Raw genomic sequence first — 144,179 nt, 5'->3', positions numbered from 1 at the left:
AAAATTGCAAATTACCCAGAAGAAATTGAAATTCTGTGTATGTTTAATTATTTTGATGAAATTATTAAGTCTGGAATAATTTATGAACAGTTAATTTATGTTAAAGTAAAAACTTGTATCTAAAGGAGTTCTGCCTCATTTTTGCAAATTAACACACTTGTGTGGAGCCCTTGTTCATTAAGTTTATGCCTGTTTAAAAAAAAATAATAAAATTCCTCAGGTACTCAGCTAGAGGACTGAGCTCCCAAATAGAGACATGATACAGAATCAGTTAATGACCAGATAAACAGATGCTGATGTTTCAACAGAAAGGATGCTACTGAATCCTTATTTGGGATTCCAGCTTCTTGGCCAGTATTTACAAAATTTTATGGTTCGAGTCTAGAAGGCTGAAGAAGTTCTCTTCTGTACTTTCCTTACTGCCATTTTCCTGGCTATTATAACATGGGAGGAGTTTTTCTAGGCGAAGTGTACATGCTTCTAATTCTTCTTAGTATAGTAATATCAAAGATGATGTTTTTTTTTGTCATTGCTGTATTGGAAGAAAGCTGAATGTAGACAGTTTTTACTGGATAAGAAATGCTGTTAGTATAAACTATAATTAAGATGGTTTGGTGGCTTAGTCATGCCAACAAACATATTCAACTGTATGCTTATCCTTTTAACTTGCTCTTGCAGAGCAAGTTGTGTGCGGGAAGCATGTTACATGCCTACTTCATCTTTGAATTAATGGTACCTGTGACTCTCTCTCTGTTCCTTAGAGCTCTCAGTTGCCATGGCAGACAAATTTGGCGGATGATAGTCTATAGGATCTTGAATTCCAGTTATTAAACTAGTCAGAGGATTGCTTTCATTTTCTTGGTGCTCTGTAAAAAGCAAACAAATAAAAAACCCTATGAATTCTCATATCTGCAGGAAGTCTGTTGAAAAACTATTTTGCATCTCTGTTGTATGTGTGTTCTTTTGAAATGTTTTAATATAAAAGCTCGGAAGTGTTCTTTATGCATAATTAAATTCTAAAGAAATTGAGAGCATCTTATTTTCTGTGGTGAACTTAAGACTGCCTTGGGAGTGAGAACCTACTGATATTTCTAATCTACTTCCCCTGTATTGTGGAATATTTCGTTAAGCACCAGAATAGCCCTGAGAGTTTTAATTTTCTGTTGATTGGCTTCATTTTATTTTGATTCAAAGGGCTAGAAAGGTTAAGAAAACTTAACATCAAAATATCTCATCTATTTTGTAACAACTTGTTAGTAACAACTTGTTACTTGAGTAACAACTCATCTATTTTGTAACAACTTGTATACGAGAAGTATATTTTTTTGACAGAAAGCTGTATTATTTATTTTCTTAAAAAAATGTATACATTCTGATTTAAATTACTTGCACAGCTTTAGCAGGGAAGGTTTTTTTGTTTTGAATGAATGAAATATGATTGTCAAATTACACCTTGATAAGGAATTGGGTCCGTTATAAATAACAAAATTTCACATTTGTTGCTTTCTGAGGGTGCTTTCACATATTTCTATTTATATCAGAAAAGCTAAATAATAATCTTTTTTTTCCACTAAAATATTAGAACAAAACAATGTTCACGATGATTTTGGTAACTAGGATAATTTCATGTCCTTGATTCTGATCATGTGCATTCAGTTCTAAAATAAATCTGTATATGGTAGGTAGTGGGGCACTGTACCAAAAATGTAAGTTTACCAGGAGTAAGCTGGCCTGTTTTCTCTTCAGTGATCTACTGTTAGGCACAGTGTGATTTAAAGAGTGGTTTCAACATCAAACTGTTAAATAATACAAAAAAAGTATTGTGTTCCAGTAATGCAAAAAAAATACATACTTTGTTCTGTTCATGTCAATAGGAAAAAAAAAAGTTTTGGAAATCCAACCTATTCTTGTTTGAAGGCTGTTTTTATGTTCTTATTAGTTGCAGCGGTAACAGTGGTTTCCAGTAAAACTGTTTTGATTCACTTCTGAATACTTGGTAAATAAGCTATTTAAGTACTGTACCAGTAGTGCAAGTTAGCACTAATGAAAATGTCAACAGCTGTAGAGTATGCTCTGTAAAACAGGTAACCAGTCTCCAAGTAGGTAACCAAACAGGTAACCAGTCTCCAAGTAGGAAACAGCTACATGACTAATAGTACTCTGGCTAGTACTTCTGTTACTGTCCAAACGAAGATCTTTTCTCAGCATTTATCCTTTGCCAGCCATCACCTTTTTATTGATCTAATTTGCAGTTGGAGTTATTGCAGTTACTTTTTCTGTTGTTATAAACTAGTCTGAAGTTAATATATTTCAAAGGCTTGGCGTTTTAGAGGTTTGAGTCAGGTTTGAACTCCCTTCTGCAAGCATTAAACCAAATAGTGAAGATACTGCGATACATTTTCAGATAAGCATAATTTACCACCCCTTCTTTGCAAATAATAATATAAAAAAATTCTAAGTCACATGGATGTTTTGCTTTTCAAAGTGTTTTAGTGAAATGTGTTCTGCATATGTAAATACATGTTACAAGTTAAACACTTCATTATGATATGATGCTACTGGAAGATGGGGAACTAAGGTAGGGAGGGCTTACATGACTTGAGATTCTGGGACCCTTATAGTAGCAAGGATAAATATTGCAGCAACTTAACGGTATGCTGGACTCCCAGTTGCTCACAGTCTAAGATTTTATTACATACATTTTTAAAATACATGCTTTAATATGGCTTCTAGGAATTCAGTATTTAAAGGACGCTAGACCACATTGCCACAGTATTTGCTTCTCTCTTCAGTCTGTGAGTCTTTTAAGCTCTAAGCAAAATAATTGAACTTTTAATTGGAAATTTATCTTGAACCCTTCTTCCATTTGATATCTTCCTGACTAAATGTTTGTTTTTTCTAATGCCCTTTCATTTTACTGCTGTTTTATAGGTAGCAGTTAATTGCTTGTTATTGCTTGTGATTGTAGCTTAATTAGGCTTTTGGCTACTATGTTTTTATTTGTCAATTTTTTTTCTTCCAGTCTCAGTAGGATACTTGTTCTGGATTTGAAGTAATATTCTCTTATTTCCCCCCAAATCCACTTATGGCATATATTTGTCCTCAGTAAATTTGCAGATGGCACAAAACTGGGGGGAGTGGCTGATGCACCAAAGGGTCATGCTGCCATGCAGAGGGACCTCAACAGGCTGGAGAGGTGGGCTAACAAGAACCTTATGAGGTTCAACAAGAAATGCAAAGTCCTGCACCGTGGGAGGAGCAACCCCAGGCATCAGTACCTGCTGGGGGCCGCCCAGCTGGAAAGTAGCTTTGCAGAAAACACACGGGAGGTCCTAGTGGATGCCAAGTTGAACATGAGGGAGCAAAGATGCTCTTACTATAAACAAAAAAGCAGGTTTGAGACCACCTGATTAAACTAAACAAGTACAAGTCTATGGGGCCTCATGACATGCATCCCAGGGTCCTGAGGCTGGTGTTGCCAAGACTCTCTCCATCATATTTGAAAAGTCCTGGCAGTCAGGCAAAGTCCCTGGTGACTGGAAAAAGGGAAATATCACTCCCATTTTTAAAAAAGGTGGAAAGGAGGACCCGGGGAACTAGAGAGCAGTGAGCCTCACCTCTGTGTCTGGGAAGATTATGGGACATATCCTCCTGGAGGCAATGTCAAGGCACATGCAAGACAAAGAGGTGAGCTGAGAAAGCCAGCATAGCTTCACCAAGGGCAAATTGTGCCTGACCAGTCTAGTGTCCTTCTGTGATGGAGTGACTGCATCAGTTGACGAGGGTAGACTGACTGACATGATCTACCTGGACTTCTGTAAGGCCTTTGACATGGTCCCACCTGTCATCCTGATCTCCAAATTGGAGAGAGATGTGGATTTGAAGGGTGGACCATTCAGTGGATAGGGAGTTGTCTTGAAGACTGTACCCAGAGACTGGTGGTCAATGGCTTTATGCCCAAATGGGGGCTGGTGATGAGTAGTGTACCTCAGGGGTCTGTCTTAGGACCAGTACTGTCTAATATCTTCATCAATGACATAGATGATGGGATTGAGTGCCCCCTCAGCAAGTTTGCAGATGACACCAAGCTGAGTGGTGCAGTTGATACAAGAGAAGGAAGGGATGCCATCCAAAGGGACCTGGACAAGTTTGAGAAGTGGGACCACGTGAACTGAATGAGGTTCAACAAGTCCAAGTGCAGGGTGCTGCACCTGGGCCAGGGCAATCCCAGGCATGAGTACAGACTGGGAGAAGAACTCATTGGGAGCAGCCCTGCTGAGAGGGATTTGGGGGTTCTGGTGGATGAAAAGCTTGACATGAGCCAGCAGTGCGTGGTTGCATCCCAGAAGGCGAACTGCATCCTGGGCTGCATCAAAAGAGGAGTGGCCAGCAGGTCAAGGAGGGTGACTGTGCCCCTCTCCTCTGCCCTTGTGAGGTCCCAGTTGGAGTACTGCGTCCAGGTCTGGAGCCCCCAGTACAGGAAGGATGTTGATCTGTTAGAACGGGTCCAGAGGAGAGCTACAAAGATGTTCAAGGGGCTGCAGCACCTCTCCTACGAAGAAAGGCTGAGAGAGCTGGGGCTGTTCAGCCTGAAGAGGAGAAGACTCTGGGGAGGCCTTATTGCACCTTTTCAGTACTTAAAGGGTGCTTATAAAAAAGATGGAGAGCAACATTTTGCTCAGTCAGATAATGACAGGACAAGGATTATTGTAGCTGATAGCAGCAGTAGCTGAGACAATAGGCTTCATTGCTGCCAGCTGTCCTAGCCAATTTATTGCACTGATTTTCTGCCTGGTTCTTAGGGAAGGGTTTGAGAAAAGACGTAAACCTTGAAAACTTTCTGTTTCAGTTTTGTGAGAGATTTAGTCTAAAGACTTTTTAATAGGCATCCTACTCACGTAAAGGAACACAGCTTATTCTAAGGTTGGAGCATGGTGAGCAAGTTTGTTTCAGAGATGCTTTCCATAGTTCATAGTAAACTGGTGATAATGTAATTTCACTGTGATTTCTCTGGCTGATGTAGAGGCTGGATTGAGAAGCAGCAGAGGGAGCTGTCTTATATTTAAAAACACCCCCAAAAAGCAGCTGACCCAATGCAGGACTGTCATGATCAAGGGACATGAATCCAGAAATGGACAGTACACGTTCCTTGGATTTCAAAGGCAAAGGTCCCTTTAGCACTCCAGGGGAATTAAAAGGCAAGCTCAGAAGAATCATGGTACAGTACTGCATTACTGTGTTACACAGTATACTTGAAAACCTTCAGCATCTCTGTGTGTTACATGTTATTTGAAACAAATCTATATAATTATTTTCCCTTGCTCCTTTTTCTGCTTCATAAACAAAATATGAACAGCAACAAATCTCTTGCACTTCCTCATTCTTTTTCAATGTAAGGTGTTGCTACATAAAAACAGGAATATTAAAGCACTCTAAGTAGATAAAACATCATACAAAAACTGTGCTTTTACTGACATGAAAGCACAAAATTACATATGCCACAGGAGGATAGTTCTCCACACCCTTATTCCCAGTTTCTTTGTGTGTTACTTAGAAGACTTCAACAGTGAACTTAGCACTGATAAATTAAACCTATTGATTTGAGAGTTGGCACTTGCAAAAAGTGTTTGTAATAATAATGTGGAAAAATCCATTAGAACTTTCTTAATAAGCAAGTTGGCCTGGAGTTTGATCATAATATACTAAATCAAATTTCGTAAGACAAAAGATAGTATGCAATAATAATTCCCTTTCCCTGTCCTTCAGTTTGCGACACATACACACACAAGAAATAAATGATATCATTTCCCCTCCCTCAACACAACAGTTTCACTAGATGTGAATGTACTACTTAATATGCTTATCGTGATTTAACCCTACAATTAACATTAATAATTGCATGGTTATCCCTCCTTGTTATAAACTGCTGTTTAAATTTCACAACCACCAAAGCAGACTTAGTGCAGTTTTGTAGGCCAGGCTATTGTATTCTTCAGCAAACATAAACAAATGCTTCAGGCCTATGCAGCCAAAATCAAACATGGGAGGGTTGGGTTTGGTGGTTGTTTTTGTGGGGTAGAATTTTTTGGGTTTTTTTTTGGCATCTTTATGTGAACTGATTGAATGTAAGGGCTATAGAAAAAGCTTAACACAATACAAAGGAGAAATCAGTTTCATGGTCACAGGACAGGTCAGAATGATTCAGAAACATTATGATGCCTTTTTATTCCATCTCTATGGTGCTATTCTAAAGGGTCATTTACAAAATCAGTTATAAAAAGCAGGGTATAAGCTATGATTTTTTAACGCTCTTTCTACAAGAAAAAGATATCTCTAGCTGCTAGTTACAGTGCTCTATACAGCTATTTTCTGTTAGATAGTCTGATTACTGCAATTTGAACCAAATCTTATAAGACTGTTGATATCCTGGGTCTTATGAAGTGATGAGGGCTGCTCTGATGTTTTGAATACTCCTAAGTCTTCTGAAACCCAGAAGTCAGGGATGCTCCCCGGTGGGTTGCAATGCACAAATGCAAGGCTGAGTGCTCCATAAGATGAGTATTGCTGTTGTTAGCTATTAATATATTTAGATAGAATTGTATTTGCAAAGACAATGAATGATTGCCATTTTCTCTGGTTTAGTGACCTAGGGATGCAAAATTCGCTGTTAGCTAGAGGACTTCTTCAGCACTGGCCTTTCTCATAGCTAGCATGGTGTTGCAAATACTGCAAGGGTCAAAAATTTCACCATACTACAGATCTGAGTATTTCAATGTGTGGAAGTTGGCCCTCTGCAGCAAAAATGTCTTAAAGCATATAGCTATCAAGTCTTACTTTGAGTCTTGCAAGGCTCAGGCTGATGTTTTGCCCTGGATCAAGATCTTAGCTTTAGCAAACTGTCAAACAAAATAAAAAAAAAAATAAGACATTTTTGCTGTATGGAATCACCACATAATGTTCTTCTTCAGCTTACAGTACTCCTTAAAAAAATACACGATACTGTGCCTGCTTCTTTCACTTGTTTGTTTTGTATCATTTTAGATCATGGCTGCGGTTCATTATAATTCTTTCCCACCTATGTTGTTATCATGGCTGTATGAGTGACTTCCACTTTGGGCTGGAAAAGATGTACATCTGTCTTTTCTCTGTGTCAAAACAGACAGATAATTCTGCAGACACACAGGAATAGTCTGCAGGGGGAGGAATGCTTCTGTCTTCCTGATTTTTTTATGTGAACCCTTTTTCATCCCCATCCTTTTATAGCAGGCTCTGTGTGAGCTTTTAGTTGGTTCTTCATGATTCACTGAAGACCCTACTGCTGAGTATATCTTCTGAGTTATAAGAATCACTGATGATCTTTAAAAAACGAAGAGTAAGAGCAAAATTCTCCCCAGTGAACTCTTTTTCTGCACATTCAGATCAGAGACCTTCTTCCAGCACAATAGAATATTTTTCCATGAAGTGCATAAGGCTTTCACAAGCCCAGAAAGACCCTTCTCAAGTGTGTGATTAATGCACCATCCCCACATAAGGAATTAGATATCCTGTTTCTGACACACAGACTCAAAACAATATTAATCCATACAAAAAGCCTCCCATTTGCTGAAGAAGCTGTATTGCTACAGCTGTATTTTTTTTTTTTTTAGTTTGGGGAGTTTACGTCACTGTTTACTCAAATTAGAAAAGGGCAGCCTTAGTCACAGTGGGCCAGATTTCTTTCAGCCTTCAACATATCCTGCAATATTTTCATCTTTTTCCTTCTCTTCGAGATTTACTTTAATTTGTAATCATATTTCTGTCCATCTACAGAGGAAAACAAAACAAACAACCCAGATTACGCTGTTCGGTTCAATTTGTCATATTTTTGCTTCTGTTTCACAGTGTAGTCTTTGATGATGTCTCTCAGCTTTTGGAAAGAGAGAAAATGACGGACAGATTGAAAAACGGTGTTTCCAAAACAGGGCAACTGGTTGAAAATCCAGGAAAAAAGGCAGTAATGAAACATTTTAAGTTGTCTGAGAAAAAGAACAGGGAGAAGTGCTGAGAGCAGGAGTACTGAACTGGGGAAGGATCCATATTTTCTGCCAATGATTTGTCAGTTTTCAGTCCTGCATTTTCACCATGTCAGTGATGCAGAGATGTCCAAGCAACACATCATACCCTAGGACAAATTATCAACTGGGAGAGGTTTTAGCAGCATTACTGTTCATTCCCGTACATCTGTTCAAGAGCATAGAGGTAGAAGCAAGGGCTGCCCTGCAGAGATTTTGGAGTCCCTATAACTGTATTAAAGAGTACAGCTATCAAGCAGGAAGGATTGTTTCTGAGCAAGGTACAAGAGGAGCTGCTTTAGCAAACAAATCTTTTCTTATTTTATTCTGTGCACCTCCAACTCTGGTTTACAAAGGAAATCCATTTGGCACACAAGGTACTGGGGGCATTGAGAAGCTCAGATGGTTTAAAAGTTGCCAGTACTTGCGGACTTGGGAGACAGTTTTCTGAACAAGCTCTTGGCTCCAGCCAAAAGTCCACACCTGTGACTGAAAGGACCATTTTTGCAGCCAAAATAAAGTAAGCAGAAGGACTGTCTTTTAATAATGACAGTGCCACAAAGAAGAATGAAAAAGAGACCTCACCTCAGAAACAACAACAACAAAAAAAAGTCTGGAATTAGAATTTTTATACTTTTCTATTTCTCACACCACAGCCTCTCATTTTTATCCTCGGTATCTAATATACGTGGTTTCAGAAGGTATTTGGGGAACATTAAGGATCTAAATCCCATGTCAGTGTGGCAGGGAGAGCCAGTAGATAGTGGTAGGTGATATGATGGAACAAATATCAGTCCACATCCCCCCATATTTGACAGCACTAGCCATGCATTTACCTCTTCTTTATTTCAGAAAGTGGTCTCAGAGGATCAGAAATACCTCTATTGACCATGCCTGGGCAATTTATTTGTATTTTGTGGCAAAGATTTTCCCACCAATCTATGCTCTGCTTTATGCATCTCACTTTCCTATGGCAAAGTTCCTCTGGTACTTATGTAGCTGCAAGATGCTTCATAGCTGCAAGATGCATAGGGCAGAATAATTCTACTTGATATTAATATCAAGTTCACTCTTTGTTGTTACATCTTTTTCAGATCCGTTATGCTGGTGCTGCTGACTGTTCAGTCCAGTTTATGTTCTATCAGCCTATCATTCACCGATGGAAGGAAACTGATTTTTTCCCTTGTTCAGCATCCTGTGGAGGAGGTAACAACTTACCATTGTCTTCCAGAAACAGTTATTTGCATGCAAGATCTTTTCCAGCTTTTGAGATGAGATTTAGACCCTTAAAATAGGTAAAAATCTGTGCATAAATGTAGTTATACCTAAAGAAGGGAGGGATGTAGTAACAATAGTAGTAGCCTTTGCATTATTTAGCATCATACTAGCTCTGTACGTTATACATATGGATATCCACATGATTGCATGTCATGGTACAGCTGTCAAACATAAAGGGCTCGTGGGATTTGGGCCCACTTTGGAATCACAGGATATGTCCTTTCTCCATTTCCACCTATCCCCACCAGCAGCTTTATTTCTCTGACCTGAAACTGAATGCAAGAATCTCAGCGCCCAAGAAATTTCAGCTTTTCATTTTTCTTTTTGCTTTAGGCTTCTGAGTTTATGTTTGACAATACTGGTTATCCTCAGTTTCCCACTACACATGGTAGTAGGGAAAGACATATTTGTTCAATGTCTGCTAGATTGCGCTTGCATTTTCAGGGTATCTGGAGAAGATACCATCTAATAGGATGCATGCAAGTTTTTGCATTACATGTTAACATATTCTATGACAAGTCAGTAGGAGTTCTGGAACTACGGAAGTCATCAGTATTAGTGACTACTCATCTTTTGATCCAGCCTTTGCCAATATAAATTCCAATAAGAGCAATAACATCAGCAACAAGGTGAAAGACAAGCTGCAGTTTTCAGTAGATGGTAATAATGCACGATGATATTGCTATGTGTAAGTTTGGCATGATGATTTTTCCTAGGAAGTTATGCAAATTTACTATTTTACTTTCTGGTTATATTTTTCTACTTCTTGTTCTGACAATACTAATTAAATTTGATACAAGGGGAATAAATTATTGCTGGTAAACCCACAAAAGAAGGGTAACACTCCGTTTCCTCTTGGAGAATTGGGATCATTCTGGAAATAAGAGATTGTTGGTACAGTCTTACTCTTGTGGTGTCCTATGAAGAAGACACAGAAAGAAGGGAAAGAAGGAAAAGATTCTCTCTGGATCAGAGAGAAAAGCAAGACAAACATTTGCAGGTTAGGTATTTGAAGTGTAAGAGATATAGACACCCACCACACAGAGAGGCAGAGCTTCTGGTATCTAATGATGTGTCCCATGTAGGACTGCAAATTCTCTGGGCACCTTGTTGTGTTCTGTTTGTTTGTGGTTTGGTTTTTTTTGTTTGTTTTTTCTTTGCTTGTTTTTTGTTTGTTTGTTTGTTTTTTCAGAAGTGACCTTAAAAAAGTTATTCCTCATGTGTATTTAATCATTTTTTTTCTTCCTGAATCATGTAATTTACCTGTAATTCCATCAGGTCAGGACCACTGCATTTTTGTGCAGTGTAACGAATGTTACTGCAATGTGGGTGTTAACTAGTATCTACAGCTACTTGAATTCTTAATTACATTGTCCTATGGACCTACAGTTTGCTAAAGATTCTGCTCTAGAATCCAAAGATTCTACTTTCGTCAATTGTCAGTGTATATACAGGCTTTAAGCAAGCTGATCACATTTAGTCATGTGTTCTAGAACTGGTGGTGAGTCCCTTTTGAAAGACTTAGAGTGCGTGAAGTTGTTCTGTAAATAAAGTTGTTGTTTTTAATCTGATCTGTAAAACTGTAGCTGTTTTGTCCAAAATCACTGATATTTTCAGTTAGGCTTATACATAACCAAAACTTACATGCATTTCAGACAGAGACAGGAAAAGCACTGCATCACATGTTATTTCTCCCACTTCATATTGCAGGTTATCAACTGACTTCTGCTGAATGCTTTGATTTGAGAAGCAACCGGATAGTAGCAGATCAATACTGTCACTATTACCCTGAAAATATCAAGCCAAAGCCAAAACTTCAGGAGTGTAATTTGAATCCTTGTCCTGCAAGGTCAGTCAGCTCTAATTTTAAGAGTTCAGCTTTAAAGACATCAAATACAGTAGGAAAATATTTTATTGCTACTGTTTACTGAGTAATTCAGCCTACAGCATACTTCAAACTTTTTCTTGTCCTGAGGTTGTGCTGTATAGAAAAATATCTTTGTTTAGCACTTGCACTTTGCTAGGAGTAGTTTGAAATTGGTTGTTTCTTCCCTACAGATTGCTTTTTCCTTCTTCAAGCATTATAAAGTGTCAGAAAACAAATTGACCATCATCAACATGACTCTTAAGTGTTAGTGAGATGGAGTTAAAATGTTGCTGGAAAATGTCTGTCATCACAATGAGAGGCTTTTGTTTGTTTGATTGATTATTTTTACATTTTCTGCTTGATAAAAAGTGTACTTGCAGTCATGACAGCTTGTAAAACAGTAACACAGGAATTTGCTATAATTTGGGCTTGCACACAAGACCCCTCTCTGCTCCCCTGCCAAACATTTTCGTCAGAAGATTAATAGTAAAAATATTAAGATCATGGAGTCAGATTTCCCGGTTATAAGAGGAGGAACAAAACCACAAAAAGGACCAGTCCTTTGTTGCACTGACTGATTCCCCTGAACTTCAGTGGAAGTCAGTCTGTAACCACAAGCATTTATTTGTGTAATCTAAACCTCTTGGTCCTCTTGTGTGGCTTTGCTAAAAGAGAGCTGAGGGCAGCCCAGGAAGCATGCACACAGGGATACCCTAAAGCCATTTACTTACCTGCTCCTTTGCCTCTGGAGTAGTTTTGTGCCAAGTCTGATAAAGAGATGTCCTGGTTCCAGTTAGGACAGAGTTAAGTAGCTCATAGTAGCTGGTAGGGTGCTATGTTTTGGATTAGGATGAGAAGAGCGCTGATAACATGCTGATGTTTTAATTGTTGCAGAGCAGTGTTTACACCAGGCCAAGGACTTTTCGGCTTCTTGCTCTGTCCTGCCAGCGAGCAGGCTGGGGGTGCAGCAGGAGCTGGGAGGGGACAGACCCAGGACAGCTGACCCAAACTGGCTAAAGGGGTATTCCATACCATCTGATGTCATGCTAAACAATATATAGGGGTGGCTGGCCGGGGTGGGGGGGGACGGCTGCTCGGGAATAGGCTGGGCATCGGTCAGTGGGTGGTGAGCAATTGCATTGTGCATCACTTGTTTTCTTACACATTATTATTGTTAATACTATTACCATTATCACTATTATTATTATTATTGTTATTATTATTTTCCTGTCTTAATAAACTGTCTTTATCTCAACTCACAGGCTTCACTTTCCTGTTTCTCTCCCCCATCCCAGAGAGGGAGGGGGGAGGGTGAGCGAACGGCTGTGTGGTGTTTAGCTGCCAGCCGGGTTAAACCACAACAGTCCTTTTGGCGCCCAACGTGGGGCCCGAAGGGTTGAGATATCGACAAATCTGACCAGAGTGTGTTAAACTAAAATTGGTATAAGTATTGGACCTGCTTAATAGTTGCTAGTCACGATGTTGATTGCCTTAATCTCCAGTCTGCTGTACCTGTATTCCAAATTGAGTTTTATGGTGCGTTACTTTCTGTATGTGCTCCCTGTTGCACTGTTTATCCTTTCCGGGCCCTGGTTTAAGATTGTTATGGTACTGTGCGGTGTAGCAATGGCTTATGAAATGATGAAATATCTGGTCACGACTTTAACCTGGTATTTGTACTCAGCACTGACGTCGACTCTATACTTTGGAACCCATATCTCGGAAACTATTAGCAATTACACCTATTGCCTGTTTTCGTTAGGGAGCCAATCTGTGAAGGGGACAGGGGAAGACATGTTTCCCTACCTGTTCACTCTCCCTTTCTCCTTCACCACCACCCTCTTATCCCCCGAGTTAGTTACGGTGGTTCTCCGAGATGTTGAATATCCTTGGGATACTCAGACCAGCCTGCTCTTGTTGTTATGTCTCCTGAATGCGTTTCAGATTTTGTGGAGGGTTAAACAACTACTTAGGAATCTCATCCGGAGATCTGTCTTGAGGCGGGATAGTTGCGAGTGGCAGGGAGTGTGGGAGGATATGGGCAGGTTTCTAGAGCAGTGGTCACCTCCAGTGTTTTGGACATTCACCCCTGAACAACTGCAAAATCCTAAAAAGCTGGCAGAATGCTTGAAAAAAAGGTGTCATGACTCTGGCAGTTCCAAAGTGACACAAATCACTGTAGCATGCTGGGGTCTGGCTTGTGCCTATCGAGCTGCAATTGATGCTACTAGCAACCTAGTTCCAGCTCCTGCAGCCGCTCCAGCTCCTGCAGCCGTTCCAGCTCCTGCAGCCGCTCCAGCTCCAGCCCCTGCAGCCACTCCAGCTCCAGCTCCTGCAGCCGCTCCAGCTCCTGCAGCTACTCCAGCTCCAGCTCCTGCAGCCGCTCCAGCTCCTGCAGCCGTTCCGGCTCCTGCAGCCGTTCCGGCTCCAGCTCCTGCAGCCGCTCCAGCTCCAGCTCCTGCAGCCGTTCCGGCTCCTGCAGCCGCTCCAGCTCCAGCTCCTGCAGCCGTTCCGGCTCCTGCAGCCGCTCCAGCTCCAGCTCCTGCAGCCGCTCCAGCTGCAGCTCCTGCAGCCGCTCCAGCTCCAGCCCCTGCAGCCGCTCCAGCTCCTGCAGCTGCCCCAGCTCGTGCAGCTGCTCCCACTCCTGTGGCTGGGTCAGAGAAACGAGCTGTAGCAGTGCAAGTTGACCCCGCAGAGGGTATTCCAACCCCTGTGGCAGACCCTGTGTCTGGGTCAGAGAAACGAGCTGTAGCAGTGCAAGTTGACCCCGCAGAGGGTATTCCAACCCCTGTGGCAGACCCTGTGTCTGGGTCAGAGAAACGAGCTGTAGCAGTGCAAGTTGCCCCTGTAGACAAGGTGAAAAAATGGTATAGAGGCTCAGGTCGTTTAAAACGCAGACAGTCTTCTGCTAAGTCTGGGCGTAGTGAAGACGAGGCTGGGCCATCAAAGGTGCAGGAGACTGAAGATGAGGATGAGGATGGCGAAAAATCAACAGTAACTACCCGGACTCTACACCGGCCATCAAAGGTGCAGAAGACTGAAGATGAGGATGAGGATGTCGAAAAATCAACAGTAATTACCCGGACTCTATACCAGCGTGAGCTACGAGATGTGCGAAAAGATTTTGGTCACTGTATAGGCGAGCAGCTTGTCACCTGGCTGCTCCGGTGCTGGGACACGGGAGCCAATTATGTGGAATTGGAGGGCAAGGAAGCCAGGCGGCTGGGATCCCTTGCTAGGGACGCATGCATTGACAAAGCAATTGGAGATGGAGCACAATCTCGCAGCCTCTGGAGGCGTCTCCTGTCAGCTGTGAAGGAAAGGTATCCCTTCAAGGAAGAACTTGTATGTTTAACAAGCAAATGGACCACCATGGAGAAGGGAATTCAGTACCTGAGGGAATTGGCCGTACGGGAAGTAATTTATAAGGACCTAGACGACGCACAAACATCCGCAGATCCAGATGCAGTCCGGTGTACACTACCCATGTGGCGGAAGTTTGTACAGAGTGCCCCATCATCATATGCCAGCTCATTGGCAATACTAACCTGGAAAACGGAGGAGAATCCCACAGTGAATGAAGTGACTAAAATACTCCGGCAGTACGAAGGAAATCTCTCCTCTTCCCTAAAGGCCTGTGTCTCAGCTGTGGAGAAACTCTCTGAAGAGGTCCACCAACTTAAAGAGAATTTATCTTCCCCTCCACCTGAACGAACCAGTGTCCACCAGCTAAAAGAGAATGCTTTGGAGAAACTTTCTGAAAAGATCCACCAACTTGAAGAAAGATTATCTTCCCCTTCACCTGAACGAACCAGTGTCCACCAGCTAAAAGAGAATACCTTGGAGAAACTTTCTGAAAAGATCCACCAACTTGAAGAGAGATTATTTTCCTCCCCACCTGTACAAACCAGTGTCTCAGCTATTAGGGGTAAACGTTCATCTATGCAAGGAAGACAATATGGTGGGCACACACACCGCGCCACCCTGTGGTTTTACCTACGTGACCATGGAGAGGACATGAGAAAATGGGATGGAAAATCTACTGCGACCCTAGAGGCACGGGTACGTGAATTGCAAAGGAAAACAATTGGGAAAAAGGAGTTCTCTGAAAGGTTTGCTGCTCCAACTTCCAGCAGGCAGTCCTTTAAACACAGAAATGAAGATTCTGACCAGGACTAGAGGGGCCCTGCCTCCAGCCAGGGGGAGGAAAGGGACAATCGAGTTTATTGGACTGTGTGGATTCGATGGCCTGGCACGTCAGACGCACAGAAGTATAAGGCTTTGGTAGACACCGGTGCACAATGTACTCTAATGCCATCAAGCTATAAAGGGCCAGAGCCCATCTGTATTTATGGTGTGATGGGGGGATCCCAGCAGTTAACTGTATTGGAGGCTGAAGTGAGTCTAACCGGTATTGAGTGGCAAAAGCACCGTATTGTGACTGGCCCAGATGCTCCGTGCATCCTTGGCATAGACTATCTTAGAAGAGGATATTTCAAGGACCCAAAAGGGTTCCGCTGGGCTTTTGGCATAGCTGCTTTGGAGACAGAGGACATTAAACAGTTGTCTACCTTGCCCGGTCTCTCAGAGGACCCTTCTGTTGTGGGGTTGCTGAGGGTTGAAGAACAGCAAGTGCCGATCGCTACCACAACTGTGCACCGGCGGCAATATCGCACCAACAGAGACTCCCTGAGTCCCATCCATAAGCTAATTCATCAACTGGAGAGCCAAGGAGTGATCAGCAAGACTCATTCACCTTTTAATAGTCCCATATGGCCAGTGCGAAAGTCTAATGGTGAGTGGAGACTAACAGTGGACTATCGTGGCCTGAACGAAGTCACGCCACCACTGAGTGCTGCAGTGCCGGACATGCTAGAACTCCAGTATGAACTGGAATCAAAGGCAGCCAAGTGGTATGCCACAATTGATATCGCTAATGCATTTTTCTCCATCCCTCTAGCAGCACAGTGCAGGCCACAGTTTGCTTTCACTTGGAGGGGAGTCCAATATACTTGGAATCGGCTGCCCCAGGGGTGGAAACACAGCCCTACCATTTGCCATGGACTGATCCAGTCTGCGCTGGAGCAGGGGGAAGCTCCTGAACACCTGCAGTACATCGATGACATCATTGTGTGGGGTGACACTGCAGAAGAAGTTTTCGAGAAAGGGAAGAAAATAGTCCAAATCCTTCTGAAGGCCGGTTTTGCCATAAAACAGAATAAAGTTAAAGGACCTGCACGAGAGATCCAGTTTTTAGGAATTAAATGGCAAGATGGACGTCGTCAAATCCCAATGGATGTGATCAACAAAATAACAGCTATGTCTCCACCAACTAGCAAAAAAGAAACACAAACTTTCCTAGGTGTCGTGGGGTTTTGGAGAATGCATATTCCAAATTACAGTCTGATTGTAAACCTGCTCTACCAAGTAACCCGTAAGAAGAATGCTTTTGAATGGGGCCCTGAGCAACGACAAGCCTTTGAACAAATTAAGCAGGAAATAGTTCATGCAGTAGCCCTCGGGCCAGTCCGGACAGGACCAGATGTAAAGAATGTGCTCTACACCGCAGCCGGAGAGAATGGTCCCACCTGGAGCCTCTGGCAGAAAGAACCTGGGGAAACTCGAGGTCGACCCCTGGGGTTTTGGAGTCGGGGATACAGAGGATCTGAAGCCCGCTATACTCCAACTGAAAAGGAGATATTGGCAGCATATGAAGGAGTTCGATCTGCTTCGGAAGTGGTCGGTACTGAAGCGCAGCTCCTCCTGGCACCCCGACTGCCGGTACTAGGCTGGATGTTCAAAGGAAGGGTCCCCTCTACACATCATGCAACTGATGCTACATGGAGCAAGTGGGTTGCACTGATTACTCAGCGGGCTCGAATAGGAAACCCCAGTCGCCCAGGAATCTTGGAGGTGATTATGGACTGGCCAGAAGGCAAATACTTTGGGATATCATCATAGGAGGAGGTGGTTCGTGCTGAAGAAGCCCCCCTGTACAACAAGCTACCGGAAAATGAGAAGAAATATGCCTTGTTCACTGACGGGTCCTGTCGTATTGTGGGAAAGCATCGGAGATGGAAAGCTGCTGTATGGAGTCCTACACGACGAGTTGCAGAAGCTGCTGAGGGAGAAGGTGAATCGAGTCAGTTTGCAGAAGTGAAAGCCATTCAGCTGGCTTTAGATATTGCTGAACGAGAAAAGTGGCCAGTTCTCTATCTCTATACTGATTCATGGATGGTAGCAAATGCCCTGTGGGGGTGGTTACAGCAATGGAAGCAGAACAACTGGCAGCGCAGGGGCAAGCCCATCTGGGCTGCGGCATTGTGGCAAGATATTGCTGCCCGGGTAGAGAACCTGGTTGTAAAGGTACGCCATGTAGATGCTCATGTGCCCAAGAATCGGGCTACTGAAGAACACCAAAACAACCAGCAGGTGGATCAGGCTGCTAAGATTGAAGTGGCTCAGGTGGACCTGGACTGGCAACATAAAGGTGAATTATTTATAGCCCGATGGGCCCATGACACCTCAGGCCATCAAGGTAGAGATGCAACCTACAGATGGGCTCGTGATCGAGGGGTGGACCTGACCATGGACACTATAGCACAGGTTATTCATGACTGTGAAACATGTGCAGGGAGAGAAAGAAAAGAAAGAAAGAAAAGAAAAAGAAAGAAAGAAAGAAAGAAAGAAAGAAAGAAAGAAAGAAAGAAAGAAAGAAAGAAAGAAAGAAAGAAAGAAAGAAAGAAAGAAAGAGAAAGAGAGAAAGAGAGAAAGAGAGAAAGAGAGAAAGAGAGAAAGAAAAAGAAAGAAAGAAAGAAAAACAAAGAAAGAAAGAAAAACAAAAAGAAAGGAAGGAAGGAAGGAAGGAAGGAAGGAAGGAAGGAAGGAAGGAAGGAAGGAAGGAAGGAAGGAAGGAAGGAAGGAAGGAAGGAAGGAAGGAAGGAAGGAAGGAAGGAAGGAAAAAAACTGTCCTAGCCAAAGAAGAGGGATGTTTTAAGGGATCTCTGGGACTCTACCCAGCTATGGAGAGTTTCTTCCCAGACCAGGTATAATGGCTTTAGACTACATAAGCATTAGCAGAGAACAAACCTGTCCAAGCTCAAAGTGGTTTTTAACTCTTCTGTAGATCATTAAAGTTCTTTGACTTTTCACAACTGGAGATAACATATCTTCATCACTGAAGATACATTTAACCAAAGTGTATGGACATTTATACTTATTCTCTCTGGTAAATGCATTTTTAATGGCAGCTCCGTTTGCAAGCAATCAAAGGCAGAAATGTTAACATACAGTTCACAATTTGAAGTGAAAATCTCCCAGAATTAAGAAGTGGAAATATCAAGTCTCAAAATCTGATATTATTTCAGCAGTATTGTGCATTCTTTAACTTACATATTTTATCACGCATTTCATTAGAGTGCCTTAAGGATACAATATTAAGAATGAGCTTTATTAAGGCTTTGTGGAAAGTATTTCCTGTTGAGCATGTACTCAGAAAAGATTTTTCAACATAGAGATTGCTTTCCCACAATGCAACCAGACCATTTTTTTCTTTATCAATGTTTTGTCAAGTTCAATATCTGGCTTCTTTTGTTCTAGTGCATTCCACAAAGAACATATATTTAATTGCTCAGGCAATTTAAATATATTAATAGTTTCAATTAGAAACTTTACTACAATGAAGAAACTTTACTATAATAAAGTTGTTTGGTTTTTTTCCTCAGTGGTTTTCTCAAAACAAAAAACGTCTTTGAATTTTTTGAAACTAATGTCAGTAAGGTCTGATCAGGTAAGAGACATAAATATGAATGTCTCAGAAAACATGATTGCTGAAAGATGCAAATTAATATGGAACCTGTCTTTTAGATCCTCCATGGTATCAATGAGAAAACAATTTTATGTATTTTTTTCTGTAAAGACTAAGCTGATTTTTTTCTTTTTTTTTTCTTTCTTTTTTAAATACAGTTTTGAGTCAAGTATGCAATTTGCCTCTGAAATTTATTCTAAGGATATTTTCCATACTTTTCCCAACAATTTTAAATGACATGCTTAAATGTTAGGACAGACAACTGCATAGTACATGGAGGGAAACAGAGAAAAAATAGCTGCTGGACAGATGTCAGGAAGTAATTTTTGTTTTATATAAGACATAGCAAGGCAAAGTTGTTGATATAAAAACCCTGAGGGGAAGGAGAGTCATTTAGAAGCACAGCTATGCCATCCCAGGGTACAGGCAGTAACAAAAGGAAATTGGCTTTTTGGAAACATCTTCACAGAGTGCCAAATTGAAAATGATTATTTTCAAAAGTGTCTTTAAAAAGAATTCAAGAATCAACAACACAGACAGAAAACCAGAGGAAATCTGTGGTAATTTCTGGAATCTCGGTGCTTTCTTACGGTCAGGAAGAGGGTAGGTGAAGCAGAACAACGGGGTTGGGACTATGAGTGAGGAGGCGTCTCAGCTCTGCAGTGCGTTTGCTGTGTGTCAGCCACTCTGCTCCTCCAGTATAAAATGAAGATGATAATTTTTTTTCCTGGCAAACCCAGTTTCAGTGAGGCATAGATGATTAGTGGTTGCTGACTGTTCTTATGATGTGTCAGTGAATGCCACAGAAAATAATTGTGGAAGACCACAGTGGCATTGAATAAAGCAACCAAGGGTTACTGTAGGAGGGGTTACATTACAATTTTCAGCAAAGGGCAGAGTGAAAGAAGAGATAAAATGAATACCAGGACTATCATGTAAACCAGCAATTAGTTGTCTCTTTAGGCTTACTGCTCAGAAACTTTTTACATTATTGTGCTCATTATGGCAATAACTAAATATTGCTGGCATTATAATTAGCAAAAAGAAAAATTGGGGCTGAATGATTGTGGAAATAAAAACTTTTTTTTTTTTTTTTGCAAACCCAGTTTTTCACATACTTAGAGGAGAAGCAGGTTACATCAACATTATCTAGTGTACCCCCTCTTCGATGTGGCAAAATCCAACATTTCAGGAGCTCAATGAATTGCAAGTCTGAACTATTCAACACTTCACAGGGTGGAGAGTTTGGGGGAGGGATTTTGGCTGTCATCAGCTGGTATCTTCTAATGAAAGGCGAAAGGATTATTTTTCTGCTTTGAGAAAAAGTCTGTTTAGACTTGACTTAACTGGATGTACTAAACACACAGAACAAATCTCACGTGCTGTAAACTGAACATACCATTCCTTTTATAATTCAAAAGCATTCCTCCAAAAAGAAATTTTCACAAAGATGTGAAAGGTTTTTATGCCACTCACCATTCCATGATACCCTCTGGAGCAACATCATTTCTGCCTCTAGATTTCATCTTCATCTCTGAGGTCACGTTTCCAGCAACATTGTTCTGTGTTTTTACCAATGGGATCTATTGTTTATGTACTGCCTGTCTCTGCAACACATTCATGTGGGATTCTCTGAGTCACATAATTCTAATGATGTTTTTACCAGGACATTTCAACATTTCAATACTGTGTAAAGACTTATAAAGGCATCTTCAGCAAAGATTCTAATTTCATGCAGCAGCTGTCTCAAAAACTTCATATTAGCAAGCTTGTAACATGTGGGATTCTTTTTATCACTTTGCAGTAAATGCCAGTCTGATCTACACAGGCATAAATCCTAGTATTTACCCAGAGCACTATCTGTAAGCCTACTACCAGAAATAATGTTAGTACCTCTGGAAAAAAATTAAAATTAAAATTAAAAAAAAAAAAGGAAAAATCTCTAGCTCAAGCAAAACTTTACACCCAATGATCTAAAAGAATTCTCAAACATGAATAGCTTGTGTAGTCCTGCAGCAAAACTGCAAACTCCTTTTCCTCCCATCAAAGTTTTTCTTTTGGCGTTCTCACTTAACTATCACAGAACATTCTTACCTAACACCACATCTAGCTGGTGCCAGAGGCAGGCCTGAGCAAAAAGAAACTTGAATTTAAATAAAATTTTACTTTTTTAATTGTTAATTTTTAGCTGATCTAACAAGAACAATGCAGTATAAGTCAAAGAACACAAAAGTCTAGGATATTAATCCAGAGGATTGAGAAATCCCTTCATAGCATAAGTCGTCAGTGATCCTAAGGTCCAATACACTTAGTGAAGTGAAAGTATATACAGTTTATTAGCCAAAAGTGTGCATGATAACTTTTATACACTTCATTCAAGAGAAAAAGAAGTAGCAATGAGTAAATATGTATGATTAAAAGGGCAACACTAAGTATCCTTTTAATCAGTAACAAAAGTCTCCTTACTTCATTACAAATTGGCAGCTGAAGCAGAAAATTGCCAATTGTATAATATTTAGCTTGTTATCAACTTCTCTAACGGTATTAAAGTAGACAGCAATTAAGACACAAGTATTGCATCAGTGCAGTGTTCCTATTTTCAATACATTATTTTTGGAAAATGAATGAAACCAGAGTGCTGGTATGTTTCTTAAAAGATGGGCAGCACTCTATGATTTACACAGTAGCAGCCATAGATCTGCAATGATGAGAGGGGTCTGAGATGTAATGACTCATTTATTGCTATTGCCTTCAAGTGAGACATATGAAAGATTTTAATTTTGTTTTGAATACTCTTTCACATAAAATGTCCCACATTTACTGCAGATACTGGGCTTTTTGACAACATCCCAGCTTTTTGCATGGATGTAGAACACTGGTCATGACAATGCCCTTTCCAGATCTTTGCCTCAGGCAAATGGTCATTTCTGTGGATTTGCATTCTTACTTAAATTCTTAATTTGTTACAGGGGGTTTAGAAAGACTTTCTGTCTTGCAGTTTTGTCTGAACTTTGTTTGCCTCTAATTGCTGGATCTGGTCTGAAATTTCACAGCCAATCACATACATATGAAAGTTCCTAAAAACAGAGAGGCTCATCAGCTAGAAACAGCAGTTCCATGGGGAGATGAGACATGAAGGTTTTAAAAACAGAAGGAGAGGGAAAAAGAAAAAAAAAGCAAAAAAAAAGCAAAAAAAAAAGCCTTTTGCACCAGCATGGCTGAATTTGCATGTGCTAGAAACTAATACCAATAGATACTGGTATTAGCAAAAAGTGTGCTGCCTGCAAATGAGAGAGCACAGTCAATGTCAGTCATTCCATTTGTAAATGTAAAGGGTGATACTTTGACAAGATAAAAAACTACAGAGGTACTACCTAAGCTCCCGGAGCCAAAGTCATACATTATGTACAGGAAATGGGGAAGAATTTTAGTATGCAAAAAACAGTTCAAAGCAGCAGGAAAGGAATCATTTGGTAAGTCTTTGGGAAGACTAAAGACTAAATTGGAACCAGTGATACATCAAGTAGAAATGGCAGCATATATGTCTCTAGATATAGATGTAGCTGAAGAATGAGCTGACAGCACTGGCAATGTTTTGATAGTTTTAACTAGGGTCAATTGAGTGCAAGAGTAGAGTAAAGATGAGTTGCAGGTACTCCTAATGCCTAAAGAAGTAATTTTATTCTCAAGACAAATAGGCAAAAGCTAGAATTACTGGGTAGGGCAAAAGGCATTTAAATTAAGCTAGAAAATAATTTTGTCAGAACAGGTAGGGAGGGTGGGCCAGGAAGCATCCATCAGAGCATTAAAACACATGAATAGTAGAGCAAATTCAGGGGATAATTTATATTAAAGAAAAACACAAAGGCAGAAACAAGCTGTTAGGATGCATCAGATAACAAACCACAAAGTGGGAAAATAGGTCTTGTACTGTAATAAATATCAGATACAGATATCTGTCTGTCCAACATGAAGTTATAGGAAAACAATCTATTTTTGTTAAGTCCTAGAAGAGACCTGAACTGCAGCAAGTAGTAAAATAGTCACTAAAAGACATTTACAGTGGATATCCCATTGTTAATAAAACTAATTTCTGTCCTTGTATCAATCATTCTTTATCCATACCACCATAAAATATTAAACAGAATATAAAAGGGAGAAAATTTTCAGAAACATTACAGTCGTGCTACAGGAAGGAAGCATTTTCGCTGCTTCCAATTGATAATACCTATTTCAAGTTCTGTAAAGAAATTAGTCTTTAGCAACCTATGCTAGTGATAAGTAAACTATGTTTTTTAGAATTTCAAGTCTATATACCATGAAGAAGTCATTTATCATAAAGATGAGATACTGTGCTGAACAGACATACTGTCTAAAGTGTGAGGTTTCTAGAGGTTGACATAGAAGTATAGCTTTCTCAGCAATCCTTCATAAATTTAAGTAGGTTATTTAAATATCCATTGAGTCCATTTAAAAATGTTTAGGTAGTGAACATTGGCTTTCACCAGTCTACAAAATGCTAAGAATACATAAAAACATTAAAGACAAAATACATGGTGGTTCTTCAAGTTCCACACTGATTGAGTGTAATATCATGAGCTAATTGTAAAATGATCTATACCTAAAGGATTAAGCACAGTGATCAAGAAAACAAAAATGGAATTCATACTGGCTGAGAATTACAGTACCCACTACCTGCAAAAGTAGGCATTCAAAAATAAATGTTGCCAGTAACTAAGGTTAGTAGATGTCATCAACCCTAGCTCTAAATAGAAATAGTGGTAATTTTACAGAGTAACACATGGAAAATCTTAACAGGTACCATACTGTTAAGTGTCTCAATATCTGTTTCTCAGGGCAGAAAGTGATCTTGTAGCAAAAGGTGATAACATCTCACTGTGGTATCTTCACTGAGCACTGTGCAAGGAGGGTGCAGTGTCACACACCTTAGTGCCAGGATTTGTAGTGTTAAATTGGAGACTTTTTCACAAGCCTGTCCAGTGATAATCACAATTCTCTGGGGGTTTCTGGCTTGGATGCTAAACCCATGCCTTATATGATGAACTTTTTCAGGTCTTCCAAGTGTTCCCTCCCTTTCACTTCATGAATTAGCTGTCCACAACCAGCTTACCTGCTTCAACTTTTTATTATTATCTACCAATTGCAGTTAATATCCTAAGCACACTTCAGGCTGTTTCTTAGATGGTATAGCCCCTGCCCTAATCATTGATTCTCAAGTCTAGTACATTTCAGCAAATGCCTAAACCTTCAGTGTATGAGTCCCCATGAGGAAGTAGGAGGAGGTGTTCCAGTCAATAGGGAGTGTGGGCAGCCCTGCTCAGACCCCCATGCCTGGCTCAGCTCAGCGGGCTCCTGACCCAAGAGCTGTGGGCATGAAGGAGAGGGAGGCAGAAAGGGCTGTCCAAGAGAGGATCATTGGGGAGCTACAGGAGAAAGGCGACTGAGCCTGCCATTTGTGCTAAGGGGGTAGCTGGAGGAGGAGATGGAGCTACAAAGGAAGACAACACTGAACATGACTTTCAAGGAAAGCTGCTGCAGGCACCCGTCCCAGGGGAAAGCCAAATGTTTGCGGAGATGGCAGACCTGGCTGCTGCACACCCACCTCTGGCATGTGGAGTTCCTGTTCCAGCTGGACATATGCCTTGGAACAGCAATTGTACTGAAGCTGCCAGCACTCAGGAGGAAAACAAACAAATCTGTAGAGTATGTGACACAGCTTGTAGGTCGGAGAGACATGAGAGATTTCAGGCATGAGAGACACAACAAGTCTTCAAAATTGCTTCATGCTCCTGCTCCTGCCAGAGCAAGTTTTTTCTGGGTGTTGTGTGAATTAGTCCTGTCTGCTACTCCCACATCAGCCAGAAATTTCAGTATAGTAGGAGAACTATTATTTGCTCTGCTCTTTTAGCACATTATACTCATCGCATTGTCTGAGTAATGAACAGTGATCAAATCCTGTATCCTAGATCTCTTCTGTATTTTTGTAGGATTATGATGGATTGATAGGTTCATGGAATTTAAGCCACGCTGTCCACTTAAAAAGTACATGATTCACCAAAGTCATATGTGAGGGTTTTGTTTTCTTTTTTATAAAGTCCACTTAGGTCTGCTTTTTTTGTGTGTGCAAACAAACAAAACCAATAAGACTAGCTAATAAAAATCCAGTTGCCATTAATGGTACAATACCCATCTGCTGTTCTGTTGTATCTTCAAGTTGATGTTCAAAGTCATAAATTTAAATTTTGTGTGTTAGTGTGAGGGTCTTTTTCTTTATTGTGACCATGGGGCTTACCTTGTTGGGAATCACCATCTTGCAGCAGTAATATGAGAGCCTTTGGCAGCCTCTCACATGCACAAGGACAGTGTCAATAATCCTTTGGAGCTTTATACCATTTACAGAAATGCAATTTATGTATGCAGAATTCTTTGAGGGTAAGCCTTTCCAATGACAATATTAATTTAGTGCCTTGTAAATGTTATTTAATCTTCACAACAGTGTTTGGACGTGGTACAGTTATTTCCATTGGAATGGCCTTGGATATTATGCATTCTAATGCATGTAGACCTGGATTATGCATACAGACTGTGTTTATTAGAAAGACAACATTTCTCACTGCAATGAGAGAGAAATGTTTTGAAATCTCTTTCTTTCTTAGGCAGTAGATGCTTTTATAGTATAATTATTGCATTTCTGAACTTGGTATATTAATCTTTTTTTCAACCACTCCTTAGCAAGCTGATGAGCTGGGAAATGCAAGAGGCTTCGGAGTGCTCAGAGAACTCAGCAGCAGTGGTAGGGCAGTCAGGGAAACAGCACAGATTCCCAAAGGTATCAAAAAAAGAAAAAAAAATCTATTTCTCACTTTTGCAGGCATTTACCAGTCTAAGTCTGAACTAAGTCTGAAGACTTTCTTGCTGGCCATTGCATAAGTGACACATTTGTCTTTTCCAAAGTTTCCCAATACCAGATCTGTCTGCCCTATATTTTCAGTTTTTGTGGAGATGGGCAGCTCTCTGTAGATACAGGTATCTTGTAGACCAGCACAGAGGACTCCTGTGACTGCAAAGGTTGCTAACCTGAGAAGGAGCCGTTCATAACTCATCACACACTCCCAGGGCTTCTGTGTCTTTCCGTGCTTTAGCTGGAAAATTCCAGCACACTGACCTAATGCTGACTCTTCACTGTGAAAACACAATGGGATCCATTCTCCTATCACAGTCAAATTGCCCATAAAAATCCTGTTGACTGAAAGAAGACTTAGCATGTCAAGTCTCCTTTGAATGCTTAGACCACTTTTCAGGGAACTGTTTTGAGGATGGGGAATACTTTCTCCCTTCCCTCTCCTTTGCTCTCTTCTCCTTACAGAAATGCACAGCAACATACATATAATCTCTTTTCTATATAAGGCTCTCAAACACCACCCTCATTCTTTTCAGCCAGTTTCCTCTCATTCTTACTTGTGTAGGGACATGCTCTCTATTCTACTACAACTGGCATTCACTCTGATAGTTCTGTCCACCTGCACCATCTAAGTCCCCTGTTGCACACTGGCTCTGATGAAGCTGTCTTATGAGGTGCTCTGGGATCATGTTTCACATTAATAGACATGACTAGTAATTGGGAGAGGATGTGGGAAGAGAGTTACTCTGTCAGAATCTATAAAAAGTGCAGACAAAGTATGAAATTCCAGGCTAGCAATTCAGTGAGTCCTTGGAGTTGCCAATATGTCAAGTGATATCCATCTCACACGTTATGGGCATGATAATGGCTCAGATAATTACTAATTTTGATCTACACTATTGCCTGTTGTAAAAAATGTTATATGCTTTAGATGTTATGCTAATTACATTTTAGCTAACCAAGCCAATCAGTCATGTCAGTGCCAAAGAAAAACTAGCAATCCCTGACATGTTACTCTTCTCTCCAGTTCCTTCTGGCTTCCAGTAAAGCTCAAATAATGAGACAGGTTCTGAAGATGAATGAAATGCAACAGATTTAAAGTGGAGAGACATGAATTGCAGATTTGTTTATTTGCACTGTGGTATTCTCAGTTTCTAATCCCAGCCCTGCTTAAAGCAGACATTTTATCTGAAGGGCAGAAACAACCATATAATAGCTAAAAAAGGGTTTGATCTAGAGCTCTCTGAAACGGACAGTTCTCCTATTATCTTCAGTGACTTTGGATCCAAACTCTAAGAAAGTATTACATGTAGATTCTTTTTTCTTTATGGCAGATAGTCACCTTAGAAATTTAAGTAATATTTGAACAGTTCATTTGGATCATTTGTGTTAATAGGTTGGTTCTTAGTCAAAGAATAGTATCTTCATAAAAATAAAGTAGCAATTGGTGTTTTGATCTTTGAATGCTTTGGAAACTGTTGGATGAAAGCAAAAGTTTTAAATGTGAAACTGAGGTAAAATATCTTCTTTGTTATGTTTTATAGAGAGAGAGATAGATATAATATTGCAAAGAAAAAAAAAGTTGTATAATGTAATCATTTAGTGTTTATTTTATTATGTGTACCTTCTACTCAGAGGGTTGGCATTATTGTTCCTAACAGTGACGGATACAAGCAGATCATGCCCTATGACCTCTACCATCCCCTTCCTCAGTATGTAAAACAATCAACCAGATGCTAGGATTAACTAATACATTTACGGCTTTTTTAGTCTTCTCTGTATTTCTGCTTTGCTCTCAAATCAAGGTAACAGATGTGTCTTTCCTCTTGCTCTGAATGCTGCACGTTAACCTGCAGATGTTCAGGCACTAACCTGTTATAAATTCTATTGCTGCAGAGCTGAAACGGTATTCTAGCTGAAGCAGTAATGTAGCTTTATTAAGTGTGTGGTCCCTTTCTTTCTCTCTCTCCCCCCACCCATCCCCACCCTACCCATCCCTCCATCTTCTTTCTCACCTTTCCTTTTCCCTCCCTTTATTCACCTATGAACAGGACTGTGATCTGTGGCTTTGCAATGAACCATCAGCTCTCTCTCTCTGACAGTGCTGTTTCCTGCATGCTTATAAATTGTGAAATTTTCGTTTTAGACAGCATTTGTGATATGTCCTGATCCAGCAAACCAATGCTAATGCCTTCCCAGGGGCATTAATCCATTGGCTCCTCTGAGAACTCAGAGATCAGGGACAGGAATAAGGTCAAGGCCTGGTGTATGTTATTTAATATCTCACAATTAAAATGTCTTTAATGTAAGACATGAGATTCTTATGAAAATAATTACCTGAGTAATTACTTTTAAAACAGTTAATAAGGCTTGTGCTGATAAAAATGCTGAAGGAGAATAACCCGTTGGGTTTGAAACACTGCCTGGACATGCAGTGATATTGTGCTTTGTTTCTTCCTTTGTTAATTTATTGTGTTCCATAGTATCATGCCACAGGGAAAAAGAAAAAAAAAAAAAGCCTCCATGGTAACACGTTAGTCTCAGCTTGGTGAAGAAATCATATACAGACCACAGTGAGTGGCTAATGGAAGACACAGCCACAGATCAGTTCTCTCAGAGACAGAGACAGCAGACACTGAACAGAATATGAGGCTGGCACAAGAGAGGGCTAAGCCAGAAGGACAAAATATGTCTTTCCTCCCAACCTGCAGAGTTTAGGAAAAATAAAAAATAAAAATAAAAAAAATCCCCCAAACCAACCAACCAACCTAACATACACACACACACACAAAAGTACTTGTCTGATAGTGGCACCTAATATCAGGGGCAGAGGAGAATGACAAACACTCCTGGAGAAGTAGAGACAAAATTTGGGAAAGTGTTTTTGCAAGATTTCCCTATTTATCCCTCTGCCTTGAATTTTATCACCAAGGAAAGGTACAGTTCAGTAGATACAGTGCTTACTTTAATGCATTACCATTTCCTCCCACAGATCCTCAGCGTTGCACATTTTGTAACTCAGAAGGAGCTGTGACTCCTTCTTGAAGAGCTGTACGGCAGAGAAAACTTTTAGCTTTCTGTCTTATGTTCATATAAAACCTAAAGACCAAACTGCTGGCCAAGATTTAAGCTGATTTGTATTGCCAAGGTTGCACAAGGCATCCAGCAGCCTGTCCCAGTGACTCCATGGAATTCCAGCCACAGCGCTCCTATGCCTACCTCAGGCTGGTGGCAGGAGTTTCTGCTGCTTCCAAATTTCAGTTTGAGACTTCTTCATTTAGATTTTTGGTATTTAGAAACCTTAGCTGGGAAAGTTGTCCAGAAGAGCCACAGGTAGCATATTTGAATTAAAAATGTTGTCCATTTACCCATTTATGACATACAGAGCTTATGCGGAACACATGATGATGGATAAGACATGGTGTAAATGTGGTTTGACCACTTCTTTGTGGTAAGTCATAGAATTAGTCAGTGGATTTACCATTCATAAACAGCTATTAATATAAACCATTTCACACAGGGTTTTACTGCACTTTCAGCCATTAGCCAACTGTGGGTAGTGCTTAAATGTGCTAGAGCTGGTCAGAATAAGATGGGTTGATATGATGAAAAGTCAGAGGGAAAGATAAGTATTTTTCATTTTGTTTAACAATTTTGGTGATCCTTTGAGGGTTACTTAAAAATAATTCCTTTGTTGTGATTAGGAAGAAAAAAAGTCAAAAAATGAAAAATTGTGACCAAAATCAATCTTTCAAATATTCTTTTAAATTTCCTTGTCAAAAGGAATAGCCACACTCATGACTATCATGGCAGTAGTCCTGTGTCCTCTCTGTGACAGTGGTTTGAATATGAGAGAGGAAATACCAGTCTGCATTTTATGCAAACAGATATACACACATATAAAATGATACATACATTAATGTATATGCATCATTGTAAAAAAAAAAAGATTGTTCTCATAAGTATGCATGACTTTTCATAACATACACATTGTTCTGGGAATTTGTCATTACATTTTCAAATGTCACCTGTTGAGAAAAGATGGTTTCTGAATTCCTCCCACTGTCTCAGATGTAAAGAAACAAGGCCTATGTGGTCTATACCATGTAACCTGTCAGTATAGCCTCCTCTTCTCTTCTTTGATAATTTCCACTAATCCTTTTCTTTTTTTTTTTTTTTTCCTCAACTCAGTTGTTTCGCCCAAAAAAAACACTTCTTTTTCCCTGTATATTCTAGCAAAAGGAACATCATAAGTTCGGGAGCTTACTGACCCTCTAGTAATATGTAACAAAGACTTCTCAGAATCTGGCAAGTTGTGGAGATATGATAATCCCATCAATTAAATAAAAGGAATCAATTTAAAAGTATTTAGAGTTTCTATGGTAGTAGTTATGGGTTTAGTGGAGAGAGGAGGTTTCACATTACTAGTCTGTGACTTAAAGACAGCACCCATTGGAGTCCTTTGTAGTTATCACCATTTATAAAACATGTATGTGCAATTTTTACTGATGGTAACCAGAAATAAAAGAAAACCAACTGCAGTTAACAGTTTATGCATTTGTGGGGCTGTGATGGGGGCAGCAAGGGTTCCTTTTCCTAACACCTCTCTGTTACATTTTGCTTTTTCCCAGGTGGGAAAGTACACCCTGGACTGCCTGTTCCTCCTCCTGTGGAGGGGGCATTCAAAGCCGCAGTGTCTCATGTGTGGAGGAAGACATTCAAGGGCATATTAGCCCTGTGGAAGAATGGAAATGCATGTATACTCCGAAGATGCCTGTTGTCCAACCTTGCAATATATTTGACTGCCCAAAGTGGCTTGCTCAGGAGTGGTCACCGGTAATGAGTTTCGCTTTGATGGTTTTGTATTTACTGTATTAAGAATACATCTTTAAATCAGATAATAATGCTAATATTTTAGTAAGCATGCTGAATTAGTAACTTTCATTATTTTCCTGCCTCATTACCGTGACCTCTGTTTCAATGATGCTATTTGTCTATCTACAAAGTAAATACTGAGGTTTAGTGTATTAATAGGATTAGTGTGATTAACGAGAATGATGGAAGAATAAATCAGATTTGTAATACTGATTTGTGATCCTCTACTAACAATAGACTGAGAACATGAGTGAAATGCACAAAACAAAAGCAGTAAGCTATTTGTGAACGTGACATCCTGATCTCCAAACTGGAGAGAGATGAATTTGAAGGGTGGGCCATTCAGTGGATAAGAAATTGGCTGGATGATTGCACCCAGAGAGTGGTGGTCAATGGCTCTATGTCCAGGTGGAGGCCAGTGACGAATGGTGTACCTCAGGGGTCTGTCTTGGGACTGGTGCTGTTTAATATCTTTATCAATGACGTAGTGGGATTGAGTGCACCCTCAGCAAGTTTGCAGACAACACCAAGCTGAGTGGTGCAGTCGATACAACAGAAGGAAGGGAAGCCACCCAAAGGGACCTGGACAGGCTGGAGAAGTGGGCCCATGTGAACCTAATGAGGTTCAACAAGTCCAAGTGCAAGGTGCTGCACCTGGGTCGGGCCAATCCCAGACTTGAGCACAGACTGGGAGAAGAACTCACTGAGAGCAGCCCTGCAGAGAAGGACTTGGGGGTTCTGGTGGATGAAAGGCTCGACATGAGCCAGCAGGTACATGCTTGCAGCCCAGAAGGCCAACTGTGTCCTGGGCTGTATCAACAGAGGGGTGGCCAGCAGGGAGAGAGAGGTAATTCTTCCCCTCTACTCTGCCCTTGTGAGGCCCCACTTGGAGTGCTGCGTCCAGGTCTGGGGCCCCCAGCACGTGAAGGATGTAGATCTTTTAGAGTAGGTCCAGAGGAGTGCCACAAAGATGATCAGAGGGCTGAAGCACCTCTCCTATGAAGACAGCTGAGGCTGTTCAGCCTGAAGAAGAGAAGGCTCCAGGGAGACCTCATTGTACCTTTTCAATACTTAAAGAGAGCTTACAAAAAGGATGGAGAGGGAGGTGAAAACATGATGTACCTTACCATAAATAAAGACTTAATTGTCTGAGGGAAGAAAGCCTAAATAGTTTCCCATTCTGTTTGGTGCTATGTTTCAAAATAGCTGTGTCACCCCTGTTAACCCATAAGCTCCAATACTTTGTTTAAGCAAAGCAGAGTGGCTCCAGGTGAAGTTGACAGGGTGTTACTGAGCAAATCCAATCTGGGATGGATGGCCACAAGCCAAGTAGCCAGTGCTGGGAGTGTGACACAGAAAAAAAAAAATGTTCCACAGGCTAAATGTCTAAACCAAATAAACGTGCAGAACACAAAGGCAAATATATATGCCAATTTTATGCCTCATCTGTTACTACCAAATATTATGAATAATTTATTATCAGGGTTGAGTGTTTCTGTATCATGTTTTGACCTCTGCTGTACATGTACTTCTGTTGCACATTCCCTTTTTATTTGTCACGCTCATGGCCTACCGCAATCAGTGCCTCATTCCTCCTTTTATTTCCTTTTTCCAGTGCACTGTGACCTGTGGGCAAGGGCTCAGATACCGTGTGGTTCTTTGCATTGATCACAGAGGGATGCATACAGGAGGCTGTAGCTCTAAAACAAAGCCACACATAAAAGAAGAATGCATTGTACCCACTCCTTGCTACAAACCCAAAGGCAATGAGAGAAAGATTCTCATAAAGTTTTCAGCGTTTTTCCATGTTGAGCAATTTTGTTTTGTCATTAGTAACACTGTTTCCACCTGCACTGAATTCTGAATTTTCACATTTAAGGCCTGCCATTCCTGTTCCAGTTTGCCTGCTAGCCAGGTAGAGTGAATGCTGGCTCTTCATACTTATAAGCTCTAGGGTTTTGTTAATTTGTGATCCAGCAAGCAAAAATACATGTAAATTTGACCACAGTGTAAGCAGTTTAAACCACATTGATCATATCAAAGCTAAACTTGCACTGTATTCTAAAGGAATTAAATATGTAAATAACATTCAAATTAGATAAACATAGCCATAATTTTAAAGAGCCTGTTCACAACTTGGATGCTTAAATCAGACAGAAGCAATCATTGTGTATTGCACCATGAAGTTCCTCTTATTAGCAAGGCTGCAAAAATACTTGAAGCATCTTTATACAAGGGGGACTCACAATTGGTATGGTTTCTTGACTTGGGCCCCATAGAGAGTAAGATTGGGGTAAATTCCCCACAGTTTATTGAGAGAAGGACAAACTTCTCGAGCCCTTTGGATGTTCTTATGGGATAGAAGTCCCATCAGTCCTGGAGACTAGGTAAATGGGCAATGGCCAGTAGCACCAGTCCCAAGAATTTGTTTCCACAGGTATATCAGTGTGTATGTGTTTGTATGTATGTACATCTCTATTGATGAAACCTTTTTGTGTCTGTACCTTCAGTAATTTATGGTAATTTCTGGGCTCCAGCAATGTAGTTGAACTTAATCAGAGACTTAAACTCCAACATAAGAAAAAATCTGAAAAATGAATTTTTCCTTCTGAAAAATGAATTGCTGGTCCATATTAAGAACCTTTATTATGAAGTGGCCTGCGACTTCATACTGATCCGAGGTGGAAGAGTGAAATTTGGAATTTTAGTTTCTGTGCTCACCGGCCTGTATTAGACAAGCTTGTCAAGCTGCAGTGTTTCAGTCTGTCTGGAACATGGGAATTCACTGCATCTACCAGCCACCCAGTGGCAAAACCCAGATGCAGAGCCTCAGGGGAGCAATGGGTGTGTTTACACTGCACACTGCTGGACAACATGAGCTCAGTCAGCCCATGTTCCAGGATGAATAAAAGGCTCGTGCTGGCTGCGCTAGCATGACTCTGAGATGCAGTGGGCTTGGGCTCAGTCAAACAGCCACATTTATGGGGCTTTATCTGTTTAGAATGTTCAGATCCCAAGTAAAGCAAACTCCTGTTTGCCTGCAGCTTGCAGTGTAAGCAAAATGCAGTAAGATGCCAAAAATCAGGTGGTGTATACCACCCACAACTGACTTCTGCCTATGGAACCTGGGAAAAGCTGCAAGACCAGCTAGGAAAGCTATGCTTGCCTGCATCAAGAAGACTCTTCAAATGGGATTTGTCTGGGAACAAATGGCTGTTGTACGTCTGCTTGCTGGAAGCAGACTCTTGCAACAGAGTGGCATCTTTACCCTAGATGAATTCTTGTGCTGCACCTTGTAGTACATACATCATTAGTATCCGGTTGTAGGTGGTTATTTCTTTCTCCCATCTTTTCCCATGGGATGGAAGGCTCTACGTGAAGAATACTGTTTTGATTGGGTTTAATTTTACTCTTCATCTTGGTTCTGCAATTCTCTCTCAGTTCTTCCTCCATAATGAAGGTGGTAATGTTTGAAGACCCATGTAACTGAGGGCTATATCATGCTTTCAGAAGAGAACTGGACCAGACATTCTCCAGAGGTCTCTTCCAATCCAAATTATTCCATTTATATGATGGAAGCTTGTAATTTTTATGTCATGAATCTAGCATTATAAATTTAAAGCAGCGGTTGTAGTAAAGTACCTCACTTCTGTTGAATGTGTTAATCTTAGCATGTTTTTTCCTTCTGGAGCTGGATTAAAATAAAGCAGGAAAACAATGTTCCTAGCTGATTAAAATATCAAAACAAAAACTGTGGAATACACTTTTACTTTAATGCACTGTGCTAAAGAAAATCAAAATGCAAATAGTTGATGTTATTTATTTCATTTTAGTTTATTCAAGCACTCTGTTTTACACCAATAATGGGAAAAAAGGATAACCCTGGATTAAGAAATGATTTTCAATTTTAATAGAGAATGTGCATTCATGTAATAGAACTTTATGTATAATATAAGATTTAAGTGTTTTTCACTGGAACTCTCTGACAAAAACAAAGATTTTACCTTAATCTCCAAAATTAAAATGTCTTCAGTAGTTTATGTTAGGAGTGGTTTTCTTTCTTTTTCTTTTTTTTTTTTTGTCTAAGCACACTGTATAACATCAACATTTCTGATCCTCCAAATCATTTTACAATGTAGATTATAATTGACTTTATCTGTCTCTGCTGTTGAATACACACCTCTAAAAAAGAAATCTTATTTAAAAAGTCATGTAGCAGACAACTGTACATGAGAGCTTTTGCTTTTTACAAGCACTTGCATCCAAGGAAAAAAAGTGTAGAAGCAAGATATGGCTTTCCAAAACCCATAAAACAAGCTGCAATGCATATAAATAGAAATATCTCCTACATTTTTTGGATAACAAAAGCGGTAAAATATGGATTAAACTAAGAGCTGTGCTGGCAAATATTCATCCTCAAATGGCACTAATAAATATGTTAGAGTAAGAACTTGGCAAGCTATTTCTGGGAGACAGGCATAGTAACTATATTACTGTCCCTTTTTTTCCCGGCTAATATCTTGCTCCAAGAAAAGCTGCAGTAGTTGTGAAATCAAGTTGTAAATTATTGTTCCTCGATGATACATCTAACAGTTTGGAAATTTCATGTACATATATGAAAAGGTCATTCTTATCCACAACAAAGTTACAGAAAATTCTCAAATATTCTGAATGACATTAATCTGCTCCTATTGGCAAATAAATATCTACACATTATCTAAACTTGAAAGGCTTATGTGGCTTGTGAATGGCAAATAAGCCTATCCCTTGTTCTCTTTAGTGGTCTGAATTTCACTCTGTTTTATTTGTGTTTTTACCCTGATCCTGGCCCAAAACATTTTTGTTAAAATGCAGAGCTCATTTTCAAATTATGGTGCCAAATTTGCTCTTACTTCATACTCCTGTAGAGCTAAAACAGCTCCACTGCCTTCAGCTGAAATGCTCCACTTTGACACCGCATGAGAGCGGAATTTGGCTCAAAAAATGGAATGGCCTTGCACTCACCAGAACAGAGCAACTCTTTATGTTGTGTGCATATCCTGGAGGGGAGAAAAAGCAGCTCCACTGTTTTCCATCAGAAATGACAGAAAAAGTATCAAGCTCGTTTTTTAAATCCACATAGCCAATGAACTGATAAAGTTGAAAATATAGCTTGACCATTTGATTACAGTTTCTCTGGGTTTTGTGGTATCACTCATCAAATCAGGATTTTCTTCCTTTTTGTAATCTATCAAAAACAAGATTAATGTGTCTTCTGAAGTTCTAAAATTCAAGAGTGAGCACAAGGAGTTTATACATTTTGCCTTCACAGCTTTCAATGAAGGGTCATTACACTTGCAAGTCTGACTCCAAAAAAATACTTTTAAATATGCCTAGTTTTGTAGCCCAGTTGCGTGTTCTGAAATGTGACTTAATTCACCTTAGAACACCATAGCGTTTTTAGCTGCAATAATAAACTATCTGGTCATATAACTAATCTCGTGAGCTTTATAATCCAGGTCACAACTCCATAATAAGAACTCCATAATTCTGTCCCTTGTCCCCTTTCTCTTGTCCTCAGCCTCCATGTGAATGAAGACACACATGAGGCTAACTCAGTGAGAGAGGAGAGGCAGGCACACATAGGAGCATTGCTGCATGGTTTTTGTTTTGATGTGCTTGTGTTTGTTCTGTAGAGAAACTTCCTGTGGAAGCAAAGTTGCCATGGTACAAACAGGCTCAAGAGCTGGAAGAAGGAGCAGTGGTGTCTGAAGAACTATCGTAAGTCTTAAAAAAATTTTCACAATAGTTCCTTGTGAGATGAGGATCTGGAGCTGAACTGACGTGGTGGAAATTAGTGCACTTAAGGCTGTGTCACATTTAAGTATGAAGAGGCACAGTTTAAGAGGACAAATGCAGACTGAATTTGAATAAATATATGCATGTTTTATTTAAGGTCATTTACAATAATATTATAGTGTGAGTCTGTCTACCTAAAGTAGTTATATGATGCACAACACCATTGTGTCTCAGCACCTCAGCATCTTTATTTATCATCACAATAGACCTGTGAAATAAGAGGTAAAATACAGAGCAGCCAGTGAGCATCCCCACCCCCACCCTACCCCCCAAGAATAGTGTAGTAGCAGCAAATGAAGTGAATTAACTCTAACAAAAAATAAATTAAAACCTCAGCCCTATGGTTTGGATTGCTTTATCATCATACTTCATAATTTCATGCGTTTTTCCCAACCTGCTTTCCTAGCCACTTAATCGCCCTTGCCTAGCTATCTTTGCAAGAGTGATCTCAGTCAGCACCTTGTAACCCATTCATAAACCCAACTCGTCCTCCTGCCATGGAACCTCTTGGATGGCAGATTTGCCTATGTATATACGTTGACAATCCCCTTGCACGCCCTAGGCTGCCCGAAATAATGGAAACTGCATTTCTCCTCTTAGGTATATAGAATTAATTCATTCTGTCCCTATTTTTCTTCTTTTTCTTTTTTTCTATTCATTTGTCTTCTGTTTTGTATATTTTGAGTCAGAAGGACATGGAGGGCATAAAATAGTAACAGTTAGTGCTGAAGAAAAAAAAGGAAGCCTACAATGAAAAACTGGAATAGAATATTTCCATATAGAGGTGATAGCTGCCTTTTTAACATATCAGTAAGAAAATCTAATTGTAGGAATCTGAACTGGTATACCAAATTCATGACATGGTGCTGTTGAAAATATGATCTAGCAGTTTCCACATGCACTCCACTTCATTAACAGCAGAAGTGCAGGAGAATTTAGAAAAATTAAGTGACCTAAAAAACTCTCAGAAATTCCTTTAGAATTGTGTTTTATTGTACTTTATGAATAATTAATCATCCTTAGCCTAATAAAATAGCAATGAAAAGGACACTGCAGTAAGAATGGCATATCATATAAGCCATTAGCAATGAGACTGAGAAATTACAAATACTATTATGATTATGTTTCAGATTTTTTATCCTGGAACTATGAAAAATGAGTGCTATAACTGTAACTTGTGTTCATAGTTTAATCAGTATCAGTTCCTCATGGCTGAGCACATGGTATTTTAGTTGCAACTGCAGCTGTGTATTGGACTAATAAATATTATTCATTATGCAATAGAATTGTAATTTTGGCACAGATTCAATTCTCCTGAATTGAATTTGTGTGCAACTGGAACGTTGACACAGAGCAAGAGATATACATAAAGCACCCTCCGAATAATAAATTTATTAATCCATCTCTCATGTGTACATAAATGCATACATGTATACACACATGCATTTATATACACACATTTATAAAACTGCAGATATTCACACGTGTATATATATATATTAGTAGCAGCTATAGCATATAATATAATAAGCCGTTTTACTGTTTCCAGAATAAACTTTGTTAGTTGATTCATTCACAAGCAAAGTCTAGAAAATTCTGTATTTCTGAATGTTTGCTTGTGGCTTGCTACACTATAGTAAACCACTTAACTAAATGTGCATTTAGCAAACTGCAATTAACTTCTGAAGGCGTAAATAAAAATATGTATTGCCAGGTATTTTACCAAATGGAATCATGCTGATATGTGGTCATATTTGGAAAAATTTGCAGCAATTTCATACAGTGGCAAAGTTTTAGGTAAATTTTTTGAAGACTGTTGTTAGTACTGTAGAAAAAGAGTGCAGTAATATTTTATATGACTGTGTGTAGCTTTAAATATTAGCAAGAAGGGATTTGTATAGAATAAGCATATGCATTTTAATAAAATACTCTAGAAAAGCTTATGTGTGTATTACTTGTGGTGCTCTAACAGGGAAAGAAGAAGGAGTTCAAGAATTTTAAATAGTTTTAATTGCATCTATGACATCTTACTTTACAGTTTTACTGTTGCAATAAAGGCCCTGACCGCCAAAGGTCTTGTTATCTTTTTACCCCATCTCACGCGACAGTTTAATGATACCAGTGGGATACTAATACAGTGGAGCACTGTCTAGTCTAAGTTCATTCTGCCATGGGGCAACATTTTGTACATTTCTTTCTCCTTACAAGGCACGACTCTGCAAGCATGAATAATCTTTATTTTAGGCTGATGAGAAATCGATATGACATTAAATTTAATTCAGCTATAGATTTTTATACATGTTGACTAGTAGCTAAAATAGAGGGTGAAAAGTCAGACTCTTTGTACAAACTTTCCCAAAGCTTGGAGATATCCATGTCTTGTGTTTAGCTTGGAATGATTTCTAGTGATAAGGCATGAGCCAGAAAGGCCAAATAAAAACTTAGAAAGCTTGTGCTGAAAGGCACATCCATGCAATCCCTGTCTGTAAACCTTAACAGCCATATGCACATTGTTTCAGACTATCTAATCTGTTGACAGTGACCTTGAGTGGTGAACTTCCCCAGAAAATTGGTTTCAGTGCTTCACTATTAATAGTGTTTTTCTTTAATTTCTAGCTTTAAACACATATTCAATTTAGGTTCTGTTTATTAGATTTTTAAAGGTATATAGTGACATTTAAAAAAAAAAAGACAAAACATTCAGAATTCACCAAGACACAGTTAACAATCAACTTTGGAGCCAAGTTTTATAGCATCACTCGACTACATAACAATTTCAAATACACCAATACGTTGAAAAGTAAGGTGAATTACAGGATAATGCATCTTTTGGCTTCTCCTTCTCTAGCTAGAGAGACACAAGGTAGTATCCCATGGCTCACCATGCTGACAGATATTGGACTATCACCCATGTGTATTGACTGATAAATGGTCAGCGTGGAGTGTAGTTGCATGCTAATCTAAGTGTCAGAAATGGTGAGATTTTTTTTAGATGCTGGATCAAATGCCAGCTGGTGTGAGACTGTGTGTGATGTTGCCAGCTCTTTTGCTGATTGTGAATTTGAGTAATTAGAACATGACCACCTATTGACACCTATTTGAGCCAGCAGTGTGCCTTGGCAGCCAGGAGGGCCAACCGTATCCTGGGGTGCATCAAGCACGGCATTGCTAGTCAGTCGAGGGAAGTGATCGTCCCGCTCTACACTGCGCTGGTGCGGCCTCACCTCCAGTACTGTGTGCAGTTCTGGGCACCACATTACAAAAAGGACATTAAACTGTTGGAGAGTGTCCAGAGAAGGGCAACAAAGATAGTGAAGGGCCTAGAGGGGAAGACGTATGAGGAGCGGCTGAGGTCACTGGGCCTGCTCAGCCTGGAGAAGAGGAGGCTGAGGGGGGACCTCATCGCAGTCTACAACTTCCTCTCAAGGGGGAGTGGAGGGGCAGGGGACCTATTCTCCATAATCACCAGTGATAGGACCCACGGGAACGGTGTTAAGCTGAGGCAGGCCAAGTTTAGGCTGGACATCAGGAAGAGGTTCTTCACCAAGAGGGTGGTTGCACACTGGAACAGGCTCCCCAGTGAAGTAGTCATGGCACCAAGCCTGTCTGAATTTAAGAAGCGATTGGACCGTGCACTTAGTCACATGGTCTAAACTTTTGGGCAGACCTGTGCGGTGCCAGCACTTGGACTTGATGATCCTTATGGGTCCTTTCCAACTCGGGATATTCTTTGATTCTATGATTCTATTTGATACTGTTTATCTACCTAAGCATCTCATTTCTTTGTAGTGTCTTACTTTGCTGTAAATATTTTCAGAAGACACATCAGGGCTTGTAAAAAATAATTTTAATTGTGTGCTTCCCCTTCTCTGAGCAGGCCTTCCCCTTGCCCTAATTCAGTAGAGCGGAGCTGGTTTGAGGGTGGGAATTGAACTGAGGGAGCCAGGACAGGCTTTCTCTGAGACCCTACACCTCAGTTTGTCAGGGAGATAATGATGGGGAGAGGAGAGACAGCATGGAGTGGAGAGGGAGAAGTTGTAAAGCAGGAGACCTCCAGAGAAATGGTAAGCCAAGTGCTGAGAAGGCAGTACTGAGTTTGTGAGTGTATCTGCTAGAAGCTGAAATGCTGGAAGTTTCTTCAGACAAGATATGTTTATGTGATTTTCCTGCTTGCTCTGTACTGATGCAATAGCAACTGATTTCATGACTGCACATAGGTAGATGTCAGTAAGGACTCATCCTTCTATACTTCATCTGATGTTCTTCCTGAGCTTTCTTATGTTATCAAGTCACTGCCCCCCTTCTCCTCTACAGACAGGATAATTCTTTGTAGCCAGCAGACCGCACTTTGCCCCTAACACTGTCATCTCTTCTTCATTATCATTCTTCAGGCAAAGAAAGCAATTCCCATCTATAAGCAACTGTTTTGTCCTCCTCAAAGTTTACTTTTGATTGGAAACTTAAAAGCAAAAGCAGAAATTTTCCACAAAATTTCTTGTATATTTTGAGGTCTCATGCTGCCTTGTGATTATAATGACTTTCTATTGAATAATTTTTTGTTATGAAATTGAAAACTATGAGTTATAAAGCTACATACATTTTTTGCACTGTCCTTCTACCTGTAATTTGTGATCATTCTCTAAATTGTGCTGCTAGGGCAGCAGATGCCGCAGTTTTATTCCGTCTGCGTCTAATGACTTCCATTGTTTATTTCTTCAGGATTTTCCAAAGGAAGCAAGTCTTAGAGTTTAATTCTGTCTGTATATGTCTGTCTGTCATTTGCCTTCCTCTTCCCTCAGTTATGTCTGAATTTATTGCTATTAACGGAATTTGACAGAGGTACAAAGTTATCACAAGGAACTTTACCCCTCTGTCAAATTTGGTTAATATTCACCAGGAAATTCAGTGGTAGTTTCCCGCATGTTTCACTGAAATAGATGGTTAGGTAGAAAACTGTCAGCCTACTAATTCCCCATCTGAAGGAACACTTTCTAAAAGAGTTTGGTCCACAAGAGAAATCAGAGAATCCACTTGGGCTTTCAACCTTAAAATCCAAATCCATGTTAAATTGGTCTTCATTGGTTCTGCTGGTCAAAGAATTACTTACAACAAGTTCAGCCACTTGGAGGCTAGACGGGACGGTTAAATTTGTGTTTGACCTGCTGCATCCCTACACAGAGTCAATTAAATATTAATTTTTGACAGAACTAATAGGAAATACTCCAGACCAGTAAGCAAGTATTGTAATCTCTGCTAAGACAAAGGTGTAAGGGGAGAAGTCCTTGCTGTCTTATGGCATTGTATGCATTGTTCTCCTATTTCTGTCCATCTCTGAAGCGACCATTCAGTAGGCCTTAGAAATACATTATTTCTATTTCTATATTTCTATTTCTGTCTTTGATAAGACATTATCAAAGAGAGAAGCCACAGTATCTTTCTGTCTGACCTCTTGCACTGTAGCTGATTACACCAGCACAACATTACAGTGGAGTCAGAAAGAACAGTGATCATGACTTAAAAAGCATGGGTTCTTCTGCGTGTAATGAGATTGGTTTTATGGGTGTGGGGGGGGGGGTGTTTAAAAGATTTCTGTCACTAACTCTTGAGAAATGCTTTTGTATGTTAACACCATACCCAGCTTTTAACATATTGCCATAAATAACCCTTGTGCTAGCCATAAAAAGAAGGGGGAAAAAAAAAAAAGCAAACAATAATATCTGGATGCCAGATGGCACCATCGTAGTGATGGGGCCACTTCAGTAAGAAACAAAAGGAAATTCCTGACATGCATCAGTGGGGGGGCAGAGCCCTCCGGGAACTGGATTTGGACAGAGAGGCCAGTGTGGCAGTTACCCAATATCTCTTTCTTACTTTTCAGAAGGTATATACATTTCCAAAGACATGGAATCTATGCCATTCTGGTTTTCACTGTTAAATAGTTTCTACAGTTATGTCTATACCAAATTCACAGGTTAATATGTAAATTTGAAACTGCCTGCAAATGCTTTACTTCAAGAATTAAGTACATTATTTCTATTGCATTGCCAAAATAGTAGTGTTGTCACACAGATACTATCAAATGTTATGCTGTTGTTTGTCCTCCTTATCAGTGTTATATGACAAAGAGAAAGAAGCGAGTTTAGGGAAACTTCTCCATATTATGATCTAATTATGTACAATGAAACTATCCACATGGTCGGTCACAGAGATGAGCAGTGCAGCAGCCTAATATTAGTTAATGAGTTCTTACTATTCATTCAAGACACCTCTTTAGAGAATTACTACTGCTTAGAATAAATGTCTGATATCTGTAAAGGACAGAATCAGATATCTTTTCCTGGGTATTAAGACAGTGTTGAGCTTATGGAGAGCACCAATTATACAGAGTGATTTGACACAAAGTGGAAAGAAAAGACCATATTCAAACTAAACTGAAGAGAAACTATAGAGGGATAGATCATAATCACTCCAATTGGAATTGAACCTATACAAGTGCCTCTTGTGCCATTACTCTTACAGATGGAGCCCTGAGATTTTATTGACAGATGGTCATGACCTCCTCTGTTACACTTCTTGGAACAGCCCCAGTGCTGTGTGAGCATCCTGTGGTATTACCTACATGTTAAATCCCATAGAAAGGTGGCCTCTCCTGAAGAAGAAGGACAGGCTTGCATTTCAGTGCAAGACAAGGAGTCTGGAAGTCTGAGTTGAGTTACTAGTTCTGGCACAGAAGTCTACTAAGCCTTTGAACAAGCCAATGAGAACTTTATTTCACCAGTAGTATCTGGTTTTAGGAGATTTAAGAGATGGGTTTCAGTGCTTTTGAACACCCTGTCTTATTTGTATGTACGGTTCTCAGAATTTCAGCCTTTGCCTAAATAATGGATTTACCCAATGATGGATTTTTAAAAATGGCACTAAGTAATAAAAGCTGAGGGCAATATGTCATTTAAGTAGCAGTGGAAAAAAAAATTCTCAAAAGCATAAATGATATCAGTCTCTATACCATCTTTCTTTTTCGTGTGTCTGGAACTGAACCCACTGTGAACTGTGTGGAAGATCTCCCATTACTGAGCATTGAATCTGTCTTTGTGTTTCACTTCTGATTTTCTCAGTCACCTATATGTTACTTCATGGAGGGGAATATACAGCAATCCTTAGCCGTGCCTCAGCTAGTCTACAGAAGCTGGGTTTTTTTGGTGCATTCCATCTATATAATTTAAAAATAAGTTCTTTTAAATTACTAGGCAAATTGTTATCTAAAGAGGCATTCTCAAATGTAAACGTTAATACTTAATAATACTGACAAATGCAAATGGTCGTTGCAAAACTGAACTCGGCAAGTGGCACCTACCAAGTGTTCACACATTCCTACAATTCTGTGAACAGCTGAAATTTGTTTGTTCTTGCAGGTAAATTGTATGTGTACAGCCTGAATGCTGGACTGCAATGTGTTTCAAAAGTTGACCAATGTATTTGTATTAAGTGGTATATGTACAAACACCCATATGTTAGTTTTGCTGTTACATTAAAATGTATTTAAAAGTCTTACCCTACAAAAGCAATGAACTTAAACCTGCACTGTACCACACCTGAGTGAATCCTGTAGAAGTCCATTAATGTCAGTGGCATTACATTTCTTTTCCTCTGCTCATAGAGCACTGTGTGGCCCATTGTAGGCTTTTGTGCACATGGTAAATCATGCAACAATCCATTTCTTTTAGCTAACATTAATGTTGTGAACAATGTGAAGCATTAACAGCTATCAAACAAAAAAGAACATCCAAAAATGCAATTCATTGTTTAAGTCCAGAACTTGCTATTTTGCCAGCATGTTTCTGTAATGGGAAATGGTTGTTGGTCCATCACCATAAGTGCCTCCAGGTCAAGGAAACAAGCACAGGCATTTGTTTACAAGAGACATCAATTTCTAATTTTTTTTTTAAATGATAGTTTTCCACCTTTCATTCTAACCTGTTTCCTTTCAAGCTTGAGAAAACTGCTGCCTACACAGATGCCCAGGGGAATGGTAGGCAGAGGTGCCCTTCTGCCATAGCACAGCTACAGCTGGGTGCCACAATGTAGGCAACACTCATGCAGTTGGGTAGCAGCAGGCATGGTTAGGTCAATCATAACAGAGAAAGGTCATGATGTTCCCTCCTTCCAGCTTTCACTTCACCCAGTACTGTTCTCTCTAAAGTGGGAGCAAAAGACTTCTCTTTTCAACAGAGCACTCAGAATACACTCAATTCTGCATTTTTCTGTGAGGGAAAAAGTGTTATTTTTGCTGTGCAGAGGAATAAAAGATGATTTTTGATGCAATAGTAACATGCTAATCACTGGGAAGTCTGCTACGAGCCATAAAATATTCAAAGTAATCTGTTTGAGGCAAGAGTCATCTTTTTGTTTTTATTTGTGCAGCAATTAGCCCAGTTGGGCTTTGGCTGATAGCTACTACTGTAACAACACAGCAACTAGCCATTGTGTTTGTCTTACTTATTATGGCTGTTATTACAGGGACTGGTGTTAAAGCAGGATTTAATTAAACAATGTACAATGACATCTGAAGCACCTCCATCATTTCCTGTTTTCTAAAATATCTCCTTCTCTATAAACCTCCGCCACTTTAGTTTTCAAAGAAGACACAGTTGTGAGCATACAGAAAAGCACAATAGTGCGCAGTGGAAGATATGCTATATGCAGAACAAATAACTTTAAACCCATGGAATTGACTGCTTATTATTCACATACTTTTTATGTTCTGTGCTCACCATTTGGCAACATTTATCATTAATGACCACACAAAGATATCTCAAAGCCTTTGTAATTTCCTTTGTAATTAAATTAAGGATGATGGAAAATTCGGAACCAGTGTATGTATTTATACTATACATTCACATCACATAAATGTTCAGTATATAATGACAACTCCTGTTTGGAGATTTTATATTTTGTTGTTGTTGTTGTTTGTATTTTTTTTTTCTCCCACTCCCCCCCCTTTTTTTTCCTGCTTACACCTCTTGGTTCTACCAATTCACTCTGTGCTTCAGCAGCCAGCAGTTATATTTGAATAAAATTGCGTTTCAAATGTATTACTTAAAATGTAGAAATTGAGCCTGGAAAGCTGAATAAAATATAATTTCCTGAAGGTATTCCAATATTTGCATTATGAGTTGCTGACAAGGGCAAAATAAAGTAATATGTGGCATTTGTAGGTCAAGTATCATTTCAAAAAGAATCCAGTATGCTTTATTAAAGTTCTTACTTCTCTTTTGTTTCCTTTCTCTTTTGTTCCTGTGTTTGTATGGGTGATATACATCATGTGTAAATACTGAGTGTGTAAAGTGTCTCTGTTTTTCTAAATGAGTAATTTTAATGCCTGGCAAAATATAATCCCTTTTGGTTTGGAATACAGCAGCCCTTCAACAAGGCAAAGTTACACAACAATTCTGAATGTTAAAAAATACAGGGAATAGGGCTTTTGATGAAGACATCCACAGTGACTTTTTTTGTAACCTGATTAAGATTTTTACATCTTAGTTTGTCATGCCAAGAAGCTTTATGTTCAAATTAATCAAAGTATCTAAATCACAGTGGCTGACATGGACTGTTTAATCTGTGACAGGAGGTTTTCTGCATCAAAACAGTATTATAATAATAGCACAGAGAAAATAATATGAGTGGCCCACCTGTACTGTTAAAAACTATAATCCCTTCAAAATGAAAAATCACCAAATCACAGAATTGTAGGGGTTGGAAGGGACCATGAGAGATCATTGGGTCCAATGCCCCTGCCAAAGCAGGTTCCCTAGAGCAGGTTGCCCAGGTAGGCCTCCAGATGGGCCTTGAATATCTCCAGAGAAGGAGACTCCACAGCCTCCCTGGGCAGCCTGTTCCAGTGCTCCATTACCCTCACCGTGAAGAAGTTCTTTCGCGTGTTGGTGTGGAACTTCCTGTGCTCTATCTTGTGGCCATTGCCCCTTGTCCTGTCCCCACAAACCACTGAAAAGAGGTTGGCCAAATCCCTCTGTATCCCACACCTCAGGTATATATACACATTGATGAGATCCCCTCTCAGTCTTCTCTTCTCCAGGCTGAACAGACCCAGGTCTCTCAGCCTTTCCTCATAGGGAAGATGCTCCAGACCCTGTATCATCTTTGTGGCCCTCCACTGGACTCTAACGGTCTTTGAAACAAAACCAATCTTTGTCATTTGCAAGATAGAATGTCTTAGGATAGAGAAATGGAATCACTTTTCATTGTTAGTTTCTCAAAGGTTTTCCTTCAGAATGAAATCTTGCAGTTTTGAGAGCAGTATAAAGAACAGTTCCAAATGTTCCAATAATATATAAAATCCATTTATTTCCATTGTATTACTTCCCGTGTATAGTGCTAGCAATGGATACGAGGGCTATAACAACATGTTATAAGCACCCACAAAAAGTGGGTAGAGAAATGCACAGTATCTGCTCTAAGAGACCAAGTTGTTCCAGTGAGGGATCCTGGTACATACAGGCTGTGGGGGCACCAAGTTCCCCTCTTGGTTTTGGATTCAGGTTTTTCCTTAGTGAAGGGAAGGTCCTTTTGTCAACTAGAGAAAGGTAGTGGATTAAACAACAACAACAAAAAAAAGTGCATACAAAAACTGTAAAGGATGATAATCACAAAACTAAATTTCCTTTCTCTCCCTATCAGGCTGTTCATAGGATTCTCAAGGTAAGAAATGAATTTCCAATAGCTTTAGGTAGACCTACTCTGTGGAACAGATGTATGTATTGCCTTCTGCCCTGGAAGGCAATGCCATTTTTGAGGAAAATGGCACCAAAAGTATAGAATTCGGTCTTTTTTGCTTATTGTAAAGATAGCTGCAAAGTGTTTTGATTAACGTATATATAGACCTTCAGAGGCAAAAATCTGGAGTATGTAAGGGTTCCTAATCAGAGAGACAAGAGTAACAGTCAGAAAAATCCAGAATAGAAATAGAACACTCTTTTAATAATGAGAACGGAAATGAAATGCACTAGGAAAAATAATAATAATAGTAAAAAGCTAAAAAGATGGTGGGCTTTTATCTTTTCATGGTTTTGAATTAAGTTTTAAAGACAGTTTCTGCAGCACAGGTTCAATGGTTGACATTATTTTCCTCAGAACACTGTACGTAGTATATAACAGCCTATTTAGTAAGTTTTAATGACATAGCTGTGTTATCACCTAAGGCAAAGGTGCTTTAGGTTGAATCCTAGAAAAAAGTAGTGGGATTGTGGTGCACATCAGGAGTTTCCAGGACTCCTTACATTGAGAGCTTTTAGGATAAGCATAGGTGCTCTCAGCATTTGTCTTCCTATCTGGAGATGAGATACTCCAAAAGTTCTTGAGAGCCTTTCTACTGTTGCTGGTGAGTTGCCAGCTCAACTCCTACATCATGGTTTTTATGTGTATTTCATTATAGCATGGTGATAAGGTGAAGCATGTATTTTTCATTAAACGGACTTTGGCTTGGACTGGCCTATGCTACTTTTGCTTGCCTGGTTGTTTATGGACATTGCTCACCTTGTGCTCGCTCTTTCCCTCACAGGTTTATTCCTGAGGCTTGGTCCTCCTGTAGTGTCACCTGTGGAGTGGGCAGCCAGGTGCGGCTTGTGAAATGTCAGGTGCTCCTGTCTTTCTCTCAGTCTGTCGCTGACTTGCCCATTGATGAATGTGAAGGTCTAAAACCTGTGTCTCAGAGAGCCTGTTACAGTGGCCCTTGCAGTGGAGAGGCAACTGAATATACCCCAGAGGAAACCGACCTGCTCTATGGCAGCTTGCAGGAATTTGATGAGCTCTATGACTGGCGATATGAGGGCTATACAGAGTGCTCAGAGTCCTGTGGAGGAGGTAAGTGCAAAATGTTTCTGTGTTGCATGTGCTTTCCCTCTTTAAGTGCATGCTTTTCAGTGAGAACACCCATGGACTTGTTCCTTTGATGCATCTATTTGAAAAGGCTTGGATGAAAACTGTAAAATGCCCAAGTGCATGACATGTTTTACACAGGACTTTGAGGCTCCATGTTCTGGCTGTCACCAAGAATGATCAATGTTTCATGTATTACTGTTTCCATGTATCTGCAGATCATTCAGATTGCACTCACACAAAAATTGCTGAAGTGATTTTGTGATACAGGCAAGAATCATATGTCATTTTTAGTTTTTATCTCTTGACTTGTGCTGTGCAAATATAGACGTGGAAACAAATGGTCCTCCCATAGCAGATGCATTTGATTATTGATATTCTAAGGGCTCAGCTGGTTCTGTAACTCCTACCACTAAGTGCCACTAGTTCTGATCTCACTGCTAAGAAAACATATGGTAAAAAAGTACTAATGGTGTAATTGCCTGAAGCTAGCAGACTTGATGCTTGGAGCTTCTCAGTGTTAATCAAGGTCACAGGATCCACATGTTAGGGAATACTAATGTGCTCTGATATTCATTTTTCCCATCATTTTGTCTAGCTAGTTCTGAAAAATAAGCTCTCTCCATTATTTTTAAATTAAATCTTGATTTTGTTAGGTGCTCTCTTTTTACATGAGAAGTTTCAGGCTACATATACATAAATACAGAATGAATACACTAGGACTGGAAACCACTCAATAACTCATGAATGCTTAAGAGTTTGATCTACACAGATTTACCAGTAATATGTTGCAAACTTATAAACAACAGTAATAATTAATGGAAAATAATGCAAGAGGTTTCTAAGCTTACTATTATCTTGCTGATGGTAGTCAGTGTTTAGAGCAGTTCACAAAGAGTTGTCATATCATTGCCTCTATTGCTTTGATTCCTACATAAAAAATCTGACACTAATGTATGCTAAGTGGTGATGAACACTGACTTTACAGGAGTATCTGTCACATATTGAGTCTACTAGTGAGCACTAATGATTTGTCACATTTGCGCTGTGAATACTGAAACCTTAATATCTTCTAGAAATGTCCTGTTGAAATGAAGTCATTTCTCTAAATACAGTGATTATGTGCATATTTTTCCAACATAGACTGAAATGACAGAGACATTTTGCTTTATAATTGTCAGCAAAAACCTTTAGCCAAGATTTCTTTTTGTCTGATGTCAGCTCCAAATTTTGCAGATTAGCAGATGCTAAGTCAGATACTTTTGCAGCCATAGGTGCAAGACAGGTCAAACTAATTTTATTGGTTTTGGAATCTCAAGAGAAGAAATTGGATAGATGCAGAAGTAACCTTTCACCTCCTAGAAGTAGCAACCAGAAGGAATTAGTTAGCCATTTAGTCTGCTGTTAGTGGCTGCATTTCCCAGAGCTGTCATCAAATATCATGTAACAATTATTCTATTCTGGTAGATATAAACATAGAAAATCTCATTTGATGGTATTTTGAAAGTTAACTTAAACTGCTTAGATTCATGTCCCACCCTTATACCATTTTGTATTGCAATTTCCCACTCAGAACTGATTTCTTTTTTTCAGAGAAAGCAATTTTAAAGAGAACAGCTTTTGTTCTGGTAATATTGTCCATAATAGTGCTTAGAATTCACTTATTTGACAAGCAAATTTCTTGAAGTTCATACACTTTTTTTTAATGGTCTCCATACTGTGGAGCTTCTGACAGACAGTAGCTCTTTATATCCTCTAAAGGTACAGTGATCCCTCTGTTGATTTAAAGTTTGTAACCAATCGCCTCATTGACCTATCAAAAACAGAGGATAGATGTTATCAATATGCTGAAATGAATTCCATGTGAGAATCAAGGAGAAGCTGAAAAAAGTGATTTTGAGCACATTTGTTTGCTGCTAGAGCAAGCTAGATTTTTTTTAGTCATTGGCACATACTGTTATAGCCAGCAATCTCTGTCATTACCAGATCTAGGAACAATGGACTAGCTAAGCTCAGGAGGAGCCTTTTTCTTCAATACCCAGGCCATCAGACAGGATTAATAGTCATACTGAAATCTTTATAAGGTAAAAATTTGCAAGAATTTCTGAATGGTAATCACAATGAGCAGAGTAGAATGCTGGTAGAATAGACTAAAATTGTTGGAAATACAATCAGAGATAATTTAGGTGACAGGAGGAAGCATGGGTAATAGAATCGTAGAATCAGAGTTGTAAGGGATCCACAAGGGTCGAGTTCAACTCCTGATGTGGTCCTAATGAGCACACTGTGGGGTTTGGGGACAGTTGTATAGTAAAAGCTGAAGAGCAGTAGTTTCAGAGCTTGACTCCATGAGCTTGATAAAGCCTTCCAACTCTGGATATTCTATGATTCTATGAAATCATCTGGGTTGGGATGGAGAAATGGAGGAGAGGCGGAATTCAAGACCTCACAGTCAATCAGAGTTGGATAGTCAGCTCCGAACCAGGCAATGCAAAAGCGCTGAGGTAATTGATAATCATTGGTCAACAGCTCATTAGTGACACACTTCAGAGAGGAGAAATTGAAACTGTGGAAATAGACCTAGTTTACAAAATTCTGATCTGAAAAGCACATAACAGATGTGTTTAGCCTTATCCCTATCAAACAATGAAATTGTCAGTATGCAGAACTCAGTGGTTTCTTTCCACACAGTTAAGAGAAGTACTTTCCAACATTTCCCTTCCTCAGGACTAGTGGTCCTTTTCCCCTGTGTTCATCAGTTTGGTCTTGCTATTTAGGCCTGCTCAAGTGATCAATGCAAAGTAGAGACCAATAATTTCAACACAGTGCCATTTCCCACCAGTTAGAGAACTGCTTCTGTTCTGCAGACAGGAGCAGTCTGTCCCAGGGGGGAGTCCATATGCCTCGTTTTGCAATATACTCAACAGAAAAACAATTGGGTTGGAAACATACTGAACAAGACAGGGCAGAGAACATATTGTTTATGTATAAATGTGTTTGGGGAGATTACTTGAATAGAAAAATTGTTTGAAAGTATGCGGCCATCTTCTGAAGAATGAAACCCATAGCAATGTTGGCTGACTTAAGAGTCTTCAGTAATTTTGTTGTCGAAAAAATGTCCAAATGTCCCAAAATGTCAAGTTTCTTTCTTCTTTTCAGCACCTGAGTACAGCAGGGATAATGCTTGGGGATAGGGTCACAGGCATGTCCTGAATAGGCTTGCACAAGCACATAGAAACCTATAAATTGTTCAGCATGCCACTTTGCTGTGGACCTCTCTTCAGCCTGTACTGAGAATAAGAGGAATGAATCTACGAATGATTTCAGGAGTGCAGAACCTATGATGAACTACAGTTCTTTGGTCCTGTAGAGCAATATGATGTCATTGTTTGCCTAATGACGTGTTCTGGCGTTAGAAATAGCAAAAAGCATTGATGATTCTGTTACACTGCTCGTGGAGCTGTTTGAGCTTCCCACTTTTCTTCTTCCCCCCTCCCCCCACTGGTATCTTCAAAAGATTGTAAGATATTTTGGAAAACTAATTGCTGATTTTGAAAAGATGATGCAATTGTGAGTTCAGCTAACCTTTTCCCAACTCAGGAGGTTGGGATGAATGTAAAGAGCATACTTCTATCTTGCTTGAACCACTGTGGATTAGATTTTTAGGGAATTTAGGCAAATAACTATCCACACAACCCCCGGGGAAGAAGTAGATCCAGCAGACTTCTTTCACTAAGTAGTCTTTCCTATAACATGTAGTGCTGCAATGCTTGATTTTCTATCTTTCTAACCATGTGATCCAAAAAATCTTGATATGCCTATTTTACAGGAAAACTGAGACAGAGTAACTGGCGTGCATAAGAGTACATGACAAATTTGGTATCAACAAGCATTTTCCAAGTTGTAGCCTAATCATCCAATCTTCCAACTTCTCTCTTAGTCCTCACAGCTACCCCTCTTCTGTACCAGTTCTCAGACACACCTGGCAGTTTTGCATCTCCAGTGCAGGTGTTAGTTTGGATATAGAAAAATAGCTGATACTTGACCTTGTTTTGCTTTACTTTTGTACTTAGAGTAATCTTAGTTTCTTAAAATATAGCGTGCCAACATCAAGGCTATCTTTACACCCTAACCTGCCTGGCTGACAAATAAACAGCATGACTGCACATACTATGAATGGAGGCATCACTGGAGAGCACTGTACATTTTTCTGCCCAGGCAAGGTAAGTAGTGAACGAACCTACAGACTTCTCAATGCTGTTGAGACACACAGTGAGAATGAGAGCAAGGACAAGCCCAGCATCCCATGCAGAGTTTTGATTAGACCATCTCCCTGTCAGCTGGGAAACCAGACATATAAGGTGCAGTAGGCAATGTGTGACTGTTACAGGAAAATTACAAGAGTTACAATTGAAGGCTTGTTCCCAACAGAGGAGAAAAAAGGAATTGCGGGGCTGTCTCTGCCCTTGGATGCCCCTCTGGGTACCGGGAGCTGGCAGTGACCATGCATTTTTGTGTGCAGGTGTCCAGGAGGCTGTGGTGACCTGCCTGAACAAGCAAACCAGGGAGACTGCAGATGAAACATTGTGCATAATGAGCCGCCGTCCTCCACAGCTGCTGAAAGCCTGTAGCCTGGATCCCTGCCCCCCAAGGTATGCATCTTGTATCTTATCACCAGGAGTATATGTTTTCAGGACGTAGGAGAGGTGTGATCATCAGTGAAGATGGCAAACTAATCAGAAAGCTCTTCATGAAGCTGGGGCAAGCAGGATCCATCTGGTTAGGATGCTTAGATGCTAGGTCTGGAAATGTGTGTATAAACTAAAACTTAATATTTGCTACCACTTGATTTTTTTTCAATATTTTGAACAAACATGCTCTTACTTCTGCATTTCAGATATTAATTTCTAATTCTTAGCTTGTTCTGTATATATTCTTAATTTTCTTGAGAGTATTAATTCACTGCCTCAATGGCAGGATTTCACTCTAGAGAGAAAGTTTTCCCAAGAATAATGATAAAGAGCATGCCTTTGTTCTTGAGCCAAATTCAGTGATAGGTCAAAAGTTTTGTGGCAGGATTAATTTCTTCTCAGTAGCATTATCCTGTGAGATTAGCTACAGGGGCTTATAAATGGATTGTTTTACTATGCATCATCGCTTTCTTTTAAAAAAGGAGGAAAAGAAAACAACCATTATATCTTCCATTTACAGTACTGTTGAAGTAACTTATTGTATCAGTTTAAAAGGAATGCCCAATACTTTTTAACTAATAAATATTGAATGATGAGAAGATGAGGTGTATAAAAGAAGCATAAAAATGTGGCCTTAACTGCTGAAAATGTACTGTACAATTCTGTACAATACTTACACATAAGTAAAGATTCATACTTGAAATAAATTGAGGAGGTGTTTTCATTTACAGTTTGATTTGGAGTGAATTAACTACCTATAGAAGGAGTGAGACTGATTAAACAAAGTGTGCTGAATCTGCCGAGTAGGTCTGTCATATCTGCAGTAGCAGAGTAAGCTGTTCTATTTCTGACCATTAAAATTTCCATCTTCAATTAAGTGATCCATTCCTGATAACTTCCTAGTCTCTCTGCTAACATTGTTAAGCATTCAAAATCTCACTGACAGAGGAGTTTGTGGTGTGCAATTACTCATTAGAAATGTAGCTAAGCTGACTTATTTCACAATGTCACCAACTGTTTGTAGAGCTTACTCATTCACAGCCCTGGGAACAATTTGAAGCACTTATAGAGAGGTGAATGACAATGTATTTAATTACTACCCAGCTTATCCACAGATTTGTATTGTTTTAACTATATTGGACAGAGGATTCGTTTTTGTTTTTAATTTAATGAGAATCATAGAATCATGGAATCATTTAGGTTGGAAAAGACATCTAAGATCATTAAGTCCAACCATTAACCTAGCACTGCCAAGTCTACCATGAGACCATGTCCTTAAGCTCTACATCTACAAATCTTCTGAAGACCTCCAGGGATGGTGAGTCAACTACTTCACTGGGCAGCCTGTTCCAACGCCGCACAACCCTTTCAGAGAAGAAATTTTTCCTAATACCCAACTTAAACCTCCCCTGGTGCAACTTGAGGCTATTTCCTCTTGTTCTATCACTTGTTGCATAAGAGAATGTACAGACCCCCACCCCACTACAACCTGCTACAACCATTTATAGTAGTCACACTGTCACAGCTCCTGATCTAAACAAAGTTGTTCTTATATGTCAGACAAGTTTATTCCTCTTCCCACAAGGAAGCGGACTGTACTGTCTAAAGCTAAGATTTTCTCCAAGATCTAAGAAACAGTTTCTCATTCAGAGAAAGTTAGGGGAGAAGTGTATTAAACTGCCATTCTATAGACCCTGCATTGTGCCCACAGATCAGTACTGTTACAGCTATTTGAGTCGAGATACAAAGTGTTTTATTAGAAATTTGATTTTATACGTAGTAACCTCTCTGACACCATCATTTTAAATATAACCATAACCTTTCCTTTCATGTATTTTTGGGTTAGACTCAAATCTTGGTAGATTCTCCCATGAATCTAAAAACTTAATTATGTCTGTTTCATTTCGTTGTCAAATGAGTTTAGAACATTCTCACTCTGCATGAGGAACTCCATTTTTTTATTGCAGAAAAATGAGTAAGTTACTAAATAGATTATCAGTACAAGCATCAGGGTCTCAAAGGGGAAGTTAAAGAAACAATATTGGGTCTGGATGTGCCCTTGGAACAAGATTCTTGCATTGCCTGACTGTTGCAAAAATTGGGTGTTGCAAAAAGAACTGCAAAGAAAAAACATTCAAACATAAGCAGGCATTGGGAATCTCTCAAGTTCAGCCTGTCCTGGTTCCAGTTAGGACAGAGTTAATTTTTCCTCCTAGTAGCTGGTAGGGTGCTATGTTTTGGATTAGGATGAGAAGAGCGCTGATAACATGCTGATGTTTTAATTGTTGCAGAGCAGTGTTTACACCAGGCCAAGGACTTTTCAGCTTCTCGCTCTGTCCTGCCAGCGGGCAGGCTAGGGGTGCAGCAGGAGCTGGGAGGGGACAGACCCAGGACAGCTGACCCAAACTGTCCAAAGGGGTATTCCATACCATCTGATGTCATGCTAAACAATATATAGGGGTGGCTGGCCGGGGTGGGGGCGCCGGCTGCTCGGGGATAGGCTGGGCATCGGTCAGCAGGTGGTGAGCAATTGCATTGTGTATCACTTGTTTCTTACACATTATTATTAGTAATACTATTATCATTATCACTATTATTATTATTGTTATTATTATATTCCTGTCTTAATAAACTGTCTTTATCTCAACTCACAGGCTTCACTTTCCCGTTTCTCTCCCCCATCCCAGAGAGGGAGGGGGGAGGGGGAGCGAACGGCTGTGTGGTGTTTAGCTGCCAGCCGGGTTAAACCACAACACAGCCACAGTACCATAAGTATATACATACATTCTCCTCTTCTCCTGCTGAGAGAGAGAGAGAGAGAGATGCATGCCTGATTTTGAAAGACAGCCTGTTTGTACCTTTTGCACTGCTAGAATAGTTCAAGAACAGTTCATCCTAACAAAAATATTATCCCTGTAATACTGCCAGCCAGGTCAGCAAGAAGCTCATGTTATCTGCTGTTTCTGTGGCAGTACTGCTCACAAAACTTGGACTTGTTAGAGAATTACTTAAGCCCACTCACTGTTGTCTGAACACTGCCTCATTCATGAATCTGCTTTCTTTGTCCATTCAGTCTAGTGATGACATCTCCTTCTCTTCTTTCCTGGACTGATCATTTCAGGAAAGGAATCTTTGGACTTGAGGAGAGTCCTATTGCTCAGTGGAACAAAACCACATGTTCATGAATGTTGATCTTACAGATAGGCAAGTCAGGTTTCTTGTATATTCTTTCCAAGCCATTTACATGTATTTCCAACAATCTCGTTTCTAAAATGCTTCATTTTAGATATTGTACAGATTACAAATGATCAGTTCATTGCCCATCCTTCTCACCTGCTGAGCTTTTTCTTTCTTTGTCTTCTGGTATCTGCAAGCTTGTTGATTTCTTCTTCAAGAACAGCTGTTTTTTAACATTTTCCATATGGCATAAACTTAGGCCTATGAAAAGGTGTTGGCTTACAAGACAGAGCCAAGCATGGAGTGCACCAGTGTGAACAGAGACAGGGAGCTTTGGACATAAAGCAGCTCTGGTCTGGGTAGCGGGGTTTGAACTTAAACTCTCCCTCTACTTCTTCAGAGAAGTGTGCGAGAGGACTTCATAAACTGGTAGGCACAATATATTTGACAAATTAGTGGTTCTTGTGTTTTTGCATTACTTTGGTGTAGGTTTAGGGCAAGGGATATTATCCTGCTCCACTGTAGTTTCCAAAATACGTGTTCCACCCTGCAGTCCTCATTCATGGCCTGCCATCTGCCATTACAAGTACAATTTGTGCACTTTCTGTCTTATTCCTCAAACCTTCCTGTATTACCTCTTAACTAGATTTCCACCTTTACACTACATACTCTGCTTCACAACTGTTTACTATATTCATCTTTGAAAGGGGTTACAGAAGACTTAGTTTCAGTGTATTACACATGAAGCACTGAACAACATCCTCGTAAGAAGTTGATGCTTTGAGCATTAGCCCAAGTCTAAACTTGAGCCAAAAAACAACTCATTTGTTTATCATGCCTAATCTGGTCTGTGCACCTATATCAAACACAGCCATTGCTACCATTTATCTCAGTGTCTCAATTATCACACAATGTAAAATTCTTCTGTGAGATACATTTCTGTATTCAGTATGCCTGCTAATCTCTCAAAACAGTTCTCTGCCAAACAGATTCACTTACCTGAAGTTGCCATTCATGTTGCCCCATATGCATTCTGCATCTGCTGTAGTCCCTTGAAAGACCCACTGGACAACCTCTGACTGTTCAAAATGTTGGCATAAAAACACAAACCCTCTTTTCTGACCTGATCTAATGGTTGATGAACTCTGCCTTCAGTTCAAGGAGCAGCAAGAGTTATTTGCTGTAAGGAACCATATATTGCTTGAAGTATGTCAGAAAGTTACTCCAGCAACCAAAATTGCCATTTGTAGAGTTGTTGCATATTCCATTTACCCTCTGTTCTTCTTTGACCTCTGAGTTCCTCCTGTATTTTCCTCCATTTGGCTCTGTTATATAAATATTGGCTCTCTGCCACTTTCAGCTATAATGAACTGCAATATTCACTGATACCAATAAGCCTAGAGAGTGAATGCAGGCCACTTCTGTCATCTCCCAGAACACTCTCACTGAGCCTTTGATCTGCATGCATGTGTTGGCTGCATAGGCTTCTCTTTTAATGGATTACCTTCACTTGCAAGGAAGATGTTTTTTGAAGAAAAGATCCTTACTCTTCCTTGTGCACAGCAGCCCCCTGAATCTTACCCTGCCTGTTGCACAGAGCAGTTCTGCTCCCTTGTCACATTAGAAATACTGAAAATTAGGCTGTAAAATTTTGTCGGACTAGCACTGGACAACAACTAAGTATGACTTATTTCTCTGTTGCTACTCTTAATTACAAATAACTTTACCTTTTAAGTTTTATTTCTTAATAAAGTATCAACTTTTTCAAATATTAGTTACATCTCACTTTTCCTCTGAGATATATGCATACTTTTCGTGTATTTCTAATGTTATCTCTAATCTCTAACACAGACTGAGTTATGGAAGTAGGGAGATTACTTCCTAGAGACACGACTCAATGTTTTACCATCCATTCTTAGCTCTCACACTTCACTTCAAAGGAGTCTGATTTTACAGTGAATAATTTAACAGCTGAATGGAAAATTAGTTGTATTTAAATCATTACTTTTTATGCCCCTTTCTTTGAAACTAGTTCGATTATAAAGCCAGGAACTCACCTTGGAGTCCTCATCTTAGTCCTGTAGCCTCACAGGAAACAATGCTTCCCATCCAGGATTAACACTAATTCTCTCTGCTGCCCAAAGTTGAAGATCACATTCTGAATGGTATTTAAGACCTGACACTGAAGATACTTACTCAACCCAAGAAAAATCTGCTAAAGAATTCTCATGAAAGCTTTTCTCACTAATAAAATAGGAAGATGTGCCACAAACACAGCTCCAGATCAATAACAGAAAAGAAAGGGAGAAGTATGTGCTCCCATTAGACTTCTTCTCACTATGCAGCATCCCATGCAGGATGCACAGGCTGAGGACAGGAGGCAGCCAATATTAATGTAGTATGTGATTTAGTCCATTGCATGTGCATATACACAGCTGCCACCACTCCCTTGTGCACTGAGTAATGTTTCTATGCAGGCAGGTGTCAGATGTTAAGTAAGATGCTTCCAGGCAAACTTCTCTCCACACTGATGAATGTTTATTTTAGAAAGAAAAAAAAAAAAAAAAGAAGAGTTCTTTTGTATCACTTTCATATGGTTTAACCGCATAAAAATGACAACAATTTCATTTTTTTAGAACTAGTTTGTGAGGTCTTTGTGTAGAAGGGTATTTACTTCTCCTGTGCAGTATTCAATTTTCTTGGCAGTGCTTAAAGGGATTCTGTCAGGACGAACATTGTGTATCTCTAGAAAATGTCCTTCACTTATAACACCTAACAGCTTAGTATGCTTTGTTTTTACCATATATACCATGCATACAGGGACTGATCCAAAGCCATTCTCTCCACAGGGATGCTTTGGTTCAAGCTTATATATTTTTTTTTTAAGTTCTGCCTACATCGTTTACTTTTTCCAGGCTGACTATGGGGGTGCAAGAGTGTTTTGTTCTGAAAGGTAATGGCTCCACAGGGGCAGCTGCTCTGATTCTAGCAGCCTCTCCTGCCATGAGTAGCTGGTTAATAACTGGTGTCATTTTCTGGTCTAGCTAGCTAGCAGAATTATTATGTGGGGTCCAGTTTCTGTAGAAAAGAGAAGGAAGTTTCAAAACTGAGGCAACAGTACATTATTGTCCCTGTTGTTATTTGCAACACACTAATGCCTAGAGGCTCCTGTCTAGCTGGGAGTCCCATTGTGCTAGGCAGTAGATAAAGACAGAGAAAGAGATCATCCCTGCTGCAAAACTACAGACTAAGCAGACAGCATGGATGAAACCCAAGAGAAAAGAAAGTATTGTTACGCCTTTGCAAATCTGAAGTTGGGAAATGTGGGAGAAGAGCATGAAGCCCAGCACTTGAGTGTTCTCATTGTACTCAAAGGGGCTATTCACAAACTCACAGGCTAGCCTGTGTCTCAGCAGTGCTGGTCTCAGTCACCTCTGGAGTCCGGTGAAGAGCCAGGAGAAGGGTTCTGTTCACGCAGTCCCTCGGTTCTTCACCCGAAATGCTTAGCCACGATATAGCATTGCTACTTTTTGTCTTGTCACAAGAAAGAGGGAAAGTTCATTTATAAATAAAATTAGTTGGATAGAACTATTTAGAAGCTCACGCTCATGTTAAGTGTTAGGGGCTTTTTTGTTTTCCCTTTAAACAGCTTGACATTGGGTTCAAGTGTCCAGGCTATGTTCTATTGAATATGTGAGCCCTCACAAAACTTGAAACTCCTTGAAGTATAGCGTGTTAAAGTTGAATTTATCATTTGCAGGCAAGATTTCTGTTAAGTATGTTGAAAGAATGTTCTTTATAAGAAAATGGCATTATTAGCTATTTTTTAAAAGCACCTCTAATATTTTTACAGTAATGGCAAAGAGTAATTGTGTTGTGATATAAATATAGATTTTCAGATCATTGGCCCCTTTTTTGGCAATTTGGAGCTTTGCAATTGTTCTCTTTCTTTAATTTAAAGGATCTGCAAATGCTCACGTTTTAAAAGATACTGAGCATGATGAATTGTGGAAAGTGCATGTTTACCTGAAATTAAGCACATGCATAAGCACTGCCCAGAGAAGCCTGACTCACTCAATAAGTATGTTCCAGAAAATTAGTTACTCCTTGACCTATAAAAATTACAATAGTTATTGATAAAATCACTATTTAATAACATATTACAGATTATAATTATAATTCATAATATGAACTGACTGATATTTCCTAGCTGGGTATTATCTTTTCCTAAAATATGACCATTATTAATTCACTTTTGTTATTTTATAGTTACTGGAGGTGCAAGAAATTTAGTGCTCAGGTTGGTCTGGCTTTTCACGGTCTTCTGTTGAGTTTTAGACCACACGCATAACATTGTGTATAAAAATTAATAAATAAAGGAAAACCACTGCTTTGAGCAATCAAATCAGGTTCACTAGTTCATTCAGACAAATGTATGTGTCCAAATCACCAATTCTAAAAAGTAAAAATAAAAAATAAAAATTAAAAAATACTGAGGCATCGCAACAGTCTGCAAGAAGCAGGAGATGGTTCATCTGGAAAGTGCCAAGTTTCTATGATCAGTTTAGTGTTTTGAATTTGTGATGATACCTGAAATAATCTGAGTTTTAAGACCATCCTCTGCTCACTACACTTTCCTTTTACCTTTTGAACGCCGTTGTTTGTTTTTTTAATGAAATACAACAATTGAAATATTTTAAAGACTAGGTTGTGCTTAAATACATAACTGCTATTTAGGCATTTAGGAGATGGAAACAGAAAAGTGATGAAATCATAGACCTAGAGCTAGGACAAGCCAGGGGCTTGGGGGAACAGATATGCCAAAGTTCTGCTGTGAAAAAGGCTAAAAAGCTACTGCTTCTCTGTTGCTACATATTCATATAGGTTTGGGCACTAGTGGTGGAGAAAGAAGGAGGGATCAAAAGAATATTCCAGAACAAACCCATGCAATCTCTTCAATGGGCTTTGGTAAGCACTACAGGAAGTACCAAACCAATGACTTCAGCTGGACTATAAACTAGCAAGAATGCAAATTTTTCCTAAAGTCTACCCCATAACAACAACCACAGTCAGCGTACAAAGATGCCAAACCCAATTGTGTGAGCTTTCCTTAGCTTGATCCTGTAACTACCTAATTTACCTTTTTAAGTGTAAGATTATCCTACTTGAATTTTAATTCTGGCATTATCAGTTGCATGCAGGATATCATGCCATTCTTCTCCTTTAAATTTATTTTTTTATTATTTTTTGCAAGTCATACTAATTGGAAAAGTCAGTTCGGTGTGGCCAAATCATCAAAAATATAAATAAATAAATAAAAAGACAGAGGAATGTGCAAATAAAGACCATATGAAATAAGAAACGGATTATTTGAGCTCACATTTCATAACACTCTACAGTAAGGATAAAACTGTATTACTGCAGCAAGACAATACTAAAAAAAATTAAAAATAAAAAGAATTACTATCTCCAACAGAAGAAAGATAGGTTATAAACTACTTGTAGTAGTACTCTCCTACCTATTTTACAAAGTGGTGCAATCACCTTTAGCTATTATAAAATAATCCTACAGTCCTGTGATTCTATTCAATAAGGTTATCACTGATCTCTCTCTATTTGTGTAGGACTGTGAAATTCTGCCAATCATCTATATCGTCTGTGATTTTGGTTACTTGCATATCCCTACTCTACTTTGCATATCCCTACTCTAATCTACAGTCTTTGCTTTGTATCTATGAAAGCCCAAAATGTCAATGAAAACACAAGGGTAAGAGAGAATTTGACCTCATATTTCCTGAGCACCTCTGAGAACTCTCCTATTTAGAGCAGCTGGAAGGAATTGTGAATAAAATTATATTATGGGTAGGGCAACAGATGCAACCTGCAACAGAAAATTCAAACATTAGGAAAAAAAATCCTTTCTCTTTATTGAAATGCAACATTTCTTTCTGGAAGAAGAAACAGTCACCCTCTTCTGCAGAAGCCAAGATCTCCAAAGAGTTTATGTGGCCTGCTGGCCACTGAGATGTGAACTGCCAACAGAAACATTGTGCTCTTATACCAATAACAAACAATGAGTTGCTGGAGGCAACAGCTATTACCATCACTTGAATAAAAGCAACTTTAGCAACTAACCATGTATGAAAATAGATTCTGAAATAAGAAAATGCCTTCTTTTCAGCACCTACTCAAACATCTCAGTTTAGATCGTGCCAAAAACTGAAAGGTAGCTGATATCCACATTAATTCTGACTGACAATTTTATGGGAAAATCTGGGAAGACCTATCCCCCAAGATCATTCATATGGAGAACATACTCCAGATTAGTTTAGCTGGCTGCCAGATGTCACTCCTATTCCACTGCTAAATAGCTCCCAGTATCAGACTTAAGTGGCCTTCAGTGTATTACAGACTGGAAAGTGGCCATAACAACTTCTTCCTCACTATGCAGGGTGTATTGATTTTTAGAAAGGGTTAAACACATTTTTCTGGTTGTTAATGGCAAAATGCAGAATAGAGCTGTGGCATTTAGGGAAGAGGAGGTAGATTTCACTACCAAGGCTGTTGTCTAAAAGCAAACTAGAGTGTCATTAATATTGCATACAGTGATGCTCAGGGCAAATCCTGTCCTACTATAAAATCAAAGTAATCAGCAGATGGGGCACAGAAGGGGAGCAGAGTGGCGTTTTTGGCCTTTGCATTATTATCTACTGAGGAAAATATATTTCTTACCTACAATCTTTTAAATTTGTTTATGGATATTATTGAGAGAGAGGGAACAAATACACAGCACAACTTTATAAAATAAAAAGAGAAGTTAGAATAGTTCTGTGAGAGTAGGATGATGGTTTTTTTTCCATAAAATGTTTACTAACATGGTGCATTTTAAACATGCTGAGCCGTTTCCATTGACTGCTAATCCTAAACTATCAGAGTTTTTCCCCATAGCTCCTTCATAAATTCTGCTTCTTGTTGCTGACATGTTTCATAACTTTCCTTCATTGTCTCCCTCGGTCCTGTTGGAGCCAGAGGGTGTCTTTCATCATCATCACTCCTTTTAGTTTCTGCCTGGCTTTGCTTTCTACAAGGGCAGGTTGTCTGAGCTTTCCTTGTCCTGAATGTTTAATTTACTCCCCTGACAATCAGTTTCAGTAACATCATGCAGGCAAGAAAGCTATTCTTCAGGATTAGAAAAAGTGTCAGTATCTGGCTTTTGTACTTTCGTTTTGGATGTAGGAGTATGCTCATGTCAGTCTAGTGTTTTGTCTGAAGTGGATGGGAAGACTATTCTCTTATATTCTCACTCTGAATACAAGACTTCTTTGTATATGTGTTTCTGTATATCTCTGAATTGCCTTCTAGTAGAGTACAAGAGTGAGACTTGACATTTTAAGCAATTTTCTGTGTATCGCTGACAGAATTAGAGGGTGTTTTCGGTACTGACAAACACCAGAAATCTGGTTTTCATGTGATAAACACTGAAAATGAGCCATGAAAAATCCTGTTGATTCAGAATTTACACAGCTAGCACAGAGAAAGGTTGGGTCAGTAGTAGTTGTTTACCCAGACAGTAAAGAGGGTCTTTCTGCTCTCCTGTTACATCTTTCAAGGCCATAGCACACCCTACTCAACAACAAGAAAAAGCCTGCCAGGAACCCCAGAAACTCCCCCGGATTTTCTGGAAGAAATTCCTACTCAGGAATTCATCGATGTATTCCTCTGATGAATATTGTTACTAGCTTTTTTTCTTTTGGTTAAAGACAGAAAAGAACCAGCTAATGAAGTCCATTCAGTCTTGAAATACATTATCTAGGCTCCTGCCCATCAAAAACTTTTAATGTAGAACACAAAACTTGTTCTTATGATATTGCAGGAGTCCAAGAGACCTGAAGCCCAAGAGCTTCTAACAAAAACCAAAAATGCAGACGAACAGTTAATACTCTTCTTAACCTCATCCTTCAGCTACAAGAAGGGTCACTTTGGTCAGAAAAGGAGAAATCCCTTTCATTTACTGCTTCTTCACTCCGTCATTTTGAAAAGAGAAGGATTAAGGCTACTTCATATTGTGCTTAAGGTTTTCTCTCCTGACCCCTTCACAGATGGGAGATTGGGAAATGGAGCACCTGCAGTCTTACCTGTGGGGTTGGATTGCAGACACGAGATGTCGTCTGTTCTCACCTATTATCAAGAGAAACTAACGAGACCGTGATCTTGGCAGATGAATTGTGCCATAAACCTAAGCCATCCCTCGTGCAAGCCTGTAATCGCTTTGACTGCCCACCCTCCTGGTATCCTACAGAATGGCAAGAGGTAAGAATGTGTGAGTTAATCTCATTTTATGATTATTAAAATAGTCATGCATGATCAGTAGATTGTTTTGAGTTAGCCTATTAAGAGGATTCATTAATCATTCTAATGAGCTATTAAAAAATGAAAAAGTGTGGCTTTTTGCTCCTTAATGAAAATGAATCAGGATTTTCAGAGGCAAATAATGGCCATTGCTATTTCTAATGCAAGATTACTGAAAACTTTTAATGGCTGACCATAGGTTCCAAACAAAAAGATCTGTAATGTGATCGTCAGCTGGAGTCAGTGGATTCCAGTTAGTAGTGAATTTCTAGGTTTCTAGGAACACAAAGCTACAACAATCAGGGAGGAGAGGATCTCTGGAGCATGATGGGTATTCCTTCCATTCTCAAATAAGAATTTAGTTTAGGGCAAGAAACACTCCTCATCCTTCAAAGTCACAAATAAGTGTGAGGTACTTCACGAAATGCATGCCTTTTTACACTAATATTGAAAATTTCAGTCTACTCAATGGATCTGTACAAGGCTTTCTGTCTTTGGTAGGCTACCTGAAATAAGTTTATTTGCTGCCATCTGGTTGCAAATGAAAATACACAATTCAAAAGACTTAAAGGTGTTTATGTTGGATATGATACTGCAGAAGGAAGAAATTATACTGTTGGGCTGTTGAGAGGAATGGGAAAATTCACTGTACAGTGGAGGTGCAAGCAAAATGTCTATTTAAACCTTCAGTTCTGCTGGGTGTAAGGATTCATTCCATGTTATCAAAAAGCCATGAGCAGTTGGCACTGTGCTTACATATTACTCCCAGTCTCCATCTATAAAATCTGCCTTTGACTTAACAGCCAAGGAGATGTTAATGTACTTACCTAATGAAGCTGTTAAATCTGTGAAGCCATACTTCATGGGAGACCTCTGGATTTGGGCAGCCTTCCCAGTAACCAAAATTTATGCCAGCCTGATGTTCTGTCAAAACTAGATAACTAGCCTATGGCATTAGTCCTTTGTTTAAAACAATTGAGTTATATTTCATGCTTTAACATTAATTTGTCTACTGATATTCACATACACATATTTGCTTAGTTGTACTTTTCAGTGTTGCTAGGCTGTATCCACACATGAATGCTATATTGGTAAATAGCTTTTTACTAACACGTAATATAATAAAGTTAGCATATGCTATAAGATGTGCCTGTGCTAGTTAAAAAGCCTATAATTGGCCATAGTCCTTACAGAAAGCAATTTTCTGCAACTTTATTTGAACAGCCAGAAGAGACATTCATTATATGATACTCAATGTCTTCCTCAATAGTGTAATCACACACATTTTTGCCTGTCTAAAGTAATGTTTTAGGCATTTTTTATATCTGCACAGAGGCTCTCAATCTTGTTGAAAGATGAAACAGATCTTAGGGAGGATGGCACTCAAGTGTAAAGGCTTTAACAGGAATCAGGAATTAAATAAGACTGTCCAGGTTGCACCTCTTGTGTTAACTGCTGTCTTCTCTGGACTAGGTGGAGACAGAGGATGTGTGCTGCATTTCACTGCTGTGGATTAACTAAGGTCCTCTACACTTTGCAGGAAGGACAGCTGCATATTCAGCTCCTCATTATGTGGCCACTGAATAGTTCTTGTGACTCCCTTTTACCAGGAGAAAATGACATAAACAATGCACTTCTCTACATGTAGTCATCTGCCTCTGTTGAGAACAGTATAGTGCAAGAAAAAATAAATTAATCCACTAAAATTAATTTCCATCCTCTCATTTTTTAAAGATGTCTGTCTTCCTTCTTTGCACCACCAACCTGTGTACATAAGAGGTCCACCCTGTAGCAAAGCCAGGCCTGGCAGTTCTGTCTCACACAGGTTTCCTGTGGATGGCCTCTATGTGAAAACCTGCATCAACAGGCCAGTGCATTGCACTTTGTCATTATTACCACTGGTTGACTCCTGGGATGTGCAAGGGAAGAGACCATCTGGATGGGATGTTGGTAGCTGAGACTTCATCTGGAGGCGAGCCCCAGCCACACAGCAGGGCTGCCAAGTCAGGGGGTAGCCAGCATGGCTGCACATTGTTTCAGGAGGGAGTACCCAGCAGCCCAAATCCTGCAGGAGGCTTCTTGGAAGACAAACCTACAGACCTTACAGAGGTCTCCACATCACCCTGAGACCCTGAGAGGTGTTCCCACCTGTGGAGAGACAGAGGGCCATGCAGGAAGGTGCCTGTAAAGCTTCGCAGGCAGTGGAGGGAAACATCTGCACCCCACGTGGCACCATTTGAAGCCATTTCTTTGATTTAATCTATGAAGTTCATCATGCTTTTCCAAGCACTCTCTCAAAATAATTTTAAGCAAAGAAACAAACAAACAAAATTGCAATGCACAGCATTTTCTTTTCTAAGGCTCTTTATGCTTGTTAAGGGAGGATTCTCTGAATTAAATGCCTTTAAAAGACCCAGTGTTCCTGGCAGATAAACACAGGATAATTATCAGTGTTGTAACACTCCAAGCAATTTTTTTAAATAACTCTTTGCAGATTCAAGGCTATTTATTTTTAAACAGTTCTATTCCTTAGCTAAATCCATTAGGATGTTCATCGTGTTTTCAATAGTGTTTCTGGAGGAATATGGATATAAGCTTTCATTTTTACAAGCCACTATAAATATCGACTCTGCAGACCTCAAATAGGAGACATCCATTAATAAATCTTTGTCCTTCTTTGTTTTATTACTGAGTAAGTGATACTTACTTCTTTCCACAAGTGGAAACTTCTTTCCACAAGTTTGAGAAAGGACCAGCCTCACTGACTCCCAAACAATGAAATTGGTGTTTTTGCCTGAATCCTGTGCAGTATATGCATGTGCGTGGATGCTCATAAGCATGTGCTGAGGCAGAGAGATGGTTGGCTTTCCCTCTCTGCTTTCAGTGGGGACCATCAATCCTTTCTGTTAATTATTGTTTGCAGATTTTTGTATGAGCAGAAGAGATCAAAATGATGACTGCAGTAGAAGAAGCCAAGGCCACAGTACCACCAGCAGTTTAGGACGGCATTTGCCAGCACTTCTACCAGAGGAGTCAATAGCTGCTGTGGGGAGCTCTTTCTTGCCCTTATTTGTAGCACCCATTCCCTTGAATCTCCAGAGGTGCTGTGCAGTCACACAATCATCCTGGTTAAAGCCAGCCTGAAGTGTAATTAGGTTTAGCCTAGATTAATTTTGCACTCTGGCTCACTGTGCAAGTGCTCAAATACTTATGCCAGTATATGTGAAAAGCAGAAAAAAAAAAAAAAAAAGAAAAAAAAGGGAAAAAAAAAGACAATAACAACAACAAAACAAAACAAAACAAAAAAACAGGAATGAGTAAATGGCAGAATTAGGTGTATGGATTGTCTTCTTTAGTATCAGTCTTGCCCTATGTTTCCTTAAGCTAATTTTTGAGCCAGGCATAATTAGGTAGCAATGTGGGGAGATGCATCTCTTTAAGTCAGTACTCTCACAAAGCCCTAGATCCCCTCTAAAGGGGTGCTGGGGGATATAGGAACTGGCTCTGCTCAGGAGCTGTGGGAGGCAGGAATGTCAGGAGACACAGTGCAAACACTTTGCATGCATGGGTGGGTGAGGTGAAACTATGGCACATCTCTCCTGCCTGTGACACAAGCACAGTTCTGTGTTGTAACAGAGTTGTGAGACCTTTCTGAACACAGAGACAGCAAGCACATTATTCAGATGGGATGTGTCTAAATAAGATGTGTCTAAATGTGTGTAAAAATAATTCCTCTCAGAATTATTGCTTCATATTGTCTGTAAATCCAAGTGAACTTTGCTGCCATTGGTCTACCCCCTTTCTTTGAATAATGTGGGAGCTGGAAGGTTCCACTGGAGAAAAGTCAGCAGAGATCCCAGACCAGTGAAATGGTTCCAGGGGTGAAGGACAGGTGCAGGCACAGCTCTGGTGCAGTAATACAGTATACTAGAAAAGTGTTCCTGCGGACAAGGAGGAATCTTGTTACTGTGTTTGGCTTTCTCTGGCATTTGTCGATAGCATTTGACACTGAGTAGCGAGTTATTTTTCATAAAACAAATCTGTGTGAGTGACTGAAGGGCAAGAAGCAAGAAAAGATCTGTTTTGTCTTACTCTTTTATCTGGTCATGATGAGAGACTTCCTGGGATTTGTTTGACTGACAGCGGGAACATGCTTTTGTTGTGTTTATACAGTGCCTAACTCATTTTGGCTCTGGTATATGACTGCAGTCCTTAGGCAATCTTGAAATAATACTTTTAATCATATTTTTCTTGATTTACTCTCTCCTCAGGAATGAATTGTTCTCAAATGAAAGGCTGATAAATGTTTTCTTTTGCTGAAAACTAAAGTATTGTTTTACTTGCTTAATTTTTTGGAAGCTTTTGAGCTTCATAACATTCTAATTGGGACAAAAACTATTTTTACTCATTAGAGAGCAAACCAAACAGAACATAAATACATCTTTCTTTACAGTGTTCAAGTCTGCACTTCCATTCTATCTTTCAAGAAAAATGTATATCCTAAAAAATGAGGCTCACATTAAAATTTATGCATATCTCTCTCTAAGAGAGAAGGGCCTTTCATGTCTCCAAGATTTTATAAATAATTTTCTTTTTAACTGCCTTAGTATATATTTTAATATTTCGTCATGTGGTTTACTACTTCTCAGACATAATTCCTTGTTGCAAACTATAAGCAATTCCTGGTAATTTCAGCATAACACAACATCACCCTTCTCCTTTACTAGGTGAAGAGAGAAATGGAATTGAACTGTCTGGACTACGCAGAAGAATTGGGAGCCACCTATCAGCCACCACAAAAAGATCTCAGAAACAGGGCAGAGACACCAAGCTTCCCAAAAAAAAAAAAAAAATTTAAAAATAATTCAGGAGACTGCATCTGTTTGTTCAAAATTTCCTGCCCTGCATGGGTAGAAAATAGATACAGAGAGGAATATTTACATTAAAGAGAGAGGGGAGGTGGGCTGTCTGGATATTAATCAGCCAGTTTGTTGTGGTTTAACCCGGCTGGCAGCTAAACACCACACAGCCGTTCGCTCACCCTCCCCCCTCCCTCTCTGGGATGGGGGAGAGAATTCCCTAATTCCACACAATTGGCTCCGGTGTCCCAGCACCGGAGCAGCCAGGTGACAAGCTGCTCACCTATACAGCGACCAAAATCTTTTCGCATATCTCGTAGCTCACGCTGGTATAGGGTTCGGGTAGTTACTGTTGATTTTTCGACATCCTCATCTTCATCCTCCTGCACCTTTGATGGCCCAGCCTCGTCTTCACTATGCCCAGACCTAGCAGAAGACTGTCTGCGTTCTAAACGACCTGAGTCTCTATACCATTTTTTCACCTTGTCTACAGGGGCAACTTGCACTGCTACAGCTCGTTTCTCTGACCCAGCCACAGGGTCTGCCACAGCGGTTGGAATACCCTCTGCGGGGTCAACTTGTACTGCTACAGCTCGTTTCTCTGACCCAGCCACAGGGTCTGCCACAGGGGTTGGAATACCCTCTGCGGGGTCAACTTGCACTGCTACAGCTCATTTCTCTGACCCAGCCACAGGTGTGGGAGCAGCTGCAGGAGCTGGAGCTGCTGCAGGGGCTGGAGCGGCTGTGGGAGCTGGAGCTGGAGCGGCTGCAGGAGCTGGAGCGGCTGCAGGAGCTGGAGCTGGAGCGGCTGCAGGAGCTGGAGCCGGAGCGGCTGTAGGAGCTGGAGCCGGAGCGGCTGCAGGAGCTGGAGCCGGAGCTGCTGCAGGAGCTGGAGCTGGAGCGGCTGCAGGAGCTGTCGCTAGGTTGATAGTAGCATCAATTGCAGCTCGATAGGCACAAGCCAGACCCGAGCACGCTACAGTGATTTGTGTCACTTTGGAACTGCCAGAGTCATGACACCTTTTTTTCAAGCATTCTGCCAGCTTTTTAGGATTTTGCAGTTGTTCAGGGGTGAATGTCCAAAACACTGGAGGTGACCACTGCTCTAGAAACCTGCCCATATCCTCCCACACTCCCTGCCACTCGCAACTATCCCGCCTCAAGACAGATCTCCGGATGAGATTCCTAAGTAGTTGTTTAACCTTAAACAAAACCTGAAGCGCATTCAGGAGACATAACAACAAGAGCAGGCTGGTCTGAGTATCCCAAGGATATTCAACATCTCGGAGAACCACCGTAACTAGCTCGGAGGATAAGAGGGTGGTGAAGGAGAAAGGGAGAGTGAACAGGTAGGGAAACATGTCTTCCCCTGTCCCCTTCACAGATTGGCTCCCTAACGAAAACAGGCAATAGGTGTAATTGCTAATAGTTTCCGAGATATGGTTTCCAAAGTATAGAGTCGACGACAGTGCTGAGTACAAATACCAGGTTAGAGTCGTGACCAGAAATCTCATCATTTCATAAGCCATTGTTACACCGCACAGTACCATAACAATCTTAAACCAGGGCCCGGAAAGGATAAACAGTGCAACAGGGAGCACATACAGAAAGCAACGCGCTATAAAACTCAATTTGGAAAACAGGCACAGCAGACTGGAGATTAAGGCAATCAACATCGTGACTAGCAACTATTAAGCAGGTCCAATACTTATACCAATTTTAGTTTAACACACTCTGGTCAAATCTGTCGATATCTCAACCCTTCGTGCCCCACGTTGGGCGCCAAAAGGACTGTTGTGGTTTAACCCGGCTGACAGCTAAGCACCACACAGCCATTCGCTCACCCTCCCCCCTCCCTCTCTGGGATGGGGGAGAGAAACGGGAAAGTGAAGCCGGTGAGTTGAGATAAAGACAGTTTATTAGGACAGTAAAATAATAATAACAATAATAATAATGGTAATAATGATAATAGTATTAATAATAATAATGTGTATGAAACAAGTGATGCACAATGCAATTGCTCACCACCCACTGACCGATGCCCAGCCTATTCCCGAGCAGCCGGCCCCCCCACCCCGGCCAGCCACCCCTATATATTGTTTAGCATGACGTCAGATGGTATGGAATACCCCTTTGGACAGTTTGGGTCAGCTGTCCTGGGTCTGTCCCCTCCCAGCTCCTGCTGCACCCCTAGCCTGCTCGCTGGCAGGACAGAGCAAGAAGCTGAAAAGTCCTTGGCTTGGTGTAAGCACTGCTCTGCGACAATTAAAACATCAGCATGTTATCAGCGCTCTTCTCATCCTAATCCAAAACATAGCACCCTACCAGCTACTAGGAGGAAAATTAACTGTCCTAACTGGAACCAGGACACTCAAATAAACCTTCCTCCTTACCTTTTGGAAAGAGCACACACTGCTGTCATGACAGCCATAAATACTGAAGGTTATTTAATGGGTTATTATACTAACCTTATAAACCAATTGTTGAGGCCAACAGCAGGTTGCAGCTGTTATACAGCTTTCACATGAGTTAAAAATCAGTGGAATGCCATACTGCAAGAAGTCTTGAAGGACAGGAATTCAAGACTGAACAGTTAAGTTTTGAAATGCAGTAGGAGTAGACCTCATGCATCTCAGAAAAGAGAAATATGAAAATTACAAAAGGAAGAAAAGGCAAAGCAATCAACTGGAGAAATTCTTATTTACCACACTCAAATTTCCACCATTTTTCTCACTAATACAAACTCTTTTTTAATAAGCTGAATTTGGATAAATATTTACATCATAGCTACTGTTATCTAATATGCATAATACTATCCTGTAAATGAAGATCTTGAATTAGTTTCTGCTGGTGAAGACTTTTCCATACTGTCTGACACTGCCAGTAGCACAAAGCTCAGGCAGACACTTAAACCTAAATCATCCAAATCATGTGCAAGTGCCTCATTTTCCAGTTGTGGGGTATAGGAAAGGACAGCTTTTCAACCTCCGTACTGTAATTTTAAGTTGTTGCTTCCATGTCTTTTGTATAAATTTCTGAAAACAAACAAAATATGTTGCTTCTACTTCCCAAAATATTTTCATTTTTTAAAGTCTGCTGTGACATCTCTGTTTTTTGTTGTTGTTTTTGTTGTTGTTATATTTTCTTCTTGGCTGAAACTAGACATTGATTTCTACCCAAATTCACAAGTAATTTTTGCCCTCATTTGCCATGGTGCAAGTGTGATGCAAGCTGACTGACTCTCATCTCCCACAGTGTTCACAGACATGTGGAGGTGGTGTCCAGAAGCAAGATATGCTTTGCAAGCAGCGCCTGGCAGATGGAAGCTTGTTAGAGCTGCCAGAAACTTTCTGCTCCATGCCAAAGCCAGTTACCCAACAAGCCTGCAAAAATGAGGACCGTCCCAATGAATGGCTTCTCTCTGACTGGTCACAGGTATGCTCTTTGTATGCATAAGTATTGATTGTGCTGTTCTGGGTGACAAAGTTTCTCAGTCACTTGAGATGAAGGAGCCAAATGTGCTCAGACTGCACAAAGCCTACTATGCTCAGTTTTATCCTATTATCTGTCCTTATCATCCTGGTAGGGGATGTGACCACTAGCTCAATGTGCGTCTCTGGAGATTGCCTCTATAAATGTGGTTTGCCATCCAGCCAAAGCATTAAGACCTTCCTTCTGGCATAAACACAACCCATGCTCAAAACAATAAATTCCTGCCTCTGTCCATGCACAGCGTTTGCTTCTGTTCATGCAAGGCATCCACGAGGAGTAATATTCGCTCCCTCAGGCTCAATGCTTTTTCTTCCCAAAGACTCGCATTTTGAAGGCAGTTCAGTTGTCAAGAGTCTTTTCCTGCTGGGGGCCACTCCAGCCTTTCCCTATGATGCAGAGGAGAAGGGAGGAATTACTCCAGTCTGCTGTAGGCATATCGTTACAGATGCCAGGCCTCTCTCACTCTAGGACACTGCTTTTGCAATGTTAGCTAGTTACTTCCTTCCTTCAATTTAAGAATGGCAAAACAAACTCATTCTGCTGAAGTCTCTAGCATTCCCCAGGCTCCCTTTCCAGTCCCACACGGCTTAAGAAAAAATTTCTTTACGTTTACAACAGCACTAATGAAAATACAATTTAATCTTTTAATGCCAGTAAAAAGAAAACCATTCTCCCTCTTGCAATCTCTACCTCTGCTCTCCTGGTTCTCCTTCATGAAAGCAGGTAGAAAGTACCTTAATTGTAAACGAAACAGTGGTCACCTCATAGAGCTGTCTTACCTGCAGCCTTCTTGTGGTGATCTGTCCACATTTCACTCAAATAAATGGTTGTTCTCATTAAGACATGTCCATTCTGGCAGTGAAGGCGGCAATTCTATTCCTAATCTCTCTTCCTTAACAAGAAGTTGCTACATGGTTTATATTGACATACATACTACTCATATTTCTGCATTTTGGCACTTTTTAAAATCAAATCTGACTTCACTCTTCCCTCTCCATCTCACTTGAAGGCTGCCTTTTTGCCCTTTTCACCCTCAGTTTGTTTTCTCCCCCTCACTCCACCTCCAACCAACATGTGTATTGCACTGTAGACATGGGATGTAGTGCAATGTGTGCATCTCTGTGCTGGTAAGCCTTACAATGATCAGCCTGCTTTCCAGCTCTTTTGCAGGCCACCACTGGTGTCCCAGTGCAATGGACCACATTCTCAATTACTGTGATTCTGTTTACATAAGTATGAAATAAAATATGCCTGCTTACTTCCCCCGAACAATATACACCTGTGCATTGAGCACTGCAGTTTGGTATTAACGGGTTTGTACTCTTTTGCATAGCCCATATCTGTTAACTACCAGAATTAAATAACAGTATCTGAAACATCCGTTTATAATTTCTGCTAGAACTGCAAGAGTGGCGCTCAGAGATTAAGCATAGGTCAAAGTGATTTTAGCAGAACGGAATTTCATCTGCGAGGTGCAACTCAACGTGGTCTGCTCTTGGCTATGACCAGGAATTTTTCAACCCAACAGACACAAATAAATAGAAACAACATGCAAAGACAAGCTATGCAGTATAGCAGAGTACTGTTAAAAGAAGGGATATCACTGGATAGAAAAAAGGGGGGACAGTAAGATTCAAAACCGCAAAGGATAGAAATACTTGTTATTTCATCTCCCTACTGTGCCTGCATCATCTGTAGCTGAATGGCCAAGTGCTGTTCTGATTTCTTCCCCTGTAATACATTGAAAGCTGTAACTGACCCATATGGTGGTATGAGTATGCAAAGTGGGGTTGGAGGTAAGGGTGAGGGTGGTGGACAAGGAGCACTCCTTTACTTTTAATAAATTTTGTTCCTAATGTTTCTCATTCTGTTCCTAGTGTTCAGTGAGTTGTGGAGAGGGAACCCAGAGTTGAAACGCTATTTGCAGAAAGATGCTGAAAACTGGGGGTTCTGTCATCATCAATTCCTCATTGTGCCCACCTTTGCCATTCTCATCCTTGATCAGGCCTTGTGCACTAGCTACCTGTGCAAGTAAGTGAAAAAGACACAGGAGTGTCTGGGGGAAGCGGGTTTGAATATCCATCACTAAGAAATTCATGCTGTCACATGCTCCATAATCTTCTCTTGCACTAGTGTTGCTCAGTATTGCAGAGTGGTGGCGGCTGCTCCTGCTGCTGCTGCTTGTCTCTGACCAAGCATGCTCTGTTTAGGAATAAGACAAGTCAGTGGATAAAAGCTATAAATCTTACTGTGGAGCTGGTTCTGACCCAATGTGCCAGAAGAGAGTTACTGGTTTCTGGAAGAAATGGCACAAAATTCTGATCCAAAACTAGATCTAAATTTCACAACTGGAACATAGAGACTTAGAGATACTGGACAGTGCCTGAGCTACTAACACTCTGCTAAGATAGCTACAAAGAAAATGGTTGGTAAGGAATTTTGTGGAAGATCAACTAAAAAGTTGTTTTTTTTTTTCATTTTGTCACTTGGAACTCTCTGTGACTTGGAATTTGTAAGGAACCATGCAACATAAGTTGGATGTATTTTATGGTGGTATTTCATGCATTTTCTGCTGCCCTTCTCAAAAGCAGTAGTCTCCCTACTTGGCTTGCAGCAAGACAGCTGGATATGTGAAAGATTGAATGGCAGCCTAGCTTTAGCTTAGAGTAGATTATGAACTCTAAAACCTGTTAAATGTTGGGTATGTCGGGGAGAAAATAAGATGTGACATTCAGAACCAAAGCTAAGGCCAAATGTGGCATGGTATTCAGTAATAATACACTTGTGCTGTTTTGTTTAGTGTTTTGTAACAAAGATATCAGTCATAGAGATCTGGAAACTGAAAGTTTCCACTTTAATAGTATATACCCTGTATTTTTAAGCCTATTCCAGACAGTTTTGTTCTGTTCAATGTTATTCCTTGAGTTAGCATCATTTTCACTCCTCCTTACTGCTGTGATCTGCAAGATCACATTGCACTTCAGGTTTGGGATGGTAAACACTTGTCTTTTTTATGTATTTATTAGGTAATAGTCTTCATTTAAATACTTTAACAACAAGAACTACCTTTCCATTGGATTTTTCTCCCTCACATAAAGTTTATCTTCCTAGCACTTAGGTTCCTGCATGTACCCTGGACAGGACTACTTTTGCATTCCTAAAGTGTGCCTTGTTATTCCTTTTACTGTGATTGGTCCAGCTTAATGTTCAGTAACTGGTGGCCAGTTTCTCCCATTATCATCTAATGGGTCAAACGCTGCCAGCACCAAAGTAAACTGCTTGGTTTTTTTTTAATGGTACCACATACTAATAGTATTAATGATATTTCAGGGCACAACAGGCCAGCTCATAAGCAAAGTCCCCATATTGTGGCCGTAAAGAAAGTTTACATCCAGACAAGGAAGCAGAAGAAGCTACACTTTATTGTGGGTGGGTATGCCTACCTGCTACCCAAAACCTCCGTTATTCTCCGATGCCCCACGAGGAGGTTCCGGAAGTCAATGATCACTTGGGAGAAGGATGACAAGAGGCTCATCAGCTCAGCTCACATCACTATTGCACCCTACAGTTACATGAAAATCCATCGTTTGAAGCCTTCGGACACTGGGACATACACCTGCATAGCAGGGCCAGCCCGTGAACATTTTGTAATTAAACTAATAGGAAGCAACAAGAAGCTCATTCCTGGGCAGCCAGCTGTCATTAGGGAAGAAGAGTCCATGAGAAAGGCCAGCCTAAATGAAGCCTTGCGAACACAGGAGAAACATATCAATGGGATTCTCTTCAATGGAAGCAAGGCTGAAAAGTGAGGGCACATTGCTGAGCCTAGCAGCTGGTATGATGATATTGTCTCAAGGCTGCTACAGCACAGGGGTTGGCCAGGGGAAAATCTGGAGTACTGGGAAGCCCAGGAGTCCATGGAGAGAAACGTATCCTCAGAGGAAGACCAGAGCCGGGAATATAACCTGCCATTTACTATGGTCACAGAGCAGAAACGCTTAGATGATATCATGAGGAATTTGTCTCAGCAACCTGAGGAGCTTAAAGATATCTACACTGAGCAGCTTGTTGTACAGCTGGCTCATGACGTTTTTAGGAGTCACTTGGAGCATCAGGAATCTGTCCTCAAAGCATCAAGGCGAAGAGTTGACTCAACTTCTGTGGAATACCCTTTCCACAGATGTGTTTCTGGATTTACTAGCTCCCTGAGGACATAATCTGCTGAAGCACTTCTTCCCACCTCCATGGGCATGACAAACAGCTTGTGCAGACCTCATCAAAAGCCTGCCATCCTCCGAAAGATTTCAGCAGCACAACAGCTTTCTGCTTCAGAGGTTGTCACCCACCTGGGACAGACAGTGGTCCTAGCCAGTGGCACACTGAGCATGCTGCTTCACTGCGAAGCAGTGGGAAACCCAAAGCCCACCATCAGCTGGGCTAAGAATGGAGAGGAGGTGAAATACAGTGATAGGTAAAATAAATTACTTAACTTTTAAGAAAATAGTTAACATTTTGACTCTTCAGTTTCCATGCTTTAAGGCCAGTCAATCGTATGTGCCAAACCACATTTTGCTGTAGTCTGGTTTCATAGCAGAAAGTAGGACTATCACATGTGAATTGGCAAACAAGGCACTATAACTCTTCAGAAAGGTCTGGATGCCGAATCAGTCTGGTGTGACAAACAGAAGCTTTACTTTTGTTTCAGTAAATGAAAAGAAGAGGTTGTAAAGTACTGAAATAGATAAGTACGTAAGGTAGTCAACAGACCACTCCATGTCTGGAGCGCTGGGAGCTTCAGCGTATTTCCCTATTTGAAGGTGGAGGTTCCTGCTGTGAAGATTGGTTTTGATATACAAAGATTGAGTATATCTTCGGATTTCAAAGTTAATCCATTCAATGGGTAGGACTAGTCTGTGACTCTCTCTTTTATTGTTTTAGACTGGTTCCAAATTTAGAGGGATGTTCATGAAAGGAATTATGTCAATACACACTTTTGTGTTTGACCACAGAGATACCAGAGAACAAACCTGAAATTTGGTTTGCTGTCAAGCAGTGCGCAGTATAGTTCCCTGGGGAAGAGTTCGTCCTTGTCCTGGTTCCAGTTAGGACAGAGTTAATTTTTCCTCATAGTAGCTGGTAGGGTGCTATGTTTTGGATTAGGATGAGAAGAGCGCTGATAACATGCTGATGTTTTAATTGTTGCAGAGCAGTGTTTACACCAGGCCAAGGACTTTTCAGCTTCTTGCTCTGTCCTGCCAGCGAGCAGGCTAGGGGTGCAGCAGGAGCTGGGAGGGGACAGACCCAGGACAGCTGACCCAAACTGTCCAAAGGGGTATTCCATACCATCTGACGTCATGCTAAACAATATATAGGGGTGGCTGGCCGGGGTGGGGGGCCGGCTGCTCGGGGATAGGCTGGGCATCGGTCAGCGGGTGGTGAGCAATTGCATTGTGCATCACTTGTTTCTTACACATTATTATTATTAATACTATTATCATTATCACTATTATTATTATTATTGTTATTATTATATTCCTGTCTTAATAAACTGTCTTTATCTCAACTCACAGGCTTCACTTTCCCGTTTCTCTCCCCCATCCCAGAGAGGGAGGGGGGAGGGTGAGCGAACGGCTGTGTGGTGTTTAGCTGCCAGCCGGGTTAAACCACAACAGTCCTTTTGGCGCCCAACGTGGGGCTCGAAGGGTTGAGATATCGACAAAATTGACCAGAGTGTGTTAAACTAAAATTGGTATAAGTATTGGACCTGCTTAATAGTTGCTAGTCACGATGTTGATTGCCTTAATCTCCAGTCTGCTGTGCCTGTTTTCCAAATTGAGTTTTATAGCGCGTTGCTTTCTGTATGTGCTCCCTGTTGCACTGTTTATCCTTTCCGGGCCCTGGTTTAAGATTGTTATGGTACTGTGCGGTGTAACAATGGCTTATGAAATGATGAAATATCTGGTCACGACTCTAACCTGGTATTTGTACTCAGCACTGACGTCGACTCTATACTTTGGAAACCATATCTCGGAAACTATTAGCAATTACACCTATTGCCTGTTTTCGTTAGGGAGCCAATCTGTGAAGGGGACAGGGGAAGACATGTTTCCCTACCTGTTCACTCTCCCTTTCTCCTTCACCACCCTCTTATCCTCCGAGCTAGTTACGGTGGTTCTCCGAGATGTTGAATATCCTTGGGATACTCAGACCAGCATGTTCTTGTTGTTATGTCTCCTGAATGCGCTTCAGGTTTTGTTTAAGGTTAAACAACTACTTAGGAATCTCATCCGGAGATCTGTCTTGAGGCGGGATAGTTGTGAGTGGCAGGGAGTGTGGGAGGATATGGGCAGGTTTCTAGAGCAGTGGTCACCTCCAGTGTTTTGGACATTCACCCCTGAACAACTGCAAAATCCTAAAAAGCTGGCAGAATGCTTGAAAAAAAGGTGTCATGACTCTGGCAGTTCCAAAGTGACACAAATCACTGTAGCGTGCTCGGGTCTGGCTTGTGCCTATCGAGCTGCAATTGATGCTACTATCAACCTAGTGACAGCTCCTGCAGCCGCTCCAGCTCCAGTTCCCGCAGCCGCTCCAGCTCCAGCTCCCGCAGCCACTCCAGCCCCTGCAGCAGCTCCAGCTCCTGCAGCTGCTCCCACTCCTGTGGCTGGGTCAGAGAAACGAGCTGTAGCAGTGCAAGTTGACCCCGCAGAGGGTATTCCATCCCCTGTGGCAGACCCTGTGGCTGGGTCAGAGAAACGAGCTGTAGCAGTGCAAGTTGACCCCGCAGAGGGTATTCCAACCCCTGTGGCAGACCCTGTGGCTGGGTCAGAGAAACGACCTGTAGCAGTGCAAGTTGCCCCTGTAGACAAGGTGAAAAAATCGTATAGAGACTCAGGTCGTTTAGAACGCAGACAGTCTTCTGCTAGGTCTGGGCATAGTGAAGACGAGGCTGGGCCATCAAAGGTGCAGGAGGATGAAGATGAGGATGAGGATGTCGAAAAATCAACAGTAACTACCCGAACCCTATACCAGCGTGAGCTACAAGATGTGCGAAAAGATTTTGGCCGCTGTATAGGTGAGCAGCTTGTCACCTGGCTGCTCCGGTGCTGGGACACGGGAGCCAATTATGTGGAATTAGAGGGCAAGGAAGCCAGGCGGCTGGGATCCCTTGCTAGGGACGCCTATATTGACAAAGCAATTGGAGATGGAGCACGATCTCACAGCCTCTGGAGGCGTCTCCTGTCAGCTGTGCAGGAAAGGTATCCCTTCAAGGAAGAACTTGTATGTCTACCAGGCAAATGGACCACCATGGAGAAGGGAATTCAGTACATGAGGGAATTAGCCATACGGGAAGTAATTTATAAGGACCTAGACGACGCACAAACATCCACAGATCCAGATGCAGTCCGGTGTACACGACCCATGTGGCGGAAGTTTGTACAGAGTGCCCCATCATCATATGCCAACTCATTGGCAATACTAGCCTGGAAAGAGGAGGAGAATCCCACAGTGAATGAAGTGACTAAAATACTCCGGCAGTACGAAGGAAATCTCTCCTCTTCCCTACAGGCCTGTGTCTCGGCTGTGGAGAAACTCTCTGAAGAGTTCCACCAACTTAAAGAGAATTTATCTTCCCCTCCACCTAAACGAACCAGTGTCCAACAGCTAAAAGAGAATGCTTTGGAGAAACTTTCTGAAAAGATCCACCAACTTGAAGAAAGATTATCTTCCCCTCCACCTGAACGAACCAGTGTTCACCAGCTAAAAGAGAATACTTTGGAGAAACTTTCTGAAAAGATCCACCAACTTGAAAAAAGATTATTTTCCTCCCCACCTGTACAAACCAGTGTCTCAGCTATTAGGGGTAAACGTTCATCTATGCAAGGAAGACAATATGGTGGGCACACACACCGCGCCACCCTGTGGTTTTACCTACGTGACCATGGAGAGGACATGAGAAAATGGGATGGAAAATCTACTGCGACCCTAGAGGCACGGGTACGTGAATTGCAAAAGAAAACAATTGGGAAAAAGGGGTTCTCTGAAAAGTTTGCTGCTCCAACTTCCAGCAGGCAGTCCTTTAAACACAGAAACGAAGATTCTGACCAGGACTAGAGGGGCCCTGCCTCCAGCCAGGGGGAGGAAAGGGACAATCGAGTTTATTGGACTGTGTGGATTCGATGGCCTGGCACGTCAGACGCACAAAAGTATAAGGCTTTAGTAGACACCGGTGCACAATGTACTCTAATGCCATCAAGCTATAAAGGACCAGAGCCCATCTGTATTTATGGTGTGATGGGGGGATCCCAGCAGTTAACTGTATTGGAGGCTGAAGTGAGTCTAACCGGTAATGAGTGGCAAAAGCACCGTATTGTGACTGGCCCGGATGCTCCGTGCATCCTTGGCATAGACTATCTCAGAGGAGGATATTTCAAGGACCCAAAAGGGTTCCGCTGGGCTTTTGGCATAGCTGCCTTGGAGACGGAGGACATTAAACAGTTGTCTACCTTGCCTGGTCTCTCAGAGGACCCTTCTGTTGTGGGGTTGCTGAGGGTTGAAGAACAGCAAGTGCCGATCGCTACCACAACTGTGCACCGGCGGCAATATCGCACCAACCGAGACTCCCTGAGTCCCATCCATAAGCTAATTCGTCAACTGGAGAGCCAAGGAGTGATCAGCAAGACTCATTCACCTTTTAATAGTCCCATATGGCCAGTGCGAAAGTCTAATGGTGAGTGGAGGCTAACAGTGGACTATTGTGGCCTGAACGAAGTCACGCCACCACTGAGTGCTGCAGTGCCGGACATGCTAGAACTCCAGTATGAACTGGAATCAAAGGCAGCCAAGTGGTATGCCACAATTGATATCGCTAATGCATTTTTCTCCATCCCTCTAGCAGCACAGTGCAGGCCACAGTTTGCTTTCACTTGGAGGGGAGTCCAATATTCTTGGAATCGGCTGCCCCAGGGGTGGAAACATAGCCCTACCATTTGCCATGGACTGATCCAGTCTGCGCTGGAGCAGGGGGAAGCTCCTGAACACCTGCAGTACATCGATGACATCATTGTGTGGGGTGGCACTGCAGAAGAAGTTTTCGAGAAAGGGAAGAAAATAGTCCAAATCCTTCTGAAGGCCGGTTTTGCCATAAAACAGAATAAAGTTAAAGGACCTGCACGAGAGATCCAGTTTTTAGGAATAAAATGGCAAGATGGACGTCATCAAATCCCAATGGATGTGATCAACAAGATAACAGCTATGTCTCCACCAACTAGCAAAAAAGAAACACAAACTTTCCTAGGTGTCGTGGGGTTTTGGAGAATGCATATTCCAAATTACAGTCTGATTGTAAACCCGCTCTACCAAGTAACCCGTAAGAAGAATGCTTTTGAATGGGGCCCTGAGCAACGACAAGCCTTTGAACAAATTAAGCAGGAAATAGTTCATGCAGTAGCCCTTGGGCCAGTCCGAACAGGACCAGATGTAAAGAATGTGCTCTACACCGCAGCCGGGGAGAATGGTCCCACCTGGAGCCTCTGGCAGAAAGAACCTGGGGAAACTCGAGGTCGACCCCTGGGGTTTTGGAGTCGGGGATACAGAGGATCTGAGGCCCGCTATACTCCAACTGAAAAGGAGATATTGGCAGCATATGAAGGAGTTCGATCTGCTTCGGAAGTGGTCGGTACTGAAGCGCAGCTCCTCCTGGCACCCCGACTGCCAGTACTAGGCTGGATGTTCAAAGGAAGGGTCCCCTCTACACATCATGCAACTGATGCTACATGGAGCAAGTGGGTTGCACTGATTACTCAGCGGGCTCGAATAGGAAACCCCAGTCGCCCAGGAATCTTGGAGGTGATTATGGACTGGCCAGAAGGCAAATACTTTGGGACATCATCATAGGAGGAGGTGGTCCGTGCTGAAGAAGCCCCACTGTACAACAAGCTACCGGAAAATGAGAAGAAATATGCCTTGTTCACTGACGGGTCCTGTCGTATTGTGGGAAAGCATCGGAGATGGAAAGCTGCTGTATGGAGTCCTACACGACGAGTTGCAGAAGCTGCTGAGGGAGAAGGTGAATCGAGTCAGTTTGCAGAAGTGAAAGCCATTCAGCTGGCTTTAGATATTGCTGAACGAGAAAAGTGGCCAGTTCTCTATCTCTATACTGATTCATGGATGGTAGCAAATGCCCTGTGGGGGTGGTTACAGCAATGGAAGCAGAACAACTGGCAGCGCAGGGGCAAGCCCATCTGGGCTGGGGCATTGTGGCAAGATATTGCTGCCCGGGTAGAGAACCTGGTTGTAAAGGTACGCCATGTAGATGCTCATGTGCCCAAGAATCGGGCTACTGAAGAACATCAAAACAACCAGCAGGTGGATCAGGCTGCTAAGATTGAAGTGGCTCAGGTGGACCTGGACTGGCAACATAAAGGTGAATTATTTATAGCCCGATGGGCCCATGACACCTCAGGCCATCAAGGTAGAGATGCAACCTACAGATGGGCTCGTGATCGAGGGGTGGACCTGACCATGGACACTATAGCACAGGTTATTCATGATTGTGAAACATGTGCTGCAATCAAGCAAGCCAAACGGTCAAAACCTCTTTGGTATGGAGGACGATGGCTGAAATATAAATATGGAGAGGCCTGGCAGATTGATTACATCACACTCCCTCAAACCCGCAACGGCAAGCGCCACGTACTTACAATGGTGGAAGCAACCACCGGATGGCTGGAAACATATCCTGTGCCCCATGCCACCGCCCGGAACACTATCCTGGGCCTTGAAAAGCAAGTCCTATGGCGACATGGCACCCCAGAGAGAATTGAGTCAGACAACGGGACTCATTTCCGAAACAACCTTATAGACACTTGGGCCAAAGAACATGGTATTGAGTGGGTGTATCACATCCCCTATCATGCACCAGCCTCTGGAAAAGTTGAACGATACAATGGACTGTTGAAGACTACACTGAAAGCAATGGGTGCTGGGACATTCAAAAATTGGGATACACATTTGGCAAAGGCCACCTGGTTAGTCAATACTAGGGGATCTGCCAGCCGAGCTGGACCTGCCCAATCAAACCTGTTACGCACTGTAGAAGGGGATAAAGTTCCTGTAGTGCACGTAAGAAACATGCTGGGTAAAACAGTCTGGGCTACTCCTGCCTCAGGAAAAGGCAAACCCATTCGTGGAATTGCTTTTGCTCAGGGACCTGGATGCACTTGGTGGGTAATGCAAAAGAATGGGGAGGTCCGATGTGTACCTCAAGGGGATTTGATACTGGGTGAGAATAGCCCATGAGTTGAATTGTAGTATGTTAATTATTATATAATACTGTATGTCATCACTACCATGATTGCTATATATCATAGATGAAAATGGTGATTAATTAGAATGTATTGGAAAGAGTGTAACCTGAGCATGACATAAATGGTATGGAATAAGGGGTGGATATCTGTCCTGGTTCCAGTTAGGACAGAGTTAATTTTCCTCCTAGTAGCTGGTAGGGTGCTATGTTTTGGATTAGGATGAGAAGAGCGCTGATAACATGCTGATGTTTTAATTGTTGCAGAGCAGTGTTTACACCAGGCCAAGGACTTTTCGGCTTCTCGCTCTGTCCTGCCAGCGAGCAGGCTAGGGGTGCAGCAGGAACTGGGAGGGGAAAGACCCAGGACAGCTGACCCAAACTGGCCAAAGGGGTATTCCATACCATCTGATGTCATGCTAAACAATATATAGGGGTGGCTGGCCGGGGTGGGGGGCCGGCTGCTCGAGGATAGGCTGGGCATCGGTCAGCGGGTGGTGAGCAATTGCATTGTGCATCACTTGTTTCATACACATTATTATTATTAATACTATTATCATTATCACTATTATTATTATTATTGTTATTATTATATTCCTGTCTTAATAAACTGTCTTTATCTCAACTCACCGGCTTCACTTTCCCGTTTCTCTCCCCCGTCCCAGAGAGGGAGGGGGGAGGGTGAGCGAACGGCTGTGTGGTGTTTAGCTGCCAGCCGGGTTAAACCACAACAGTCCTGCATGAGAAATGAACTGCATTTCTCACAGTGCTCCACCAGAGTGTCTCCAACATGGTTATTGTATCAGAATTTGGAGGTAGTGAGGCTTCTTGTCTTCCATGCTTGTATCCCTGTGTAAAACTGCCCCTGGGTAAAACTCCGTGGGCATTATAAACACCGTTCCCTGTGTATGTTCTGATAGAGGCTGGAAACCATGTTAAGAACATAAAAAGGACATAGAACTATTAGAGAGTGTCCAAAGGAGGGCAGTGAAGATGATGAAGGGTCTAGAGGGCAAGACATATGAGGAGCAGCTGAGGTCCCTTGGTTTGTTCAGCCCAGGCTGAGGGGAGGCCTCATGGCGGCCTGCAGCTCCCTCACGAGGGGAGCAGAGGGGCAGGCGCTGAGCTCTGCTCTCTGGGGACAGCGACAGGACCCGAGGGAACGGCATGGAGCTGGGACAGGGGAGGGTCAGGCTGGGTGTTAGGGAAAGGTTCTGCACCCAGAGGGTGGTCGGGCACTGGGACAGGCTCCCCTGGGCAGTGATCAGAGCACTGAGCCTGCCAGAGTTCAAGAAGCATTTGAACAACACTTTCAGACACATGGTTTAATTTTTAGGTAGTCCTGTGTGGAGCCATGAGTTGAACTTGATGATCCTTGATCCTTCCAATTCAGGATATCCTATCGTAAAGCTACAATAGGGAAACATCATTTGAATTTGAGGATGGTTACAGATAAGCCAGTATTTTAACAAAGTTGTGTCTGTACTAAAGGACATAACATGAACTGGCTACTTTCATTTGAAAATGAATGCTGGTCATTTTAATGGTTATTACTGTGGAAACATACTCAATGGCTAATTGGAGCTATCACAGTCATCTCAACACACTGATGTCTAAGCATTAGTCATCTAACATGAGTTGGTACATCCTCACTTGTACAAACTCTCTGCGTGGAGCTCTCTCCCCGTAAAGGTAGCCTGAGAACTTGAGTAACAAAATACTTCTATCAATGTACCACAAAAATAATGACCTTTTTCCTGTGGGTAGCCTTTACGTACAGATCACTCCATTTATATGTGTGCAAGAGTACACAAAAAGATTATTTCAATGCCAGTCATATACTTTACTGTGTTGATAACATACATTTTTTCTCATGTGTGTACTTCAGATTTTATGCTTTGGTCCTGTTCTGTGAGGAAGTGGTATATAAGAATAGGTTGTGGATGAAGCAGTCATGTTAACTGACGTGGTACAACAAAGCCTTCCAAGGATCTGCTAGCAGCTCTTTCTGCACAAGACAGTGACCTCGGTTAAGACATCTGACTGTAGTTAGCAGGTCAGCTTTGGAAATGAGAAGACACAGAGTCAAGGTAAAAATTAATTTCCAGTGTGGTGCCTGTGGACTGTCAGTGAAGTCTTGATTTGGTGAAGACACATTACTCTTTCTGCGCAGTTACACAATCAGCTGAACTCCTTTTTCACTTTGGAAACTGAACCATTCTGTAATCGTTGCTTTTTCTAATGTACGGAGTTTTTTGGTTCTTTTCTCTTTCTGTGTGTGATGGCTATTAAGTATCATGGCATTCACATAAAGAGTGGAGACTTTTGCAGGGGAAGGGGAGACTAAGAGCACGAATGTATCTCTTGTGGAGATCTCATGCAGTCTTAATCAAGACTAGAGCCTATCATATCATTATTTGGCCATAATCCTGTGAAAATATCTTCTTGGCCCCCCAGAAGTTGCATATGTAGATTTTCATTGCCAGTGGTTACATCCTGTTGGAACTATGCCATTAAGTGATTAATTTTTTTCTCTATTTAAAACGACTATGATTTCTGTAGCATCCTTGAAGGGGAAGTGAGGTTACATGAAGTCCATGTATGGTTAATGCTGGCCACTGTGCTCATGAGAAAATTACAAGTTTAACTCACACAAGCAGCCATGGTGTAGCAGCAGACAGATGCATTTAGTTGAGAATAAAACAGTCTTATGATTTCTGAAATTTTAGTTTATATTATATACATACATCTTTTACTTTACAATGGCTTTCAACTTTTCTTTTCCATTCAGTTTGGCCTTACTTCAGCCTTAAATGATATGCTGTATTTCTGAATTATCAGGTAACTGTGTTAGCTTAAATTTTCTGTCAGAAAAACCCAGGAAAGTACATTTTATTTGCTGATTAGTAGCATTAGTCATTGACACCTCTTCCTTAATGGCTGAAGCAATTTTCACTATATCAAATTCTTTCTGTATTCATCATTTGTGCTTCCTCCAGGTTGGTGGGTAGGGAAGGAAACAAGCAGTGCTCTGAGCTTCAGAGATGCTCAGAATCTGTAACTTTGGAGTTAATGGAAGTTAAGAAATTATGGTGCATATAAAAATTGGTTCGTGGATGTTTTGCTGGGTTCTTGACAGCCATGTTCTGGCTTTGGCTCATAATGCTTTTGCTGGTTGCCAATCAGCTGTGTAAATGAAAGCCACAGTTTAAGTAGTCTCCCAGTGTATTGCTGTAAACTGCAAGGTCATCTGTGTGTGGTACACTTGAGCTGTCTTTCAGCTCTGTAGTTTGTCTATTTTTTTACTTTACCATTCTTTGAATGAAGAAAAAATAAATTAAATTAAAAAAAAAAAAAAGAACCAGTTTTCCATGTGCCTTCGTCTCTACCAGTATGGTAGAGCAGTGCTTTCAATGAGAGGAGTCAAAGAGTCGTGCTGCAGACCAACTCATGCCCTACTGAGTATACCAAAACTGGTTGTAGTTGTTTTGTATTGTGATTTTTAGAGTGTAAACTATTGGTTTTAGGTTGGATGATGGCTATCTGAATTGTCTATTATCAAATATTGGTATAAAGGCACTTTCACATATCTTTGCTGTGAGTGTTGTCTGGATGTTGTCATCGTGCCATGGACGTCACAGAAAGGTGTCATAGAAATGAATGGATTTCTATCGCCTATTTCCATGAGCAGTGCTATCCACCGAAAAGCATTTATGTCTACCGCTATGTAGATCTACTTGCAAAAAATGAATTTGTTTAGCCCCAGTCTGTGTACTGTTACAACAAAATGTAACACAGGCCTAACAAAAATGTTTGCTTTTAGTTATCAGTAGAATGAAATCAAATGATACAAAAAGCTGCAGAATTTGAAAATATCTGTGCGGTTCCAGTAAAAGATCCTTGACTTGAGTCTGCATGTTCAACCTGAATGCATATTTAACATGGATTTTCCTATTCTCTTCTAAAGTTAAAATGTTGGGTTGATACCAGCATGGATTCTGAGTGCAGTTTCAGAGCCTGCCAGTATCCATCCCAAAGTCTGGAGAATTCTATAAATGCTGGAAAACACTTCATTTAAAAATAAAATAAAATAAAATAAAATAAAATAAAATAAAATAAAATAAATAAAATAAAATAAAACCTTCTTTAGGAAGAAATTTTAAACATGAAAATTTTTGAGGGATTTATGCTTTACTCAGTAAGACTGTCAAGAAATATCTTTTTTTCCAAGTATGCTGTGACTTTCGCCAGTGGAAACCCTTCAGTACTCGATAACTCCAGTGTATTTTCTAAGCAGACATGAAGCAGAATCTAAACAGTAGATGGTACAGAGTCTGTGGTAGGTGTTTACTACATGCCATCTGAATTAGTCACCGATCTAGGTCATGTAAAATATATTTGTGTCTTGGAGACAATGCAGTATGAAGCAACTGAGATGAGGCTGATTAAACATTAAGCTTTATTATTTTAAGTCCATAAATGAGATTCTGAAGACATGTTGGTGACAGAAAAAATTACTACAGCTGGTATTTTTTTCACTGCTGACAAGCAACTCAAAACCTAACAAAAATAGCAATCTATGAGCAAATAGGGAATCCAGCCAAAATCTTTCTATACAAAGGGGGATAACAAAGTATCTACTTTCAAGAAAAGCAGCTGTGCCAAATTGTGACACACAAATTGTAGAATTATTGAGAAGAAGATTTTTGCTTTCTAGGGAAGGACATTAAAAGGTGAAATGAAAAGGTGAGATGATGGATCTAGGTTGGAATTTTTATTTTTAAAATTAGTTACCTATCTGGCCTATTTCTATTCCTAAAAAAAAAAAAAAGTGCTAGATTCTGTGGTGCCTTAGACTAGCAGAGAGAGATTTGCATCACCAGAGTTGATTAACAGCTAACAAATTATGATTTTTTTGTTTTACATGTTATAATATTAAGAAAGCTTTTTTCTCAACCTGAAAGTGACAGAAACATTTCTAAAAGCATTTTTTTAAATGTTTGTGCATATTCTATGTAAGACTGACTGATCAGCCCATATACTGTATTAGCACACATGCAAGCAGTACACACATAGTTTTAACTATTATGTGCTGGTATAACTGCGACAAATTCTGAAGCTCTAATGAATTCCACGTAGAGACTGAGTAAGTCAGTGCTAAAACAAATTTATATATGATATTGATGCATGCTAAAAGAAGTTTTGTAAGTAAATTTGCTGGACACTAGCATTGTTAGCAGTAGCTAACTAGAAATCTGCCCTACTAAGCGGTAAAAATTAAAAGAACCTTGAAATCAGAAGTGCGGAAGAGATTCTTCTAACCACTGTTTTTGTGGTTGGTGGGTGGAGGTTTTTTGGTTTTCTTTTGTTTTTTGTGTGTGGGTTTTGGTTTTTGGTGGTTTTTGTTTGTTTGCTTTGGTTTGGTGGGTTTTTTTGTTTTCTTTTTTGCTGTGCAAGCAAAGATGCAATTTAAAGATGATTAATGTTTGTTTTGTAAATATGCATTTTACTAGGCACATGCAAAATTCCGTTGACATAAGACAGCTCTCTCCTTTTATTATTATTTATTATTATTATTATTATTATTATTACTACTTTAAAAGGGTCAAAAAAGAATTTCAACTCAATCTTTTTCTATAATATATTTTGATGCGTGGCCCTAATGTGGTTTGTTTTAGACAGCTACCACCCACAGTGTTTTGAAAGAACTCTTCTACTGCTTTTTAGCCCATGAGACAACAGTTTTCAGTCAAGGGGATGAGGGAAAGGAACTCATCAGTTCCAGTATCTGAAAGCGGACTTTTTTAGCATGTGTTTGACAGGCATATCCCTCCCTTACTTTCACCCTTGAGGCCAATCACAGCCCCAGCTAAGAGTTTTACTTAGAACAGCTGCTGAAAGTTTCTGATGAGAAAAGTAATTTATCTTTAGGCTTTATCAACAGTTTCAGCTAAAAATTTAAGAGAAAGGAACAGTAATGATGAAATACACTGTGCAGAAAATGAGGGTACATGAACGCAAACTGATGGAGTTATGCCACCGTAAAAATGGATTATTTGTGAACAGAAACAATTCATAAGAGTGTTAAGGCTGTATTCGTCCCATCTAACTGTGGGCAGTGCACTGAGATCACAGTCAGCTCTTCCTATTGGCAGAGACGGTTCACTCAGCCCAAGGAGGAGCTGAGTATTCCTTTCTATCTTCACTGACTACTAGGGGAGCAACAAAACTACTAAGTTTGCACAAACTGCCTAGTAATCTAAGAATCTGGAGTCTATTTCAGGCTCTGATACTCAGCCCATGAGACACTTCACTTCTTTCTGCCCAGCTTCAGCAGGTTTTATGACTCTTACATGCAATATGTCTTTTTCTTTGCTGTTGCTGCTCCTGCTTTGCAAGTCATTTGACAACATCACATAGGAACTGACAAAGCAAAGGAATAGGTTTCACTTGCCACAGACAGATGTCCTAGATGCAGGGCAATCATTCTCTAATACACATAGCAACATTAGCAGAAGTGGGAATTAGATTAAAATATAGTTTAAATAATCACAGCTTACAGTCACAATGTGAGACTTTGAACTTCTTAATAGACTTTTAAATATAACTTTAGGGCCTAAACTGTAAAAATAATAAATTAAAGATCACCTAAATCTGTAAAAATCCTAGTAAATATATTAATGCTCACACCAACTAAGAGACCTCTATCTCCTTCTTTCTGCTTTACTCCAGGATGCTTCTTCAGCCTGATGACTCCTTGCAGATTCTAGCGCCTGTGGAGGCTGATGTGGGTTTCTATGCTTGCAATGCATCTAATGCTCTGGGATCCGACTCTGTGTCCATTGCTGTCACTCTAGCAGGTAATGGTTCACTGTCTGTGATCGCACAATGGTCCCTGCCACTTGTGCGATTCTGGAGAGAAATAGTCTGCGGGATAACAGCTGGATCTGGAAGGTGGTTGGGGAAGGTGGCTCAACAGAGGTACAAGTCAGTGAAAATTCAGGGAATGTGTTTTGGAAAGCCCTGAGGCATAGTCCAGTTTTCACAGACAGTTCATGACATTTGTGTCTTTATGCAAATGATCAATACTTTTTCTCACTTGCTAAAACTGAAATGTACTCTCAAGAAACTGCATATTCTCGTTATTCTCACTTATGGGCAGTGCAGTTAAAGCTCCCCAATTTGTATGCCTTGTTTTAAACCTATTGCTGGTCTTTTCAAGTCTGACAGACCGATCCAAGAACTTACTCAACTGAAAGTTAAAGAAGCCTACAAAATACCAGAGATGAAGAACTAGTCCCATGTAGGACCAGGCTCTGTATTGTGTTTGATCCACTGTGGCACGTGTATAGCTGGCACTCTCAATCACTGTCAAACAGAGGTTCAGAATACATTAACTTCTATACTTATATTTCTCTAGTAACGGTTCAGTTCTACAGCAGACTAAATATCCTTTGTTAGTTTAGAATTCAGTTACAAAGAAATCCCACCCAAATGCAACTCAAGGGAAATCCAGAAGTGATGCATGAATCCAGCTTCTTTGAAGTAGATTGGTAGGCAGTGTCAGCAGGCTCTCAAACACATCTGGATTGGTAGGACAGGCACACAACAGCAAACATGAATGAGAGGCAATTGGGTAAAGACGAAGATAAAAGAGTTACAGTTAAGGACTGTGACAAGACAGAGAGATTTTGGAGAAAGCAGGATCCTATTTATCACAAAGCTAAAAGGAGACACACCTGGCACTTAGGGACATGGTTTAGTCGGTGACATTGGTAGTAGGGTGATGGTTGGACTAGATGATCTTGAAGGTCCCTTCCAACCTTTATGATTCTATGATCAGGAATGCTAGAAAGCTTATTGACTGTTCAGATCTCTCCATTTCACTGTTCCAACTGAAGAATGTGAAAGCATTTGAATGCCTCCGATGTGCAGGCCATGACCATCACCTATCAGTGTATCCATGTGTGTTTAGAGGGAGGAGTAGCTGTTTATGAGCTTGATTTTTGTTGTTGTTGTTAGCAAATAGAGAATCTGGGGCTGGGTGAGCATAAAGGAAATATAAGTATACATCAATGGCCAGAAGCGAAGCTCTCATGATAAATATGCCAACAAGAAGGAGGCCTTGTCTGTCCCACAGAAAGAGAACATCTGAATCTTGCAGGATAGAAAAGGAAGAGCTACTTACTACATGTAGACAACCAAGAAAATGCACTACTTTTTGCACTACTGTAGGTCAGGATATCTTGCTGAAGCCAGAGCAGCAGGGCAATGGTGCTGCTGCTAAAGCACTGTAGTGTTTTACAAGGAGCAACTCCACAGTAAACTTCTTGTGTTGCACCAGCAAGAAACTGAACATGAAGTTAAAAAATGGTCAGTCAAAACTGCTATCCTGTCCATGTTGCTCCAGTCATTTTAAAAAATGTAGTCTTTGCACAAGGTAATTTGCAGAGACAAGTTCATGTGAAGCTATAGAAAAATAAACTGGGCGTTATGTATACATAGAATCATAGAATCATAGAATGGTTTGGGTTGGAAGGGACCTTAAAGATCATCTAATTCCAACCCCCCTGCCATGGGCAGGGACACCTCCCACTAGATCAGGTTGCCCAAAGCCCCATCCAGCTTGGCCTTGAACAATTCCAGGGATGGGGCATCCACAGCTTCTCTGGGTAACCTATGCCAGTGCAACACCACCCTCATAGGAAAAAATTTCCTCCTTACATCTAATCTAAATCTTCCCCCTCTTAGTTTAAAGCCATTCCCCGTTTTCCTATCATACCTCTCCCTGACAAAGAGTCCCTCTCCTGCTTTCCTGTAGGCCCCCTTTAGGTACTGGCAGGCCACTATAAGGTCTCCCCGGAGCCTTCTCTTCTCCAGGCTGAACAACCCCAACTCCCTCAGCCTGTCTGCACAGGAGAGAGAGGTGCTCCAGTCCTCTGATCATCTTCATGACCCTCCTCTTGATTCATTGTAATAGATCCATGTCCTTCTTGTGCTGGGAGGCCCAGAGCTGAATGCAGGGCTCCAGGTAGGATATCAGAAGAGCAGAGCAGAGGGGGAGAATCACCTCCCTTGACCTGCTGGCCACACTGCTTTTGATGAAGCCCAGGACACAGTTGGCTGTCTGGGCTGCAGGCACACATTGCTGGCTCATGTTGAGCTTTTTGTAAACCAACTACCCCAGGGTGCCTTGACATTATTTCCAGGAGGATCTGTTCCATGGTCTTGCCAGGCACAGAGGTGAGGCTCACAGGTCTGTAGTTCCCCAGGTCCTCTTTTCTGACCTTTTTAAAAATGGAAGTGATATTTCCTTTTTTCCAGTCAGTGGCGATTTCACCTGACTGCCATGACTTTTGAAATATGAGAGGCTTGGCAACTCCATCAGCCAGTTCCCTCAGGACCCTGGGATGCATGTCATCAGGCCCCATGGACTTGTACCTGTTCAATTTCATCAGGAGGTCTCGAACCTGCTCTTCACTTACAGTAGGAGGGACTCTGCTCCCCCAGCCCTCGCCTACAGGTTCAGGGAAACAAGAGATGTGGGAAGCCTGACCGCCAGTGATGACTGAAGCAAAGAAGTTGTTGAGCACCTCAGAGAGAGCTCCCTGCTCGTCTGTCAGAGGGCGTACACTCTTCTTGGCCTTCTTTTCTGGTCAAAGCACCCAAAGAATCCCCTCTTGTTATTTTTTGTATCCCTTACAATGCTTAGTTCCATCTGTGCCTTGGCTTTCCTGGTCCCATCCCTGCACATCCGGACAGTATTTCTGTACTCTTCCCAGGCAACATGTCATTGCTTCAACTGCCCTTGCATTTCCTTCTTGCACCTCATTTTGACAGGATAACAGTCATTTGGCTGTACAAGGCTTGGTAATCTTTTGGTAACATCCCTAATGCAAGCCCCTGGTAAGCAGCAGACTTCTCTCAAGAGCAGATTAGGTCGGCAGATGGTCAGATCCGTGCCTCTGTACCTCTCAGAAGAAAGACTCCTGCCACTATCACTCATCTTCCTTTCCTAGTTGCATTGGTTGTTACGCAGGGAGCAGACTGGGCTGTCTTACTCAGCTCCACTCACTCAGCTCAGGTCTTCCCTTTCCAGTCTGCAGGGGGGTGAAGCAGTTCTGTAAGGGCACCTCAGGCTCTGAGGGAAACTCTTCCTCCTGCTGGTGCTTGTTGTTGCCAGCTTCTGCTCTCCAGCTTTATTGAGCCCCCTCCCTCCAGCGAGTGCGGGTGAGGGAGTTTCAGGCTGTTTGGCTGTGGGCTGTGGGTCCCCTGCAGACCGTGCTAGAATCCAGCTGTCTAACTCCTCCTCAGCCTCCCTGATTCTACACAGCCTTCTCACTGCCTCCTGCAGCTGTGGCAGAGGAAGACCAATAGCTTTTCTATTATAATTGTCAAGGCTGTAGTTTAACTTTCTTAGATGAATTAATATTCATGCATCCCAGACTCGAGCTGAACTCTGCTTAGGAGCTGCTATACATTTTCATCTCCCATCCAAGGTAAAGAGCTGAACCTCATAAAATTAGGCCATAAACATCAAAAAGAGATACTGAGTAGTTTTTGGAACAAAACACATTTTGGCATAATGGGAATACTTTTTCAAAGAAAAATTGGAAAGCTGAGACCACCTTTAGATGAATCAGGACTGGGACTGAAACTTTAGTTCATTGAAGAACTTACTGATTAGTTTAGCACATGCATGGAAGAATGGCAGTGGACTGTGTTTCCATTTTTTTCAATAGTTTGATACTCTTATTGGTTAAGCAGCTGTTGTGGTTTAACCCGGCTGGCAGCTAAACACCACACAGCCGTTCGCTCACCCTCCCCCCTCCCTCTCTGGGATGGGGGAGAGAAACGGGAAAGTGAAGCCTGTGAGTTGAGATAAAGACAGTTTATTAAGACAGGAAAATAATAATAACAATAATAATAATAATAGTGATAATGGTAATAGTATTAACAATAATAATGTGTAAGAAAACAAGTGATGCACAATGCAATTGCTCACCACCCGCTGACCGATGCCCAGCCTATTCCCGAGCAGCCGGCCCCCCCACCCCGGCCAGCCACCCCTATATATTGTTTAGCATGACGTCAGATGGTATGGAATACCCCTTTGGCCAGTTTGGGTCAGCTGTCCTGGGTCTGTCCCCTCCCAGCTCCTGCTGCACCCCCAGCCTGCTCGCTGGCAGGACAGAGCAAGAAGCCGAAAAGTCCTTGGCCTGGTGTAAACACTGCTCTGCAACAATTAAAACATCAGCATGTTATCAGCGCTCTTCTCATCCTAATCCAAAACATAGCACCCTACCAGCTACTATGAGCTACTTAACTCTGTCCTAACTGGAACCAGGACAGATATCCACCCCTTATTCCATACCATTTATGTCATGCTCAGGTTACACTCTGTCCAATACATTCTAATTAATCACCATTTTCATCTATGATATATAGCAATCATGGTAGTGATGACATACATTATTATATAATAATTAACATACTACAATTCAACTCATGGGCTATTCTCACCCAGTATCAAATCCCCTTGAGGTACACACCGGACCTCCCCATTCTTTTGCATTACCCACCAAGTGCATCCAGGTCCCTGAGCAAAAGCAATTCCACGAATGGGTTTGCCTTTTCCTGAGGCAGGAGTAGCCCAGACTGTTTTACCCAGCATGTTTCTTACGTGCACTACAGGAACTTTATCCCCTTCTACAGTGCGTAACAGGTTTGATTAGGCAGGTCCAGCTCGGTTGGCAGATCCCCTGGTATTGACTAACCAGGTGGCCTTTGCCAAATGTGTATCCCAATTTTTGAATGTCCCAGCACCCATTGCTTTCAGTGTAGTCTTCAACAGTCCATTGTATCGTTCAACTTTTCCAGAGGCTGGTGCATGATAGGGGATGTGATACACCCACTCAATACCATGTTCTTTGGCCCAAGTGTCTATAAGGTTGTTTCGGAAATGAGTCCCGTTGTCTGACTCAATTCTCTCTGGGGTGCCATGTCGCCATAAGACTTGCTTTTCAAGGCCCAGGATAGTGTTCCGGGCGGTGGCATGGGGCACAGGATATGTTTCCAGCCATCCGGTGGTTGCTTCCACCATTGTAAGTACGTGGCGCTTGCCGTTGCGGGTTTGAGGGAGTGTGATGTAATCAATCTGCCAGGCCTCTCCATATTTATATTTCAGCCATCGTCCTCCATACCAAAGAGGTTTTGACCGTTTGGCTTGCTTGATTGCAGCACATGTTTCACAGTCATGAATAACCTGTGCTATAGTGTCCATGGTCAGGTCCACCCCTCGATCACGAGCCCATCTGTAGGTTGCATCTCTGCCTTGATGGCCTGAGGTGTCATGGGCCCATCGGGCTATAAATAATTCACCTTTATGTTGCCAGTCCAGGTCCACCTGAGCCACTTCAATCTTAGCAGCCTGATCCACCTGCTGGTTGTTTTGGTGTTCTTCAGTAGCCCGATTCTTGGGCACATGAGCATCTACATGGCGTACCTTTACAACCAGGTTCTCTACCCGGGCAGCAATATCTTGCCACAATGCCGCAGCCCAGATGGGCTTGCCCCTGCGCTGCCAGTTGTTCTGCTTCCATTGCTGTAACCACCCCCACAGGGCATTTGCTACCATCCATGAATCAGTATAGAGATAGAGAACTGGCCACTTTTCTCGTTCAGCAATATCTAAAGCCAGCTGAATGGCTTTTACTTCTGCAAACTGACTCGATTCACCTTCTCCCTCAGCAGCTTCTGCAACTCGTCGTGTAGGACTCCATACAGCAGCTTTCCATCTCCGATGCTTTCCCACAATACGACAGGACCCGTCAGTGAACAAGGCATATTTCTTCTCATTTTCCGGTAGCTTGTTGTACAGGGGGGCTTCTTCAGCACGAACCACCTCCTCCTCTGATGATATCCCAAAGTATTTGCCTTCTGGCCAGTCCATAATCACCTCCAAGATTCCTGGGCGACTGGGGTTTCCTATTCGAGCCCGCTGAGTAATCAGTGCAACCCACTTGCTCCATGTAGCATCAGTTGCATGATGTGTAGAGGGGACCCTTCCTTTGAACATCCAGCCTAGTACCGGCAGTCGGGGTGCCAGGAGGAGCTGCGCTTCAGTACCGACCACTTCCGAAGCAGATCGAACTCCTTCATATGCTGCCAATATCTCCTTTTCAGTTGGAGTATAGCGGGCTTCAGATCCTCTGTATCCCCGACTCCAAAACCCCAGGGGTCGACCTCGAGTTTCCCCAGGTTCTTTCTGCCAGAGGCTCCAGGTGGGACCATTCTCTCCGGCTGCGGTGTAGAGCACATTCTTTACATCTTGTCCTGTCCGGACTGGCCCGAGGGCTACTGCATGAACTATTTCCTGCTTAATTTGTTCAAAGGCTTGTCGTTGCTCAGGGCCCCATTCAAAAGCATTCTTCTTACGGGTTACTTGGTAGAGCGGGTTTACAATCAGACTGTAATTTGGAATATGCATTCTCCAAAACCCCACGACACCTAGGAAAGTTTGTGTTTCTTTTTTGCTAGTTGGTGGAGACATAGCTGTTATCTTGTTGATCACATCCATTGGGATTTGACGACGTCCATCTTGCCATTTTATTCCTAAAAACTGGATCTCTCGTGCAGGTCCTTTAACTTTATTCTGTTTTATGGCAAAACCGGCCTTCAGAAGGATTTGGACTATTTTCTTCCCTTTCTCGAAAACTTCTTCTGCAGTGTCACCCCACACAATGATGTCATCGATGTACTGCAGGTGTTCAGGAGCTTCCCCCTGCTCCAGCGCAGACTGGATCAGTCCATGGCAAATGGTAGGGCTGTGTTTCCACCCCTGGGGCAGCCGATTCCAAGTATATTGGACTCCCCTCCAAGTGAAAGCAAACTGTGGCCTGCACTGTGCTGCTAGAGGGATGGAGAAAAATGCATTAGCGATATCAATTGTGGCATACCACTTGGCTGCCTTTGATTCCAGTTCATACTGGAGTTCTAGCATGTCCGGCACTGCAGCACTCAGTGGTGGCGTGACTTCGTTCAGGCCACGATAGTCCACTGTTAGTCTCCACTCACCATTAGACTTTCGCACTGGCCATATGGGACTATTAAAAGGTGAATGAGTCTTGCTGATCACTCCTTGGCTCTCCAGTTGACGAATTAGCTTATGGATGGGAATCAGGGAGTCTCGGTTGGTGCGATATTGCCGCCGGTGCACAGTTGTGGTAGCGATCGGCACTTGCTGTTCTTCAACCCTCAGCAACCCCACAACAGAAGGGTCCTCTGAGAGACCAGGCAAGGTAGACAACTGTTTAATGTCCTCTGTCTCCAAAGCAGCTATGCCAAAAGCCCAGCGGAACCCTTTTGGGTCCTTGAAATATCCTCTTCTATGAGCTACTTAACTCTGTCCTAACTGGAACCAGGACAGCAGCTAACAGACTTTTAATCTTTTGATGAGATTGTGGAACACAATCAGGAAAAAAAAAGGCTGATGGATAACTGGAGAATAACTAGAGAATATTTCTTCCTTTATGGTTTAGACATCAAAACTTTTGGAAATATTTCAGCAATAAAATGTAATATTTTACTTTACTATTCTTAATCATTAAAGGCACAGAAAGTAAAATATGCATATATATATACTGATATGACAGGAATTCCAAGTGAAAAACATCTTTTAAAAGTCCTGGAAATATGGCTCTATGGAAAAAAATAATAATACTTTAGGCTGAATTAAACTTTCAGGACTCTGCATGATCTCAATGAAACCAAATTCTTTTCCTCACCTCCAGCTTTTCTTCCTTGCTTACCTCCAAATTAATGGACAAATGAAACCTGGGGGAGACATTAGCCTTAAACCTCCAACTTCTAGAGCCAAATGAAAACATTTGATCCTGTTTTGTATCTGATCATCTATTTAAAGGGGAAAAAAATGTGTTTCTAGATTTTTGGATAAAGATGAATTTGAAAATACAGCACTGAGACAAAAATAGCCCAGCTCTGCACAATTTAAAGCAATGTTGTCATCCTGTTCCCCTTCTGCCAACATCCTGCCTGCAAAGCATTTTGGCTGGGAGAGAGGGTTGCCTTAACACAAGTATGCCACCTCTGCTACTTTGTTCCCCTCTCTCAGAGCTAAGCCTGGGTATCTCTGAGTTTTGTGTCATATTGGCATGCCTTTACAGTACCCCTACAGTATAATCTGTAGAAGTCTCCTAGAGTCACTGAAGGCGAACAACTCCGTAGCTAACCCCACACAGACAGGCACAACAGCAGGGGAACACCTTGACCCACTTGTTCACAGTCACCAATGTTGGAAGTACACTGAAAACAATCTGAAATGTTTTTTGCAGGTGAAGCAGGTATCTTTGTTAGAGATATACAATGCATAAAACTGTTAATACAGGCCTTAGATAGAGCAAACTGGTTATCTGATGGAGAAGATCTTGCTTGTCTTCTTATACCAGCCATTATGAGAAAACCTTTTGGGTACAGTCAAGTCTTCCCAGTGCCATTGGTTCCACCATAGGTTAAAGAAAACATGATTGATGTATAGAAACAGCTTGGACGTTGCTCCAAACATCCAGCACTGCTAATGTGCATGTAGCCATCACCCAGGCTTCTTTGTACTATGTTTGGACTTTGGCAAAGGGTGGTGTTTTGGTTGCAGTATTAGGCAAACATCTTGCTGCAGTTCCAGTTGTACTGCTGTTTATTGATTCAGCTGGTTCTCATATGTGTCCACATGACTTTAATGTTGTTCTGCCTCTGCACTAAGTATCCTTTCTTTTTTTTTTTTTTTTAACTCTCAAGACAGCTTTTCCCATAGAATCCAGTGCCATTATAATATTATAAAGAGCAGGTGGTCACATACTTCTGTGTTTTCCCTTATCCACCTATCCTATATAGCTACATTCATACAGAGTGTACAAGTCCAGCTGTCCTGTGTGAGTCTAGTGTGCTGGGTCTGATAAACTGTTGTGCTTCTTTTATACAGGAAAGCCACTAATAAAGGCATCAAGAGCTACTGTGATGAACACTGAGTTGCCTGCTGTCACTGTTGATATTGGAAGCACGGTGAAAACAATCCAGAGAGCAAATGTTACCATTAACTGCCAGGTTGCAGGTGAGAAATGACTTGGTCTTCCATGCCACACTTTCAGCTATGAATTTCTGTGGAGTTGTTTGCTAAATCAGTGTCTCCAGGTACAGCAGCTGTGTGAAACCACAAGTTCTTCCTAGTCCTCAGACAAAATTCTTTGCTTTCATTAATTTTTAGCATAGAAATTGTCCTCCTTTTATCAATCCCACCAAGAAAAGTGTAGGGTCTTAAGAAAGCTGGTCTGAGACGGAATGACAAATATCTTTGTTGGAGATACACAGTGTATTGAGGATGCAACAAAACTGATTTGAATTCCTACCTGTTGGGTGTGTAAGGTAAGAATACAGGAGCATGATCTGACTCATTTCCTCAGTGATGGGACTCTCCAAGTACATTTCAGTTAGCTACTTCTTTTCTTGCCAAACTCCTTTTTTTTTTTTTTTTCAAGTGAAGGGCATAATAGTATAGTCCTTTTCTGATTTTTTCTTTCATTTTGGAGTGCAAGAATTTAGAGTAATTCCACTGAAACAGGCTTTTCCCTGAAACTTTTTCCAACCAGAGACTGAATGCTCCTCACTCTTAGAATGGCAGTTTGCCTCTTTTCAATGGTGACCAAAAAAGATTGACCTTTCCTGTCTGTAGCTGTCTTGACCTGTTAGTGGTAATGGTATTGGTATGGGATGGAGAGGTGGAGAAATAGAGAGAGATGGGAAATCTCTAAAGACCCAGGGTCAGATCTTTAATTCATTAAACTTTCATGCATAGTAGAGGGGGAAAAGGAGGGGAAGGGAGTGGCTTACAAAACCCAAAGTGAGCCATTTTAAGTGTTACACAAATATCTGTGGAGGCTTGTAGGAAGTCTCTTGCTGTAGCTTCTTGTCTCTAGCAGCTACTTCAGATGATTGCAAATAAGCATCTGCACTACAAACATACAAATGTCCCTCTTTCCTTAAACTTCCTGCTCACTTTAAACACAATGGTTGTGAGTTTTCCTTCTTCAAGTGCTGCCAACCACACCCCTACCAAGTTTGCACTACTTGGTCATCTCTCCTCTAGCAAAACGTGCACAATAGCTGTGCAAACACTAGGCTGGGAGCTGGGATACCAATGTATTAATTACTCGCAGTGGGATTAATGAAAGAAAAGTACAGTATCTAGAGGTTCATGAAGGAGTAAGTGCAACAATCCTGTTGTCCTCTCCTCAGACTCTTATTGCAACCAGACTGATATTCAATGCTTTTCAAGGAAGATGTAGATAAAAGTATTATGGTCATTAAGGCCATATATGTTCCCACACATATAAAGTGGAAGAGGTCAGCTGGCTTCCTCAAAGTCAGGGTGTTCATGTCAAAGCTAAGAATAGAACCCGTGTTTCCTGTCTTCCTGTTGTGTATCTAGTTTTTTAACGATTAACATAATTCCTGTTAAATAGTCATCAGTATGATTCATGATGATAGATTATATGCAAAGATCTTTTTGCCAGTCTTTTCTCTCTGATAACCAGGGACAGAGACCATGACAGAATGCAAGAGAATGGCACATAGGTGCACCATGGTAGATTCAGACTGGACATTAGGAAAAATGTTTAACTGTGATGGTGTGCCTTTACTGCACCAGACTTCCTAGAGAGATAGTTGATGCCCTGTGCCTGTCAGTGGCCAAGAGGCAAATGTATTGAGGGTAATATTGAGGCAAAAGTATTGAGGGTAATGCCCTCAATAAAATGATTTAACTTTTGGTTAGCCCTGAAGTGGTCAGGTAGTTGGACTTGACAATCTTTGTAGAACTACAGGGTCAGCAGGACAGCAGAATAAGTACTTATATGATAAACACTAAATGTAAGGATCAGTTATAACATTTTCTAAAGCTGCTCTTGTGGCTAAGGGACAGAAATATACACTTGCTGCCAACAGGTGTTGATAAGCCTGAAGAAGGTTCCTTAAAAAGAAGAGAGAATGAAATTACCAGACCCTAGGAAAGAATTTTATATTGCTATTTAACTTCTTATGAAAGGCATAAGTATTGTTAAAGTCTGTGTTCAGGACTGAAATATAAAGATGTTACTTGTAAGACAAGGGAAGGCAGAATCATCTGAGTATATTATGGTTTAATTGGCCTCTGATATGAATTATTTTGGAATTAAAGTCTCGAGGAAAAAGGTGCTGTGCTTTTCTGAAAGCTTGAAAAATCAGTCTCATTTAACTTGACGTGACTTTGCCATTCTGTCTATGGAAGTGAAAGGATATTTTTAAAACACAGGAGATTATGGTCAAGCCCAGACTTCTCCAAAACTGAGCCTAAAGAAACTCCCCTCCAGAATCACTTGGCAATTCTGCAGAGCCTATGACTTTCAGCTAGAGAACCTTCTCCAATTTTAAGAAAGCAAACAGAGTTTCTGGTGTGGGCAATTCAAATGCTCTAGGCACTTTCACTTCCAAATGGGGTGTGGGAGCAATTTGGATCACATGAGTAACACTAGGAAGCTTTTGGTGACTTCAACATTTAAAGTATGGAGATATTCATTAGGATACCAGAAGCTTTGATCAGCAAGGCCCAAGTTGTTATTGGCAATGCAATTAGATGTGAAAGGAGGAATCTATAAAAAAAATCTGATTCTTAGAGCATTTCTCCGTGGTATCCTTCAAGGCATAAAACTTCTAACAGAGGCACCTGTCTGCAAAGTGTCATGTACCGTTAACCACTGTTGAGTCAGAACAGATTTGAAAGAGTGACTTAAAATACATAACCATCCTTCCCTGTGTATTCTTCCCTGTGTATCTTTCTCCCTCTGATTTCAGATTTTTCAGCTCTCCTAAGCATTTCTTTCTTCTGTGTTTCATCTGTATGCTGGAGGCTGTACTTTTCTAGTTCTTGCCTTGCTTTGTGACCCATATTTGTTCCTCAGCTGTGCCAGATTCTGATATATGTCAGAATATTGTGGCACAGGAAACAAGTCATCACCGCTAGATCCTTGCATTGTTATGCTTCCTTTCCCAAAAAGCTCCTGTTTTAGCAAAATCATCTTGATTGGTGTGCACAATTCTGCTTGTTGCATACAAGCAAAGGTAGCCTTTGTTGTGCTAGACGCATGCACAGTGATGGAGGGAAAGCTGAAGAAAAATAAACAGTGAGTAACTATTCACTGCCTAAAGTTTTGTCTGCCCAGCAAAGTGAGGTTTGTTTCCAGCTGGCACTTCTCAGAATTTCAGTCTCTGTGATTGTTTCTGCAAAGTGAACACATCCAGCCTTCTGTCCTCGCTCATTCACCATTATCCAACAAAACTGATTGAAATGCTCTTGCTACCCCTTGTGGCAATGCTGTGCAATAATGCATTTGCTCGTGGGTGTGCTGTCTGCCTCCTATTTTTGTCTTGAAATACTTGAGGTCTGTATGTGTCAGTAAAGGTAGAAGCATAACAGAAAATGAGTCTGCTGCTCCCTGACGCATACAACACTTCTTATTTTCCCTAAGCCAAATTGTAGTAAGTGCTGTAAGGTTTGGTTTCAAAACTTCTCATTTTAGTGTAGAAACTTCACACAAAAGGCAGGGGAAGAAATCCCTTTTTAAACTAGCAGTCAGAGAAATGGTTTTGTAGGGATGCTGGACATCTTGAAGGTATAATGCTTTCATAGACTGAACACAAATACAGTGAACATTACCTTGCTGTAATAAACCAACAACAATTCCTTGTTGGTTCTTCTAGTGAAGTGAATACAAGAAGAATCTACCTTTCTGGACTAAGACTCTAAGAGGAGCTCTCTGCAACGAGCAAATTATTTTTTTGTCTGCCTGTCTGTATGTATTTACTTTAAGTCCCTATTCCTGGGAACTGAGATCATATGAGATCCTCAGTTTTCATTGCCCCTTCACCTCCTTCTTTACCTCTCTCAGCATTCCTCATCCCTCCTATTCTCACACTGTTTCCATTGACCTTCCATTATTGTCAAAAAGAACTTGAAAGCTCTACCCATGTCTTCCGGTTCAAAGGAAAGAAAGAAGAGCCTTAGTGGGAATGGAAGAAATCTCAGTTTTATAATTTTATAAGCCTGTTATTGTTTACTTCTGAGGTACCTATTACTTCCATGCCTAAGTTTGACAATAGCCATAATATGAAAATCTGTGCACTGTAACTAGTTTAAACTGCAAGAAAGAGTTGATCATCCCTTGACTAGTGTGACACTGAGAGGAAAAGTGCTGGTATGTGTGTGTACCATCTCAGGGACTGCAGAACTGGAAGAGTCTCCATTTTCTCTCCTCTCTCCAGAACTCACCTCTCAAACTTCCTTTCCTTGCAATGGAAACATAATAAACACACAGGCTTGAAAAACTTAAGGTTTGGGGTTGTTTGCTATCCTGTGGTTGTTGGAACTCCCTTGAGGACTCTGCCCGGATGCTCTGGAAAAAATCAGAGTGAGCTTTTAAGTGGTGGTCGGCCCACCCATGCCACACAGGTCAAAGAGTAGCAGCCAGATGGAGAGCCGTGTACTGGTCCTGTCCCAGCTGGGGGTTCAGAAACAGGCCAACAGCCCATACTTTTAAAAAAAAAGTTGAGTTATAGAAACATAAACAAGGGTAAGCATTTGGAAAACAGCATCACAGACAGAAACAATTGGTACTCTCAGTATGCCATGAAGGTTTCAGATTAGTATGTGTTATTAACTACCAAAGGTGAGAAAAATCCTACAGTCTTTTACAGCCTATTTCCTACTAATTTCTCAATGTGGATGAGACTCTCTGCCCTTACAGACCTTCCTGACTGCCAAACTCAGATGTACTCATTCCAGATGTCTTGGCAAAGTCAACAGGTAATTCTGGAAGAGGTAGAAAAAAGGCCAAAATACTTTGATGTGGAAGAATAGGGAAAACCCTTTCCCACTTCCATCTGCACATGCTTAGTGAGGAACCTGCAATCAACCAGTCACTATAAATAGAGATAAATGGGTGGTCATTCTTAGTGAGCACAGTCAGAGGTATTTCTAGTGCCAGGATCACAAAACAGACAAATAGAGTGGCTTTTCTTTTGTAATGTGGATACACAACCGATGAAGTACTCGCGGTGGGCATAGAAACGTGTTGCTGTGAAATAAGGCAGGGAAAGATTTAGGTAAGCAACATACGCTTAAGCATAGTTGCCCAAAAACATTCCTTTAGTCTACAATAAACACAATGGAACTGCACATTCATGCAAAAGTGGTTAACTGATTCCCACTTACAGAAGATACAGCAAATGGGATACCATACACTCCGTCAGTTACCAGGATTAAGGATGTACTGCTCTTTACAGTAGCACACAATAACTGTTTCTCCCAGGAACAACTCCACAGGTCTGTCCCATCTATTAAAACTTCCAGTACTATTCACATAAACCAATGGTTTAGTAGTCAGTGACACTGAATTACCTGATATAGCATGCATTTAAATTGAACTAAATATCAGTATATCAAGGAAATGCTCTTTACTGCAAGAGCAGCAGTCTTGATAGCTACAGACGAGAGCCTCTTTCTACAAGAGGGCACCAAATAGAGAGGGACCTTAGATCAAAGCACATGAAGGGAAGCAATTTTTCCTGTAGTGGGTTATGAATCTGTAACAACCTGTTGTCTGAACGCTTGATCAGTGAAACTGCTTTTCTGAAGATGTAAATGCCAATTGTTTGCCTACATTCAAAAAAGAAGATTGGAGTAATTCATAGAAAAGAAAGCCATGGAGGCTTCCTAAATGCACAGAAACTACTTCTGGCTTAGGAAGTTCCTAAGCTGAACATGGGAGGATGCTGGGAGAGCGTTAGCAGGAAGCATTGCATATGCTTGTCCTTTTCTTACTCTTCCTGAGGCACCAGCTTATGGCTGCTGCTGGAGACAGCATACTAGGCTAGATTAACCTTCATTCTGATCCCATATAGACTTGCTTTTAAGAGTGATGAGTTCACTGTTAACTTGTACAACCTTAGGGTATAAAAAGGAAGACTTCAATTCTGTTTTAATTCTTCTGCTCTGTCTCAGAGGTATCTAAGATATACAAGGTAGACAATGTGAAAGAGTTGACTTAACAGTTCTGAACTGCAAAAAGATGTTACTTGAAAGTCATGTTAAAAGCTTGTTTTAATTGTTCTGTCTTAAACATTTTGTCTGCAGTAACCGTGACACTGTTCAGCAACTACTATACTTACTTGTGTTATGTGTTGTCAATATTTTTCCAGGTGTTCCTGAAGCAGAAGTTACTTGGTTTAAAAATAAGGTCAAGCTGTCCTCTGCTCACCACCTGCATGATGGGTTGCTGCTAATTGTGAATGTTTCTCTGGCAGATCAGGGTTTATACTCCTGCAAGGCAGCCAATCTTCGTGGGGAGGTAACTGAAAGCTCCCAGCTGTTTGTTCTTGGTAAGTTCAGGGTATTTTGCATGTGAAGCCATAGGAATATGGCTGATGGCACAATTAGCCTTCAGAATTAATCAGAGAACATGGAGAGAGGGAACGACATACAGACAAAATGTTTGAACCCAGGGACAGCCCCTCCCAGCCTTGACATATCCGGTTTCACTCTTTCAGACCTACTGGCTAAGAAAAGCATTTATTAACAATTTCTTAAAGTGGCTCTCTTGAGATGAGATTGATGCCACTTTTTTCCCTGTGAAGTGCTCTGCTTCTGCTTGGCAGTCTTTCTGGTACATGGCTGTGTGGTACTGACCCATTTCGTATCAAACAGGTGCATAAACACAGTGCACTTTAAAAAAACACTTCCCAAATTCAGTGAAGGGTGAAGTTTACTTTTTCTTGGGTTTCCAAATAACAGGCAGAAAGCCTATCTGGGTGATTTGAAAAGACAATGTCAGCTGTGAAATATGGGTGGAAGTGTTACCTGGTGGTAACTGAATGTGTGGGAAAGGGCTTTCCTTTCCTAGCAACTCACCTCTATTATTTCTCCCTGCCTGGAAGATGAATGATCCAACCAGACTATGTAAATGCTTTAGTACATTTGATAGTGAAGTGTCAAATTTTGAAACCTAGTCCATGTTATTGGTACAAAATCACTAAAGCAGCCAGTACAGCTCTCATCTTTCATTACTGGAGTGAGCATAGGTCTTATGGATGATAGAGCTTCCAGAGGAAGTTTTAAAGTGATATTTCTTACAGTTTCACAGATAACACTAAAGTCCCTGTAACAGCATTCACATGATTCCCTTATGAATCCAGACTGGCTCTAGAAACTGAGTTGAAAAAAAAACTACAATAAATATCAGCTGGGTTTCAGGCTATACATCAGAACTCCCACAAGATTTTTAAATCCTTTTCTGACCTCTAAAAATGGCTTATTTTTTAAAGGTTCAAAGTTATTGTGGGTTATGTAAGCTTTTGCTTTTAGGCAAATCACATTTTTAGTTTCTTGGTGGAAATAAATAGTTCAAGCATCCATGTACTTCTGGTGTTGAATATGCTGAGCAGCAGAAATATTGCTCAGTTTGTGCTGTGATCTTATTGAAAAGTGATGAGGCCACCATTCACTTTAATCAAATATTCTATAATTTCCACAACAAAAAGAATTCAGAATGATAGGCAATGCAATCAATTTTTAAAATAGTGTTACTGTTACTAAAGGACTAAATCGTGCAGTTCTCAGTGTAGACTGATCCTCTTGAGCTCTTTGAGCTCTTAGTCCTTTGGAGCTCTGCCTAAGTATACCACAGGATTTGACAGGGTTATAACCATATTTAGTCAGGGCTTGATTCAGTCTGTAGCAGACGTGAAAAGTTTTCCAGTGACTGCCATGGACATTTGATTAGGCTGCTATGCTGTATAAATTTGCCCTTTATTCCAAGCTGCTGTATCTCCTGATACCATGTACTCTCATTACATATGAAAATGGTCAACCCAGAATGCCATGGTAGCCTTCAGACATAATTTCTTTTATTTTGTAGTCATACTGATCTAGATGTTATTTTAATACTTTCTCTAGTGTCTTACCTAATATCAAATAAAACACACCTTTAGTAATTTCCTGAAGTTGCATAGAGTGCCCCTTTGAAATGATAATGTTGCAACATGACCAATAACGCACCAGTAGGTAGTGGTGGTTTTTTTTTAAGTCCCTAAGGTATTTTCTGCTATAGTGTTGCTTATCACTTCAGTTTCCCAATCTGTTACTAGAGCCTCCACGACCCCTTCCTAACCTAGAAGACTTGACAGCAGTGCTTTTCAGCACTGGGACCAGACCTCCTTCAGTGTTGACCTCTCCTTCAGGAACAAAAATGGCCATCAGTCCAGGGAGCTCTGCTCTCATAGGTAAGTCAAGTGTTTTATGATTATTTTTTTTTTAGATTAAAGAGGGTTCTTTACATTACAGGTTTAGATTATCTAGACATGGAGCACTGGGACAGTCCTTTGGCAGTCATAATAATTGTCAGATTGTTTTCAGAACTTGAAAACTCTTTTTTATTCATTAAAAAAAAAAAAAGTCCTCTTATTAGTGTTACGCCCCAATGCTGCATACAGAGTAAGGTCTCCATTGTGCCACACTTCATAACACCCTGTAAGAAGCAATCTGTGACCTAAAAGGCTGGCAATGTTGTTCAACACAAGACATGGAAAACTAGCAAGTCAGTTGATCTAAGAAAAGAAATGCTTGTGGATCTGTTTTTCTGTTTCTTCTGCATTTGTGTACTAGTCTTCCCATATGTCTGCTATCCATATTGTATGTAGTCCTTCTCCAGAACAGTTTCTAGAGTTTTCCCTATCACTCTAGCCTTGCTTTTTCTCTTACAAGCTTTCTTTTAATCCTGTTCATTTCACTCTTCTTTGTTATATCACACAACCAACGTGTGCAGAAAGCAATATAAGGAAATAATCCCCAACAAAATGTTTTCCCTGTCTTCACTATTTTTTTCTGCCTTCCATATATCTTTCTCTTCTCTACACTCCAAGTTCTGTTAGAGGCTGTAAACTCTTTTCATATCTGTGAATGTGGTTTGTTTACAAAGAGAATCTTACCCTTTTCTAAAGTTCAGGGCATGTTTATTTTAAAATTAATTTTCTCACACTGATCTTCAGCCTCTAATTACTATCAGGCTCAGATAGGCAAACAGCTTCTCCAACAGTCTTGGTACTGTATATGGAGAAATCTCATCAAGTTTTGCAGTTTCAGAACAATCTTTTACCTTTTTAGAGGTAAGAATATGAAACTTTCATCGAAGGGTCTGTAGCTGTCTGGTTGTTTAAAGTTCTGGTCTCTGTACCTTCCATTATTTTTAACATTTAGTAACATTTCTAACATTTAGAAAATCCTAATTTTAGGATTTTCTTTTCACAATGGAGGCTTTCTATTTACGTTTTTAGTTTTGCAGTGTTTACTTTACCCCAGTGCTAACATCTGTGTACATTTGCAATAGCTTTTAGCATGCAGCTCTGGATTACATTTCTGCTTGCACAAAAACTGCAGTAAAATAGTCCTTGTTGTGGGGAATATCTGAAGGTATTTATTAGTATCGAATAAATCATTTTGAGTAGGTTTTATTGTATTCACTGTTGTTAAGACTGGGTCATGCTCCTGTTTCATCCATTTCCTCTCACTTTTCCAGAGAGAGATCTTTAAGTTGCAGGGATATTTGACTGTTTGAAAGCAGTAATCAAATGACAAAGGGTGTTCTTCCCTGCCTTTGTATAACCTCTAAACTAATTTTATTTGGCCATGTTGCCCTGTACCTTGCCCTTCCACTTCAGGGGTAAAAATCTCCATGAATCTTAATAGCAAAATAGCAAAGCAGATTCCTTCTTGAGGCAATTCCCTCAACTTCACTCAAGTTTTACTGACCTGAGTTTGAGGCCTGTATTACTAAAACCTGAGGAAAGCTCCTGAGAGATTTTTTTCCTAATGAAAAAACCAGCATGGGATGGGCTATCTAATCAATTAGTAAGCTACAGACCAGTGTGCTTTGTCGAGTAATATCATCAAAACAAATATGGAAAGTTGAAAAATAAAAAAAAAAAAAAGTGAAAGTGAAAATATACATTGTCTGAATACGTTTTCTGTAGCTGTCCCAAAGAATCTGGTTTCATTCACAAAGAGAACAACCATTACTGAAAAAAAAATAGGACTCAAGTCAGCTATTTTTTAATCTACACCTAGATTACAGTGTACTCATATCAGTATAAATCATAGTCACAGATTCTGTGTTTTCTCCCATACTTAGTCTCCCCACAGCCTTCCAGTATAGTGGGTGAGTTTATCACAGACTTCTGGAAATTGTTGTGGTGTAATCGTGCAAGCAGCTAAGGACCACACAGTTGTTCACCCACTCTCCCACTACAACAGCGGGATGGGGGAGATAATCAGTTAAAAAAAATAAACTTGTAGTTGAGATAAAGGCAAATTAATAGCAAATAAAAAGGAAAAAGAAAAAGGAAGGAAGGGAGGGAGGGAGGGAGGGAAGGAAGGAAGGAGAAAGAGAACAATACCCAATACAAGTGATGCACAAAACAGTTGCTCACCACCAGCAAACCAATACCTACACCTTTCTGAGCAACACCCCTGCCTGGCCAGCTCCCCACAGTTCTCTTACTGAGATTAACATCAGATGGTATGGAATACCCCTTTGGCCAGTTTGGGCCAGCTGTCCTGGTTCTGTCCCCTACCAGCTCCTTGTGCACTCCCCTCCTCATTGCTGGCAGGGCAGCATGAGAAGCTGAAAAGTCCTTGTATAAGCAGTGCTCAGCAACAACTAAAACATCACTGTGTTGTCAACATTATTTTCATTGTAAATTCAAAACGTAGCACCTTATCAGCTACTGTGAAGAAAATAAATTCTATCCCAGTGGAAACCAGGAGAACCTGATCCTCGGAAATTGCAGGATAAGAGAATTTGTTGAATAGGGAATAAAATAGGACATGCGTAAAGGAACAGACTGAAGCGTGAAGTAGTGTTAAGTGAGCTTTGGGAAAATGTACATGTTAAAGGAGTGGAGAGACACCAGAGGTTAAAAATGAAGTTAGAAACCTGGATAAATTCAAATAAGGGTTTGTCAGGGCTTAGGAAAAATGGGAGTCAGAGCTTCTTTAAATATTGTTTTGTGCCTTGGGAAAAATAAAAATAAAAAGAGAGAGAGAAAAAAATAGCAACAAAAAATGAAGTTACAACTGAGAACTTGCAGAAATTAACAATGGTATAAAATACAACAATTGACAGGCTGAGCTAAAAGGAGAGGACTAGAACCTCCAGACAATCATACATCCTATGCATTTTCTCTGACATATAAGTAGAATTGTGCAATGCTTCCACCATCATGTCAGTCATTTGAAATAGTGAACTTGCTCTCCAGGATCAATTTCTGTGGGCTTCTTCTACATAAAGTTTAGCAGATAAGCAGAAGGGAAATATCAGGGCCATAACACAGAAGTCTGGTTTGTAGGTCTTCCTTGCTCATAGTTAAAGATCCTTCAGCAGTCACTTCTGTGCCTTTACAATATAAACAGAAGAAAAAGTCTATTAAACATCCATGCTCTGCCCAATGGAGTCAGCAAAGCTCCCATTAAGATCTATCGTAAAATATCTTTTTTCATGAGCTGATAGGAACATTTTGTATTGGTTACTTTATTTTTTACTTCTAAAGGGTTGAGATTTCAGGCAGTTTTCTAGGCTAAGCTCGTCATAGTATCACAGAATCACAGAATGGTTTGGATTGGAAGGGACCTTAAAGACCATACAGTTCCAACCCCCCTGCCATGGTCAGGGACACCTCCCACCAGACCAGGTTGCTCAAAGCCCCATCCAGCCTGGCCTTGAGCACCTCCAGGGATGGGGCATCCACAGCTTCTCTGGCCAGCCTGTGCCAGTGCCTCACCACCCTCATATGAAAGAATTTCCTCCTTACATCTAATCTAAATCTCTCCTCTCTTAGTTTAAAGCCATTCCCCCTTGTGCTATCACTCCATTCCCTGATTGCCTCTCCCGCTTTCTTGTGGGCCCCCTTTAGGTACTGGCAGGCCGCTATAAGGTCTCCCCAGAGCCTTCTCTTCTCCAGGCTGAACAACCCCAACTCACTCAGCCTGTCTTCACAAGAGAGGTGCTCCAGCCCTCTGATCATCTTTGTGATCCTCCGCTGGACTCACTCTTACTGTAATGCATCCATGTCCTTCTTGTGCTGGGGGGCCCAGAGCTGAATACAGGTGGGGTCTCACAAGAGCAAAGTAGAGGAGGAGGATCAGCTCCCTTGACTCACTGGCCGCGCTTGTTTTGATGCAGCCCAGGATACAGTTGGCTTTCTGGGCTGCAGGTGCCCATTGCTGGCTTATATTGAGCTTCTTATCCACTAACACCCCTGTTAGCGTAGCAACCACATAACCACCAAGTGATTATATGAAGGTGCTTTATTCAGCGCTGGAAGCCGGGGCAGGTGCCCAAATCTGGCTTCTAGTCCTGTTACACCCCAGCCGTTATTTATACATTCAACATTACGTAAGGTATACATATTCATTACAGGTTGCAACATCAGCCTCGCATTCCATTCTAATTAGCTCTCCTCCCCTTTGCACATGCGTGGTGCTCTCTGGTGGTTGTCCAGGTGGTCGTCCAGATGAAGTAAGGAGTCTTCCTCTCCGCTAAACTTTTCACCTTTCTCACTCGACGCATGCTCCCTCCGCTCCTTGGTTCTGCTTCAACTCATTTCAGCATTTCCAGGCCCTTATCCAAGGTCAGGTTGTACCTGTTCCCTCCCAGGGTTCCCCTTCAAAGATTCATTTGACTGTTCAGTATACTCCCTAAGTTTCCCAGTATACATAGATTAATTGATAATATAAGTACATTTGGCAATGCTTAATTATACTTTATGACCCATCACCTAAGAGACATTAATAAAACATCCATTCGATTCTCCCTAACACTAACATTTCCCCCCTTTGAAAATACTTCACTCATACCAAGAGCAAGTATTTTCATTACTATTAGGTTGAATCAGGTTAGTAGAGGTTAGTGAGTATAACTTGATATAGAGATTAGTAAGTATAATTTTAATGCATCTTCGTTAGTCTACTATCTTATTGATTCCTCTATGCCTGCTTGTTAACGCCAGTACTATAGGATGGGGGTGGAGTAAGTGGGATAGGGTGTTCTGGGTGATTCCCAGTAACCTACTAACCTCCTTAACCACATTGGCAATGAAATGTGGTCCCCTGTCTGAAGAAATACCCAGTGGTACACCAAATCTAGGGATTATTTCCTGTAGTAACCATTTTACCATTTCCTTTGCTTGGTTGGTGCGACAGGGAAGGGCCTCCGGCCATCCTGAAAAAGTATCAACCCCTACCAATAGGTATTTATAACCTCTTGCTTTAGGCAGTTCCACGAAGTCTATTTGCTAATTAGCTAGTCGTCCTACAGTCGTACCCCACAGGTCTTTTCCAGCTGCCAAGTCGCTGGGTCAGTACTCCTAGTGCCAATCGTCTCTCGTGCACAAACAGCTGGAAGTCCTTTGATAAGTCCGGCAAGCCCAAGGCAGGCGCCTTTATCAGGGCTTCTTTTAATTTTTTAAAGGCCTCTTGTTGTGGCTTTCCCCAGGTAAATGTACAGGCCTTTTGGGTTTCATAGAGGGGCTTTGCTATGAGTCCATAGTCCATTACCCACAGTCTGCACCACCCGGCCATACCTAGGAAAGCCCGTAGTTCATGCAAATTTCGCGGCTCGGGGATTTCACAAATAGCTTGTATTCGGTTAACTCCCAATTTTCTTTGTCCTTGAGAAATTTCACATCCCAAATAAATTACTGTTGTGCACGCGATTTGTGCCTTTTGTTTAGAAACCTTGTACCCATTTAGTCCCAATTGATTCAAAATATCAATAGTTACCTGAATACATTCTGACTCTCCTTCGGTAGCTATTAATATATCGTCCACATATTGTAACAGCAGGTATCGATCCTTTGGTACCTGAATCTGTCCTTGGTTAATCCAATCTTCTATTTCTTTAGCTAGTTGACCGCCGAAGAGGGTCAGGCTATTCTTGAATCCTTGAGGCAATCTTGTCCAGGTTAGTTGCATCTTTCGTCCGTTCCGTGGATTTTCCCATTCAAAAGCAAAGAGTTTTCTACTATCCTTGTCAATGGGTATGCAAAAGAAGGCATCTTTTAAATCAATTACCGTAAAACACTTATACATATAAGGATTAGCCACCACTGGGTGAATATCTTTTGTTATTTCGTTTATTGCCCTAAGGTCCTGCACTGTCAACATTAATAAAACATCCATTCGATTCTCCCTAACACTAACACCCCCAGGTCCTTCTCCTCAGGGCTGCTCTCGTTGCCCAGACTGTATTTGTGCTTGGGATTGCCCTCAACTGAGGGGCAGGGTCTTGCACTTGGCCTTGTTGAACTCCATGAGGTTCACACAGGCCCACCTCTCAAGCCTGTCCAGGCCCTTCTGGATGGCATCCCTTCCCTCCAGGGTGTCAACCGCACCACACACCTTGGTGTCATTGGCAAACTTGGTGAGGGTGCACTCAATCCCACTGTCCATGTTGCCAGCAAAGATGTTAGACAGTGCTGGTCCCAATACCAGCCCCAGAGTGACCACTTGTCACTTATCTCCAGCCGAACATCAAGCCATTGACCACAATTCTTTGAGTGCAACCATCCAGCCAATTCATTATATCATCTGGTTAGAAAGTATAGTGTAGACAGTGGCATAGACTGCTGTTTACACTGCTCTTTTGCAACTGTTGGAAGGATGTATATAGTTCTGCATTCCTCCCCAGACCTCATGTTCATTGCCAGGTTGTATAATACCCACTTCTGTGTAATCTGCAGATCACAAATCTGAATGCCATGTCTTACTTCAAAGCAGGAGCTAGAGCATCCATCAGCTCAGAAATATTTCTGGTTTTGACAGTAGTGGGAACTGACAGTCATGATGAGCGGCAGACAGTCACCTGCTTTCTAACATCCTCGGTTTATGGTAGGCACACACAGGCTTTATAACACACACACATTGAAACAGTAGTAAATTTTTGAAGTGACATTTCTTTGGAAAGCTTTCAGGTTAGATCTTAATTTTATGAACGTTTCTGGGTTTGAGACTTCTTTTTTAATTTTCATTACAGTTTTCCTGAATGTTAATAGGGAAACAGCTATGGGAGACATTGCCCTTTTCCTCAGAAAATAAATAAATAACATACGTGTATATATATCCTATGTTTGCTTCATAGTATTAATTTCTGTTTTTTAATAATATTCATTACCATATGACTTTTACAAGGCCTGATTAATTCATGGAATTATCTTTTTGAACTCAAGAACATCCTAAATTCATGTATTTTCAGTAGATTTTCTTTATTTATGCTACCAGTATCAGTGAATTCTTTGACGCAACTCCCTGGACACATTTCCATAGGTCCTGAGCATTTTAAATGTTTATTTGGCAAAATCAAAATTGTATGACCCAGTGTTCACGATTTCTGACAGTTGTGCAGAAAAGGGTTTGGGGCTATAAAGAATTTTTGTTTTCATTTAGGTTCAAGCTTATGGTGTCCTGTATGTGAAAACATTCCAGTGAGAAACTGAAAATCTTACAAACTGGCAGGAATTCACTACAATTTCATAAATTTGATGTAACTTCATTGGAAACCTTTGTTGACTTATCAAAAGATGCAAAATATAACACAAAAATATTTCCTTATCTTAGCACAGAAGAATACTACAATCATTGCAGTTATGTGGCATAGTGAAAACTGAAGCTTTATAAAGATGAATTACATTTAAGTGAAGAAAATTCCAGGAACATGGGAAGATAAGTCAGGAATTAATATTTCTAAGAATATAGAAATGTAGGAGTACATATGAAAGGTCACAATGAAGGAAAAAACAAGAGGAAGGAGAGTGTATTTTGATTGCTTTTAGCAGCACATTGTTTCTTGGCATGTGCTGCTTTATCTAAATATTTTGTTGCAGATAAGCTGCATGAGTTGCACAGAAAATGGCTGTGAACACATTTGATAAATCATTCCCCAAAGCTTCAGGTTAATGCCCCACATGTTGATAAATATCAGCAGAAATTTTTATCAAATGTGATGACGTTTGAAAATATAGTTTGCAACTGAGGAAATTGAAGGAGGGATTTTGCATTGTACCCTGTATATAATTAAATAAAGGTTTTTGTCTGTATTTATGAGGCATCCACAGGAAAAGATGCACCTTTATTTCAGAATGCAAGACAAGCTCATGAATTTAGAAAGAAAGTGAAGCATAAATATGTAAAAAAGCTAGGACGTGAAACGAAAAGTACATCTAACTTGGCACAGTGCAGGGCTTAAGTAATGTCTCTAAAAAAAAAAAAAAAAAAGGCAACCCAGAAATATTAGATATTGTAGTAATGGAAGCTAGGCTATCTGTTATGTATACCTGCAATGCATACTTTTAAGGCTTACTATACATTGATGAGATGTTCACATTTTGACCAAATATATATAGATAGATAGATAACAGCTTTTTTATTTTTTAAATCAAAAAGGAAGATACCATCATTATGTAAATTCTTGGCCTTTATTCTGGTTTTATGCTTTGGATGAAATGAAGCTGGTGCAAGTCCTGGAGCACTATGGCTATTCTAGTGAATCTGGAGATGTGACTGACCCTATTAGAAAAAGTCAGGGCATTTATTTGAAAAATGGTTTTCATCCCCTTTTATTGCCTACTCTAGTCTCATTGGAATCTGAGCTGTGCTTTTGCACCTCTAAATAGGATAAACACCATTTCCCTACCTCACAGAGACATTATGAGGACAAAGACATGGAAAGATACTGATCCAGTCAGCTCTTCCAGTATTGCGACTGTGTAATTATCATATTTTCCATGTTGTCATCCCTAGCTTAGGACTCTGAATTTTCATCTTTCCAGGCTATCATCTGCTATACATCTGCCTCTATGTATTAATAAATAGCTTAATAAATAAATAAATCCATATAGGTAGGAAATACTAAAAATAACTGTAAAGTTAGATGATAAAGTGTATCATCAAAGTTTTATGACCAGAAAAGTACAGTCAACTGGAAAAAAAAAAAAAAAGTAATATTGTTGTTCCATATCAAGTTTGCTCACTTCACAAATCAGAACACACTTTTACTAACTGCCAGTCCTGAAAACACAGTCCTGGAAAGCAGGTTTCTTTCTGTTTTTATGTTATCCCCAGTGACGAGAGAGTTAGAGCAGCTTAGCTGCCAATTTCTCTGCTGTTTGAAAATACAGAAAATGGCTGGACTACAAGTTCCTATCCTGCAAACAGCTACACTACTTAATAGTGAAGCTATTCTTCAAGCAAAGCAACAATAACCTTTTGCTTAAAAGGTACAAAGGATTCCAGTTATCAGCAGCAGTATTTCCCTCCCATTTTCCTTTTACCAGCTATAGTATACTCCCCTTATTTTCCAGCAGAGCCACTTAAATGTCCAGAAGAGGCCTCAGAAAGCAGAGCGTGAAAGCATTTTTGTAGCCACCTTGCCTTCAATGGCCATATTTTTTGTGTGAATAAATGACTTACTCTGAAAGGGGCAACTGCATTAGAACCAAGCCCTGAAGTTCAGGAGGGTTTTCAGTCTAGAGGACCCGTTCAAACCTGTGGCTAGTATTTGCCTCTCTGCATATTTGAGAGTCCTCTAGGTGTGGCACTGAACAGAAAAATTGACCTAAAACTTTTTAATATGTTCTGGGGTGCTTTGTTGTGAGTCAAGTGCTATGCAGCTGGCTACTTTAGGAGAAGAAGCAGTTCAAACTAATACCATGATTGCAACCAAACTTTCTAAGCAGAACAGAAAAAAGTTAGTGCTGCAATTTGTTGCTATGTGTATTGCTCTTGAGCCAGAACATTTGTAAACATAAGACTGTTATTTATTTAAAATCAGTATGAAAAGCAATAAATGAACCTGATGAACATGACTGAACCCACCAGCATGCTCTAGTCATGTTTCATGGTATACTCAAGGAAGAATATCTGTTTGAAACATAAGAAATTTTCCTTTGTTCCCTTTTCCCCTTCCTCTCCCTACCATAAGCCTCTTCTAAATTTTCTTAGGTTCTGTGAATTAGTGCTACAGTTGGAAATGGGATGTAGAAATACCAAGTAATTGACAATCTGTGCAAAATGTCAGTAAATATATAACTCATGAGTAATTATGATTAAAGCAGTGTTTGTGCTCCCCTAAGAAATGAGGCAGCTGCAGAAATTGTGCAGTAAGAGTCAGATAAAATCATGACTATCTATGAAGTTATTTTGCTACGACATCATTTTTCCTATCTCCTCTCACTCTGTAATAAATTGGACATCACGTTAGAAAAGTAGTTCTAATGCTAAAGAATGTTTTTGGGGGAAACTTTATATTACGCTAATAATATTTCCACTGTGAGGATAAAGCACCAGGTGCATCCATGAGATAATCTGTCCAGTTAATTTTGTTTCCCATCCCCTTCCATCTTTGTCTCCATGGAAACACTGCCTCATCACACTTCGAGAATTCCCATGTAAGTTACATCTCTGTGAGGATAAGATTTAAAATGAATATCAAAAGTGTGCCATTATAATCATTTCTAGTTCCCCAGTCGGACACTGTCACATTCTTTTCCATTCTAAAAGTTACGTAATGTTCAAATAGCATTGCAGTATCTTCCTTCTGCATCAGGCTACACTACTAGCCTTTTGATGAAAAGCATAGATTTTCATTTGAACATGACTACTGCGTACAGTTCACAGTGTGTATGGTATGTAAAGCACGTTTGCCTGGTCAAACACTTTGACCATGCTGATATAGTGTTTGTTCTTCAGTCAGTCAGGCTCTGGTCCTGCTGCTGCAGAGCTCTGAAAGCAGAGTTAAAAGAGCAAGGTCTTCAAGACAACCTGCTGCTTCAGTGTGGCACCATGAATGAGCCAGTATGACAACCACTGATCCAGCAGTGGTCAAAAATGCTGCCACATAGAATAATATTGCTGGCTTCAGGGGCAATATCTGTATAGTTCTGGTTTTGTGGCAAAAGCTGCAGCCCTTGAACTCATGTCTTTTCCAGGAGCAGTGGCCTAGATTCTGTTCTAAAATATCCACCAAGGCATATTCTGGTGAGAACTAGGGCGACGAGACTCGCCACAGGTGTCCCAGTCTGACCTGTCAATCTGCCAGCTCCTTCACATAAAATATTGTTGTGCCTTTTACACAGCTTAAGCTTTGCCCTAGAGTAAGTGTTAAGGGAGTTTCAAACACCATGGGATTCCTGACCTGTTGACTAAAGGGCTTATCCATTCTCAATTCTGAAACACCCTCTCCCTCCATGTTGGTTCTCAAGACCTCCCCTAAACTGCTAAAGCACTTTGTTAATCAGACAGAAGTTACAGTCCCCTCTGGAGCAAGCAGCCCTGGCTGCCCTGCAGCTATCTGTCCCCCACCTCCTCTGCTCTGTGTTCGTTATTTTCCTTGCACCACAGAAGTTTCCTGAGTTGCTGAAGTCTGAGGATGCAGCAAGTTTATATCAGCTTAATAAATACAGAAAGGTTTCTATAGCAGCACTGGCCTTCGCAGCTTGGACTGCTAATCATGTTTTGTGCTAGCTCTTGCTCTGTCTCTTTGTCAGACTCCTAGTGCTGCACTGCTGCTCAGTGCATGCTCCACCTGACTGTTTTGAGTGCTGTTTTTCCTCCACAAATATGTTTGTGCAGTTCACCTGGAGTAGTAGCATCAGTGGAGCAGAATGTTATTCTGAAGTATATTAATTTCTGTCTTTGCCATGCACTGAACAAGCCCATCAAAGTTATCTAAGGAGGCCACTTCAGCATTGTGTCCATTCTTGTAGGCACTGTTTTCACCATTTCTATTTATTTTCACCATTCCTGATTATTTTCATCCCAATCCTTAGTCATACAAGATTATCAGTGTGTAGGATTCCAATTTTCAGAGTTCTTATTAGAAAACAAGCTCTTTTACTAAAGTTTGAAAACTCCCTTGCTTTTTTAATGGGCCCACCATGTGGCCCATGTATATTTGGGAACATTTTTACAACTTCTCTGAGGCAGGGAACGGGCCTAACTCAGGTTTTGTTGAATATGGTGTAAATTTAAAATGCTATGTAAATGATATCAAATAACATCAACATGCGTGGCATTTGGTAACTAGTTTAGGTGTTCTGAAAACAGTTTAAAAGCCATGTTATATATTTAATATAGTAAGTTTCAACTGCTCTTTGGAGCCTTAAATAGTTATTTAAAGTACCTAATACCTTTTTTTTTTAATGCTACTGTCATCAGTTGAATTGGCATATTTCGAGAATTCCTAAATACATGCCTTTCCTTGTCTAGCATAAACTCATATTCATTTGGATTTCTTTAAGTTATTAAAAACAAAGGTTATACTTATATTAACATTGATCCTTTCTTCTGGGGATTTCCAGGATCGCATTACCCTTTGTGAGTTTTATTTTATACACTGTATGAAAGCACTGAGAAGTATATTTCATAACAATTTTCATAACAACCTGAATTAACAATGTCAGTTTAAATTTACACTTTCTGCTTACTATATGAACAAATCTTCACTGTTTAAGAAGAACTGTAAAGGCTTGTCTCTTATTTTTTCCACTTCAGCAAACAGACTTTGCTTAGGGATTGTAAGATTTTCAGACATGATCTTACCTTACCTGCATTTGCTTAAAATTTCATAGAATCATGCAATATCCCAAGTTGAAAGGGACCTACAAGGATTATTGAGTCCAACTCCTGGCTCCACACAGGACTACCTAAAAATTAAACCATATGTATGAGAGCGTTGTCCAAACACATCTTGAACTCCGGCAGACTCGGTGCCATGACCATTTCCCTGTGAAATATGTTCCAGTGCCCAATCACCCTCTCCATGAAGAACCTTTTCCAATACCTCCCATCAAATTTTGCCTTTCATGTTAGATACAGGATGGAATTAAATTTCCCTCTTTTTCTCTAATTAAATTAGGGAACTATTTGTCAGACAAATGCAAATGCATGACAACAATCTATGTTTTAAGAATAGCTATCGTTTTGAAACACAGTTCTGTATTTTTTCCTTCTATTACAAACTGTGTTTAGGTTAGTGCATAACTTGTTTGACATTTTTGCCCTTGCTTTCCATGCAATTCTGCAGACTTAAGTTAGCAGCCTGCTAAAAGGAATAGGGTCTAGAGTCTAGAGTCAATAGCATTCACATTTCTTTGTCTCTGTCATTCAAGTCTGCAGGTGAGCAATGGGAGTATACATGCTACATATTTTGTTCTTTGTGCAGTAGCCCAGAGTCTTTCTATGGCTACGGTCATACAGTGAATGTCACAAATATATAACGGGGACTTGAATTTCATCTGCACTGTACATTTGCTCTTTCCTCTCAAAAAATTATTAGAATTGTTGTGAAACATTGATCTTCCTTCTCCAAATACCCCCTTGTTATCCTTGAAATATTAACATCATTCCTACTAAAAGATGCAATTGGTATTAGGTTTTTGTTTGTTTGTCCAGCTTTTGCACATCTGTGACTCATTCTGGCTTTGAATGAGTTCAGAGTTGTGGCGGGCTTTGAAAGGGAGGCTGAAGGCAGTATTTTCTTTCTCTAGGTAAGAACTGAAGAAGGTCCCTCTCATGCCACAACTTCCGCCGCTCAGAACTAGTCCCAAAAAAAATTCTCCTCCCCATCTCCCTAGGTGTCTTGACATACTAACACTCTGCAATAGCTGGGCTGTTTGGAAGTACAGCCAGTTTTTCCTTCTCAAGCTGTTTGTTGCATTATAGGGACAGATGTTGAGCTTTGGAAGGATAAAGCCATCAGTGTCCACAGGAATGGAAGGAAGTAGAGAATATGTGTTGTTAATCTGCATTAAATTGCATTTAAATTTTTCCTGGGAGATTAGAAATGGTTATTAATGGAAGATTTTTTTTTTATTGTACTCTGTTTCTCACTTAATATGCATAAAACATTACCCCATAGTTTATGCGTCCATAAATGTGGGAAACATAGAAAATGTCACTTGTGAAATGTGCGTGATTCTTGTTCTGCATAGACCAATAAGGAGTATCCATTACATACGAGTCTCTTAGGTGTTAGTAAAGTTTTATTGTTAAATGTGAAAAAATGTAATAATTACTCACTGGTAAAACATACCAAGGGAACAGAATTTGTTTTTTTTCCCCCCATATTATTGATTACTGGCTGATCCTTTAGCTAGTATTTTATTTACACATTTTGAAAGAAGAAATAGTATACGAGATCAGTGAAATAGTAACTGGAAGACTATATGGGTCTGCTTGGCAATAAAATTTTTAAAAGAAAAACAGGCATGAACTAGAACTAGTTGCACACTGAAATCAATTTCAGGTCCTCTGCATTTAATGTCAAACTGACCTTTCTGCTTTCTTCATTTATCCTGCTCAAACTGTTTGCAAATGCCAACAGTAAAACTGAATTCACAGCATGTCTTTATCAGTTGTCATGGCTATATGCTGACCTGTGAAAACCCCTTCAATTATCTTACAAGTCGAGCAGTATTCTGTAGGGAAAAATAATATGGCCACTTACTGTTAAGTTTGTCCATTTCCTGAGTATTCCTTTGTTTTCTATTGCTTTTAACTTACACAACCTTAAACCATTTAGGCTGATACCTTTCACATCTCTCATTTAGTGGAGAATGAGTATCTCCTGGAAAATGGTAGAGTTGTTTCTCAGAACAAGAGAAGGAAAAAACATCAGTACTTAGAAAGGACAAAAGGCGTAAGGTAAAATGAAGCAAATGCAGTGGAAATGTAATGTTAGAAAGAGAGCTGCCAAGGATAAAACTACATTAGACTTTGCCAAGGAAATTAAAAGAAATAACAAAGACTCTTTACCCTTATAAATAAAAGGGGAACACAGGAAGAGAAGTGACCTCTGTGAGCAATGAGCAATCTCTCATTCTCCCTTTTTCAACTCTTTTTTTTTCTTTATTTTTTTCTTCTTTTGAGATTTAGCTGTATTACCTAGATCTTTGCCAGTGAAACGTTACCATTGCAACTGCACAGGCTATTGTGTACCCTATGGGTCTTCTGCTGGGGAGTCCTTGCACTCACTAATATGTATTTCATAAAGAGTGAACCAGCCCTAAAGGGAAGTCTTGTCTAACCAACGCCTTGCCTCACAGAGGATGCAGGCAGGGCATGAGGAACAGAGTCAAGCCACATGTGGCTAGCGTACTGGTGAGAGGCCTACTGTTCATCCTCCTGAGTGGCAAACAGCCTGAGAAGTAGATGTAGGTACTGTGAAGACCCCCTTCCCAGTCCCTGGATCTGCCTCTCGGCATGTAATTGTCTGTGACATGCCATGGGTCAGTCACCACTGGCTTTTTCCACCTTGAATGAATTCTTCTCGTTTGTATGAGCAAGCAAACTTTGATTCTCATGTGCAAGGCGGCATATTCTGCTACAGAGTTAGTGTAATTGGAGGTATGATTAGTGGAAAAAGGCAGATAAGTAAAGAATACAGCAGCCCAATTCCTAGTGTTACTTTAGGGAAGTGACTAAAGTCAAAACAAGGTTAGAAAGGGTCCTCACTGCAGAGACAAAAGGACAAAAGTGATTCATTATAAATAAGTATTAATTTAAACAGAACAGCATAAAGCTGCTGTACAACAAGCTAACAACCAGCGTAGACTGCACCCCTAGAAACGTAGCCAGACCTTTTATGTATCAGAGAGATGCTGGAGCTTCAGGACCAGCCTAATTCACAAGCAGTCCAAATAATGTACAGGTTCCCTTCAGCATGGCTTTTCTGATTCCCCATCCCTGAAGTCGATGTGGATGGTTTGCATCATGGCAATTGTCCAGTTCTTTCTTTTTCCCCCAGGAAATATGCAAGGTAACTTATCTATCTGTCCATTGATACTCATCTATCTTTCCATCGATTATCAAGTCTCACAAAATTTCTGCTGTGTACAGTTCATCACTGAAGCCAGCAAAGTGTGCAGCTGGTAGGAGGACTACAGGAAACAATAACATACAGATACACCCCCTCCATTAGCTCAAAAGGCAAAGAATTCACCGTGAACCTAAACCTCATTAGTTGATCTGATGATAAGTAGGCACTCCCAAATGATGCTACAGATTCGCCAGTTTTCTTCAGTTGCTTGGTTTGGTTGGCTTGGATTGAAGAATTGCTCATCACTGAGATAAACAACCTCTAAAAGCTCAGTTCCATCTTTGTTTTTTCAACATTTTTTTATGCAATGAAAAATTTGTGATAACTTTTGTGTAAATAAAACTTCTAATGTTTAATACATTAAAATTAAAAAAAAGAAAAAAAAGAAAAAAAAATGAGAGAAAGGTGGTCCTGTGGCTAAAATAGAGGAGTTGGAGGGCAAGTTCTGTTTGTACTGCTTGCTCAAAAATGTTTCTTGAGCTTATGCTAGGTGTGTAACTTCACTCTGCCACTTTCCTGAATACTGAAATGAGAATGATTTAAATTAATGGTAACCTTAGAATGCTTAATATAAATATTTCTGAACTGATCTGAGATTTTCATATGGCTGATTAACTGGCTTTTTGGAGGTGTTGTTTTTTTCTTTCAGCTGATGAGAAGGTACTCACTACTATGATGTTTGTATTTATCATTTTGAGAAAATTAGGAAAAAAATGAATGGAAGTGATTTTTTCCTTTAATTTTTGCCCACTTCAGGGCATGTAATTTTACAACAAGTTCAATACTCAGCAGGTTTATTTCATGTCCTTATTTTTTAGGTTGTGCTGTGGATGGCCATCCAACCCCAAACATCACCTGGCTTTACTCCGGCAAGCCTCTCGGTCTGAGGCATCACCTCCTGGCAGCAGGACAAGTTCTTCAGATATTCAACATTAGTGATGCTCCTGAAGCTGTCTTGCTCAGAATGAGGCTGGCTCACTGATACAAAATACTTCCCTGACAATTCAAGGTAACTCTCTGGTTTCAGTCCTTCTCCCCCATGAAGCTTCTTGGCATTGACTTCCATGCATTGCCTTTCTTATCCTGTATTTCTTGTCTCTTAATCCAGGGCTATGAAGCACAGCAGGAAATAGGTGTTTTGATGTTTTACCACCATAGATATAGATTTGCAGGCCTAGCAAATAACTTGCAATGTCTTAGGTTTCACTCACAGTGTCACTTTCCCAAAATGACATCTGATATTTCTGGCCTGCTGAGCATGTAGCACACCTTGATAATTCAAGCTATACTTATAGCTGCTGTGTCAACTAGAAATTTGAGACAGGGGTGCCACAGATCAAATCTTTAAAATTAGAAAACTCGCTGTTAATCTTCTCAAGTCAGTGTTACACAGTCTCTACTTACTTGAAAACCCTTTGCTTGTAAAACTGCTGTCACTGTTATTTTTACCCTAGAAATAAACTGAAGGTGACAAAGTCACTGAACAGAGCAGTGTGGATGGGTTGGACCAGAATATGCAGCTTTCATTTCCACAGTTGTCAGGGGCGGAGTGGAAAATAATTTAACTTTTCCTTAATTTTTGCAACAAAATTTAAAATGTGTTGTGACCCCTTCATTCACCTTCAGGATGGATGATCTCTGTAATCTACATGGTGAGAAATGTCCTTCACTAAATCATACCCCTTCACAATTATAAATGGTTAAGAATGAGTATGTACACTGTGTTTTTGAATGCATAGCTCTGAATTTGAAAGTGTACCTTTAAGATGTTAAAACAGATTATAAGACCATTCTTTCCTTTCATTCTCCTACTTTGGGGTGATCCAAACTTTTCAATGAGAGGGTCTAATGGCTTTCCAGAAGATTCAGAAAGTCCTTCATGTGACAAGTGAAAACAGGATGGGTCTTTTTAATGCTTGGCAATACACTGAGCATGTGTCTTCAGTTCTATCTCAGTCTCAAAGCTCTCACAAAAGTGAAAGGCAAGGCCAAATTGTGTCTTCCTTGCAGACGCCATGGTTTCCCACCACTATGTTGTTATTTGAGTTTAAAAGTTGGTTTAAAATATGTTTTAAGAGTAGATTTGCAAAGAAGAATATGAAATATTTACTGACCTCTGTAATTGAATCCACTGAATTGCATTGCAATAAATGTTCATGGTATGAAATCACTTGACAAAATCAACTGGAGTGAACGAACCAGGGGACTTCTTGGGAGTTAATCAGACTACACTACTTTGATATTTATCAAAGGTCTAGAACTCTGATCAAGCTTTATGAATTATCTAGGGACCTTAAAAAGTGAATTGGTAGCCTTCTGAAAAGTGAATAAAGGATGTATTGCCAGAAGGATTAACACCTTTTTCAGGAACCGACACAAAAAAAAAAAAAAAATAATCTGACTGAATATAATAGGAAGAAATCACTGGGAACTAAAAATATCATTTAAGGAAAAAAAAATCTGAAGAGCTTAATATCCTATGAAATCATTCTTATATTACTTTTAAGGATGCTCCATACTTCTTTGTCACTGTAAAATTCCCTTTTTTGTATTTTTTCACAAGTGTTTGAGAAGGTAGTTATTTTCACACACATACTACTTGCTTATCTTTTAAATTAGAGATATGTGTACCACACATACCAGCTGTGAGGCTTTCTGCAGTGTCATGTTTAGCTGCATACCAGGAGCTTACATGCTTGCCATAGTACCTGCTGGTCTCATTCTCCCAATGGCCTTCTGAAGTTTCTGACTAATTTACAGACAGCTAACATACAAATAGGCTCAATGAATTACCCAACTAAGTTGGTATAAATGCAGGGATTTGTGATGCCCCACGTACCTGTCATTTGGCATCACTGAACTGTGCTACAGCATCATTCAATTTCCATGTCTGATGCTTCTGAGCACAATTTAAAAAAAGGGGGGGGGGGGGGAGAAGGAGGGACATTGTTACAAAAGAGAATTAGTCTCTTTTCTAAGGATCTCCCGCTGACAGTTTTTAAGTGTTAATGTGTCTCTCCCATGCTTTTTGCCAGAATACCAGTGGTCAGTGGACAAGCTGATGGCTTGTTCTGCTTCCTGTGGCCACAAAGGGGTGCAGCTGCCCCAGCTCAGGTGCTTACTGGATGGGACTGAAGTCAACATATCCCACTGCAAAGAGAAGCCCAAGCCAGCCCTGCAGCCCATCGCATGCAACAGGAGAGACTGCCCTTCACGGTTTGTCCTTACCATGTTACTATGTCATATATGCTTTTAAAGTGTACTTGAAAAGTTTTTGGTGCTGGAGTGCATGTCATTGTAGCCTTGCCACTGCCTGTCTGGGGAAAAGTCATGGCTAAAAGGGAATTTATGAGTGCTTAACTTTGACAGTTGGGAATTAGTAGCAAGATTTGTGGAAAATGTTGACAGTAAATGGTACAGACAGTGTTTACTCCTTCAGTAGTTATGTTAGAAATGGATGGAAAAGTTACTGCTTACTCTTTATTAACAAAGGTCACAGCTTCTTGGTACTTTTGAATTTTTCCCTGACAGTGGGAATAGTCAGCATTTTTACAAGGAGGTAGAAAACTGAACTTTCATTTCCATTTCAAGCCTCACCAGTTCTTTAAACTCATAAACTTCACTGGGGGCTGACGTTACATGGGGAGGGGGAGCACAGTGCTGTACTTCATGAAAGGAAAGATTTCACCCTAAATGGGGCCTTCAGACAGTACTTACTGTATGTTGAAACTGTAAATTAAAAGAACTCAATGTACTTGTCTTCCTACCTCCGATTAAGTACTAGCAGATTTTCAGACCCTTCAAGGCCAGATCCTCGTTAGAGAAAAAGCATTGATCTTTGTGGTTTATTAGCATAAATTCAGTACTCTCCACATACAATAGCAATGACTGGAAAGTGAACAGAAGAAAGGAAGCCCCAGAAGTAATAATCTGGACCCCTGGAAACAAAGCTGTCCCAGTAACTGACTAGTTAGAAAAGATGCCTGCCCTAGTGCTTACATCAACTCACTCTGAAAAGACATCATGTCTTAGGGCCAGCACTGTACAGTTTTTCTCTGAGTTTTGTTTGTGATTAACAATATGGTGGCTGATTTTTAAAAGATTAATAATAATAATAATAATATGTAAATCAAAGTTACAGAGAGGTCTAAGCTGCAAATTTCAAATCTGAACCCAGAGCCAAAGCTTCCTGGAAGATCAGTGCTTTTGAATATCAGCTTTCAGCATTGTTTCATAATTGATCAAAATACAGCACAAGAAATACGGTACATCAAGGCTAAAAAGTGTTTTCCAGACATTTACTGGTACTTGTCATTTTGGATGATGGAGAAACATCTTGAATGACAGGAAAACTTGTCCAATAAGCCTACCTTTTCTGCCTAAGAAGTCTACCTTTTCTGCTTTTCCCTTTATGACTCATTAATAATGCCCATCAAGGCCAAGTAGAATCACAGGCTTCCATGGGCTGGCTGAGCTCAAGCCAGGCTGCTCAGGGCTTCACCTAGGCAGGGCACGAAACTTGAGGGAAACTCTCAGTATGCCCAGGGGTGCAGCTGCCATCAGGGGGAGCTTGATAGAAGTGAGCCAACAAGAACATGAACAGGGACAAATGCTGAGCCCCATAAGACCCTGTTTGTTAACAGCCTTCAGGCAGAGTAAAAACAATTCATCACCACCCTATGAGCCTCATCGTCAAACCCATTTTTCATCCAAGCCATGTCAACCCATCCAGAATGCAGCTTGGATATTAGACTATTGATGGAGACAAGTAAATGGTTTCCATGGCCCTCACCTTGTCGTCAGATCTGGTCATTTTATCACAGAATTCAATCAGGTATGTCAGACATGACTTACCTTTGATCAGTCTGGGCTGACTGTTCACAGTCATCTTCTCCTTTTGTGCAGAAACACGAACCACAAGGACTAGCTTCTGGATTTTCCCAGGCACCCCAGTAAGACTGACGAGTTCCCTATACGTCATCCCTGTAATGGGTAAAGCCTTGTTTGTTCATTAAATGTTGCTGATAGGGGGGTTTCAACGGTTGACTGCTTATACCCCCAATATCCTGTTGAAGGAAAAAAACAAGTATGGGAACTTCCTGTTAAGTTAACAATTGCAATAGAAACCAGCTCCAAATAAGGGCAAAATGGCATTCCTCCTTGCATGGGAACACAGATACCGCAGCAAAGTCACGACCCCAACGCAGAGGAAGACGACGATCTTCATCCCCACGACCACCAGAGGACTGATGAAGACCCCCTAGCAACAGGCCGCGCAGTCGTAGAAGACACCAGGAGGTGCTACTAAACCCGGAACTACTAGGCTATAAACCAAGACTCTGGCGGGCTTAGGTGTGCGCCGTTGGCGGAGCAGGAGACTCCCCGGCCGCCCAGCGCTGTTTTACTTATCGCTGCTTGCTGAATTGCTCAAATAAATTGAAATTCGATCTACCTTACCCACGATGTGTCGGGAATGATTTCTACCAAAACTAATTTATAACAATCCCTACATCCTTTTTTGAAGATGGTGGCAATGCTTCTCTTTCTCCAATTGTCAGGGGCCTCCCCGGTATCCATAACCTTTCAACAATGATAGCAAGCAGCCTTGAAGGGACATGGGCAAGCTCTCTCAGCATCCTCACACATAGCCCATCTCATCTCATACACTTGTATGGGCTGAGTTTTCTTGGGTAATTCCAGCCTGTGTTGGTTGTAAATTTGGTGCCTATCCTGTACACAGCTCTGTACACACAGGAGTTTCATCACCCAAGAACTGCAGGGTCATATGTTTTTTGTATTCCACATGGCATCATAAGACTTGATTCCAACAGCAAAACAGACAAAGAAGCTAGACTTAGCAGCTACTTTGCAGTAGGTTTTGTTTCTTTGTTTGTTATCTGAGTTCTGTGTTGCTTGAATGCCAAAACAGGCAGAAATGCAGCTGCAGATGTAAAGCTGAATTCCCTTCACAGAGTGGAAATGTCTTTTGTAAAATTAGCACATCCCATTGGACTTTGTGGGCATGAAGGGGGTCAGACAGAGGTCTACCTCCTTTTACAGACTGTCTCAGTTTAAGTGCCCCTGTAATCCTTTGCTTTCTGTTACTGATAAACACAGTGGAGTCATGACAGCTTGAAAGACTTCTGACTACACTAAGGTCTTTCCCTTGTTCTGCTGCTTTCTCCCTGCAGAACACACTTTCCTCCTTTGCCACCCATTGGTCTAAAAAAGAATACATCCCAATGTCTATCCAGAGAGTCAGATTAGCGTTATACTCTCTCCATGTTAAAAATGCCCCCGTTCTCTAATCCAGTGGCTCCTTAGCTGAGATGTGTGTAAGTGCTTTTCTGTATTTTTCTGGATTTTTTATTCCCTCCACTCCCTTATCACAGTATCACAGATTTCTAGGTTGGAAGAGACCTCAAGATCATCGAGTCCAACCTCCGACCTAACACTAAGTACTCCACTAAACCATATCGCTAAGCTCTACATCTAAACATCTTTTAAAGACCTCCAGGGATGGTGACTCCACCACCTCCCTGGGCAGCCCGTTCCAATGCTTAATAACCCTTTCGGTAAAGAAGTACTTCCTAACATCCAACCTAAAACTCCCCTGTCGCAACTTTCGCCCATTCCCCCTCGTCCTGTCACCAGGCATGTAGGAGAACAGACCAACCCCCACCTCTTTACAGCCTCCTTTAAGGTAACTGTAGAGAGCGATAAGGTCGCCCCTGAGCCTCCTCTTCTCCAGGCTGAACAAGCCCAGCTCCCTCAGCCGCTCCTCGTAAGACTTGTTCTCCAGACCCCCTCACCAGCTTGGTCGCCCTTCTCTGGACTCGCTCGAGCACGTCCATGTCCTTCCTGTAGCGAGGGGCCCAAAACTGAACACAGTACTCGAGGTGCGGCCTCACCAGAGCCGAGTACAGGGGCACAATCACTTCCCTAGACCTGCTGGCCACACTGCTTCTTATGCAGGCCAGGATGCTGTTGGCCTTCTTGGCCACCTGGGCACACTGCTGGCTCATATTCAGCCGACTATCAACCAATACTCCCAGGTCCCTCTCGGCCAGGCAGCTTTCCAGCCACTCATCTCCCAGCCTGTAGCTCTGCTTGGGGTTGTTGCGCCCCAGGTGCAGGACCCGGCACTTGGCCTTGTTGAACTTCATACAGTTGGCCTCAGCCCATCGCTCCAGCCTATCCAGATCCTCCTGCAGAGCCTTCCTGCCCTCGAGCAGATCGACACACGCACTTAGCTTGGTGTCATCTGCAAACTTACTGAGGGTGCACTGGACGCCCTCATCCAGATCATCGATAAAGATATTAAAGAGGACCGGCCCCAGTACCGAGCCCTGGGGGACACCACTAGTGACCGGCCTCCAACCAGATTTGACTCCATTCACCACAACTCTCTGGGCCCGGCTATCCAGCCAGTTTCTAACCCAGCGAAGCGTACGCCAGTCCAAGCCCCGAGCAGCCAGTTTCTTGAGGAGAATGTTGTGGGGAACTGTGTCAAAAGCCTTACTGAGGTCAAGGTAAACCACATCCACAGCCTTTCCCTCATCCACCAAGCGCGTCACTTGGTCATAGAAGGAGATCAGGTTCGTCAAGCAGGACCTGCCTTTCATAAACCCATGCTGACTGGGCCTGATCGCCTGCTTGCCCTGCAAGTGCCGCGTGATGACCCTCAAGATAATCTGCTCCATGAGCTTTCCTGGCACTGAGGTCAAACTGACAGGCCTATAGTTCCCCGGGTCTGCCCTGCGGCCCTTCTTATAGATGGGCGTCACATTGGCTAGCCGCCAGTCAACTGGGACCTCCCCCGATAGCCAGGACTGCCGATAAATGATGGAAAGCGGCTCGGCCAGCTCCTCCGCCAGTTCTTTCAGTACCCTCGGGTGCATCCCATCCGGCCCCATCGACTTGCGCACATCCAAGCTCCGTAGCAGGTCGCCAACCATTTCCTCACGGATAGCGAAGGCCACATCCTGCTCCCCATCCCCTTCCACCAGCTCAAGGCACTGGGTATCCAGAGAACAACCGGTATTGCCGCTAAAGACTGAGGCAAAGGCGGCATTAAGCACCTCAGCCTTTTCCTCATCCTTAGTAACTAGGTTTCCCCTCACATCCAGTAAAGGATGGAGATTCTCCTTAGTCCTCCGTTTCGCGTTGATATATTTGTAAAAGGATTTTTTGTTGTCTTTAACGGCAGTAGCCAGGTTGAGCTCCAGATGAGCTTTGGCCTTTCTAATTTTCTCCCTGCACAGCCTCGCTACATCCTTGTAGTCCTCCTCAGTGGCCCGCCCTTTTTTCCAAAGATTATAAACCCTCTTTTTTCTGCTAAGCACAAGCCGCAACTCTCTGTTGAGCCAGGCCGGTCTTCTTCCACGCCGGCTCGTCTTTGGACACGTGGGGACGGACCGCTCCTGTGCCATCACGATTTCCTTCTTGAGGAGCGCCCAGCCTTCCTGGACTCCTCTGCCCTTCAGAACCGCCTCCCAAGGGACTCGGCCAACCAGCGTCCTGAGCAGCTCAAAGTCAGCCCTCCGGAAGTCCAATACAGCAGTTTTACTGGTCCCCTTCCTGGCCTCGCCAAGAATAGAGAACTCTACCATTTCGTGGTCACTCTGCCCAAGACAGTTTCCGACCACCACATCTCCCACCAGTCCTTCTCTGTTTGTGAAGAGAAGGTCTAGCGGGGCACCACCCCTGGTAGGTTCACTGACCAGCTGCGTCAGGAAGCTATCTCCCACGCTCTCCAGAAACCTCCTAGACTGCTTTCTCTGTGCCGTGTTGTGTTTCCAGGATATGTCCGGGAAGTTGAAGTCCCCCACGAGGACAAGCGCCGACGATTTTGCAACTTCTGTCAGTTGCCTATAAAACTCCTCATCCGTCTCCTCATCCTGGTTCGGCGGTCTATAACAGACCCCGACCAGGAAGCTAGCCTTGCCGGCCTTCCCGCGGATCCTAACCCACAGGGATTCAACCTTATCATTCCCAGCCTGGAGTTCCACAACATCAAAAGATTCTCTAATGTAGAGAGCCACGCCACCACCCCCTCTGTGCTGCCTGTCCCTCCTGAAGAGCCGATAGCCAGGCATTGCAGCACTCCAGTCGTGGGAGCGGTCCCACCACGTCTCCGTGATGGCAACCAAGTCGTAGCCTGCCTGCTGCACAATGGCTTCCAGCTCCTCCTGTTTGTTACCCATGCTGCGTGCATTAGTGTAGATGCACTTCAGCTGGGCCATCGCCTTCTTCCCCGGCCTAGCCATTGTTTCCCCCGGCACAGCTCCAACAAGCCTTGTTTGAGCCCCGTCCCCCTTCTTACCTAGTTTAAAGCGCTCTCTATGAGTCCCGCCAGCTCCTGTTGAGATGTATGCTTGGAAATAAAAGTTGATTGAAATGCAGGGCAGAGCTTTATGAGGGAGGGATGGGAAAAACTTCAGTTTCAACCTCACCAAACTGCAAGAAAAAAAAAAAAAAAGTAGTTGTGTGTTTTTGTCAGGAGTGTGTCTGTTCACATACTTGTTTCTATGACCTCAGGAATTAATCACCTGCAGAAACTGAGGAGCAGTAACGGATGCCTCTCCATGGGGCTCAAGAACACCTATTGCCTATTTTGCAAAGTAACCAGAAACACTGCCATTGAGGGATGAGATAGGCACTATTTTCCCCCCAATATCACACAGCTCCTGCTGTGTATCCTGAAACTTAATGAAGCAAACTGCTGACAACCATAAATCTCTTCAGGAAACTAATAATCAATTGTGTCCTTCCTGTTCCTACCAGTATCTTCTTCCCAAATCCAACTGTATGAGTGTTTCACCTAATCAGCCTTAAATAGGCAAAATGTACTGTCCATCTTGGTAAGAGTTTGGACCTGGACAATTATTTTTTGTTGTTACAGGTCTTTTATTAGTTATACTGGATGTTTTAAATCCCAGCACATACGGGATTAGACCCTCAGCAGTTAAATGCACAGTCCAAGCTCAAGAGGAAAGAAAAAATATGTTCTTTGTCCCTGTGCTGTCCATTTACAAGCTCCATCCCTGAGCAACCATCAGGCTTTACTATATTACCCCAGCTGTCAGGGAGGTAACAGAGCAGGCAGGGCCTGACACGCACCAGCAGATTCTTGGTTCCTCTGTCAGCAGCAAGTTCGAAGTGCCCTGAGAGCTACTCTATTAGCTTTATGAGGACAGTTTTCTCTGCTGAGGAGTGAAAATTGGCTGCAGCCTGTGACTGTAACCTGTGATCAAGCCCTGTGACCCACTGCTGGGGCTGTTATTGTTGCCTGTGATTAAGGCTCCTGTGGCATAGTGGTGTGAGAGCAACCATGTCCAACCCCTGTGACTGGGCTAGCAATATTTACTAGGCTTTTAAAAACAACCTTAAGGGCAAAACTAATATGAATTCTGGGCCCAAAGAACTGTCAGAGAGATACTTAAATAAAAAATATAATCTTTTCCCGGCTTCCATCCTATGAGCAGTTTTCAGTGACTACTATAGGAGGCTGAGGCACTCAGCACTTTCCAGGGTCGTGGCCCAAATGAACCAAGCCATTCTTTGGGCCAACACGTAAACTCTGGTTGGCACTGATGATACCGCAGGCAGCACGCTCACAGCACGTATGTGCTCCCTGACTTCCTTGCCTTTCTCTGACAGATGGATGGTAACATCATGGTCTCCATGCACACGGAGCTGCGGTGGAGGCATCCAGATGCGGCGAGTGACATGTCAGTGGCTGACAGCAAAAGGCAGCTCTGTCCCAATGTCGAACGAGGCTTGTGTCCAGGTGTCCAAGCGCCCCGTGGACACTCAGAACTGTAACAGGCAACCCTGTGTCGAGTGGGTGGCCTCATCCTGGGGCCAGGTAAGAAGCATGCCAGCAGTCTGAAAACAGCCTCATAGTGTGGGCTGGGGAGAGCTGACAGAAGATGAGAGGCTATGGTCTGCAGGCTTTTGAGAAGGCTACTAATTTGCTCAGCTCTTTGAACTCCAGATTTGATGCACTGCATGCTTGGGTTTCTGTAGCTTCCTGCAGTCCCCAGAAGAACTGCTTGTGAACAGGACTTCCACTGCAGACCCCTCTTTTGTCCCCAGTAGAAATATCTGCAGATCTTCATTATAATGACAGGTTACAAGTCTGGGAAATAGCATTCTCTGAGTCTACAATTGCCCTTACCACCCATGGAGTGTGTCTCAGTTTTGGTTGTCAGGAGTCAGGACTGATGGTCATGGTAGGTTTGGTGGGTTTTGTACAAGAACACAGTTTTAAAATGTTTCTGATGTTGCCTGAGAACCTCATAAAGTATGAGTCTTCTTGATTAGCTTCACAATGAAATGCAGAATAGGAGGCTACAAGCATTTTCAGATTACTTCATGCTGTTTTTCAGATCTTCAAATTCTCTCCTTACAGCTTCATACAATGATCAGCTGTTAAAAAGTTTCTTTCCATAAATACCAAATGTTCCAAGTATTTGGAGTTAAATCCCCTTATCGTGGGAATCCAGAGAAGAGTTTGCTTTGTCTTTTTTTTTTTTCTGTGAGCTGAGATTTCCTGAAAAGATACTCGCCAATACACATTCAATTATAACCTAGGACCAGTCATTACTATCCTCCCTTTTCTCTCCACTCCAGCATGACTGAGACATATGTGAAGGCTGATGAATCCACGACAGTCCAGACTTAGGGGTAGAAACTTGAAACTTTTAAGTCCAAAGATCTACAGAGTGGTGACTCTCATGTAGGGGTATACCATACCAGGATGAACAAGAGAGTTAAAATTACGGAAGACAATTTTTCTAAAAGTTAAAGCAGATACTAATGCTTTAACATCACTTTTGGTGGAATAAACATTTTGAAAGGAAAAAATAAAAGATAAGGAAGTGAGGCTTCTTACAATGCCAGAAGAGGTTAACAAAGTTACTAGAGTATTAACTACCAGTCTTGACATAGTCAACTACTATGAAATACGTTGCATCCTTTTCTAATCAGCGTGTGGTAAGCCAGTTTAAAAACAATGACAAATGCTATCTCATTGTGTTAGAGGTTAATGTAACATAGTAGTTTGTTATTTATAACCACATGCATTCTGTATTTGCTTAGAGTATCATGCACAATACAGCATGCCTCATCAGTTTTCTTATGATGTTAGAAAAAAAATCTTCATAGACTAGAACTTATTTTTGTTCACTAGTTGAAAACATCTTCATTAAACTCTTGTGTATTTTGGAAATTTCCCTCATGAAAGAGGAGTGAGTAATTGTATTACATTTATGAGTAAGCAAGGAAATATCTTTCTTTATGAAGGAAACAAACTGTCCAATTTTCAGTCCCTGTGGAATTCCAGGTAAGGACTGGATTATCCTTTCAAAAAAAAAATTACCTCATTCTTGCTTTTAGATCATTATGGTTTATCCAGTTCCCCATGACATCATACTCAGCCGAGATGATCAGAGATCTGAATTCATTTGTTGCACCTGACCTCCGTGCATTATAATATAGTATTTCTCCTACTTAAAAAAATGATGTCCCACATGGGTCTATACAGCTCAGTCTCTAAGCCAGAAGACTATTTGCTATCTGATTACAGTTAGGAATGTACCACTGGCTCAGTGGCTCTGTGGCTCAATGACTGTCTGAGTAGTATCATGGGATACTCTGAAGAGGCCATCAGGTCCACATTGCCTAGGTGCAGTGACTAACTTTCCCAAAGAACAGAGAAAAACAGATGACTTACCCTCTCTGTGCCTCCAGAACTAATTCCTTTTCTTTCCCTTCCACCTCCCATTTAATATTAGTGGCATTTTGTGGGCTATTTGACCTGTGCTATGTATCACATAATGTTTTGAAAGCAGTCACTGAAGCTTGCTGCTGATGAGGACTGCCAGTCCTACAGGTAACGCAGAAGTGCTCCACACACTCCAATGAATGACATTTCCACCCACCTTGCTCAACAAGGGGCTTGACTGAGAGCATGGGAAACAGCACAGTCATTTTCTTCTCTCTTCCAATTATCAGGGGGGGAAGAAACAGAAGCAGGAAGTGAGCATTATGTGAGGAGCGCGTGGTAGTGTGAAATGGAGCTTCTAGTAGCAGTGGAGGAGGATAGAAGTGTGGAAGAGAGAGCAGCCCTCTCCTGCCAAAACTTCGTCCCTCTTCACATTAACAAACCCCCAGTCTGTTCTGGAATATAATTTCCAGATACTTAGTAAACAATCTGCTTCCTAACATTTGATTTAATTCTAAAAGAACACAAACACATGCTACATATCAATATCTAATTGCAGTTTAATCAAAGGAGAGGATTATAAGAGTTAAACAGCAAATGTGCAGCTGAGACACTTGAATTGGTTAGGATAACTTCCTTTTTGGACCAAACTTGCAGATCTGCTGTGTTTGTCATGCTTGCAGCTTTCATTTCTTGTTCTGCAATGCTTTTAAATTGTTATTTGTAGTAGAATATGTCCTTGGTCCATTATGTTCCTGGTTATTAACAATTTTCCCATAAATTGTGATAGTTCAAGCTGCAAAATGCACAGTGAAATGAATGTATTGAGATTTCCTGTACGGATCATAGGATCTTGGCTAACGATGTGAGAGTATTTTATTTGCCCTAACAGATGTATTTAAGAGTGAACTATTGAAGAGGAGAGGGTAATAAATCTACAGAGCAGATACAGAAATACAGTTTTAATACTGCTGGACAAAAGATGACTGCGTGCTCAGCCTCCAAAGTGTGCAGAGCTGCAGGAAGTGCTTGCAAGCTTCACAGTCACTGCATGGCAGTATGCACTTTATTTCACCAGCAGTCTTATAAAAGGGGAACATTGCCTTTTACTTCCATTAAGTGTTTCTCTGTGTTTACAGTGTAATGGGCCTTGCATTGGACCACAACTGGCTGTACAACACAGACAGATACTTTGCCAGACCAAAGATGGGACTTCTGTGTCATCTGATCAATGCAGTGCCTTACCAAGGTAGGAGAGGAGTCTCTTACAACTGAAACCACTGTCTTTTGCATAGATTTTGAATGGACTAGTGATTTAACTGACATTTTTTGTGTTTTCTATAGGTAACAAAAAGGTCATGGTACAACCTGTTTAATTATGTGGCATAAATCTCAGCAGGCTTAAGCCCAGACTTCAGTATTGATTCATTTGGGGGGGGGGGGGGGGGGGGGGAGAGAGAGCTATCTAACAACTGAACAGCCTTCTAGACATGCCAAATCCTGACTGAAAGGCCATGCTATCTCTTCCTAGACCTGTTACCTCGGTTCTGCTGGTAATGAAAGAACTCCCAAAGCTGCCATTCTCCTTATCTCTCAATTAGACATAAATGCTCATTGGATAGAACGGACTCCACAGCTTTTTTTTTCCTACAGATAAGCTCCACTATTGACATTATAAAAACATATTTATTTTCCATAACATTTAACCATGTAAATCAAGCCTAACTATGGCTGAAAATTACTATTAGAGGCTCTTTGGCACCACAACATGTATTTTAATTGTCCTTGTGATGAAAAGAAGAGAACCAAGTGTTCTTCTATAATCTTCTTCCCTTCTGAGACAGGGTTAAAGGGAAAAGGAGGGTTTCTAAGAACTGTTTTTGTTTCCCACTGGTTACAGACATCAGCAAGTAACAAACCTCTGATGAGTTTTACTGGCTGCCACTTCTTTCATTACATCTTTTCGGTGGAGCTCTGGTTTGGCATTTAATGGCAAGTGGTATTTAGGCCAAACCCTCAAATAGTTTAAATGGTCATTTAACTCCAGTTGTGCTATACCAGCTGGCAACACTTGAGGGTCTGGTCCCTGAGTGTAGTTACAAGATTGCCTTTCAGTGCATGAGGCTTACCTGTGCTTGCCCCAAGCGAAGACTTGTTCCAAACCGTGCTCTGAACAAATTATATTTGGAACATGCAAGGCTTGCAGTCCCCAGAGCGTGCATGCTGCCCAGAGTGGCACTCACTTGCTTCTCGTGCAGCACAGTGAGTGACAGGGCCCCTTTTCCCTTCTGCTCGTAGGCCTTTGAGCACTCAGAACTGCTGGACTGACATCTGCGGCGTGCACTGGAGGGTCAGCCTGTGGACCATGTGTACAGCTACCTGCGGAAACTACGGCTTCCAGTCCCGGCGCGTGGACTGCGTGCACATTCGCACCAACAAGCCTGTGCTGGAGCACTACTGCTCCTGGAGACCACGGCCAGCCAACTGGCAGCGATGCAACATCACGCCCTGTGAGAACAGTACGTTCCTGAGCAGAGGGGAGGAGTGGGATGGAGGAGGTAGGAGGAGGCCTTTGGGTCCTCCATATGGAGCCATCTCCCAGAACTGTGGTGCTGGGCATCACAGCTGGGCTTCCTGGGGATCCTCCAGCCTGAACAGATGCAAAATGCAGTGTCCAAAGCTCAGCTTCCCAGCATGGGGGACAAGGTGCCCATTGCAGTTTGCTGGCAGTGGTGTCCAGTGGGGTTGACTTGCGTTGTATCCCCTTGCTAACCATGTAAAATGGCCCAACTGTCCATTAGTGGTACAGACATGAAGAAAAACACAGATGTTATTGCAGTGAGCTGTATAACTGCCCTGTGATGATCCCTTTTTCCAGCCTTAATATGGAAAATGGGACTCCATCAGATAAAAAAATGCACACAAGGTCTGGCTGAGATACTGGACAGTTTTCCAACCTGCAACTCAAAAGCAGGAGGCTGCAGGCCTCAAAACCTGTCTGAATGATACTAGGGACCAAAGTCCTAGGGAACTTGAAATGTAGGTTAAAGTATCTAAACATCTCCACCCTGGGCTGTGTTCTTTGGCACACGTGAAAAGCACAACACAACATCTGGTCAGCTGTGGAGGCATTCCCACACACTCTTTTGAAATGCATGAGATTGGACAAAGTACCTTTGAGTTACTCTGTTAAAGAAGTTTCCAGTTTAATTTACTACTTCATCTTCGGTGTAACAGCTGTTAGGAAACTCTAGAGCTTCCCTAGAATGCCAGTAGATGACACAGGAGTGCTGGAGAAGTTTCAAAAGCTCTCCCAAAAGCTCTCCTCATGCTCTGAAAGCAATGGCTGCCCACCGTGTTCTCCTTTGAGCCTTTGGCTGCATGAAGTCCCCACTCAGCATCTGCAGCAAGTCAAGGTCATGCTCACTGTGAGGCCTCCCAGTACAAAGCTGTTTTGGTTCCCTCTTGGCCACACTATGAAATGTTCTCAGTTAAAAAGTCCTTCTTTCATTGCCTCATCACCATTTCTCCTTTTCGTTTCTCCTTTGGCAGTGGAGTGCAGAGACACCACAAGGTACTGCGAGAAAGTGAAGCAACTCAAACTTTGCCAGCTCACCCATTTCAAATCACGCTGCTGTGGGACTTGTGGAAAAGCTTGAAGACAAATGCAATGAAAATGGAGGAACAAGGGGATCACAGCCTTTGCTTCACCGAGGCAAGGACTTTTACAGAAAATATAAATGGAATGGATTTTTTTTTCATTTTATTTATTTATTTCCCTTTAAAAGAAAAAAGGAAAAAAAAAGGAAAATGAAAACCTTTTACCAAATTGTTGTAAAGGGACCTGACAAGTTTTCCCTCCTATAAATCTGGGAGACAGAATGCAGCAAAATAATCATAAGGTTAGATAACAAAAAGTCAAAGAATCCCATGTCACCAGCAAAGGGCCTGAGAGGAGTGGGGCTGCCCCAAAATGTATGTACACACTTGGGTATACTCCAATGGATAGATGGGAAAGCGGATCAAAACGTAAACCTAGCATCACATTGAACCACCACAACATGAATCAAAGAATCAAACAGCTTGACAGATCATAGGGTTTGCAGAAAACAAAACAAAACAAAGCAAAAAAAATACAAAAAAAAAAAAAAAACAGAAAAAATACTAAACTAAACATTCATCTGTGAAGTATACAGACCATTTATCTCAGACTAGTTTGGGAATATAAGCATATGATTTTGCTTTATAAACCTATTATTAGAACCAAGATTGGATTCCTTTTTTCCTTTCTATACCCCTCTCTCCTTCTCCTCCCAGGCCTTCAAATGATCTCAGTGGGAGATAGCTGTCGATCTTTGAGGATCCAGAGTCATGTCTGAGAAAGTTGAACAATGTTGTGTAATGTGAGTCTAGAAGACATCTGAAAATGTTCCCAGGGTGTATTTGTGAGGGAGGATCGGCACTGGGAGTGTTGCCTTCAGCACAGAGATGAGGTGGTGATGTTAGCTATTATCTAGGAGAAGGAAAGAAAGTATGATCTGCTACTAACAGACTGTAACACAAACCTGCAAATGCTGTCCTGTGCATAACACAGGCAGGAAAAATATCATTTGTGGTAACAAGAGCTGCTTCGAGTACTACGTCCTACTAACACTTCATAGGAATAGATAGGAGTACTAGTTCCCAGAGTTCAGGTTCTTTCAGAGCTGAGGTTTGGGTAAGAAATTTGAGGAAGTGGGTTTTCCTTTCCTGCTAACATGAATATTTTCTCTTCTGACAGCCAAGCCTTTCAGTCAAGTAGTAGAAAAAATTTCTGATATCTTTGGCTTTGTTCCTACTCAGTAGAAACAGAATAGATTCAGCATCAGTCCCAGAGGACTAATGTCAATAAATTTTAATAAATTTGCTCCTCTCTGGCTGCCTCCCACAACAAAATGGGTGCCACAAAGCAGCATATTTTTTAAGCCTAACACCCTAAAAATATGATCTAAAAAGTGAGCCTCAGACATCACACGTTATGTGTCGTCTGTGAGTCTTTCTCCCTAGCCAATTGCAGTGACTATTCATCCATTGAAGTGCTTCATCCTTTTAGTTCCTGGGCAATTCCTGCTCTGCTCTGAATAGGGCTTTAAAATTAGAAGGGATTTGCAAAGTAGGAGGTTTGAGCATTATAAAAATTTAAAGGAGAGCTGTCTGGATCTGAGGCTTTGACTTGAGACCATCTCTAAATCAAAGGTTTGGCTGTGCTTCACCCCCAGTGGGGCTCAGGCCTTGTGGTACATTAATGAAAGGCTGTTCAAGTACTGCTGTGTTACAGCTTCCATAATGTGGATTTTTCAGCAAAACCAGGAATCTAATTCTGAGGTCAGTGTCAGATTCATGACATTAAACTCAGCACCAATATCTTCCTTCTTGATCAGGATATCAGGCAGAGCGAGGCAGTGAGACTTAAAAGATTTGCACCCATTCACACTAGAAATCTATTGCAAAGCTGCCTAGCTCTCAGACTCGTGCAGCAGCCACAAGCCCTTCTTTTTTCCTTCCTAGTAATCTTGTGCAACTTCCCCTAGAGAGCATTATGGTTACTGGTAGGAAGTTGAAATGAAATAGTCTTGGAGCTAACCCAAGTCTCCTTCTTTTTTTTTTTTTCTTTTTTTTTTCCCAGTTTTCCCTCCTTTCAAACTACATTGAGAGTCATAAGGCAAATAAGCTTCCAGCTGACTCTGCACAGGAAGGAAGTCTGGATTTCAAAGTACTAGAGAGTAAATGATGCAATTAGGTATCAGGATATTCGAACTCTCCAATCCAAACAGAGTTAGTCCTCCTGAATAGCAGCAGCCACAGTACTGCACAAACACAATTACACAAAGGATGTGTTCATTACAATGTGAAGTTTACCAAAAACAAAGTCTTTTTTTTTTTTTTCCCCAATTAGATGTCTATTTAAAGTCCTTCTGGTTTAAATCAAGCTGCTCTGCTTTGCCACAGGAGAGCAAGGAGCAGCCACAGGCGCCGTGCTGCTCCCAGCCAGCAGCCTGGCCCCACTGCGGGGCACACACGGCTGCAGGGATGCCTGTGCAAGGCAGCAGAAAGGGAGACGAGGCCTGCAGCACAGGGGATTTCCTGCATGCCACATCCAAAATCCTTCCCCCACGGAAGCCCATGGAAAGTGTCCCCAGTCTGGTGGAGACAGGCATTTGAGTCCACAGGAAAAGGCCTGGTCCAATGGAAATGTGTGCGCTTGGGTGCAGGGCTGCCCTCATGCAGCTAATTAGTGCAGAGAGCTATGAACATGGTGGTGTGTGCCAGCATAGATACTCATCTGCTGCTGTTGGTGCCACTGAAGTCCAGGCCACATGCTCTGCTAGCCCAAGGAGTGTTCAAGCTCATGTTTCTGCTGGGGCAATAAGAGACATCCAGGCACTGCCCCGCTGGTGGGGTCCTCACCTTGAGCCTCTGCCCAGGGCATATCATTGTCCTGGAGAGATGGTCCAGCAGGGTGAACCAAAAGCATATACAAACGTGTGACATTACAGGGGATGTATTAATACACTGATAAAAAATGACTGCTGATGAGACTTGGCCCATCTCTGCACAAGGGCTGGTTCAGAGATCTGACAGTTCAGGTGCCAGTCAAGAGCTACCAAAATCCTTTTAGGTTCCCCCATCATCCTTGCTGCAAAATATACAGTGTGTTTTGGATGTAAGCACAGCTTTTGCAAAATATTCAAAATATGACAAGCTAGCCCATCTGTCTTCGATTTTAAAAATTTATAAGCTCTACACATTCAGAGACCTCATAGGCATTATGAATTTATGTTACTTAGTGTAAGCCAGCAGTGCTACTACTCCTTCAAAATATGTTACAATTTTATTGTAACTCTAATTCTTCTCCCGTAGATATTAATAGTTTCCCTTGTAGCACAATCTTGAAAACATTAGGTGGTACAGGAGGGAGTAGAGGATATGAACCATATGTTATTGGAGGGTTACACACATCCCACTACAAGTGAGACAACACTAAAAT

At 41.2% G+C, this 144,179-nt stretch overlaps 1 pseudogene; it reads left to right on the top strand.

Annotated features, from left to right (window-relative positions):
- The first annotated feature begins 33,574 nt into the window (after positions 1-33,574).
- Positions 33,575-142,121, top strand: LOC136788610 (ADAMTS-like protein 1; annotated as a pseudogene).
- The last annotated feature ends 2,058 nt before the right edge of the window (positions 142,122-144,179 follow it).

Source organism: Anser cygnoides, chromosome W (assembly GCF_040182565.1).
Source record: "Anser cygnoides isolate HZ-2024a breed goose chromosome W, Taihu_goose_T2T_genome, whole genome shotgun sequence".
NCBI lineage: Eukaryota > Metazoa > Chordata > Aves > Anseriformes > Anatidae > Anser > Anser cygnoides.
Note: the sequence above shows the minus strand (reverse complement) of the source record. Positions and strands in the feature narration are given on the sequence as shown.